Source organism: Carassius gibelio, chromosome B20 (assembly GCF_023724105.1).
Source record: "Carassius gibelio isolate Cgi1373 ecotype wild population from Czech Republic chromosome B20, carGib1.2-hapl.c, whole genome shotgun sequence".
Taxonomy (NCBI): domain Eukaryota; kingdom Metazoa; phylum Chordata; class Actinopteri; order Cypriniformes; family Cyprinidae; genus Carassius; species Carassius gibelio.
This window is the reverse complement of record NC_068415.1, coordinates 16,985,898-17,130,076: the sequence shown is the minus strand read 5'-3', so window position 1 is coordinate 17,130,076 and position 144,179 is coordinate 16,985,898. Positions and strand designations below refer to the sequence as shown.

Here is a 144,179-nt window from a genome sequence, read left to right as displayed (position 1 = left end):
GTGTGTGTGTGGGTGTGTGTGTGTGTGTGTGTGCGTGCGTGTGTGTGTGTGTGTGCGTGCGTGCGTGTGTGTGTGTGTGTGCGTGTGTGCATCCAAGCAATTTTTGAATTCACCAAGGACAGAAGATAAACAGCAACTTCAGGATTAAGAGATTTGGTGGACGAGAAACAGCCAACGCTGTGCTAATGCTGAAAGGTGCACGTTTTCGCTTAAAACCTGAGAAACAATGTCCACATCCTGCAAACAATGGCAGTGTTTTAATCCTTCTACTTCAGTCTGAGTACCACTCATTAATATGGTAATATCAAGTCATTTAATATTGGACAGAGAATTATATAACTTGCTGTCAAAAAGCTGCAGTGCTGTGCATGTGTAAAAGGCTGCATGTATTTGAGTGTGTTCTAATACCACCGTGAAAAGTGCTGATTAGCTACGGTCTGAGAATGATTAATTAATACCAAACACACATTTCCATTTTATAGTTTCCTATCAATTATTGAGGTAAGTTGCATTTTAATGAACTGCGGGTGGAGGTGTGTGTTTTCGAGTGTGGCGTACACATTTGCACGCTGTGTGTGCGTAATGCACTGCATGAGGAAGGTCTTATTAAAACACACTTTTCTCTCGGCTAATGTTTATCTTGAGAAGTTGAAAATAATGACTTCATTCCTTCTATCTTTCATATACCACCCACATCCAAATACACCACCACATCACGTCTGATTAGTTGTGTGTGTGGCTGGGTGGGAGTATTTGTGTGTGTCTGTGTGTGTGTGTGTGTGTGTCCATGTAACCTCATTATTTCACAAGGTTCATTAATTAATGTCCTTTAGTGCAGCCTGTGTGTCTATATGTTGGTTTTTCAACGTGATGGTGTATCTAAGTGTGTTGTCTTTGGTGTGTGGAGTTTAATTATTTGATGGGTGAAGTCTCTTTTGAACTGCATTTCAATTCAAAACTAGCATTTTATTCACAGACCACCCACAATCTAGTTTTATCAGTCAATAGCTGCACTGAAATAGCAATGAAGCAGCTGTGTAATAATAGAGATTGATATCAGTACAGATTCTAGACCGGACTGGACTTCTTTTCATAAGTTATTGTTTCAATTCCAATTAGATTTTGACTGGATTCTGGTTCGTTTAGGTATATTTCATTTTTATTTTTCATTTTGTTTAGGCTGCGTATGAAATCAATTCTCTGCTAATACTGTAAATTATACAGAACAGTTTGTTCCAGACAGATTCAAAACCTTGCCCATAAGTTCATTCTCTTTGAGAATTGGGCTACATAAGTGTCATTTATTAATGAATTGATCACTCTGTCCTGTATATTTTTGATGTCCAAAAAGTAATTCTAGTAATTTGTTAGTATGTTACTGTATGTTCTTGATACCAGCTCATAAGAATCATTTGTTTGGGTTGTACAGTATGTTTTTTTTTTTTCTTGTTTGATTGTTTTTTGAAAGCAGCCAATAAATATAACTTGGAGTTGCTAGGGTGTTCTGGAATACATGATGTTATCAATAAGCAAAATGTATTCTTTGTGAATTTCTCCTTAGTACTGAGGTGTGAGTGTAGTGTAGTCTAGTAGCCGAAAACTGAAAGGCTGGAGGTTCAAACCCTTCAAGGCTTGATTCATGTACTTACTTTGGCCATTGTGTCCTTGATAAAATACTTAACCTCACCTTGCTCCAGGGGAAATGTCATTGTAATAAGTGTGCTGTAATTTCACTTTGAATAAAGTGTCAACTAAATGACTAATTAGTGTGCTTTTGCAAATTCTTGTGAGGGCCACATCTCTGAAAATTGTACTGTACATTAAACCCCTAAAAACGTGTCCTTGAAAATGCCAAAAGTTCAGGATTATTAATTTTCACTAAGAGCTAACAGGAAACTTTCACAGATGTTTGGCTAATAATCTGGCTGGTTTGTTCAGAGTTACCTTCTCTTTAATTCTCAACATGTTTGCACAATAACTTTGATACAAGAACTTTGGTCAGAAATTAAGGTTTTTGAGAATAACGTTCTAATATTTTTCTCCATATAGTGGACCTCAATGGGTCCCAATGGGTTGAAGGTCAAAATTGCAGTTTCAGTGCAGCTTTAAAGGGCTCTACAAGATCCCATCTGAGGAATAAGGGTCTTATCTAGCAAAATTATTTTGAAACTGCATTTCTTTTCGACTGAAGAAAGAAAGATATGAAATGGGGGGTGGGTAAATGATCAGGATATTTTTATTCTAGAAGTGGACTAATCCTTTAACGTTCAAATAACCAAGAAAAACATAATAAAATTAAAAAAAAAACTAAACATTTTGAACATTCTGAAAACATCCGGGTCCGTGGAGAATTTCAGTTCAAACTGGTTTGTGATGAACAGTATTTTTGATCAGTGTTTTTTGGCGCCAGTGTGAGTTTTCTGTGAAAATCTAGGACGTGGGATGGCTGTCTATGGTTGAGCTTTACCAATGAGGGAGGCATAAATGAGTGAGTCGTCATTGAGTCTGTAAAGATGGGCTGACAGGTTTAACTTTTACCCGTTGTTTTATTTAACAGCACAGGCTAGAGTGCAGCCGTGCTTCACTGTCAAACCAAATCCACTATGAATGAGACAGATGGGCAGATTTAGCCCATACTAACGAGAGCCCTGATGGTTCTTACTGCGCATGTGTGCGTAGCTGAAGAAATGAATGACCCCTGCTTGCCTTTATCATTCTTTTCTCTCTTTTCCTCTCTCGCTCTCTCTTTTTCACTCTGCAAGAATTGCAAGTCTTTGTTGTGAACTATCTAATATTTGTTATCATGAGATTCCACAGGCGCAGCTCGGCCTTGCCATACACAGACATAATGAATCCAAATAAATCCCTTTCGCTGGATACTGCCATCCTAGCGCCCATCCTCGAAAGCAGACGAGTGTGCAACAGCTAGATAAGATGAGCCGGGGTGGAAGAGAAGGGATGAGGTGGAATGGAGGGCGACAGGAAGAGGGTTTAGAAATGTCTGGGAATTCCAGGTTAAAGCTTTTTCACCTGGAGAATGAGGTCTCATGGGGTTTATGGGTTACATGACAAATCCAATGCGATGTAGCTTCTCCTATCAGTGGCGCCGCTGTCATAGTTCTGTGAATGTGTGTTTAGGCCATATCTTGGTGCGTTTTGCTCCACTTAAAGTATGTTAGGGTCACTGCCACATGAAGCGGAAACATCGGTGCAGAAAAACTTGTGCTGTGTTCACTTATGAGTGTAGCTCTGGTTGTGCAGATTGGATGCTGATAATACACTACTTGTCAATAGCTTGATATTTTACAGGCAGAATAATTCACCTTAAACAGTGTACATTCTGACATTATGTAGTTTATTTTAAAACATGTATGATTTTTTTTCCGGTGGAAAACAAATAAATTAATTTTAACTACTAATATAATGCTTTTTGGTGCTTTTTTGTTCTTGTTGGAGCAATCCATATGGCCCATCCACTTTCTTTTATAGTATCTTGGATATTCTGTTAAACATCTCTTTTGGTCTTCCATGAAAGAACGAAAGTCATACCGGGTTGCCACGACATAAGGGTGGGTAAACAATGACAGATTTTTAATTTCTATGTGAATTATCCATTTAAGAGCCAGCTTTATTAACTGTGTGGATAATAACGATGCTACAAGCTCTTGTGATGAAAATATAAAATAAAGACCTCCAAACAGAAAAATGTTTAATTAGACTGAATAACTGGGATCAATTCATTCCACTGTAAATGAAAACAAAGTCTTAGAGGCAAATGAAAGCACTGATATTAAACTCATGAACTCCCTCACTGGCATACTTCAAAGTTTTATTTAGAAAATAACATCTTTTGTGTTACCCTAAAGTCCGTTAGCATAGCAAGTTAGCATCTGGCGGTGAGGAGAGAAAGGTGTGTGAACAACATTCAAATAATCATTAAAGAATCATTGCAGGTTGAGAAGCTCTACCACATGCCCTACCTTCACCGCAGTCTTTCATTATCACAACATTTATGCCACCCGCTAGCGCAAATGCTAATGCTTTTTAATTACGCCATTATCCATCAGGGAGACGGGCCATGCAGAACAACTGAAGTCATTATCTGATCTGAACCTGGGAGCGAGACCAATGTCTATCCATCACCTACCAAATACACACATGGCAGTCTAAAAAGGGCATTCGTCTTAAAGATGAAACTGGTTAGAAATACCCAGCACACACATTTACACCGCTGTGTTAATGTATCTAAGAAACACTGTTAAATTGCAATCATTTCTGTCTCAAGCAGACAGAGATATTGATGAATGATTTTATTACTAGACTGCTGTAATGTTGCATGAATGCCAGAAGGTAGACTAGGGAAGTTCACTTTATAATTTGTTTGTAGTCCCTTCAATGGCTTCCTAATCACTTCAGAATTTATTTGAAAAGTGATGTTCAAACCCAGTGAGCTTGCAGATAAATACATATCTAATATGCCCCAAACTACAGGCTGCCTTATCCAAAGGTCAGAGGATTTATGGGTTACAGTCTTCATTGCCTTTAGTCTTCACCAGTATAGGGCCGGTTATCACAGTTTGACAATTTCTCTTTAAAGAATTCAAATGGCTTACCTTTGTGTGTTTTTCATTGTCTTCTGATTTCCTTTTACAATACATTCTTATACTTTTATGCATTAAAAGAAATGAGAAAAAAGACAAAAATTAAGATTCTATCTTTCATATTATCATACGTAGAAAACAAAAGCTGATATTTTGAAGAATATCCTAGCCACTCCTTACAATATTATAAACTTGAATGAGGAAAAAGCTTTTAAGCTGCTCAAAAATGACAAAAAAAAAGAGTACTAAAAAGTTTTTTGTGTACAATATTCCAATTTTTCTGAGGCCATACAATAATGAGTTGTTGACCTCAATTTATGGCATTATTCACTGAAAATTATTGATGGTTTTACTTGAGAAGTAGCCATGTCAGATATAAGTTAAAATCAGTCAGTCAGTCAAAATTCAGAAATCTAAATTAAATTAAAGAATTTAAAAAAATCTGTTGATCCAGTTCAGAAAATTGGTCCAAGTGATTTGATTACAAACTGAACTGATATGGTTCTTGAGTTCAGTTCCTTGACTAACTGACTTAGTTAACAATTCACTGTATTAAAAGATTATCAGTTTATTTAAATCTTTAAATATATACTCTTAATATTTACTGTTTCATATTAATTATCACAGACTTTCCATTTTAGGCTTACCTAATCCTACAATTTGTTAATGTCTCTGTTCATTAAATTACTAGTCTTTTTATTAGGGCCGAAGCACTGATGGTGCAAGGATCCTCTTGGAACTGCTCAGTATCTTCGTCTTCTTCTTCTTCTTCTTCTTCTTCTTCTTCTTCTTACCCCATGTAGTTACCTTGTGTTACCAGAACTTTCTTAGATAAATACACTGTAAGTACACTATAAGTACATGTTAGTACACGTACTGTAAAATAAAGTGGAATCACATTCGTGATGGCCTTAACATGCTTGACAACTCACAAAGTTGTGCACACTCATCAGAAGTGGTGAACGTTTACATCTGATCCCAAGTTCAGAATTCAGAGTGGCAAAATGGCTCAATAGCGCCACCTAAAAAAAATTCACTCACTCACACTCCATTTCACATACATTAATGCATTCAGTAGACACATGTAACATCCCAGTACTTAGAAAAAAAGTCTCTTGAAACAAAACCCTAAAGCTAACAGGAAGACAATTTTTTAAACAATGTTGGTGCATATTTTTAACATACTTCTCCTAAAGATTTAATCTGATCAACATCATATTTGGTCAGTCTAATCCAAAGGGCTTTAAAATATTCAATTCCGAAGATCTAGATTTTTTGTTGGAGGGTGTGTCTGAGACCACCTGACAATGTTTGATGTTTTGGCATTAAAAAAGTGGTTGTAACTTGTTGACATATACTGTACGTATTGTAACATCAGGAACTGGCATATTTGACACTAACTCGAACATGAAATATTCAATCTGCCCCAAATTTGACATTTGATAAGAGTCCTAGTTTGAACACACCTAAAGGCCAATATTCAGCTCCAGTCATAGCGCCACCTACTGTCAGCAGGAAATACAACACAAACAATATAAGTGACTCTGACAAGTTCCTTTTATATTAACCTGCTTAAATACTTATTGTCCACTCTTCACGATTTTCTTGGGTGCGAGGGCCCTTTCATTGTTGCTTGCAGCTATAATTTAATTTGTATCTTTTTGCTCATTTACTCTCCTTGCTGTTGATCTTTAATTTTTTCACACCGCACATATAAAAACATTTGAAGTGCTTTATTTGCATTGTGTTCTGTAACTAACCTTGAACAAACCAAACTGAATAGCAGCACGATATCAGTGTCTTAATATTTTATTCCATTTCACAACATACTCTTATTCACCGTGACTTTCAGCAAACCAACTAGGTGCAATGACCTCTGAAGTACCTCGCTACTCTTCAAAAGAGATTTTAAACTTCAGTCATTCTAAATTGGCTGACTCACTTCCTTACCTGAGAGAACCCTGGGATTCAAACCTATTACCTTTCAATTGGCAACTAGGTTATCTCCGCCCCCATAGACATCCTTAATGTACTCATTGATTGGACATAACTGCACAGATGCGATAGAAAGCAAGGGAAGTAGCTCTTAACCTCCTCGTCCTCTTCCTCTTCCCTATATCTCACCTCGCTCTCTCCCTATAACCAGCCATTCAGCCAAGGATAATCACTTTTGTACTCCAGACAGAAAATGATGTTCAGTAGAGTGCAAAAGCCTGCAAGAGGAAGAGGAGAGAACACTGATATTAGGTTCCTATAGAGCATAGCAGGACACTCATCTCCTCAAGTGGAGAAGATGCAGTGGGTGTCGGGGTGCGCTCTGCCAGAGGAAAAATGGGGGATTTATTGACAGAGCTTTTAAGGACAAGTAGAAAAAGTGTGACTAGGGCAGGTAGGAGGTCTGCAGAGATGAGAAGCAGAAGTTTTTCTGTCGAGTACTGAGCTTGTCCCCATGGTTACAGTGCTTGTGGCTTAGAACGCCATGGGGAGTCATGAGTCCAACGAGACTAGATTACCTTGGCCCTCTTATTATTATCTGACCATTCATCTCGCCTCACATACTTACAAACAGCTAGTGCCTGCCTATTTGAGAGTAACCCTCCGAAACACCACCTGCAGAGTACATAGTCTCTTTCTAACCATACAGTATTGTTAGATTCCCAGGAAGACACACCTCGCTTACTAGGGCCCAGGTTCAGATTTGTTATGTGGACTCCAAAAGGGATTAAGAGAGATGCGGAATTGTGAATTGTTTTATTTTCTCAGGAAAGGTATTAGGAGAAAGACTCGACTGAACGATAAGTCCACCAGAGGCTTATTCAAAAGGACAAGTGTAAGCGGGACGGCTTTATCTAGAATGGGGCCTGCATAAAGAAAGGAAACCCATACACAAGAACTTGAACAACATCAAATTTTATCCACAATTAAACCAAGGTTCTGAAGCAATTAAGACATTGATCGCTATCTTTAAGTGCTTTGTTCTTTTGCAGTCTGAAATGTTTATGGCAGAATAATACACCTGTGATGATTTCTCTGGGCCTAGAAAATTAATAGTCTTGTGCTTGGCAATTTAGTTTGGCCAAAATTATTTCTGCAATGTGGGGTAGAAGGAGAGATAAAATAAGCCAAAAGCAACCCAGGCCCTTTAGAAAAAAAAAAAAAAAACATGTCTGTGGTGAAATTTTTGTCAAATTATAAAATTTGCACATTTCTCAACACTTTAAAAATGAAATGTTCAATGAGTGGGGTTAAAACTGCTTCCAAACGTGCTTGAAACAGTTAAATGTGAATCTAGCAATGTTTTATTACATTGGTTGCTGTATCATGGCAGTTTGGAAATGAAATGTCCAGTGAATGCCGCTAAAGGGTTAATGCTCAATCACATTCAAAAATATTCTACCGCCCACACGAAAGCCCACCCCAAACCTAAAAATTACCTTAAACCAGATTTACTTAAGTGACCATGTCATTTAGGATTGCTTCTACACATCCCAGCATTTTGCATTGGAAGTACAACAATGTACCAGGTGAGCTACTGAGCAAGTTTACTTTATCAAAAAGGCCATACATATGGAGCCCATTGTTTGATGCAAATGTCAAAATGTACAGTATTTATCAAGGTTCTGTGCAAAATTAGTCTTTGTTAATTGATCATCTGTCCTTGTAATCATAATTTGTGTGAAAAGGAATAAAAGTTGTTTTTCTGACACTAGTGTCCATTTTAGCCGTAAACTGAAGTGAATTGTGTGTGTAATTATGTTTTAGGAGTTTTGCAAAAATTTAGGTAGAAGCACGGTATTCCAATGAGCCTTTGTTGGCCAAAAGAGTTTGAAGAAAGAGCACACGGATCACCACAGTGAAAATAATGAGGGAAATACACATGTAATGATACAAACAGAATATAAATAACTCAAGAGCGTGAGGAGCAAAGAGTGTTTGCCAACAACTCATCAAAGCTTTGGAATGAAAGCTTCCACGTTCGCAACTGGAAATGGTTTGATCACTTTTTGTCTTTTATTTATTAATTTTTTATTTTCACTTTTTAAGTGATGAAAGCAATCAAGATCCCCTGTAATCATAACTTGGAGTTAAGCATGCAGGTTACCCAAATCATGAAAGGAGCCGTGTGATGGCAAATAATTAAACCATCCCTGCACTTCATAAAGACCAATGTAATGAGATGCAAGCTTCTTGAGCTCCTTAACCAGATTATTAAGCAGTGGTGTAGCAATAATAGAAACCAGCCATCAACTCATGTACCAGAGCTACTTTACATATTTGCAAAATTGCATTAGTCGACAGAATCAAGCATGCCCTCCAATTAGCGGCAAAAGCACAAAGAGAGAACTCATGTGAATGCTTTATGTTTCAGATGTGCGTGGGGTAAAATAACAGTCTATATAACTGTAAAGGGTTACATAGTATTAGAGTAGTCAACCCAATCCTGTTCTAAATTAACACTCTCAAACATGAGTAAAAATGGGCTATGGTGGGTTAATGGGGTTATTCACCAGGTGAGTGATAACTTTATTATGAACTTCAAAATAATAGACACAAGTCGAACCACAACCATGATAATCAGACACTTGCTAATGGAAGTGAACTGAGTGATTCAAATCAAATTATAAATAAAACATATGTCATAACAAATATTCTAACATTTAAATTAGTATAACACTTATCATCAGAAATGTATCTGGGATGACAAAAAAAATAGAAGTTACATCTTAAAAAAATCATTATGTCATTCATTATTCAGTATGAGTCATACAAGAGTCATAGTACTAGACCTACATATATTTGTGAAATAGCATATTTACTATTTAATTACACATACTAATATAATTGAATTTATTACAATAATCATTTTAATACATTTAAGAAAATAAAAATATTCATAATAAAAGATTTTTATATAATTTAAAATTAATATATATAAATAACTTATTTTTATTATTTTCTTTTTTAATTTAGCTTGTTATAAATGTGTGTGTGAGCGTGCGTGCATGCGTGCGAGTGTGTGTGTGTGTGTGTGTGTGTGTGTGTGTGTGTGCGTGTGTGTGTGTGTGTGTGTGTGTGTGTGTGTGTGTGTGTGTGTGTGTGCGTGTGCGTGTGTGTGTGTATAATCCCAATGCAGTTTCATGGCTGTTAAGAAATATTCAAGTCAGGTAAAAAATAAATGAATAAATAAAAAATCTCAATTCACTCAACGTTGGCAGGTAAGGCCAAAAATGTAATTCTGGCCCCTGATCCTGCTTGTCCCAAGAAGGGTTCTCAACCCTACACTCTATAATAAGACCTAGAAGATGGACAGGGAAACAGAATGAAGAAATGAGGCGCAGGAGGGAGACAGAGAGAGAAAAGCACAGAGGGTTGGGGGATGAGTGTAAGCTGGCAGCATTTGCAGAGCTCTGGCAAACAGGCTGAGCAGAATTCCATCAGAGTCAGGCCTGCCCAGAGACTCCACTTATCTATAGAGTGCAGGTGTGTGTGTGTGTGTGTGTGTCTGAAAGCATGAGGCATGAGGCATGAGGTATGAGTCAACAGGGAGTGTGCTGTTTCCTTTGAGCCATAGCTTGGCGGGGAGAGCAGAGCAGAGCAGACAAAATGTTTTTTAATGCTTGGTAATCAGGCAGTCAGATTTTCTCTCATAGCTTAGCAAAGATTTCCATGTGAAATGAGCTGCAATGTTCATCTAGAGTGCATCTATCCTCCACCACATACACTCACCCTAACGCACAGATTTTCTCTCTTATATGCACAACTAAAGCACATTGTCTTTTCTTTGATGTTCACTGCATTTAGAATAGCAGATCGTAAGGATAAGATGCAGAACGGCACTGCAGCTTAGTCTTCAGATTGATAATTGAAATACAATTTAATTCATTATATATTTTAATTAGATTGTACATCTAAATTTTTGAAAATTACATTGAAATATTGAAATGACAGTCAATGCAAAACTGACAAATCTAAGAGTCTATTATATAAAAAAAGAACAAATTAACCATCTTGATCTCTTCATTTACTTTCTTTTTTTGTCATGTTGTTTGCTTAAAATAGCATTTTGCAGTGTTATTTTTTATATTTAGACACTTTTATTGAAAATGACTTAAAAAAAGAAGACAATAGAAGCAATCAAAAAAATACACACACACACAAAGTAAAACAAGTAGAATAGAAAAAAATAGTGTTTTGTTGTTGCTGTTGTTTATTTTTGTTTATTTTTTTTAATAAAAAAAATAAGATAAGTGGATAAAGTAGAATTAAAATAGAATAGAAAGTTAGAGGGTCAAATAAAGATGGAGCCGATGTGTTTTTAGTCATTTCTTGAAGATGGACTCGGCTGCTTGGATTGAGTTGGGCAGCTCATTCCACCAGGAGGGAACAGTTGTCTGAGAAAAAGTCTGAGAAAGTGATTTTTTGCCTCTTTGTGATGGCACAATAATTTGTCGCTCACTTGCAGAATGCAAGCTTCTAGAGGGAACATAACTCTGAAGCAATTCGTTTAGGTAAAGAGGTGCAGAGCCAGTGGTGGTTTTGTAGGCAAACATTAATGCTTAGAATTAACCTGTTGCTTCCCTCCCAGGCCTGTAGGTATTTGTCTTGTCTTACCGATGGTGCTTATTCAGCTTGTAGAGAAGCTGCCTCTTCCTTACATGCTATGGCTTTATTCCAGGTTCATCAGGCAAAGGCACTGAAGGACCTGCAGGAGGGTGTTCATGATCCAGAAGTTGAGAAAGACCTCCGAACCGCTACTGACCTTGCGCTCCAAGCGACAAATGTCACCGCGAGTTCTCTGGGTCGTACTTGTGGTCCAGGAGTACCATCTCTGGGAATGTCTGGCTGACATGAAGGTCACTAACAAAGTTTGGTTACTCAATACCCTTATGATCCAGACCAGCCTCATCAGCGATGCAGTCGAGATCTGTGCTCAGCAGTTCTTGGCTGTACAGAAGCAGACAGAGGCGATCCGCTGGGGCTGCTTCATATTAGACCGCTTCAGCACTGGCTTCTTGGCTGAGTTCCAAGATGGTTGTGGCAACGTGGTACTCACTGGGTCCATGTTACGCCGTCCTGTCGCCGAGCCTTCACCTCGTGGTCAGACCTTGCATTTCTCAAGGAAGGAGTGCCCCTAGAAAAGGTCTCCAGGCATGCTGTGGTTTACAGGGATGCCTCCACCAGTAGCTGGGGGGCCACGTACAATGGGCACGCAGTGTCGGGTTGTGGACGGGCCCCCAACTGTACTGGCATATCAATTGCTTAGAGTTGGTAGCAAGCAGAACCATCTCAAAGGGAGTTTACAAGGCAAGCATGTGCTGGTCTGAACGGACAACACAGTGACCATTGCGTACATCAACAATGTCGTCTGCGCTCCAGTCGCATGTCTCAGCTCAGAATGTTCTGAGGTCACTTTGTGCCATTCACATTCTGGGTCTGCTCAACCATACAGCCTGATCTGGAGCCACTCAGAAAGACCTGTTTGCACCTTCAGAAACCTCTCACATAATCTCATAATGAACAGTGAGTGATCTGCCTGCTACAGTATTTTTCTCTTTCTTTTCTCTCACAGCACTTAACAGAACAGAATGTATAGTAAGTGCTGAAGGCCACAGGTGCTGCTGCAGTCTGATGGAAAGGCTGACATCAGCAACTCATCTGCATAGAGCAGAAATGTGCTTTCTTTGTCTCGTAGAGTGAGGCCAGGGGGTGTAGACACTACTGCGGTGCTAATCTATACGTAATGTAAATGTTGAACAATGTTGGACTCACTTCTGAGTTGAACTTTTTTCTGAGAAAAGAATTCTGTACATTCTGCTGGCAGTTTTTATTGCACATTTACTGTATTGTCAGAATGCATTGATTTGATTGCCATCTTTACCCCTACACCCCCTTCTTGGCAGAAGTTGTAATATAATCCATCATGCCAAAACGAATCAATAAGGCATGAAAATATTTCTGCATTTTTTTGTGTGGTTTACTGTTCCTGACAGTAAAACAGTCTGAACTAAGTCCAAGGTTGAATAATTTGAGCTCAGCCCTCTGCTGCTCAGGTTTCTGTGTTTGAGCATTTCACCCATCATGCTGTCAGACATGCTGTCATTTTTTAGCATTTCTCAGTTTTAAGCAAGGTTTTCTTATATAATTGTGAAAGCAAGTCATTTTGTGTATTTACCAATCAATCAAAAAAAAATCTTATTTCTTTAAGTTTTCAGAAGGCTTTATATGCTTTATTATTTGTTCTTTTCTTTTTTTCTTTTTGTTTTTCTTTATTCTTTATTTATTTGAATATGTGGAATAATCTCTGCACATACCGTGTCTTGTGGTCTTGTTGTGCAGAGATTATTCCACATATTCAAATAAATTCTCTTTTATTGATTGGTCTATTTCTTGGTTTATTTCTTGGATTGATTGGTCTATTTCTAGCTTTTGGTTACGAGTTTGCTTTACCGAAGAATGGAGAAATAAAACTGTAATCAAAAAAATAATAAGTATATAAAACCAAATGAAACATATGTCTGGATTAATCATTCACAATACAATTTATAACATGCATTTAAAAAATAGATTCTTTTTTATTAATGTTTTACAGGCTGTACTTAATAATAATAATTTATATATATATACTGTATAAAATACATTTTACCTTAATCTACACCCATGTTTGTTTACATTTTTATGTTAAGAAATATGGTGATTTCTGCAGCCAGCTCTTTCTGTAGTTCCAACCCTATCCCGTACTGCAACCGTAACTATGAACTGGCCATTTTGTGTGAATCTGTACAATTGGATATGAAAATTTGCAATTAATAAAAAATAAATAATAAATTAAAAATAAAAAACAAGCTTGAAAGTCCACCCCTAAACTTACAGTAACCCTCAGTGGGGTAAGAGCAGACATTACAAAATTGTAAGAACTCAAAATGCAAAGTAGTTACAAATCGTCTTCTCCATGTGATTTGGGAGAACTTAGTGCATTTTCCCTGTCTTCATTTGTCTTTGTTATGGGAGATTATGAAGTTTGGTTACATTTGAATAGTGAATGCGCTGAAGGACAAAGTGTTGAAATCGGTAATTGCAGATTTGAGTACAGTAGCTCCAAGACCCGACGAACATGTGAACCTCCCTGAAGAGTCCCCTCTGATCCTACCATTACAGGCCCCAGGCTCGGCAGAAGTGCTCTAACTTATTTACAGTGCACTCTAGATTGTTTCTTTTTGGGAGAGTTTGAGTGAGACTCAAGGGTTTTGACCGAATACTGTATATGTTTGTTGCCCTTTGGGTCTTTATTATCAGGTTGAGTTCTGGTTCTTATAGTCTCCACACAGCAGGATGTTTCCCAGAGTCTGTAAATGGCTGATCAAAAAACAACACTCCACACTGTTTGCATGCTCAGATCTGGAACGTCCACTGCTGTTCCACTGCAGTCTTGAAATGCCAGTTGGCCAATCAAATTAGAGGACCAGAACTAAATGTTATAGAAAACTATGAATGCACTGCATTACACAACCCTATTGCAATCCAATACTTCTTTGTTATTACTTTTTGGGCTCTCATTCCAAAAATAGTGCCACACCACACTTTTTCACAAAATATGATGTGGATTTTTCTTTTTTTTCTTCAACCATTTGTATGTTGAATTCTTGTGTTATTGTTTAATCAAGAGAAAATCCCATACAAAGACATGATTTATATATTCCTCTGTGTCAGGTTACAACTATTTTTCAGTTCTCAGCCGATTGTCACATGTATGAATGGTGCCTATTTCAAGATAAAATGCAAAACATGACCAAGATGTTTTCTGCTAGATCTGTGGGTGTTTTACTACAACGAATGAATTAATTTTGTATTATTATTGTGTCTTGCATACACGTATGCACAGCCCTTTTAAGGGCTTATAAGACACCATCAATTTACTAAACAAAAAAAGTTGCCAAACAGTAGGCACAATATACAGAAATTAATACACATTTATCTAAATAAATGAGTCTGCCATTTCTTCCAGGCTTTAAAGACAAAGGTAGCTGACTTATACACATTGAAATTAAACAACCATTTCATCTTATCATCATCCACGCTCCAGAACATTTCAGGATTTTGAGCAAACATCTCATTAAACATAGGAATTCTGAATTCATTATACAAAGTACAATACAACAAATCCAACTATAACTACATCTAAACAATGACAAAGAAACTTGTTTAGAGTTCTTTGCAAATTGTAGGTTAATATTGTAATATTTATTTTTGTAATTAAAACCTAAACTTTTGAAATTCTTCTGCTTGATGTGATGGAAATGTATGAACTGAGCAGCATAAATTAGGCAATACTAGACCTTTTTTTTGCATCAGCAGTTTTTTTTTTTTTTTTTTTTTTTTTGTAAAGATGCAGAGCTTTGTTATCTTTCAAAATAAATAAATAAAACTGTCTTTTTCTGACAGTTCTGCTTTAGCTCTGTATTTTTCTGCAGTGTGGCCCCACTAGTATTGTTACAGCCTTATGATTAATCTCTTTAATCATGTTTTTCTTTCCTTAAAGTGTCAGCTCAAAGTTAATGCAACTACTACTTTTAAATGAGAAAGGCCCGGCTGCATGCCGCATTCTTACAGTGTGATGTCCAGAGATACATATCGTCACAGCAGATTGTGTGAGTGTGTGTTTGAGTGTGCATGCTCAGTGGAGGGGCTCTGCTCACATCATTCCTCTATGGACCGGCAGTTTGTCAGCGGCATGGTAACGGGGTCATGCTCTAAAAATGGGCATCGATTGGATGAGTTCTGTGGTCACGCTACGCCGAGTGTCAAACACACATTCACACATGCTCAAAACACACACCAGTGCACACACAACAAACATAAACTCAACCAATACAGGAAAAAACTGATATTTGCCAGTTTTGGACTTTTGCGCTAACGAATATCACAGTGTGTGGGTATCAGTGCGGCTCCCTGGTACCTTGTAAACAAGACTCTGTGCCCTGCAGGAGTGATAACGGCTTATGCACCCCGGTGTTAAGAAGGCAATTGTAGCTAGTAGAGGTACAAGCTACTAATAATTTAGCTAGTGACAATCAACTGCGAATATGCAAACTGGGAAGAACATTTAAGCAACCTGAAGAACCTTTTTTCAGATTCTGTTAAAGGATGTTTTCACTGATTGTTTGAAAGGTCAGAGTAGCAACTTTTATAAATGCAAAATAATTTACACTATAGAAAACATAACCAAACTTTAGAGAAATTGAAAACAGTCATAAACAGCTGTATTTAATACATATACATATAATATTAATAATATTATATATGTTAATATTATAACTAATATAAATTCATAGTAAAAAAAAAAAATGGTTGCACTTTTTTTTTTAAGGTGTCCTTGCTACAGGGTAATTATACATTTATTATGTATCTTCATTATGGATTATGGACTCATATTTTGGCTAAAACCGACTTTAATTTAAAATGTCATAATAATAGATTTGTGTCTTTCAAACAAATATTTTCACTTCAAAAGATGCAAACAGTCATGTGGATTACTTGTGGATTATTGTGATGTTGTCTTTCGCTGTTTGAACTCTCATTCTGACGGCACCCATTCACCGCAGAGGATCCATTACTGAGCGATGTAATGCTAAATTTTGCTAAATATGTTCCCATGAAAAAACTCATCTACATCTTGGATGGCCTGACGGTGAGTACATTTTCAATAAATTTTAATTTTGGGGTTGAACTGTTCCTTTAAGTACTATATTAATTAACAACATGAACTGTAGGATTAGGGTTAGGAATAAGGTTGCATGTAATTATGCATAATTTACCTTTTTACATGATTTATTGAATATTATTTAGTAAAGTAAAATAATCTTAAATAATAAACATTAATTAAATAATCAATAAAATAGTTTTATTTTGTTTTTGCAACAACAAAAATAGTCCAACTGGGCATCTACACAGACAAATGAATTGCCTATAAAGGATTCACTGCACTGGACAGAACTTCTCAGTGCAGAAGAGACATTTCAGTTTCTTACCAATTGCTTTCATGCTTAACAGCTGTGTCTGAAATAACAATGTTACAAAAATACCTGTTGAAAACCTTTCTAGAAAAGCTACTCTATTTTGAGTCAACAGCAGAGCTACTGTCACAATACTGAAAAAATGTAGTTGAGTTAGGAAGCATTGCTACTTTTAGCTGTTCCAACACTGGTATGCAGACTGCAGTAAGGGAAATCAGGGCTTAGAGTGACTTCAAATGACCTTGTACACTGAACACAGACTGTTTAAGGACATGTCAGTGTCCATCACTCACAAACGCTAGCCAGAAGCCATAAAACAGCAGCTGAGACACATACATACATAGACAGAACAAGACAGGCAGGCAGACACAGACCAAAACTGAGGATTGGAGGGGTGAAGAAACTAGTTACTAAGATAAGTTGCCTTACAACAGTGACAGGTTACGTTTTTGTCCAATGAAATCCAAAGGTGGGGTTACAAGGTCGCTGTAGGCAATGCATGGCTCCTTAATTAAAAGTTGCCACTGTGTGTGTTCAGTGAGTTTGTGTGTAGTTTGAAAGGGCTTGCAAGGCTTTCTAATTAGCCTAGGCCAGATAAAAGCCAAAATACCTGCTCCCAGTGACATTCACTCTCTCTTGCTATCTCTCTCACTCTCTCTCTCTATTCCTCTTTGAATATGTCAGTGTAATTACGCTTCCTGTGATCTGTCTGACAGCTGTTTAATGTCAGGGAATCAAGAGGGGAAAGGTCATCCTCTTTGTAAGTGTGTGTGTGTTTATGTTTGTGTGTGCACATGTAAGTGTGTTTCGCTCTCATTAAGCACTGAAATCGACTTCTATTGCCTGATACCTTCTGCACTTGTCATTGTACATAAATTTGGATCACATTTGAGGACAGTCTTGTCTAGGAAACAAGATAACAAAGAAAGATTGAATCTTCTGCCCCCTAATTATAAGACACTTGACATAGAGACGTGAAGAGGGTCACTTACCAACTGATCCCCATCATGTTTCCGACGCCGGGTACAGGTATTGTGCTATTAGGGCAAGGTTTCTCCAACTTTATTGAATCAGGGACCACTTGCATAACCACAGACGGTTTGTGGACTCCCAACTTATATAAATAATTGCAAATAACAATAAAAATATCTATCTTTGCAATACTGCATACTTAAGGGTTATGTAAATGAATAAATATACAATATCTTTATTTTTTATATAATTGTTTGTTTTATATATTAATTTTCACAGCATATATATATATATATATATATACAGTGCTGCTTGAAAGTGTGTGAACCCTTTAGAAATGTCTATATTTCTTCATAAATATGACCCAAAACACAATTAGATTTTCACACAAATCCTGAAAGTAGACAAAGAGTATCCAATCAAACAAAGGAGACAAAAATACATACTTTGTCATTTATTTATTGAGAAAAATGATCTGATGTAAAAGGGGTCATATGATGCAATTTAAATTTTTCCTTTCTCTTTGGAGTGTAACAAGCTCTGGTGCATAAAAGAAGATCTGAAAAGTTGCAAAGACTAAAGTCTATCTATCTATCTATCTATCTATCTATCTATCTATCTATCTATCTATCTATCTATATATATATATAGTTTGTTTTATATTTGTAATCAGTTACTGTTGTTACATTTTTTAACCCAAATATGGTAATGTTCACGAGGATTGGGACAATGATCTAGGGACGAGCCCTTCTTCAGGCCTGATGAGAATGTTAAAGGACCTTAATACAGCCCCTTCAACACAGGGCTCCAGACAACATTCCCAGTTGTTCCACAGAGATACAATTTGTGAGATTCATTACAACCACCAGCTTTTATTGATACCCAAATGGCGCTTCACTGACATTTTGGTCACATTTTGGCCCAATTAGTTTCCATTGCCAGACTTTTGAAACCTCACCACATAAATCTGTCTCTTCAGTTATGTATTTTTGGCTTTTGTTCCTTACCTCAAAAAATATTTGGCACTATTTTAAGAAAATGACTTCCTTTTTAGCGTTGTTTTTAATTAACCGAGTATTTACTAAACCACCTCCTTGGCACAGGGACTCAAAACCAAAATCAGTGTCATCCTGAAGATACTGCTCAAAAATAATGTTAAAATCATAGTTATAGTAAAAACTGTCTATATGTTGGCCTAAATGTATTGATGTCATCTTTTTAGTTTTGTTATTTTATGTCAGTGTGTGTTTTTAAAAAACGTCTGTTGGATGCGTTGCATGCATTTCCTCTTTCATTCCCCAGAGGGCGGTGTGACACCTGTGAGGACTGGAGATTTATCTGGGCAACCTGTCAGTGTGTTTGTGAGTGTGTTTCAGAGAGAGAGATAAAGAAAGAGGCTTTTTCACTGCCTCATTTCACCATCTGTCTAATTAAATGACTGATTTCTCTGGAGTATAGTTTACACTGTGAAACTATCATACAGCCATAACACTGAGTTACACCCTTTTCATATTTATGACCCTGTTAATGCTATTTACAGACTCTAACCGATGTATGCATACATACATGTTTGTGTTTGTGTGTGTGGCAGACAGATCCTGCTGTATCAGGAGGCTAATTAAAGCTGTTGCCCTGCCCTGCTCAAGAAAGGAGAAGGTGAAGGAAAGGTCATTCACAGCAGTGAATTTTTACTTAATCGATATAAAGACCTTTGAGCACCATGGCCATCAAACTGGAGTCAAGCTTACAGCCTTATATAATACAGGACAGCTGTGGTCCCGAAAAATCTAGTAAAAGGGTTAGATCACGCCAAAATGTTACTTTTGACATCATTTACTCCCCCTCGTGTCATTCCAAACTTGTATGATTTGTTGTTGTTGTTGTTTTTCCATGAAACAAAAAAGTTGACTTTTTGAGCAATGTTCATGCTGCTCTTTTCCACAAAATATACTGCAGAATTTGCTGTGCTTGTTATATCCCGCAATTCGATGCATTAGAATTGACCGAATGTAACATCAACAAGGATTTTAACCAGATTAAAATTAGTATTAAGAATAGTTAATAGAATATATGCTCTATTTTCAAGATAGTACTTGGACACTAAATCAAACAGGGGTGCGTTTCCCAAAAGGAACTATGGTTGCAAGTCCCGTCGTTACCAATAAGGTTCAGTGGAAATAAAAAACTTTTAAAGTAGTACTTTACCATAAATGCTTGTCAGTTCATTTGACAGTACACCATATTCAACCATATTTCAAAGATAACAGAATTATGACTTTACACATAAAGATTTCTTTAAATCTTATTTAAGTGTGTCAAAAAGGCATTCTGTAGCTCAGCTAATTGCACTTGAGGATATTATTTAAAAGTACATTTTTTGTAATAAGTATCTTTAAAATAAAATAATAATTCTTAAGTGTACTTCTTTTTCCAAAGGGCATTACAGTTTGTTAGTGTACTCTAGTATTGCATATTGAATGAATACACCTGTAGGCAATTACTACACTTTCCACTTAACACAGTCTGTATAACACTCGGTGTAGGCGAAGCTACTTTGAAAATGTAAAATGCAATTCTACAAGAAAAGTTAGATGACTAGCCAGTTCCATTGTGGTCTATGAAGCTGCTAATCAGAAACAGATAACTACTGAAGCAGCTCAACGGAGCAATGCTTCTTATGCATGTTATGGTTAGATTGAGATTCCCAGAGCTACTTGAGAGCAGGGATATTCTCGGAGAGTGCTCTTGATACACTTGTTCAGCTGTGCCTCTGCTCGCTCCATGTACTTTGTGCACTCATTCGGTTGCTGGCTGTGCACTCAACAGCACCTCTACACACTGAACCGATGGCATAGAATGTGCATGCCTAAAAAAACAGTGATGTAGGCTTTTTTCATGTTATGCCATCACTTTTTGGAAAAACACTGCTATGCTCTTGTACTGTGTAACTAACCATAACCATAAATGTTTTACTATTCTACCACATTTTGAATTTGGTCTAAACCAGAGGTGCCCAACATTTTTACTACAATTTTACTAACAAAACCCCAACTTGACTTAGGGCTTTGGGCCAAATGTAAATGATGCTTTCTATCCAACAATATTATATGAAAAATTAAAACATTTATCACATTCACTTATACCATCTACACCGCCAAAGGTTTGGAACAATTAAGATTGTTAAGATTGTTTAACATGATTGACAACTAGTTATTTGTCACACACATAAATGCACCTATAATCTGCAGATGCCTCTATTTATATTGTGCCATCTTATCTAAATGAAGAACATGAAGATGAAAGGTAAGGTTAACTTTACTGGGAGTCAGACTTTATATGCATAAATCAGAAAGACATCTAGCCGTGCTTGAGCTCTTTTACACGTCAATCTGGTGGCTCAGCGGCGGAAATCGCAGCGAGTTTGTGCCTATCCCAAGGGCTTATCGATAAACCTGCATGCTCATTAAATCGGGAGTGAGAGTCGTCTTCACCAGCAGTGCTGTACAAGCCGATGTCTCCTCCTAGCAAGTGGGGCCACAGAGGGAATTAGATTGCTAAATTAAAGAAGAGCATGTCTGCGACTGCCATCTTCCCAGTCCCTGTGATAGTAGGCTGATAACTTCATATCTCAAAGGATACTACACCAACAGAATGGAAACTTGAAACCCCATCAGACGGCAAACTCAGATGTGAATGTATATATACTGTACTTTGGTTAACATCCACCCATGATGTTTAATCTGGAGTATTTACATGCAACAAAAAAGAGGACTTTTATATCTGTAGGATATAGTACATCTATTTCAGAATCTCTGTCAACATAACATTCATGTAAAATTCAGAAAACTGAAAAACCAAAAACTTCTCCATTCTATATCCTTTGCTCTACGTCATTCCAGAGCAACATGTGCAAGTTTGAAATGGCATACTAGTCCCACTATTTCTGCCATGTAATAAATGATAAACCTCAGGAAGTAGATTATGAGGTGCAGTGCTGATGTACGGTATTTCTTAATGAAACAGGAAGTTTGGGCAGAGCATATCGAACTTGTTCCTTTTAAAAAGAAAGTAATCTTTAGTTATATGACAACTGAAAATCATAACTTGTTAGTTAAAAAACAACTTGCCTTTCAGTTGCAGATAATGGGGACGGGACATTCTTAGACTACAGAACACTCGATTGGAAAAAAAAGGGAATATTGCAGAATGAGTAATCAATAATTTTGATGATTTGATGAAGGTTTTAAGTGTGTGTACTGTATATCTGCTTAAAGTGAATTTAGTCAATAGACTGCATTTAAAAAAATGTACAGTAGTAGTAGAGAATTTTATATTCTTACACTGTGTCACACCTTCTATTTCTGTTCTTGGTGTTTTGCAGTATTTCTCACATTACTGATATTAAGTTGTTTTGTAATTTGCTTCACATATAATCATTTGCTAAATAAATAAACAAACGTACTGTAGATTCCCATAATAAAGAGCCCTTAAGTGATGCTGCATGCATAGTGTGAAGGTGCCCTGTCCAATTATATTGTGGTACCTAACTCAGTCTGTTTTTTTGTTTTGTTTTTAATGCCTCAATACATATTGCTAAAATGAGATCTTATGTTCCCTTATGTTTTTTTTTTTTATAATTTAATTAAATCTGGTTATGTTTTTAGGCACAAAACATGGTAAATTCACTACAGATGCTTCTTTTGCTGTGACATCTGGTAATTAAAGTCAGTACTGCACCATGCACGCAAATGTTATGTAGTTTACTAGTGCATCCATTTGTGGGAGGAAAAAGCTGTGACATGAAATATCATCCAGTGATCATTAAGTGTAGAGAAGTCTCATGGCTATATAAATTTCAGTTTTAAGACAATCTAAAAGTACATGTCAAAAGTACACATTACGTTAGTGGCATTCAAGGATGTTGATGAACACTTAAATAACACTGGGATTTTTCACTGTTTTTGTCACATGTTTGAGTGTTCCAGACAGTGGTGGGGATTTTCAGCGATTCTTTATGAGGCATTAAATCATTCACTCAACCAATAAAACACAATGATTCATTCAGGAAGACCTCATATGAGTCATTGAATCATTCACTCCACTGATTCATGAACATTTACTCTTTCAGGAACAAAACTGTCTGGGCCATTGAAACGAGTGTTGATTCCAATGTTGCTCATTTGGCTCTTCCATTGGTGTAACAAAAACAATTATGAGTCATTAAATCTTTCACTCAACAATCAACATGTGTCACTGAATCATCCACTCCAATGATTCAAAACCATCAATTCATTCAGGAACTAGACTAGACTGCATCATCATTGGTCTTCCATAGGTGTGACAAAAATATTACTGTTAAAATGTAAGTTACTCAAAAAAAATGACTGTTTTTATGAGTTGCTACTGTATTGTTGCTCATATGGATCGTCCAGTGGTGAAGCAAAAAAATTACCTTTAAAATGCAAGTTACTCAATATTAACTTCTTGTTTGCATGTTCCAGACAGTAGTGTGAATTTTCAGTAACTCTTTCTAAAGGTTACAAGTGACTGTCTTTATGAGCTGTTAAATCATTCACTGAACCGATTTGTTAAAACACCATGATTCATAAAGAAATTACACCGGTGATTCACTGAATCATTCACTCCATTGATTCACAAACAAAAATGTATTCAGGAATGGACCTTACTGGGTCATTGAAACATTTCAGGAACTAGTGTTGATTTTAATGCTGCTCTTTGGATCTTCTGGTGACATAGCAAATATATTGTATTTAAGTTACTTGATATTAATGCCATTTGTACTTTCCAGACAATGAAGGGAATTTTTAGTCATTCGTTATAAAGGTTATAAGTGACTTTGTTTGTGAGTGATTCAATCATTCACTGAATCGATTTGTTAAAACACAATGATTCATTCAGGAATGACACAAGAGGGCCATTGAATTATTCACTCCACTGATTCAAAAACTCAATATCATTCAGGAACGCAACTGTCTGAATCATTGCAACATTTCAGAAGCGTATGCTGATTGCAGTATTGCTCATCTGGATCATCCAGTAGCAAAAACAATACCTTTAAAATTGTATTTACTCAATATTAAACATTGATTCCTGTATATGTTTGCGTATATAAATTGTAACCTCTTTTTCTATAATGCTCACACACACACACACACACACACAAACACAAACTTCCTGGCTGCTCTATTGCTTCCCTGGAGCAGTGGAAGTCTGTTGCTATGGAAACTTATCAGGAGTAGAACTAAATTGCTAAATGACTATTGAGTGGATCAAGTGTATGTCCTGGGTATCTGATTTATATTTTCTCCTGCACCGTAATCTCTCTTGCTCTTTCTCTGTCTGTCTGTCCACCTGACGGTCGGTGTCTCTCTGTTGACACTGACCCATCTGGGGCTTGTTTGGTGAAGATGTAAAGTCACTCATGCAGTACAGTCCTCTCTGCCTCTGCTCTCTAGTGTTTGGGTAAAAGGATATCTGCATTCCTGCCAGAACTAGAGGAGGTTTCACAAATGCTATTGATCCACGTTTTTTTCTGTCCTCACTTTCTTTCTCTGTCTCTCTCGCTCTGTGAGATGAGTGCTCAGGGATTGCCCCTCCAACACCAAATGTCAGGTGTTAACTAGTCAAGCATGAAGAGGAGAGTGAGCCAAGCTTTCTGGGATTTAAATCTGTTTCCCCTGTTGTAACTGCCTCATACTGACAGGAGCGAAACACACACATACTCACACGTGCACACTCACATAATCACAAAGAACAAAAGCTTTTGCTCACATTCAAAATGTCACCAAAGCATTTCTCTTCCAGGAGACAGAGCAGTAGTTTCTGGCTGAAAGGCGGTGTGAGGACTGATTGGGACTTTAAAGGTTAGCTCTTTGTTCGCATGCTTTCGCCAGACAGGAAGACTGAGATATTGATTTGCGCTTTGTGAATGTGTTTTGCTGAGACATCTTTCTTATTTGTCTCTGTCTGTGCATTTTTCAAAGCCTGTGAAACACAGCTTGCATTTTTAATCCCGTTGAAACATTTTTTATAAAGGGAGACCTGGGCAGGCTGTCACACTCCAGTTAACATTTCTCATTGTCAAAGACAATTCATTTATTTATATATTTATTTTCTGAACGCATATCGACTTTATTGACAACATGTTCCAGATTGTCACAATGGAAACCTTTTGTTGCGTTGCATATTATGAGATATTATTGACTACTGAGTTTTAAACAGGGGGTTGAGGCTATTGAAGAACAGCGAAATTTATATATATATATTGTTTTGGTCAAAAAATATGACATGCTGCCCCTGACATTTATGAAAAAATACCCTTGTGCTGAGGAAACATTTCAACCTTTTATTTAAAATGTACCATCATTATATTATTGACAGAAATGTTATATATAATTTTAATCTAAAATAGATTAATTTAGTTTGGAGGACATTATTAAACATAATTTCATTTATTTAAAAAAAGCATCAAAATAAATGTGGGAAACATATTAATTAATAGATATTTCATTTCATTTCATTTTAACCACAAGGCAGAATTTGTGTGTAACAGATATCGATTTTTTTATTCAATTATTATTTTAAAGTGGTTAATCAATATCAAATATGTTATGTACCATTTATGATTTTATTCTTTGAATTTGTACATATATGCATTACATGTGAGTAACACCAACAATATGAAAAAAATATTTTATTTTATTTTATTTTATTTGACTTTAAACCAAGCCAGAACTTTCATGTGTAGCAGATATCAATTTTTTTTTTTTGATACATTTTATTTTAACAGTGGTTCATCTATAAAACAAACATTTTATAAGGCGCTTGACATTTTAAGCTTTGATTTGTATGCATTGCGTGTGTACATAAATGTGCGTTACGTGTGAGAAGGATGTGCTCCTGTCTCCTACTGAGCCCTGAAGATGCCATAATTAGTGTAATTCTATTCTCTGAACCCTGGGGTTTAATTAGTCACACCGACTCAATGATGACTAGAGCTTTTAATCAATTCTACTACCAAAATAAAATGACATCTCATCCCGATATCTGTCTCCAACTCTAACAATCAGAGAAGTCTCTGTTGACTGCGCGGATGATGTCATTCTATCTCCATTCGTGAATATGATGGCTCTATCTTTATTAGAGGTTTAAGTTCGGCTTAAAATCAGGCAGCACAGGAAGATGCATTATTGAAGGATCAAAAGGGAAGAGATGGCAACCTGCTCCTATTTTAACACACTACATTACCCATGACTCATCGGTAATTGCTTCTATCAAGGATACAACAGCAGACATCAAAAGAAGAATGATGACAACATTGATCAAATAGCAAAATAGAGTAGGGTGTCCAAAATGGACCGCAGACCACCTGAGGCCCTCCTGCGTTATTAAATTCCTCCCGCGGGTTAATCTAGAAATGTAATTAGGTTTGGCCCACAAGGAGAAAGGAAGAATGCAGTTCCAGTTTTGACCACCACTGCAATAAATCGAATCTAGAAACGGATTAGCTACAAATCTTTACCTGTTGTTCTACATCAAAAATGTATTTCTTAAAGGGCAAAGGACTGATAATGTGATGTTGGCTAAATAAATACCTTTTCACATGGAGGTCTTCAGAGATCAACATATGTTTGTGTGTGTTTAAATTCCAAGGAATATAATAAAAAAATGTCTTCCAGGAATTCCTGGTGGAAATGAATGCTGATAGAATCAATGCAAGCGACAATTTGAATGTATTGATGCTTAAGCAATGGCTCAGTCTTTTTATTACATGAAATCTGAAGTGGTTTCTGAGAAAAAGTCCATCTTAACCCTCTTAGTTAGATTAATATGGTTTATTTGTGTTCAGAATAACCATATATGAAAGAACATCACAAGGCTCCAATGTTTTTGAGTTTCTGTGAGCTGATTCAAAATGCTTAAATGCTGATTGAGAGTTTTCAAAATGCTTAAATACTGATGAAGAAATATGTATCAGTGCTTTCATCTAATCACAATTCAAGCAGCTCTTTGCAGTCCTTCAAGGGGACATTAATTTGTACTCAAGCTCTCTGTCCATTGTTCATTTCAATGAACTCATTGAAAGATGGAATCCGTTGGAGTGAAAGCTGAAACTCAGTGAAATGGATTTTAAAGACACCCTTTACAGTCCCAATACCAGAGCCTGGAAGCATCCCAGTGTTCATTTATGAGGCATCACGTCACAAAAATCATGGGAATGTTTGGCTTCACATACATACATGAATAAACATTTGCATCTAATGACGCTCAAGACTAACGTCATTAGAACTGTCAGTTGTTGGCACATTCTATGTCCATGAGTTTCAGCAGTGCTCTATTCACTGACATCTGAAAGGGCTTTTGTGAGAAAGATAATCCATTCTGAATACACACTTTGTTTCTGTATTGAGGCCTTGAGATCTTCTTGTTGAGAAAATATATAGATTTATTTTGTTTGTCCTTTTGTTATGTAGATTATATTTATTTCGTTACATTTATAGTCGTGGTTGTATAGAATGTTTAATCTTTAATACGAGGTTCTTTTCTTCCATTCATTGAGAAAAAGGTATAAATTGATAAGTATAATGTCAAATATGCTTTGTCTCCTTAAGAGTGTGTGTAAAGTCTAAGATGTCTCAGTGTGTCTAAACCCTAAATGTGTGTGTGAGTATATATATATATATATATATATATATATATATATATATATATATATATATATATATATATTAAATGACTGACAAAAACAGACTAACACTTAACAATGAAAGTCAGAGATATGACAGTATGACATATGAAAATAACATTTAACAATTGACCCTCAAAGAAATAAATTAAATAAATTAATAATATGATATATATGATTTAATTTATTTCTTTGGGGGTCAATTGTTAAATGTTATTTTCATATGTCATACTGTCATATCTCTGACTTTCATTGTTAAGTGTTATATTAGGTCAGATCTGTTTTTGTCAATCGTTTAAATCGAGTTTGGACTGTTTTATTGTGTTCAGAAAAGTAGAAAAAAAAAATAATAACAATACTAATAATAATGTTTAATCCTTGAGAAATGTGCATCCATTAGACAGAAATGATTTAATCTCCAGCATTATAATAAATAATAAACTATTTGTACAGGGTTTTAAAAAATCAATGGATGGATTAATGGGTGGATGGATGGATTCATTCTGAGGGCAGCATTTACATAAATATTCATACTTATATTTGTTTTGTTGTTTTTATCATTCAGGTCACAATTCACAGCGGGTGCCAGTGATCCAAATGATGCGCCACAGCTACTTATCATGATCCAAATTGACAAATATGTCCAATTTATCATCCGCTCTCTTCATATCTCTTGTTGCACCCAGTTGTTGCTGAAGTAAGTCACTTGGCAGCATGCTACATCATCGCTATAGCAACAATTTGGATATACCCAAAAATTGACTACACTGCAGGCACACAAATCCGATTTGATTTGAAAAACAAATTGTCTGTAGTGTGAACAGACTACAAACTGCATGAGCTTGTGCTTTCATCTGCCATAGGTGTACTACTATAAGGCACCAGAGAAACAGAGTTCAGAGTTTCTCTTGTCCCCCACTCCCTGACTTTAATTACTGTGAGACTGACTTCATACACCTTCACAGACGGGCCAATTATACTCAAGTGTGTTTTTGGATCTGTCTCGTAAAAAGAAGTGCTCACGAGCAGTTCCCACTGACTTTACCATATATATATAGTGTGTGTGTGTCTGTGTGTGATTAAAAAATATCCTACTGTGCTATTTGTTTTACTGATGCATCCATATACTCAAATGATGACCTTGAATCTTATCACTAGGAAAGACTTGTGTGTGCACATTGTACAGAATCTGTGCCATCTGCCAGTGTTTACTTACCCTCTCTTTCCAGATTTGAGGTTTATATTGTGTTTAAACTGAATGCTTTGTTTCGTTGTTGTTGTTTTCTGCAAATCACACTTTTTGCCCATTCATCTCAAACACCTGACATCTCTTGCTAGAAATGTGGCACATGGACGTGCTTTATCACAGTCTAAATGTGTCTCACTTTGCCATCTGTTCTCTAAGTAGCTTGTGTACTTGGAAATCACAAACCAAAAGTTAAGATATGCACAAACCGTTGCTGGGGTTTTCAGAAATGTAAAAGCAAATCCCAATCCAACGTGCGGACAACAATCAATTTAAAATTTGCATTTGTTTTGCTGCAAGAGGCTGCCTAAAGTATTTCACAAGCAAAATAATTCAATGTACAATTCAAAAGAAATGTGTTGGTGTGATCTGAAAGAATAAATAGCTTGCTTTTTGCATTTTTTGACACTATAATATTAAACACCATTTTACTATCCACAAATCTACCCATCCATTTTGTACATTTTACCATTTCGGGGCATTTTAGCATCAGCATTATCACATTTATTTTATGATGTGATGAATATTTCATTTGCAAAGTGCATGCGCGAAACAGTAAGCTGTTAAACTGTTTTTCCAAATATAAAATTCCATTATGTACAAGCCACTACCCAACATCTATCATGTGTAGATAAAACTACCAGTTAATGAGGGGGACCTCTAGGAATACTTTTCTGTTTCAGTCTGTTTTGTTTTGTTTACTGTCTGTGAAACTCTATGTTTCATCATATTTCCCCGGGTTTTTTTTTTCTTATAATTCCATTAGGGAGCTGCTGTGCCAACAACCCAGAAAAGTTATGGTTGAATAGCTGCAGCATAAATAGTTGATGAGCTGTGATCTGTTTATTTTTTTTCCATGACCTTATTTTTACGACAGCTGAATCTTAAGAACCTACTAACTGGAAGGGCACATGACCATGAGAGCCCCAGTGACTGTAAGGGCTGATTACTGTGAATACCTGATAGATTGTGAGGATCTGATCACTGCTGAGATAATTGAGTTTGCTCGATGGAGCAATTACAAATCCACGTGTGGGATCAGAATCGAAAAAAAAAAACATTCTGAACAGCTAACCCTTCAAAAAGGCCTGCCCTCCTTAATTACTTCTGCTACATCCAACAAGCAATGCTGCTTTCTTGCCACCCATCATGTGCTCACGCTGTGAGAAATGTATTGAGTAAAGAGGACATAACACAGCGCAGACAGACATGACAGAGCAGGTTACTTCTGGTATAAAACAAACTCTTAGTATTTCAAATTGTGAAATTTTTTAAGATATTTAATCAATAAATACCATTTTATGGATCTTTAGTCTTTAGTGAACCGGTCATCTCTTCTGCTGTACTAGTTATAGCCCAACATAAACACAAATTAACATCAGCGGGTATCTTGTTTGGTGTTATGATTTATTAGATCACCTGTCAATCAAACTCATGCTGAAGGTTCAGTTTTTGGTTCAATTTAAAGTAAATTTTAAATGTTTTGCCAGTGTTTTTTTTTTTTCAGATGTTATTGTAATCAATATATGCTTAAAGTGGGGTATGTATTTTTAACAGAAAGGTGAAGGCCTGAGATCGGATGCTGAGGTTGTTTTGTTTATTCTCGATAGTTGAGTAACACTGGTTTTGTTTTCAGTTTGTTCACAGAACTAATATATGCTGTCTTTATCTTGAATATGCTTGTGTCTTAATCATTTCCTGGGTTGCGTATGTATGTGTGGGGTGGAGCTATCAAAATGGAGGCAAGACCCTTTTGGGGTAGAGGCATGTTTGTTTTGTTTTAATTTGCTTTGTCTTGTCTTGTCTTGCTTGTCTAGTCTGCTTTTTCTTGTCTTATCTGGTCTTGTCTTGTTTTGTTTTTCTTTGCTTTGCTTTGTCTTGTCTGCTTTGTTTTGTCTTTTGTCTAGTCAGGTTTGTTTTGTTTTGTTTTGTTTTGCTTTGTTTTGTCTTTTGTCTTGTCAGTTTTGTTTTGTTTTGTTTTGGGGTTTTTCTGTTTTTTGTCTTGCTTTGCTTTATCTTGTATTGTGTTGTCTCGTTTTTTTTGTTTTTTATTGTTTTGTCTCGCTTTTTGTTTTGTTTTGTTTTGTCCTATCTTGTTTTGTCTTTTCTTGTTTTTGTTTTTTTGTTTTGCTTTGCTTTGTTACAGGATTTACCATTGTTTGCCAGTTTAGTCAAAACAGACTTTTGTTGGTTCTTTTGGTCTGGTTCACTTAGCGTTCACACTAAAGTTACAAAACAAAAGGCATAAGGTTGTGGTCACAACCTGGTTAGAAAGTTTTGCTGCTGTATTATGAGCTAAATGCACAATGTGTTGTGTGTATATATTGTGGTATTTTTACCAGTTTATAATTCACAAAGAGCTTAGAAAATGTGTAAAGCACTCAAATGAAGCAGAAAGAATCCCTCCATTGCGCACACAATCAAAGATCTGAGATGACAGTTCAGATGCCTGAACTGAACTATGAGCAAAATAGCTCCTATAACGAGAAAATCATGTATGCTGTCTATTTTGGAGTCACATCTTGTGACATCACGCCGTGTTTTTGGTTTGTCTGTATTTAATTTCAGTCAAACCTCGCCAGAGTTAGTTTGGAACGAACCGAGACTCACCTTTTCAATGGGTTTCAGGCTGCTTATTTGAAATAGATGGCATCAGTCATACTTATTCAAATTAACCCCATTAACAGATCAATCACACAAGAGATTGTTTTAATTGCACCAAACCTGCTAAGTGTAAGAATACCTTAGATAAGCAGTTCTTAGCCAGAACAAGCTGCTATGTTAATTTGACCTTACGCTATTCAGTAAAAAATGAGACAAAGTAGGTTATAACTTGTCCTGTGTCCTGAAATATATTTATTAGTTTATTGACTCTGAGACCAGATGTTCATAGGCATATTGTGCTAGTAGCTAAATATCAAAACAGTAGTATTCCCTCTCCATGAGAAACACACATGAATCCATAGCCAAAAAGAGATTCTGGCCAGAGTTTTTATCCCTGTTATAATATATTAATTTTCCATTGAATTATTATTGCTTCTGTCTGTCAATAATTCAGTGTCTATTGATAGAGACTGACTGTCATAAAGAGGATAAGAGTGCAAAGCCTGGGTTTCTAATTATTTCATAACAGTTACAGAGCCATTTTTGTCATATTATTGTGGCATGATACTGTATATGCAAAGCAGATGTGCTGAAAATTATGAATATTGCCACTTGGGAGAATTTTAAAGACCGAGTATTTAGAAGAGTGTTTAGAAATAGTCATGTTAATGGATCAGTAATCTTGCATAACTGATAGTGATTCAATATTTCAGTGCATTTCATTTTTCGGGAGTCTGAGTATCTCTGGTTTGCCAGATGCATGATTTCAATGTCTGCGTGACTGGAAACTGTGTTTGCGTTTACAGTGAGCAGTATGTAGATGTATGTTAATGGATATGCAAATAAGGCCATCATCATCAGGACTCGCATGCTGCTATCATGTTTCTGTTTTGATTATGAATCCGCTAGAGTATAGGAATGAAATCGGGATGATGATCAAATGATATAGAGGCATGAGCGTCTGTCTGGATAACCTATGTCTTTAATCTGACCACAGCTGATCCACTGTGAGCCTGATAACTGAGTAGATTATCACTGACTAAGAGCTAAATGTGTAGAGACGCTGAGCATATTGTCTTAGTAAATGTTATGTAATCCTTCTTTTTCCCTCTCTCTCTTCATGAGCAAATATGCACAAACACACAAGATATATTTACCTCTCACGTTTTGTTTCGCGTCTGAATATTATAAAAAAATTTTACACATATTTTGGCATAATTGGGGTCTCTGGGACCTCAAACATACAGTAAAGTACTTCTCAACAAAATGATAATTGACCACTTTTGTTCACACAATGACACAAGTATCTTGTAGCAAACATATGGCTCTCTCTTTTAGCATAGCTAATAGCTTTGTTATCCAGTATAGCATTTGTTTCCTGGATGCATGAGAACTCTTATTCTTTACATTACTAGTCGTTTCTCATCCCAAGTGAACCAACTGCAAAAACATTCCCAGTGGAGTAACCTGGCATTAAGAGGCTCGTGGCAGCAGGGCATGATGGAAAACAGGAGCATATAGTGACAGGACCGTGATATAATTAGATCTCATAGGGTCACTACTACTTGTTATTGAACCTTTAACCTTAGCAGCATAGATCATTAATCATCAGTAACATGGACGACTTCCATGACTATTTCATCTTACTGGGCCTTCGAAGTGAAAGTTGCCTATAAGAAGAATCTTAGAAGAACATATAATTTAATAAAAGAATTGAGAGAAGTGGGTCCAGAGCCATATGGAATATTAATAAGCGGGTGGATTGTATAGAGCCGACTCCTGCCCCACAGATATGAAGAGAACAAGGAGAACAGACGTCAGAAAAGGCCAGCTGTAAGACCTCAGATTACCCTTTCATATTGTGTAAAAGCACTACTGTGATTGACACTTGATATTTTAATAAAAAACAGTTAAAAGGACAAAAATCATAAGCAAATAAGTGAAGTGAGCTGTGTAGATATCATGCACTTGTTCCGATGGGAACATCAAAGCACACACATGTGTTCTTCACACAAAGCCCCTCAGGTGAAGAGAAGTCACAGTAATTAAGTCGTTCAGGCAGTGAGCTGTGAAAGACCAAAAAGTTATTGTTTCTTTTTTCATCTCAATTTTAAAGCCAAGTTCTTTTGACACAATCCCACAATCCTGCTGCCCTCTAGTGCCAAATCTCTGTGATTATTTTCCTCTGCTCATCTGACTCTTGTCACTAAATGCCTGCTTCTATTTCAAATATGCTCTATGGATGATCTCAGTTTCTCAGTGTGGGCTCCACTATTAGTAGTGTTGAATAGAGTAAAGTGCCTACTGTGATAATTATGTACTCCGTTAAGTTCATGTTCTGTTTGAATAAAACCACACTTGAAGTACTGTACATTTAGAACATGAATCATTTTCTGATGTTATGTTGTAGAAATTTCCCCGGTTGCAGAAACCCAATTAAATCTTAGAAATAATTCGAACACATTGCTTTCTAGAAAATTTGATCCTGTTTTGACAATCATTGAATTATGCTATCGCATATTTCTGTTGTCAGTGCCAATACTGAATATCAGTCCTATCATTTAGCTAAGCGAAACCTACACTACTTTCATGTCTCTCACATCACACCGCGGACTTGACCTTTTTATTTAAAGGGATAGTTCTCCCAAGAATGAAAAATTATTTTATTAATTACTCACCCTCATGCTGTTCCAAATCCATAAGACCTTTCATCTTTAGAACACAAATTAAGATATCTCTGATGGAATCTGAGAGCTCTTTGATCCTCCTTACAGAAACTTAGCAAGGAGATAGGTAAAATAGTCCATGTGACATCAGGGGTACTGTATATATCTGCCACAAAAAATTGCTTAAAACCATTTCATTATACAATATGTTTGTATGACTGTTACATGAATCAATCATCCATTTGTTTTTGATTTGTATTTCAAGATGAAGGTTTTAATTAGCCGCACTGGATTTTCACAGGTTGTGTCAAGGTTGTTTACAGTGCGACAGTGTGACATTAAAAAAAATCTTTCTCTAACACAAAAGCGCTCCCTGAAGGAACTGACATTTCAAATGTCTGTGTGCTTGTGCGGCTCCTGTTCTTGCTTCTAAGATACGTAACAGAGATTACAGGAGCCGTGTTTACGCTGTACTGTATATGTGTGTGCACATTCAATCTCGCTGGCGGGCGTCTGCATGTGATGTGTACGTGATGCCTTCCTAAGGGTGGAATATTTACCTCCTTCCCTGTGGGTGAGAAGTTCAGTATAAATCACTCTGCTTTCTGATTGGTCTGAGTGACTTCTGCGAAATACAATCCGACCTCAATAATGGTGCAGGCCATTGCTTATAAACAAAACTAATGGAGTATTGAACTTTGATACAGCACCGGCCAGGTCTAATCTAACATAGAGTCACACAGCATTAACAGATGAGTTCTGGAGTGGCCCGGGTTTAGCCCAGTCAGCCCTGCTGAAGAGAATATATTCATGCCTCCTCCTGCAAACAGGAGCTATCAGCATAAAATCAGTTCCCTTTCCACAGCTCTGCAAACACACTGTAAATCTAAGATGAATAAAACATCAGACACGCCAACAAACACCCTGATCATTGAGAGCGGGGGGTGGCTGAGCCCAGGGTAGATGGACAGGGTCCTGTATGAGTGTGTGCGACAGATAATGAGTCCGAGATAAAAGTGTGTGAGGACGTGTCATTTGGTCCAGTGAGTCTGCAGGACTAATTTTGTCACAAACACACACACACACTGAGACATATCACAGGATGCCAGAGATAAACAGCTCCCTGAGCTGAAACACACGCACACACACACACACACTCATGGTTTTGTGACTGCCTGGAGAGGTGGATAAAAGGAAGGAGCGTGATATCACATAAGAGAATGTGGCTTTGATAAACGAATGAATCTCTTCTTTCTCAAAAGTGTTCAGATGGAGGGACAGTTCTGGGAAAATCATGCGGAGAGTCCAAGGATATACTTGTGAAGGTATAATAGTTAAAAGAAAGTTTGTGAGTGGTACTTTCATCTATGAAGCAAACAGCTTCACTAAAGCTTTGTGTGCTTGAAAAATAGCTCATCTTATGAAACTGCATATCAGTGATGAAAATTGTATTATTCAGTTAATCTTTCATCATTCATAACAGATCAGATCAGGTCATAATTAGATTAGATGCTCCAGAAAAAATGCAATATTTGCAATATATAAAAATATTAAACATTATTAAATGATTAGAAATCTAGTTTTGAATCTCTTGAATAATAAATATGCTCTATCTAAATATATTTTATATTTCAAAAATATAACAGCTTCACTGTTTGCAGCATAAGTTTATCATATAATTCAATATATATATTTAGAGAGAGAGAGAGAGAGAGAGATACAGATGTATTAAGTACAATGATGTAAGTGTGCGGGGTGGAATAAATCAAAGAAACTTTCAGTGCAGTTATGAGAAACTTTCTCCTAAATATATTTTACTGACTGATTATTCTTTGCAGTGTGTGTACGTACAAAATGTCTAATCACACAAAATTGCATAGGTGATGAAAAATTTATTATACACATTAATCTGCCATTCATCAAGAATAATCACTTAATCCCAATGATTTGGCTTTCTAATTTTCTAATTGGATTATCTAATTGTGCCCAAACATTATAAATTATTTAATTCATGAATAGCGAGCCAATGAGGAGTCATCAGGCTGAATTAATGAGCTCTGAATATCCAGCATTGCAGCAGAGACTCTAATCAGACCGTACAGCACAGAACTGACCTGAGAGATGTTCCAGATTCATACGCTGTCAATAAATGTGTTCTTTTACTTTTCATCTGTCATCTGATTGCAGAGGTTTTATTCAAAGAGTAATGGAAGAAGCAAACGTTGTGTTAAATAGGCTAATATTGACAAAACATTTATAGCCTGCGTTCGATAAGGCAGGATTCTCTGTATGCCGATTAATAACTGATGCAGTAAATTGTGATAGAAATTATTCTCTGAGTGAATCCTCAAGGAGTGGAGTTCTAATTGCGTACCTACACACTTTGGGTGAATGCACATGGAAGTTATTTGTATTCATTATGAGTTTATTGTTCCTTTTGCCATTACTTTTATCTTGTTTATATTTGCATCAGCACGTTCCATCGCTCCAGGGCAAACGGCTTGCGTTAAAACTGTGAGTTGAATTAAGCTAAAGCCCGCCAGCCTGACGTGTGCTCCCTCTAAAATTCTCATCAGGAAAACCAACAAAACATCTCTCAGAAGACCAAATCCCAAATCCTCGGTCATAGTACAGATTAGCGCTTATAATTATGTGAGTTTTGAAATGTGTCCAAGTTTTGAGGTTGTGAAATTCATACAAGTCTTAGTCAAGAGAAGCTTGTTTGACAGTTTTGATTCGGTGTCGGTTTAGTTGAACAAAGTTGTGGCAGTTGTTGTTCTGCCTTTTGGAGATGTAACGGCTTAGGCTTGGTATGTTTCTAAAAGAGTATTTTCAATAAAGCTCCAGCAGGCATTGGTTCAATACTTTAACCAAGCCTCAAGAAATTATAACAGTGAACTTGGGGTTTAATCAATACTCATTATGTGCTGAGTGCTAAAATAGCACACATAATGCTGCACATTATGTACAGTACATAGTACAGATGATGGACACACATAGCAAACTGTCTTGAATCTTAATTAAGGTCAAAGGTTAACAAAAACACTAGCTGCATTGAATAGTTTCAAAACATTCAGATTTAGTGCCATGAAATGCTCCAGTGAATTTATTTCAGACAAAGATCTCGTGCTAAAATAAGAGAAACCTTAGTTCCATTTCAGCTTTCATTGCATCATGACATGTCAAACAACCAACCAATCACAGTTCGTTTCATTCAGCATCACGTATCAGGTCATAGAAATAACAGACCGGTGTGGAAAACTTTTGGACGTATTTTAAAGATTCTATGCCGCAAACTTTAAATACTTCAGATACTTTTGAAAATCCAGCATTTAGTTGATCTTTATAAGCGCTGTTCATCACAGTTCATCACAAACACGACAGCTTTCTTCTTTTGTGAGGAGGTTTTGGCGCCATGGTATCCTTGTTTCCAGGAGGAATGTTAAAGAACGACACACGCTCATTTCATGGAAATCCTGTAGAATTCAACCAATCCGATAACGACTTCAAAACTTCTGAAGTGTCTCCACTTTTGTGCCCCATATGCATCAGTCATTCAGCCAGCAGTCCGTGAGTGTGACGTCTGAGGCTGAGACTAGTGAAACCTTGTCTCCAGTCCTATTTAGATCCTATCTAGATATAATCTTGTCTGTTTAAGGTGATTGATATCATAGGAAGTAACACCAAAAATCAGAGCGAACATCAGTTTCTAATTCTGTATGGTCTTGAGATGGTTTGCTCTAAGATATATATATATCATATATATCATATATATATATGGTGACCGTGATTTCACCAAGTACAACATGTTCCTGGAACAACATTACAATTAACCAATCAGAATAGGCAAAACTTTTCTGTTTTAGAATAATTAGTCTAATGTTTAGTAATGTTGATCCAGGAAATTGCCTAACCTGGCAAAATCACAGCGATATATATATATATATATATATATATATATATATATATATATATATATATATATATATATATATACAGTACAGACCAAAAGTTTGGACACACCTTCTCATTTAAAGAGTTTTCTTTATTTTCACTATGAAAATTGTAGATTCACACTGAAGGAATCAAAACTATGAATTAACACATGTGTAATTATACATGGAATTATATACATAACAAAAAAGTGTGAAACAACTGAAAATATGTAATATTCTAGGTTCTTCTTTTGCTTTGATTACTGCTTTGCACACTCTTGGCATTCTCTTGATGAGCTTCAAGAGGTAATCACCTGAAATGGTCTTCCAACAGTCTTGAAGGAGTTCCCCGAGAGATGCTTAGCACTTGTTGGCCCTTTTGCCTTCTGTCTGCGGTCCAGCTTACCCCTAAACCATTTCGATTGGGTTCAGGTCCGGTGACTGTGGGTCCAGGTCATCTGGCGCGGCACCCCATCACTCTCCTTCTTGGTCAAATAGCCCTTGATGCCTTCAGTGTGACTCTACAATTTTCATAGTCATGAAAATAAAGAAAACTCTTTGAATGAGAAGGTGTGTCCAACTTTTGGTCTGTACTGTATATATAGCTGAATTTTCAGCGACATTACTTCAGTTTTCAGTGTCATGTGATCATTCAGATATCACTCTAATATGCTGATTTGTTGGTTATTAAACATTTATTATTATCAATGTTGAACAAACTAAAAATAATTTCTAAATAAAAGTTTTCATGCATTAAACAAATATTGTTTAAAATACTTCCTTTTGTTCTTCATGTTTCTTCAATGTTAATTTGAGGATTTAATGTGTATTGTAAATATATTTGTGATTACTAATAAAAATAACTAATAATAGAGATTAACATGCATATAAAATGCTGCTTGTTTTTAACCAGTGAGGTAATACCTCTATTAAATATTAATCACAAAACCTAAGGCGTAAGATGTCATTCAGTTTGGAGATCAAAATTAAATGTCCCAATTTCACATTGGAATTATCAACGTATCATACCAAGAGGTGGTCAAACATAAAAATAATTAAATTAAATCTCAGTAGATATAATAAACCCACATGTCACTCAACTATCTAAAACATCTCTCCTGATTGATATATCGTGATTCATTTATCTTAGCCATATGTTGTATGTGGGTGTAAATTGACAGCTGTTGTCCGAGCATGTTTTTGTGTGTCAGTCAGAAAAGATTCTTCACTGAATGCTGTCGGATTGGCTAGTGTTTACAACAACACAGGACCTGTCTACCTATCATTTTGTACCTGGGAAGATTGAGGGGAAAGGGGTGAAAAGGAGGAGGAATGAGGGTGGAGGACAGAAAGATGGAGCCAAAATAGAGGCAAAGTGAGAAAGCGAGAGAATTTGAGGTGAGGGTGCAATGAAGTTAGTGACGGGTGTGCCTGTTACCTGTCAACAGCTTGTCTTAGCTGCCAGAGCCGGCAAGCGTGCGTGCGAAGTGTGTGTATGTATACATGTGTGTGGGGGTGTGTGAGTGATGGGTCAGTCTGTGTTTATGTGGCAGTGCGGCCCATCTCCATCTACAAGACTCTTTCTTATACCATCCTGGACAGAACAAGAGGAGAAACAGGAAGGATGGAGGGTTGTGCTTATTTTCAAACCATCCCTTATTTTCTTTAATAAAAAAAATAATAAAAATGTGCTTGGAACCTTGTCTCCAATTCTATTTAGATACTAGAATCTTGTCTTTTAAAAGTGATTAATATAATAACACCATAAATCAGAGCCCACATGAGATTCAAATTCTATAAATGCATAAAAGCTGCAAAGTTGTTTTTTGGTCAGTAAAGATAATAGAAATAAGAAAATATAAGATATGTAATGAGAAAAATGTTTCTTGAGCACCAAATCAGCATATTATAATGATTTATGAATGATCATGTGACACTGAATAGTTACATTTCCTTTTAATTGTAATTATATTTCACAATATTACAGTTTTTTACAGATTAAATCAGTACTGCCTTGGTTCTAACAGACTTCAAAAACAAAAATCCTAATTATTCCAAACTTATGTGTATTATTGCAGCCATTACTGATTTGGTGTTCAAGAAACATTCCCTTCCTTTTGAAATAATTTAATGGCTAAAACCATAAAATGACCATTAAAAACAAGAAATATGAGAGGAGAGGAGAGGGGTACTCACTGATTTTCAACATATCCCTTATTTTCTAAAAAATAAAAAAGGAGGTCATGGTGGGACACTTATAATGGAAGTAAATAGGGACACTTTTTGAGCATTTAAACTTATAAATGTACAGTGTATAATTTGATAAAAGCACTTACATTATTTCTGATAAAATTCTGTCTGTCATTTGAGCTGTAACACTGTTCAAATCATCGTTTTATGGGCATTTTGTGGTTTTAGCCGTTATGTTGTCACGGCAACAAAGTTGTAAAATTGGATATGTCTTTACATGAAAAAAGGTCAGTGATGTTTTTCACACAAAAATCATGTTAACCAGCATATTGCTGGTGAAATTATGAGTATTTTAACATTGACATTATGTGCCTCACTATAACCCAATCGTAAGTGAAAATTCATTTTTGTGGTAATCAAATTTATATATAGTTTTTCCTCTCAAATAGAAGCCAAAACATTTTGAACAATGACATTTTCTAGTGTATTTGAGTTTAAGTGTGGATGAATGTTGCTGGAGAGTGTGCAGACGTTTGCAGGTCTGTTAAGGGATAGAGAGTGGCATAAATCAGAGGAGATGGGTATTGTTATGCTTGGAGTCTCTGCTTTAAGACTGAACTCACTCTCAGAGCTGCTGGCAGATTTACAGTATACATGCACACACACAATTTGTTTTGCATTGACAGACTGAGCTGAAATATGAAATCATTCTGGACATGGGCTGCACTGTTGGCAGGAGCAATAGTGTGTGTGTGTGTGCGCGCGTGTGTGTGTGTGTGTGTGTGTGTGTGTGTGTGTGTGTGTGTGTGTGTGTGTGTGTGCGTGCGTGCGTGAGTGTGTGTGTGTGTGTGTGTGTGTGTGTGTGTGTGTGTGTGTGTGTGTGTGTGTGTGTGTGTGTGTGTGTGTGTGTGTGTGTGTGTGTGTGTGTGAAAGAGAGAGTGTGTGAGTGTTGATTTTGGAGGGATGGAGAGTGGATTGAAGGGGAAAGAATCAAAAACAAGGAGAACAAGTGGTTTAGAGGATGTGGACAAAAGAACAACAAACAACAGAAGAGAAAAGAGACCAAAACAGCAAATGATGAACATATTGAGAACAAACAGATTGTTCATTTCGGATTCACAGCAGGTAGCACTCATTTTATTATTGTAAATTCATCTCTGATGGAAAGAAGTAGTCTAAAAAACTTCTGAAAATCTGATGAGATTTGATGAGTGATTGAGCACTCTTCAAATGGAGGAATAAAATAACCTGTGTGGGAGAAGACGTCCCATCTGCAGATGGTGGTTTGTTTTGTGATGGTTACTGATAGATACACAAGACAACAAAGCAAGAAAAAGTGCAAAGTGAGAAAGTGAGAGCAGTTGCTTGTGTTTTCTTTCCTCGTGACGCTGACGCTTACAGTGCTGGAAGTGGCCTTATGCCCCTGAGCATCTTGAACTCCAGTCCAGCCTCTGTACTTGTCCTCACCATCGCCACCACTGTCTCCTGACAGCCCCTCAGCTCCCCATCTGTGCAGTGGGATCACCGTGGGTCTGCCACTGACATCATGGCTTTGTTAGTGAATTTAAGAAACAAATGCAAACAACGGGCAAGTAGCACAGTTAAGCATTTCATTTTAAAGGAGAAAGACTGAAATATAAAGTTTTGTCATGAAACTTTAGATGGCGGAGGTTCTAACTCAATCAGGTTATCATTCACATGGCACATCTAATTGGTTTCTGCCAATGAGTTGCTGCTCAACATTCAAATACTTAGCTTGTGCTTGCTATAGCAGTTGCATCGCGCATCGGAAACCCGCCAGCTCCACCTGTTTAGGTCTGCGACAGAGAGATTCATGCATGCTATATGGGAGTTATTTTAAATATGTTGTATGTGCTGCAACAGCTTTTCTTACATGCTCATAGCAACATTTCTGGCATTAGCAAGTCTTAGCAATGTAGCAAATCTATTCTGCCAAAGCCAAACCCATTAACACTGGCATGTATTATTGCTAATCTCTTAAAAATTGTCATGACAAAAATAGAATTTTCTTATAAGACATACTCCAGGAATCTTTAACTGTAAATCATACTTTTATAGTATATGAGTTGAGTGTAGGATTTGGTTTTATTTAGTTACTTATTAAAAATCATTGTTTAAAATGACATTTCATCACAGGATGTAATTAAAGGGTTAGTTCACCCAATAATCATAATTATGTAATTAATAACTCACCCTTCATGTCATTCCAAAACATTAAGACCTCCATTTATCTTCGGAACACAGTTTAAGATATTTTAGATTTAGTCCGAGAGCTCTCAGTCCCTCCATTGAAGCTGTGTGTACGGTATACTGTCCATGTCCAGAAAGGTAAGAAAAACATCATCAAAGTAGTCCATGTGACATCAGAGGGTCAGTTAGAATTTTCTGAAGCATCAAACATACATTTTGGTCTAAAACTAGCAATTGTCAAATAGCAAATTTAGCATTGTCTTCTCTTCAGTGTCTGTTGTGAGAGAGTTCAAAACAAAGCAGTTTGTGATATCCGGTTCGCGAATGAATAATTCAATGTAACAGGATTTTTTTGAACCAGTTCACCAAATCGAACTGAATCGTTTAAAATGGTTCACGTCTTCAATAATAATTTATCCACAAATGACTTAAGCTGTTAACTTTTTTAATATGGCTGACACTCCTCTGAGTTCAAACAAAACCAATATCCCGGAGTAATTCATTTACTCAAACAGTTCACTGACTGAACTGCTGTGAAGAGAGAACTGAAGATGAACACCGAGCCGAGCCAGATAACGAACAAAAGATTGACTCGTTCACAAGTCAAGAACCGTTTCTGTCAGACACATCCGATTCGAGAACCAGAAGCTGTTGATACTGCGTTGTGTGATTCCGCGTGAAGCAGACTGACACACAGAGCGTCTGAACTGAACTGATTCTTTTGGTGATTGATTCAACATATTTTGTTGACCCTGGAACAACATTTTTCTCCAAAAATATATTCTTGACCATATCCCTACACCTAAACCATGAGTAATCCCTAAAATCAAGGAAATGATAGATTAATGACACTAATGTACAAGCACCAAACACTGATTTTAAGCGTAAACTATAAACTGGTTCTTCAAATCTGATTGGTTAATCACAATGTTGTTCCAGGGACAACAAAGGTGTTGTCCCAGGAACATGTCTCACTTGGTAAAATCAGGTTCTGCGAAGGCTTGAATCAAGAGCAATCATCGCAAAAGACGCAATTACATCGAGTGCAAAAGAACCGGTGAACCGTTTTCTTCAACCCGTATTGAATCGAACTGTCCGAAATAACTACTGGTAATCCGAAAACAGATGCAACCGGTTCTTGACTCAAGAACGAGTCAATCTTTTGTCTAAAATATCTTAAACTGTGTTCTGAAGATAAACTGAGGTCTCACGGGTTTGGAACAACATGAGGGTGAGTTATTCATTTATATATAATAATTTAACCTAATTTAGATTTTTGGGTGAACTAACCCTTTAAGCTGAATACATGACATAAGATCTGGTGGAACTATTTATGACTTTCAGTAAAATGACAGAATTCTCCTGACAGAATCATGTTGTTGCACTGCGGTTTGTGGACATTGTTAGCGGCCAAATGAAATAAAATAGTGTAAAATGTGTTTTTCAAAAGTCCAAAGGTTCAAAATGTTGTAGAATACCCTATAAATATCAACATAAAAACAAACGAAAGCCGAAAAAAAAAATTAAACACAATCCAATTTAAAGCATTTATCACTTGTGGTCGTTTTGTACTGTACATTATCATTTTGAATTATGCCCCATGAGACATGCTGGGTAATGGTGACTGTCATTAAGCTTTATGCGGGAGAATGCGTGCCGATCACATGCACCGGTGAGAGCTGTGTTCTCTCATTAGGTCTCTTAATGTCTCACCATATTTCAGTCAGCTGCCGTTTACATTACATATCTTTCATTTACGTGTAGAACGCAGGCAGGGTGCCTCACTTCAGCTCCAGCTTTCTGCTTTCTTGTGTTTTATCTCCATCCTCCCACTCTCCTGATCCCTTCTCTTTAGATGCCTGTCTCTTTTGCTTAAAGTCATTATAGTTCAGTCAAAATCTCTCTTTTCTTTCTCTGTCTCTCTCTCGCTCTCGTTATCTCCGGCCCTCCTACAGACTTCCTCTTCCTTTCCTATTAGTGTCGCTCTGTAGCCTAGCAACGGACAGGCTGTTTAATCAACAGACAGATTCAGCGATGATGAAACTCTGAAATAGGACAGGCTCCTTTCGAAATGTCTCTCTGTCTCTATACAGATATGAGTGCACTTTTTTGCCCTAGTTAAACATTTATGTGTGTGTTGCGAGTGCCACGAGAGCAGGGAGAGGACAGCGTACTGAGCAAACAAACAAAAACAACATAAACGTTGCATGTTTTGTGTGATATTTTGTCAGGTCTAGTAGGTAAAATCCACAAAATTAGTCATTTCTGATTGTGTCGCAATCACACACATAGTAGCTTGTGTCGTGCCGTTTCTGGCCAGCAGTTTATGTTATTCCTGAAATAAACCTCTGCACATGTTTTCCTTGAATGGGATTTAACATGAACTGCCTGCTGCCGGTTCTGCGTCTCACCTCCGTGGACAATCTCAGTTGCGCTTGCTCTGTGAAGGAAAGCTCAAGAGTAAATGGTTATCATTTAATTGAGGCTGTTTCTCTTTATTTTCCCTCCTCTCTCCACCTCTCTATCGCTCTTTCTGTCCTCTGTGAGCTTGACTGCAACAAATCAGGCTAGACTAGAGGAACAGCAACAGTCCGGCTGACACACACATAAACACACACACATGCACTGCTGGGAAAAATATAGTATTTAGAAAATATACACATTTAATTACTGTCGTGTCTAGGAAGCCAAAGCATTGATGACTCTTTCTGTGGGCCTGTTCAGATTATTGTAAAACACTATTTATGAAATGGAGTAGTCATGTTACTATTAACTTCAATACTGCCAAGAACAAGTAACAGAAAGACATTAAAATAGATTTTAATTTCGTGATACAGCACCACAAAATCACAATAACTTGACGATTATATACATCTATTTGACGTTAAATAAAAGAACTAGCCAATGGATGGCATGTTCTCCTGGCATGTTCCTTTTAAAATAAAAAAGTAAATACAATAAATAACAATAATAATTAGAGCATATGAATGTTATCATTCTTTCATACTCTTAAACAACAGGCACACGCACACACACACACATATGTATTATGGAGCTCTGGCCATATCCACTGTCATCCTACATTTGGATTCTGACTGAGCTGTTTTTTTTTTTTTTTTATTTAGATACATTTTTTTGGGGGGGGGGGGGGGGGGGGGTTGGGGTTATAAGTGTTTGCGTTACAGCGGAGCTGCAATATGTCTACATTCAACAGACACACACAGTGCCGCACTGATTCTTTGTATTTAAAGTAAGTATTAAACACTGATAAACACAACAGCAGTTGACCATAGTGCTGAACAAGTAAAATAAAAACCACTAAAAAGAATAACATCAGTAAACTCAAAAGATAATTTAACATATTAAGTTTAAAAAGCCAATAAGAAAATTAGATTAGCAATAATCCCATCTTTGCATTCAACCAAACTGATTTGCAGAAATCAAATGCTCGCTGCGGGAGCGACTAGGCGGCAGAGGATCCCACTTGGTCTTCCCTGAGTTGCTACAGTACGTTCGCAATTCAAACAATGCTTTGGGAAAATAATCATTTATTTGTTATCTGTATGTTCTAGGTGGTCATGCAGCATATGCCTGCAAATAGGGGACAAAGTGATACTGATTAAATACAGTAACATTCTTTATAAGGCTCTCGGAAACAGTTGTCCACCTCTATAAAATGCAAAAGAGAATTGATTCGGGGGCCCCCTAGTGTCCGGGCCCTGGGGTGCAGCCTATGTTGCCCATTAGGATAACGCGGCCCTGCACACAAACACATTTCTCTGCAACCTAGAAGACACACACGTCTTATTTATTTACCTTTCACACACTAACTCCAGAGAGGGCGCACACATAAATGCAAATGCACGAAGACACAGAGCTCCTCTATAATTTATTGTGGCATTTGTTTATTATTCAGAGTTTGCTCCTGACTCTGAAATGTTTTAGCCCTTATCTCGAAAGGTCCCTGAATCGTTTCAGGAATGTCGACAATGTGAGCTCTATGTGTATCTGTGCCTGTCAGTGTGTTCGTGTAGGATTGTGCGCCTCTGCACATGTGTGTGTGTGTGTGTGTGTGTGTGTGTGTGTGTGTGTGTGTGTGTGTGTGTGTGTGTGTGTGTGTGTGTGTGTGTGTGTTCATCTCTACCTTTTTATGTCAGTGTTAAAGTGTGCTGCTGCTCTCTGGAGGTTGCTGTGAGCAGTTCTGACTGAAGTCTTCATAATAAAAGTATGTTATACTCTGTTGTCACTAGGGGCCGCTGTAGAGCATCAATAAAGCCTCTGGCTTGCTTTGTTTTTCTTTTTTTTTCTTTTAGTTTTTTTGCAGGAATGAGAGTGTGTCACTTTAAGTCAGTGTGACAAATCATTAGTACAGGCTCAAAGCACAGAAAGAATGGATTTTATCTCAGATTTATTTGTATTCTTTCTGTTCCTTTCAAACAGACTCTTTCAGTCGTCTGTCCTACTTCACATTTAAACCCTGTGGAGAGAGACACTACTACTTATTGTCCCAATAGAGATGCTACTGCTTATTGTCTCTGTGTTCCCTGCTGTGGCTCATTGTGTGGCATTCCCAACAAATCAGAGCGTTGTCATACTTCACTTCCTCCGCACGCATGAACGCACAAATGCACAAACACATTTTATGTCAGGAACCCTGCTGAAAAATACATCTAAACTAGTTAAAGCTGGTTTGCTGTTGTGTTGGCTAGTTTAGAGGGGGTTTAGGCACTTTTAGACATCATAAGCATCCAGCTTTAACCTGCAAAGACTTGATAGTGAAAAATAATTGCTATAATTAATTCATTGTACATATTGTGTACTTGTAGTTTATTTTATATTTTTAAAAGTATATATTTAAAAATATGGTATATACTTGAAAATAATATATGTGACCGTGGATCACAAAACCAGTCATAAGTAGCACAGCCAAAAATACATTGTATTGATCAAACTTACAAATTTTTCTATTATACCAAAAATCATTGTTTAGTTAAAGATCATGTTCCATGAAGATATTTAGCATTTTGTCCCTACTGTAAATATATCAAAACTTAAATTAAACTTAATTTTTGATTATTAATATGACAACTAAAGGCAACTTTCTCAATATTTGGATTTTTTTGCACCCTCAGATTAAAGATTTTGTATCTCGGACAAATATTGTCCTATCCTAACAAACCATATATGGAAAGCTTATGTATGCATTTCAATATAAAAAAAGACACTTATGACTGGTTTTGTGGTCTAGGGTCATATATTATTTATGAAATAAATGGCATGTACTAAAAACACTTGCATGTTTCAGTTTTATTTTAGAAATATTTTAAATTATTATTTTTTTATATAATATTTTATTGTGCTTTAAAGAAGTAAACTTATGTTGATGTGTTGACTAACATACTATGTAAGCCACTTGATTGTAATTTTAACTGTAATATGTCACTTGATATTACATTTAAAGTTAATATCATTTAAATGTACTAAATCGCAGCTTCATCCTTACAAATGTGCAAATATACATTTATAATGACAAACAAGTTTCAAATTTAAGTATATTTTAAATTACCATAAATGCTCTTCATCCCATTCACCAGTACACAATGTTTCAAAGACAACTGAAGTCATTTTGAAATTTTTGAAAAATGTACTTAAGTCATAATTGGATCACAAAGGTCAAATGGCTTAATGCATCTAATATATATTTTTAACTATAATTAAAACTGTTATAATTATAGCATTTTATTGCAATTAACACTAGTAATTAAGTGTACTAAGTGCCTGAAGGCATTTTATTAAGTTCACACTTTTAAAGTATATTATTTCGGTAATAAGTATTCTTATATGTTATACCTCTTTTTCACAAAAGTAAGCTGGTTCAAGATGCTTTTGAAGCACATGAGTTTATTGTGCAGTCATGTTTTTCATCGCTTTGATAACACTTGGCATCTTCTGTAATATCCTTGACACAGTGATGCTGAAATATAAAAGTGAATTAATTGGTGAATTCAGTTTCAGTGCATCAACTGAACTGATATGGAATGCATCCCAACTCTGCAATCTGCTCAGACATCTTGTTTTGAAATCTGTGAGACGAACACAAAGAGAGTGAGACAGAGTGTTGGTTGAGTGGATCAGATGAGCTGTGTTGTGGCAGTTAGCCCGCTAGTTCCAGCCAGGTGGTCTTCTGATGGATATGACACCCCCTGCAGAGTGCCAACCTACCTCTGTGTCTAAAAATAATGCTGCTGCAGATCAAAACCAGATCGGGACCTCACATTAAAAATAATCTAAGGCAGAGGTGAAGAGTCCAAAGTGCTCTTAAGCCACCTTTAAATCATTCGTTCCTTTAAACCTCTTCAGTTATCATCAGAGGTTGGCATTAACAGTGTTGACCAGTTTTTTACTCATTGTCCTTAAAAAAAATCGAAAATTACATCTCAAATTGTTTAAGAGACAGGAAAAAATTATAATAAAATAAGCTTGTTATTAATAATACAATTATTTCATTTATTATCTTTTGCACACACACATAAAACAAATTCAGAAATGCTTCTGACAACAACTTATTTTAATAGTATTTTAAACTGTCTCTTTGATGCCTTTTGAACCAGAAGATCCAGCTGAATTAATAATAATAATAATAATCATAAAAATTCGAATTATTAAAAAATGTTCCTTTTCACAGTCTGTGAATATGTTTCCACAGTTATTAACATCATAAATTATTTCATAAATTAAGTTTGATATTTATTTATTTTTTATATTTACAATTAAATTAAAATGTACTTTTATAACTCCACGTATTTTCCTTCCTTGGCATTAAATTACATAAAACTAGTAACACTGTGTCGGTCTAATAAAAATAAAGGACATAATGGTAAATTTGACATCTATCTCTCTTTTGTGATTAATATCTCTATTTTTTTGTGAAAACACTATCATGTTTTTTGTTGTTGTTGTTTTTGTTTCTTCTTTTTCTAATGGGTCAAATGAGAATGCAAAGAAATATATTTGTTGGTTTACTTTACATAGAAGTTTACCAAATATGAGAACTATTAGAAAAGTGAAACTAGGTTTTTTTCACATTTTCTTTAACGATAGTATTGTTTTTACAATTTCAGTATTTTTTTGCATTTATTTTATTATTATTCGTGTAATTTGAATTAAATGTTGTTTTTCATAAAGAACTACTTAGTTATAGCGGAAAGGGAAGAGGGGGAAAAAAAGAAAATACTCATCGTGTGGGAGAATACAAAATGGAGAAATAACAAAAGATGTAACATCTCAGGCATTTAAATACCTAAACAGGCATTTAATTCTCACAAACAGAACATTTCATGTTTTAGAGGCCCATGCTATTTCCTTCTAATTAGTTTGCAATTCATCATCAGCCCACTGCCATGGGATCAAAGTGATTTTCTTCCATTTCCCTTAAGGCAAGGTACATTTCCTGCCAGTCTGAGTGAGTGTCTCTGGGATTCAAGAACAGTGGAATGTATTGCACCATAATGCTCCAGCCAAGTGTCCATTTCTATGTCTGTCAAGTCCTGTGGCAGACTGGATGTTAGATGTTTTAGATGTGGTGACGGTGTTGACACCCCCTGCTTGTCTGATTGTTCTGGTGCTGCTCTGGGACACTGGGAGCGAGTGAGTAAACATACACATTTGCACACACGCTGTTCTCACAGTGCTACATTTCCATGAACAGAGCGTGATGTTCCACAAACACACAGCCAGATCCACTGTGAAGTGATACTACTGTAGACCATAGAGTGGAAAAAGAGTAGGCTTTCTACTGCTGCATACATTCAATGTGCAATTATATGAAACTCAAAACCAACACAATCTCATGGAAATTTGTAACTATTTTATGTTTGGAAAAATAAAACATCAATCCCAGGGGTTTCATACATGAGATGAGATAAGGATGAAATGAAGGGTGCAATCAAAAGACTATTTTATATTATGTTATTTATTCATTAAATTCAATTTTGATGGATATTGGTATACTTGTTTTTGAAAGAAAATTCTGTCATTGCTTACATTCATGTCGTTCTGAACCTGTAACCCCTTTGTTCATCTTCAGAACACAAATTAAGACAAATTTGATTAAATCTGAAAACTTCTGACCCTCTTTTGCTCAGCTGTGGTAATTGCTGACATATAACTTGGAATAATTTTGACACTTTTTCTTCAGTATGGCTTTCAGGTACTCTTTACCACCACACTTTTCTTCAGCAAGCAAATAGCGAGTCTGAATTCATTCATGTCCATTTTTATTTGCTTTTATTGGAATTCCTCTCTAAATTTTCCTTTGTGCTTTTGGTTTTAATGCATGTGGTTTCTGTTTAAAATGTAATTATCTGGCATCAATTTGTTTTCCATGTACTTTTCCTATACAAGGAAACAAACAAAAAAAATCCACTTCACCAGTAGGCCCTGATTTATTTTTTCCTTTCCGATCTATTTCTCTACTATGCGTAACTCCCAGAACAGAAGGCAAATCTGACCATCAGAAAAATAAATATTTCCACACTGTGAGTCTCTGTTGTGTCTTTTCCTGAAGCTCTGAATTGCATTATTGTTTAACAGCAGAATGCTATTCATTAATGTGTGTAATTGTACCAAACTGATCATAGGAGGATTTTCACATATGGGAAACACACATATACCCACATCTCCCATCCTCTTGCCCCCTCTTATGGTCCATCACAAATTACAACACAAAAAGAAAACAGCATAATTACTTAACAGTGCTTAGTCTGGCCAGCGTTTTTTTTTTTTTTTTTTGGCTTTTGTTTAGATCAGTGGTGCTGTGCTAGATACCAATGTGTATTTAGGTGCATTTGTTTTCTCACAGCTTGGATTGAGTCAGAATATTATCAGGGATGACTTTTGATTATGTAATAATCCATCTGCCATAATGCAAGAGAGCATATGCTTGAAGAGTTCAGAGAGGGAATGAACGAGAGGGAGAGAGAGCACAGAGTTAGTTCATTGTTCATCATTACTGCAGGACAAACATGGATCCTGCTTGGAAATCCTGTTTACTCTTGTGTCTTACACACACACACACACACACACAAATACACAATGAGGAATTGTTTCCGAGTCTTCTGCTAATGAGTACATCAAATGCTGAGATTAGATAGCACATTCACACACTGCCTGTAAAAAACAGCAATATTATTGTATTAAAGAGTATTAAACAGCTGCTTTCCACACCACAATGTCTATTCTTCTGGCATCTCTCCAACACCTGAAATCCTTCCGCATTTTCTGCACCAGCTTTTCGTCTCTCCAAAGGCTTTTCAAAAACTGTTTAAACAAATACAGTCAACCCCGACCATGAAATCCATTGGATCCTGACAGACAGGCAGATGCTGAATTTTTCTGCAAATGAACAACAGCTATTCACATACACCACTCCTTTAGAGTCACCCATTTAGTCAATCAATATGTGATGAATCTAACACATTCATGTGTTGAGGATTTAGCAGAAAGACTCAAGTGGGAGGTATTCTTCACTTTCCAGACACTCTCCAGACTGTGGCTCTGTGAGGTTACAGCACTCTGAGGTGTTGTGCTTGGAAATGGACTGCTGCTTTGTGTCTGAACTGTGTCTGAAGTGGTTACAACTGACTCTAGGCACAAGAAACAAATCGAAGAGCTTTTTTCATCCGCAGGGGACACATCTAATACATTGTAGGAATCCTTGCATCATCGAAAGATCTGGACTTCTTGGATGTCTCAGAGGTTGAGTCAAATTCACATGGCCTGAGATGTAGCACAGGCTGAATTTGCTAATTTGGGTGGTCCTTTAAAAACTCATTTGAAAATGAAGGAATTTTGTTGTAATAACTGACTGATTATTTTCAGGAGTGGTAGACTGTGGTGTGTGACCTGCAGATGACCTCATCTGTGAGTGTTGACAAGGTGCTGAATTGGCATATTGGGCAATACACTAACTAACTGACATAAAGTCTAGGTTTCCTAACATCTATCCAAAATATAAGTCAAATATCTTATCAGAGATGGGGTTTTCTGTCAGAATTGTATTTTGAAGTATTTTGACATAGAAAACCGCTGGAGAATGGTAACTATGGACTTATTTGCAATTAAAATAGTGCTATTATTTATCTGAACTGGATAAAAACAAAGAAAATATGAGAAATAATAAACAATGCACTGCTTTTTTTAAGAAATTCAAAGAAATGCAGACCTTTAATTAGCAAGGATGCATTAAATTGATCAATTTAAGGTAATTGTATTGTTACAAATAAATGCTGCTCTTTTAGACTTTCTATTTCTAGACATGGTTTTCACAAAAATATTAACCGGCACAACTGTTTTCAGCATTGATAAACATTCATCATATTAGAATGATTTATGAAGGATCATGTGACACTACAGACTGTAGTAATTAATTACATTTTATTGTATTCTGATCAAATTAATTTGGTGAGCATAAGAGACAAAAACATCTTTCAAAAACATTTTAAAAGTTACCAAATGACTCCTTCAGTCATTTAGATATAAAGCTCATGTGACATTTTACATGCAAATTATAAATGAACGTTAAGGAGATTAGCACAGATAATGTAATCACGTCTCTTTAGCTTGTTGACCTTCGACAGTATTTCAGATTAAAACTTTCAATATGACTAATAGGTATGCCAGCATATTTCATAATGTGATAATAAGGAGAAAGGGAAAGGGAAATTGATTCTTAATTTCAGAGGTGGCTGTACTTTAACTCCAGATAGATAGATAGATAGATAGATAGATAGGGCCTCTTATGGCCTATGTGGTGTGACACAATGAGGCGTGAGTTGTGTGAGACGTGTCTGTGGTCTTGTCAGTGCTGTCAGATCAGTTGTACAGCTTCATATCTCTGTGCTGTGGTCTCTCAGCTCTGATTTGACCATGAAGAGCCGGTAACACGACACTGAGAGAGAAGCACACTGAGCTGCCAGTCAGTCTGAGGAAGGAATGACAAGCTGTGGAGCCCTGGACAGATTCAGGTGAGTTCAAGAGGAAAGGTGCTAGAGGTATTTCCATGATTATGTTATTATTGAATATGTTTAGCTGGCTGGTTTATTTGTACAGTCGGTATTATGAACACCTAAATCATAAATGATTTGAAAGATATGTTCATACATTGTATTTACTTTGAAACTATTTTCACTAAAGATTGGCTAGGAAATTTTTGAAAGATTTACAAAGAAATGGCAAAATATGTATTAAATTAAACATGAAAGCGTGGAATAGTATTTCATGCAAAATGTACGCACACAAGCTTCCATAAAAGGTTTTTTGACAGTGTTTATGAATGAAAATATATAAAAATGAATAGGCTGTGCTTCATCTGATCTCTTTTAATATCACATTGGTGAAGAAGCTTTATAAGCTGTGGTTTAGAAGCTTTAAGTTGTATATAGGCTAATATAATGTAGCAATGTTTTGGCCAGATTATGAATAATGGAAACTTTTTATTCTCTCTGGTTGGTTAGGTATAAGGTTCAAACACAAGTCTCTATAGATCAAAGATAAATAAAGATCATAAGACATAGTGCGAAATGTCATCATATGAAATGTCATATGAGCTGGGCTTACAACTTCATCGATTACTGTTTGAAGTCTGACAGTTAGGACATCATTATTTATTTATTTATTTATTTATTTATTTATTTATTTATTTATTTATTTATTTATTTATTATTTAGTTTATAGTTATTTATTTATTTATATTTCCGCTGTAGATATTGTACTGTAATTTAAAATAAATTAAGTGCTGACGGGTTAGTGTTTCTCATGCAGCGCTGAAATATTCATAAAAGCACTACGCAAAGACAAAGCAATAGTTCACGCTGTCGTGTTCATTGAGTTTAATGGTTTTGATCAGAACACCGGGGGAAACGCGTGTGTGTGAATCAGAGGGAGGAGATGCTGAACACTCAGACTCGCACACATATTGATCATTTAAAAGAGATCCTCACACCTACACGAGATCCTGCACTTCTCCCACAGAGAAGATGCTTGTTCAGGGATGAGAAAAGCCTTATCGCAGGTTTCGGTTCCGAGCAGAAGTTGTGGCTTTCTTCGGTAAGTTTGTCGATTTTGGCTCTGATAGTAAGTTGTATGGGCTTGTAAAGTGATGTTTGTGTTCTACCAGCACACGGGGTTAAATGACGCTCAGTTGTATAGGCTACACCTGCCAGAAAACATCCCTGATCCCCGAAATAATCGCTCATTCTCGCTGTCATCATCTAGGGAACATTTGAACCTGCATCGTAGAATGTTTCTGTTTTATTATTTGACTTTTGCTGCATTTTAAACCATAGCTGCATCTTAAACCAGTCTAAACTGGTGTACGCCTACTGGTTTTAGCTGGAGTCCTTGACTGGTCCGTTAAACAGGTCATTTGCGTACTTTTTAGCTTGTAAAGCTAGTTTCAATATTTCTTCCCCAATTTGAATGTAAATTAATATGAAAATTATTCAAACAGTCTTAAAAACTTCCGAATCTTCTACAATATGGTTACATATTTTTTTTTTTTTTTTTATAAAAAATATTTTATATAATATTTTTATTAGAAACTATGGTTGCCATGGTAATTTGTTGTAAATGCCTAATAATAAAACATATTCTTATTATAAATATACCTCAACACTTTAAAGTTATTTTTTATCTTTATTTTCTTGATGATGTTTAAAGTGTCACTTTAATTAGTGTTGCTAATGATGTCTTCTATATGCGTTTTTCTTTCTGATTTATGCTGAACAGCTGCTGTATGGTTAATAATAGATCCACTTTGTTTATGGCTCTTTCTGGAATTTTTCTGAGCCTGTGCTCTGTGGAATCTTTGTAAGGAAACTGAGGCCACTCTAATTGGATGAATTTCCACTTGGAAGGAGCGCACAGATTAACTGCATGAAGAGACACTTTAATACCATGCAGATTGAGATAAAAACACTATTACAATCTTTTATAATAGATAACAGATGATTGAAAATAGTTTTCCTGTGTATTTTTGTCTCTTTTGTGTATTCTCGCTCATTTGTTATCAATAAATGCAATAATCTTTTGTCCCAGGGGGAAGAAAAAGTTTTTGAAAGTTTTAAAAGAAAGATTCTGACATGAAATGTTGAAAAATCGTGTCAGATACTGCACTGTTCTTAAGTCAAATAAGTAAATTTGTGACACTGACCATGGAACTCTTTGTACAGATGGTCAGAAGCACAATATGCTCATTGGATAATTTAAAATCAAGCTGGATCTTCTAATCATCATGGTGTATATTTGGTTTATCATCATTATGTGATGATAAGGATGGAAATAGATTTTTAATTTAAGAGGTGAATTCTTTACCTGTACTGATGCTTTATGCAGCACAAATGCTCCTCCCATTAAAGCAAAAAAGAGACAAACCAAATAATAATTCTGAAATTCAAAATCTTATTGAAATTATTATGCAGATAATCAGTGCTGGGTCATAATAAGTACTCTGCATTATGCAATGCATGTAATGTATGTCAGATTCCAGAAATAAAATACTTTACATTACATTACATTTTAAAATGCCTATTATCAGATTACAGTTACTTTTTTGTTGATTACATAATTACTTATTATTTACACTATGAGTTCTCTAATTCTCTATTTTTTTTCATTCACAAAGCCCTTTTTGGAAACCCTGACGTAATGTAATATTTAATCCAGTTTATGTTGATAACAAAAAATAGAATATATGTGTTTTTATACCAGTATGGTACAAAATAATCATATTTAAATCTATGTAATAAATTGATTAGGGAACAAGTAATCTAAAAGTACTCAAATAGATGAATCTATTTTGATTATATAATGTAAAAAAAAAAAACATTTAATCTGAACACAGTTTGTAATCTACACAGCACAGCAAACATAATTGCAACATAGAAGCATTTTTAACTCATGGTATTATAAATACTCTCTTTTTTGTTCCTTCAAGGAGGTGTGTGTCGTCTTGCTCATGCAATAGCAGTATCATGGCAGCCTTCAAGGGTGTGTGGACTCAGGAATTCTGGCGAGCGGTTTCGGGGGAGTTTTTAGCCATGATGATATTTGTACTGCTCAGTTTGGGATCCACTATCAACTGGGCAGCAACACAGGAGAACCCTCCACCTGCCGACCTCGTCCTCATCTCTCTCTGCTTTGGTTTATCCATTGCAACCCTGGTCCAGTGTTTTGGGCACATCAGCGGTGCCCACATTAACCCGGCCGTCACTGCGGCGATGGTTGCTACACGGAAGCTGAGTCTGGCAAAGGGTGTGTTTTATTTGTTGGCACAGTGTCTGGGGGCAGTGGTGGGGGCGGCTATCTTGTACGGAGTGACACCAGCATCAGTGAGAGGAGGAATGGGAGTGACTTCTGTGAGTATGTTTAATTACAGGGTTAGTTTATCCAAAAATGAAAAATCTGTCATTAATTACTCACCATTTGTCATTTCTTTCTTCATGTGGCACACAAAGGTCAGGGTCCAGTGTTTAAGACACTTTATTAGTAGTTTTACACATAATTAAACGTATTAGTAAAGCACTCAATAGCCCAAATTAAGCATGTCACATTAGTAAGACCCCTAAAAAATTTAATTGGTTGGGCCCTCCAGGAGAAGAATTGAAAAACACTGTGCGGAGCAAGCAGTCGATGAAATTCCCTCTACACTTAACTCACTGTCACCTCCTGCAGGTCAATGCTGAAATCTCCACCGGTCATGCAATTGTGATAGAGCTCATAATCACTTTTGAGCTTGTCTTCACTGTCTTTGCCACCTGTGACCCCAAACGCAGTGATCTCAAAGGTTCAGCAGCCCTGGCTATTGGACTGTCAGTGTGCATCGGCCATCTGTTTGCTGTGAGTATTTTCTGATTTGCGCCGTTAGAAAACAATTGTGGAAAAGTGCATTGCTATACATTTCAGTTGCTTTCCAAGGCATGTTTCTAGTGAGCACTTTCTAACTATATGGAGATAATATTTTCAGTCCTGCACTGTCAAGCACATTTTTAAGCAGTACTTGAAGATCTTTATCCTATTAAGATTAGCCTCTTGAGGTGTATCTGCTTAGTTCTCCTTTGGAGAATTTGTAGCCTAGCTACGATCCCAAGTGATGGTGTTATTTCCATGCCAATAGTCCCAGCAGAATCCGCAGATGAGGTGTTTATATGAAAGCTCATTTGTGTTGCTAAGTATGTTGGCATGAGAGCGGGATGCCCTCTGCGTGCCCTCATGTACTTAGGCCTGGCACTGGTACAAACACTATTTAAGACCCTTTAGAGCAGATTTATGATTTAAATCATAAATTCAGCTCACTCAATCTTCCTGTCTTGTTATGCTTCATCTTCTCTCATGCAGTTTCTTTATATTTCCGATTGGCAAAATGGACATTTCTGTAAAAATATAATATTGCCTCTTGCAGGTTTTGCAACATTTTTGATGTGAATCTCCAGTGAACACATGCGTGTTCATGACTTATCATGAGTTTTAGTTGCAACACTTTTTAAATTTGGAAACACCATCATTTTGCAATAGTTTTTTCATCAATATTTTTAAAATATCAAGTTTTTCTCAAATCTGTAATGTACAGTATACCTGGCTAGTGTTAACACAGGCAAATGTGAGATACATATTTTCTGAAATAACATTCTCACTTTATTGAGACACAGGACTCGTACACATGTTCTGCACCAGGTGCGCTACCAAGCAAGTTTACTAGAAAAGCCATACATATGGAGCTGGTTATGATGCAAATGTAAAAATGTATTCGTTTACAAAAACATGGTAAAATATTAATTAGTAATCTGCCCCATAATCATAATTTGTCCAAAAAGAGATGAAAGTTGTTGTGTTTTACTGGAAGTAGTGTTCATTTCAGGTGGAAACTGCAATGCATCATAAGTACTTTTTGGAGTTTTGGGATGTTTTTCCATTGTTTCAAAATACATGTAAGTTCATAAAAGTGTAACAAGTTTTTTGTGTTTGTTTCAGATCCCGTACACTGGAGCCAGTATGAACCCAGCTCGCTCTTTTGGGCCTGCTGTCATCATGGCAAAATGGCAGGACCATTGGGTAAGTTCTACACAATATCTTCTGCATGTACTGTAAATAAACCATGCTCATTAAGTTCTTGCTAATTCCTACAGTGATATTTATGTGCATAAAGATTGAAGGTCACCATGCCCTTTAGAACTGTGGTTCATAAAAGTGAAACTGAAAAAAATTTGACTCGGTGCCAAAACTTATTTAAGTAGAAAATTTTGGCTTTGTTTTACTTCTTTCAAAGAAGAATTATTTTTGGAACAACAAAGTGTTTATCTCTGACCGACCACAGACCTTTTGCATAAAGCTTGAAATACTGGTTTACTTAATTTTGAATATATCAGTGTATCTTAACAATTCTAGAACTGCACTATAATCTCAAACCTGCTGTTGTACTGGATATCAGAAAGGTTGTGATTGTCAGCGCCCAGTGCATATACTGCAGCTCTTTTGCTTGTGGGTTTAAATGTCATTCTGCTTGAAATATTGCACAGCAGTCAGAGGCCAGACAGATGTGGCATTCAAAATAACGCCGGGTCATGACACTGGCTGGTGTGCTCCCTACATGCACATATGAGCGTTATGTATCATCATGAGTGGCGCGTCTGAGTGACTGCTGCTGTCATCAGGTTTGATACAGGGTCTCGTCATTGGCGCTGTAACATTAGAAAGGTCAAAACATTTCTTTCATGCAGTGTTACCGCACTTACAGCGGGCTACACGCGGTGCCCTTTTCAAAGTGTTGGTGTGAGTTTCATCGATGAAATATTTTAGAGATTCTGAATAAAAGAAATACATCAGGGTGAAGCCACATGAAGGCTAATGTGGTACTGTCACACTAATGAGAGCTGCTGCTGATCATTATACTGTATATATTAAAGTTTGGAAATAATGAGACAAACAAAGTGGACAGAATTTTTGGGCACAGGTTTTGCGCAGCGCTGTCCAGGGTTGTGAAAGGTAAATATATCTGTCCTGTGCTATGCAGTGAGTAACACCCACTTCTATTTCTGTCATCACAGCGGTTAGTAATCCAGGTTTGGCACAGTTTAGAAGTCGATATCCTGGTTAACACGCATATATTAGACATATAATAACATGCATATATTAGACATATAATAGGATACATAAGAGTAGGACAGATTATTGAGAACTGGACTGAAATTGTAGGAAAGGAAAGGAAAGGAAAGGAAAGGAAAGGAAAGGAAAGGAAAGGAAAGGAAAGGAAAGGCATTTTATACTGTAATATATACAAAATAATGCTGAGATTTAAACAAAATAATAATAATAATACACAGTGGAAATCAAGTCTGAGTGAAACATTTTCTGTCTTCTTAATTTTAATTTAATACAATTTTCATTACATTTATTATAATATAACCATTAAAATTTGAGTAAAACATTTGCATATTTAACTGAAATTTTATTTAAATTAATTAATTTAGAACATTTGAATATTATATTTTGGTGCAGAATCTTTAATATTTCTTAGTAATTTTACCTAATAACATTTTATTCAAAATGTACAATTTGAGTGAAAAGTTTATTTCATTCAGTTCATTCATTAAAGTTATAAATTCATAAAAACTCAATCTTAAATATTACGAATTTATGCAGAATCTTAAATATTATAAGTCTTATTAATTTTACATAATAACATTTCTTTCTCACAAGTTGAGTGACACGTTTAATACATTCATCCATTCATTATAAAAATAACAAGTATATATAAAGTATATAATAGTAATATAATATATAATATAATTATGAATATAGAAATCTTAAATATTATATACTGGAGCATAATTATAAATATATCTTATTAATTTTACATCATAACACTTCTTTAGTTATTTATATCCTAAAGCTCACAATTTCAGTGAACATTTTTAATTTCATTTTATTTAAAAGAAATTATTAAAATAAATCTTAAATATTATATATAGTGCAGAATCTGAAATATTTGTTATTCATTTAACATCATATTATTATTTTTTAAATCCTTAAACCCACAATTTGAATAAAAGATGATAATGAATGCATTGAACTGTATTCAATTAAACAAACTTATTAAAAGAAAACCTAAATATGCTCTGAATCATAACATTTCTCAACCTTTTTTTGTTCAAAATATTAAAACAATTTATAACAAATAAATTAAATAAAAAAATCTTAATTATGCTAAAAATCCTAATTATATACCGGTACAGATTTTGAGCTATTCTTATTACATTTAGATCATGACATTTCTTTTTTTTTTTTTTTGTGCTTTTTTTTTCTACATAAATAAGATAAATTAATGGTTTTGGATGTCATCTCAAAGTTTCAGAGCTCACCGTGTTTTTGAACAAGAGTTATTGGTTTTCTCTCTCTCTCTCAGGTGTACTGGGTGGGCCCTTTAATAGGGGGCATCCTGGCTGCAGCTGTGTACGAATATCTATTCTGTCCCGACCCTGACCTGAAGCGCCGCTATGCTGACATCCTCTCCAAGAGCCCCTTCCAAATCGACCCGTATCGAGTGGTGGACACAGACTCGTACCCCAGCGATCAAGCTCAGCTCATGGCCAAGCAGGCAGCGATCAGAGTGCTGGACCGGGAGAGGACACAGAAGAAGGAGAGGGAGTCTGCTGGAGAGGTGCTGTCGTCCGTATGACTAGTGAGAGGCACTGAGGAGGAACAGCACAACACTTACAGCATTAATGAGCTCAAAGAGACAGATCTGATCTAGAGTCACACTGTGTGTTTGTGCACAGATCCTCTACAGAATGACTCACAACACTTGACTTTAATCATTAAGAATGAGCTACGAACCGCCTAATGGTCTCGCTTAAAACGCTCTTCCTTGTAAGCCAGTCACAGGCCATAGATCTCATATCCGATAGAATCCACTTTGAAGATTTTAGTCAGTCACTGAACATCCTTTAGCAGATGCACCTCATCAACTACTGAATCGATAACTAAATGGGATTCTCACATCTACGCAAATGTTACGCTTTTGTTTGGTCTTCGGGTTATTACCTGGCAGTTAGGGTTGAGATTAGACCATCACCATAATAATGCAGATCATTTTCCTTCTCAGTGCACTCTCTATGAATTAACCCCTTCTGTCCCCATCTTCTCCCTTTTAAATCTAATGTTGCTTAGAGTATTTTTATAGCTTTTTTTTCTTTAAGGTTATGAATGTTGTATCTTTCGATGCTGCTGTCAGAAATCTATTCAAATGCAATCCCTGAATGAGTTTTATTTTCTACTTGAACTGAAAAGGCATGATTTGTCTGCTTATGATTTTAGTTCTGTCTTCACCTTCTCCCTTTGAGATCGAATGTTGTATTCAGTATTTTTATATTTTATGTCTGTCTTTAAGGCTATTAATGTAATTCTTTTAGCCCAAAATGCATAATTTGTCCGCCTGTGATTTTACTTGTTAAAATCACTCGTACTGTGTCCTTCCACCTTTACTTATTCTCATACTCTCGAGAAAACATGTAATCAATGCAAAATGTTATCATGTTTTAGATTAATTTTTCTTTTAGGTTCAGAAGTTTTTTTGTTTGTTTTTTGAGACAATCAAGCATAATCACTCTCAGTTCTTTCATATTAATAGCCAACCTGTTATAAAAGTATGTCATTTTAGGCTTATTATTTAACTGTGTTGGATACTTAAAGTTATTTGTTATGTATATAAATTTTTCCATAATTATTATATTATATTATATTATATTATATTATATTATATTATATTATATTATATTATATTATATTATATTATATTAAAGAAAAGTAACTGGAATGTCTTATGGAAGTTAAAAAGTAAAGAGCTTCTGTAATTCTTGTTTGTGTTTCCATGTCTTTACCAGCAGAGGGCTGCACATCCTTAAATTGCGTCGTTAGACTGAAACTCCAGTAATGCTGAAGCACATTTTGTTAATGTTAGTGATATTGAGATATTGAGATATTGTTCCATGGGGCGTTTAGCTCCCCTCTTCTCTGGGGAGTGATCAAACCAAGACTGTCTTGTAGAATGCAGAAGAAACTGATTTTTGTTTGAATCATTTTAATAATGTTTGATGTTAAGACTTGAGAAAGAAATTGGTAAAGTCATGGGAATTTCTGTTTAATATAATGTGTTTAAAATTTGTTGCCAATAATTAGTTCTTTATATTTGCAACCTTCTTTATTTTGTAACTCCTTTATCCCAAATGACATCATGGATAGATCCTGTGAATTCATTGGTTAAAAAGTGCAGGAATCCGGTTGTCTGTGTGTGTTTGTGTGTCTGTGTTTGTGTGTGTTTGTGTGTGTGTGTGTGTGTGTGTGTGTGTGTGTGTGTGTGTGTGTGTGTGTGAATCAGAATGGGAGGGAGTGAGGAAGAGTGTGCACTGTTTATATTTTTATTTATAATTAAGAAGGTGGTTAATCCCAAGGCTTTTGACTGTAACAGAGGCAGCCCCCCGTTCTTCAATCCCTCCCTCAGCTATTTATGGAAATTTAAATCTTAATTGCTCCACTTAAATTAATTGGAGACGGAAAAAAACTCAGCAGTTAGTCTGTTCAAATATTTATTTTCCCATGTGACTACAAAGGAGATTCTCCATCATAACGCACATCGAAAGCTACCCAAACTACTGACTAGCAGCATCAAAGCCTTCTGGACTGAGTGTGCACTAATCCAACTTCACAGACTCACAAGTCATCACAGATATTAAACACCAAAACAAGTGATGGAAATTGAAAAAAAGAGTCAGTCATTTAGGCCAGTGCAGACCTAAGAACTCACACACAAAAAATACACGTGTATGCACATACATACATGTACAAAAGTCTGATGCAGTGACAGTTGAAGCCAGGGCTCGAGGCTAAACACAATAAACAATCTGACAATGAATATTCATGCCTGCTCACACTGTGGTTTAGTTTAATACTAAGCAGCCCAATGAATATTCCTGGAGACAAATTAAAGTGGGCTGTGTGTGGAAGGTCTGATCTTCCTGATTGTATACACAAAGCTGGGTTTAAGTCTTAAATATTCTGAAGACATACAGAGGCCTTTTTCTGCTACACTTGCTGGTCTTCCTTAAAAGTCTCTTTGAGTGACTGAAATCATTAATATTAGAAAACATGCATAAAATAACATTGTCAGGGCCAGGCTCAAGTCCTGATAATGTTGTTACCTGATTACATTATTTATTTATGTTTAGCTTTCTGTCTCTGGACAGGTCACCTCAACTGAACTTATGTGTCATGTAACAAAATAATTTGTATTTGACCTAGCTTGTGGACTGAAAATAAAACACTAACATTGTCTGTTTCACTGGTAGGCTGTTTATACCAAATTTTAAAAGCCGTTTTACTGATAATTGTCAAATAGGTCCATTCAACGTGTTTATTCCTAATTTTAAAAGCGTTAAAATGTAATCGATAGATGATGTGCTTTTATCAGCATTTTAAAATGGCTTGGAGTGCGGCTTAGTCAAACAGAATTTCAATCCTTTTTATAATTAAAAGTTTTAGAATGACGAAAAACATTGCCATTTTCATTCTCACCTTATGTCGACTTCCGGTATTTATATTCTTGCAAATACACACACATTCACGCAAACACTGATTCGCAGTCGCGCGCGCGCGCGCGCATACATGCATCCCACAAGCACACACCATGCGGAAATTCCGAGAAATAGCCCTTACTTAGGGAATTTTGAATTTTAAATGGCTAATCAAGCATTTAACACTTTCACCCTCCTAATAATTTATACAATAAACAGGAGCCTAAGTCACTTCCTTAATAATTTAGACATAAGCTAATGTTGATTTATTCAGCAGGGCTAGTGCCAGCAGGAGACCCGGAGGAGCTGAAATGTGTATTAAAGTAGGACAGAGGCAGCCGGCGCCATAATAACATTTGGATAATTTTATTATGGCTCACGGCTCAGTTCATTTCCCCTTCTGCTCGCTGCATGAAATTGTTTGATTCTCACAGTGCCTGGAGTGAACAGAGAAGGTGCCACACGCGCGCATAAACATATGCAAACACACTTTTTCGCGCAGTTCTCCGCACACCTACTCCCTCATACCTACTCACTCTTTGCCACTCGTTCCTGACACACACACGTTCAAATCTCCCTCAAACACTCAGAAATGTTTCTCGTGGCTCTGCCTGACACGCAGAGAACAGGCAGATAAATTATGTGTCTCATTACCGGAGACGCGGAAGAGTGGCAGCACTTCCAATGAGAATGGACTGAGATTAATATCCTCTATCATCCCTTTTTCTGTCAGAGAGATAGACAGCAAGAATTGGAGGGTGAGGACAAATAAGAAAAGAAAAAGAAGGAAAGAAAGGTTCATGCATTTGTTTAACTAAAGATAAGATGCTGGTGGTACCTAAAGTCTGTCTCCAGACTGGAACAGTGGGGGCAGTCTTAATGCTCTGGCCTCGGGGTTGTCCGTGGTGTGTGTGTGTGTGTGTGTGTAGGACGATTTGAAATGTCCTGTTGTCATTCACTATCCTACCATCTTTTCCACTCCTTTTTTATCTTAAAAGCATGCGTAATGTATATAATATAGCCTATAGCATCTGACACCAACAGTCATTTTATCAAGGTTGCGAATCTGACTGAATATTTAATTAATACGCCATTTTATTCATGGTGACATTTACAATACAATAAACATTTTCAACAAGTCACACCAGAACTGGTGAGAAATAAACACTTTGGTTCACAGTTCATATTTTGCACAAAAATGACATGCAGAGTTTCCACACCTTTTGAGTAATGAATCTTCATGACATTCCCGTGACCTTCCCAGTTAGTTAGAAAGTAGGCCTGTTTTACAGAAACTGCACTCAGAATAGGCCATTTCTAGCTCAGGCAATATTTTAGAGCTGGGCAAAGCTAGAAAAGAATACCATGTTGAATCATATAAGAAATGTTTAAGAACAAGCAGTTAATTTCCATTATGTTTCACAATCTCCGTTTTAAAATGCAGTAATATTTACAGGTTTCGCATAGCCGTGACATAGGTTTGAATCTGTTTAATGGCCCTCTCCCCCTCTGTGAGCGCGCGCACACCATCCATTTGCAGGAAGCGCCTGCGGCAGCGTTCCATCAAAACTAATCATAACCATTCAAATCTGCCTCCCCGCTGCAAGATGTAGGAAGAGGACGACTGTTTTACGCAGAGAAATCACTAGATGCCTTTTTACATCCTAGAATAAGAGAAACTGCACATATTACAAATAGCTCATTCTTGTGTTCGGTTAATTCACTAGTTGTCCTGAAGTGAGCTGAGATCTGCAGGGGCGTTTGTCTGAGAGAGCGCGCGCTCTCTCTCTCTCTCTCATTCTCTCTATCCGGGTCTGGCCCAGAGGGGTTGTGAAACCCCTGGAGCGACTCTCTGTGAATTCCGCTTCAGCTGGGCTCCATTCCTCAGCGCTTGAGCGAGGGGCGCGGACAGGAGCCCAAACACGGAGAGGTGACACGTCGCTGGATGTCCCATGTTCCAGGTGAGGGGCGCCAAATTGGGCTTTGTGGGTTTTTTCTACAGAGAGAGGCAGTGGGTCTTCAGAGCGCAGCTGCATGTACGCATGTGCCAGAGGATGAGCGCGTTCGGGACAAAAATATTTCTCTTCTCCCAGTTTACATCCTGCCGCTTCCCGTTATGTTTAATGGCAGCGCGAAACGACACTTGTGTTGTCACATGTAAAACTGTTCTGTAGCGTAGCCTCGAACAATTGCCTGATATCGTAATGGCGTCCTCGATTAGGTTTCCCGATGCGCTACGATAAGTCGCACGCTCTTTGAACGCGAGGCGAATGTGGAAAGCGATTATGAAAATCAGTTCTTTAACACCGCGGCTGCTTTTGTATTCGAGGGTTTGGGTTGCCAAATGGCAGGTTTGATCGCAACCCGAGTGGGTTTTCACGCATTTGTAACACTTTTTGAATGGTGCTGGAGATGTTTTCCTTGTTTATTTGTGTTTCGCGGCAGTTGTTATTTTTAAAATCACCGTTTAAAGTCGAGCTTTCCTTCATTTTCGTCGTATAATACGCTACAGCTGCTGCACGCTCAGAGCGCGTGAGAGAGGAACAAAACGCACGTGCACGAGTTACATCGCATTTTAAGTGCACTGTTTGTCGTGTGATTAAGTTTAAATGTATTCCCTGACCAGTGTATCATATATTTTAAGACGAGCCTGTTCTGTTGGCTCCCAGCTGTGGCGCCACATGCTTCCAGCTCGTCGAATTGCCGGTGGTTGTCCAAGTGGATGTGTGTGGAACTGTCACCTAACATTTGAGTATTTAGATATAGGCTACGGTCTAATTAGGTTACCTGGCCAAGAGAGGTATCAAAAAGGGCATACTAGTGTACACTAGAGAGGTCTTTGCTTCTGTATTTTGTGCTGTATTCTTAAACAAGCCAAAATGTAATGGATCAATTGTCGTATCTATCTATCTATCTATCTATCTATCTATCTATCTATCTATCTATCTATCTATCTATCTATCTATCTATCTATCTATCTATCTATCTCAGAAGGAATGGTACATAAGCTGTCTCTGGGATGGTAGATTTTCAAAATGTACACCTTTGTACCTTATTTTCCACTAAAAGGTGCATATTAGTATTTTAAAGATTTTAACTTTTTTAAAGGGACCCAATCCAGTGACAGATTTTGAAACTTACTTTCTTAGATAGATAGATAGATAGATAGATAGATAGATAGATAGATAGATAGATAGATAGATAGATAGATCTGTCATATTTATGACTATCTATTAGCTGAAATGTGCTTTTCAAATATCTTATATAATAAAGAATCTTGATAATCTCTCTTTTTACTATTTACAGTCAGATGAAGTCACATTGGTGAAAAATGTTGTTTTGATACGGTTGTCTGAATTCTGGCATTCTGTGAATTCTGTAAATTTTTATAATTGTTCAACTTTTTTTTTTTTTTCAAATCTCAGGACTCTTTAGTTCATGTTGCCTCGAGCAAAGTATCTATTTCAGAATCCCAGTGCAACCACGTCATCCCATACACCTACTGTGTCATGAAATTGTTTTGACATCCTAACCATTTAACAAAACCAAATTTGACATTATATATTTACAAAATTTCATGTTGTTCAATGATGTCATGGTGGAAATGTGCATAGACCGATTTAAGCTCTATAGAAATAAGGTTCCTGTTCTTTGCACAGACAGAATCGGCATATGAGGACAACACAGTCGGCACCAGCCTCATCTGTTAAATCTGAAAAGAGTCTTGTATAACTGTAGGGGTTCATAAAGTACAAATGTAATTGGTCTCGTAGAGAACACAAGCATTCCTGTACAGAACACCATCAACCACTAAAACGCACACAATGGATCGCATGCAGTGAGCTGAATTGCTGCCCACGGACAGGGCAGAGTTGCTGAGTTTTCTGACTCACTCTTGTAGAATATTCAACATGTTAATGTGGGCTTGGAATCACCTCAAACACAGGTTACTAATCCTCATTCTGTCTTCAACGCTTCTCGACACATCCATATTTTGCATATGCGCCCATGAATATGGATAAGATTAAGAGCAGAATGGCATGCAAGTCTTTCCATCTTACTGTCTCTCTCTGAGTCCCTTGTGCCACAAACATGTGAAGTGAACTGTAGCCTGATGGCTACATCCATCCAACCATCCAGTTGATAAGGGTTATCTTTGTTTAAACCTAAAACAATGAAAAAAAAGTATGAAATATTTGTAAATATATTATAATTATGATACACATATAAATCCTAAATATTATTTATATACTATAATAATATGTATAATGATATGTGATACATATACTGTATATAACCATAAATGCAAAAAATTACAAAAATAATGTTATATATATATTATGTATTATGTATTATGTACAATTATAAAAATGTAAACTTTTTCCAAAACTTCTAATTTCTTAACATTTAAGATTTTTTTAATGATATAGACATTTTTATTTTTTTTAAAAAGAACAAAATTACTAAAACTAAATATTTAAATTAATATATATATATATATATATATATATATATATAATATTAAATCGCTGATGCTGATAGATATATGGATATATACTAAAGGAACTGCCAGAGAGGACAGACATGTACTACAGGTGCTCGATATGATTTGCATCTCCCTTATACCGGATGGCACACAAAGCTGCAGTGCTCAGAGATGGTTTCTATCTCTCTCCGAGCCCTTCATACCCAGACTCACACTCGCACACTCAGTAGTTACTCTTTTTTGGCAGCCCGGGGCTCTGGCAGTAGGTTCAGCTATATCGCACCTTGGTGTTCCTCTCTCTCGCTCGCTTTCATTCTCTCCCAAGCCTCGGAGGTAGAGGCGATTTGTGATGCTGCGCTCACACTGTTTTTAAAAAGTGCTTCCTCTGAACTTCTCTATCTCTTCAGATTAGTCAGGGAACAAATTACCTGCCTGCACATAAAAAGCCCCTCTCCAATCCTCCGCACAGCCATGTAACGAGCCTGATCTCCCTTTTGAAGAGTGGGCATGTTATTTTCCCTCTCGCCTGCAGGCTACCCTGCCATGTAAATGATTATGAAATTAAATTTAAAACTACACATGTATTCAGCCTCTCTCTTATCGCTATCTGCACAAAGCGCATACAAATCAGGCTGGGATCAGGGCCTCGGCTCAGGACTGCACTTTAAAGCTTTGCTAATTGCTAATTGGGTATCTAGGTGTGAAATGGGCTCTGCTAACGAGAATTTAAAATGTGGAAAGGAGGGTTTCTTTTTTTCCGTTTCTGCTCTCGCTCTGTCTTTCCCTCTCCTTCTCTTTCCTTTGAGAGATGTCAGAGCTGTTTCTGGTGACATGCCTGTGGGCAGGAATGACAGAATGAGACAAAAGAAGAGAGATCTCTCCTTTCAAAATGGAGGCTGATCCTGTGTGCTGTGCAGAGGAGAGAAATGAGATACAGGTCCGTCGCTATACTTCGGCCATGCGAAAAGGACGCTGGGAGTTTAATGATTAAGGATTGGGGCGTCTAACAAAAAGGTGGCTGGTTTAGTTCTAGCTAGGGGTAACCTGAGGACTTGAGTTACTGAGGTCCCAGGAGCAGAGCACTGCTGTCAGTGACTGGCCGAAGACGATGAGCTTTAAAACTAACTACAAAACAGAAGTCTGATTCTACATGTCCAGTGTCATCTTATTCTTTCGCAAAGTTCTGTTTGATATGACACTCATTCTCATTTTTTCGTACATTTTTTCCTTGTTCCTTGAATTTTTACATGCAAAGAATTTAATTCAAGTTTTTAAATCTCAATTTAAATGAATTGTGATTAATTCCAAAAAGCCAAAAAGAAAGAAAAAACACATAAAGCTCATTTATGAGTAAAATCATGTGCCACAACCAACGTGCATATAAAATCAACTTAGTGATTCATGATATTTGTAATATAAATAACATTCTAAAATATTATTATATTGAATTATATATTTAAAATATTAAACATTTTGTTAATTAGTAATTTATGATATTTAAAATATACAATTCTAATACATATTATACATTCTGCTATATTGCATTGTATTATAAAATATGTATTCAATAATGCTTATTGAAAATATATGTTTTTTTTTTATTGGTTACACCATATGACATATTAGGGAAGTTATATAAATGTTGGAAAATATTGAAACATTTTGTTATTACTAATTAATAATATTTAAATATTTGTACAATACTCATATTTATTATAAATTCTAATATATTACATTATGTTAGAAAATATATATTACATGACAATTGAAAATGTATTTAATTTTTTTTTAACACGTTTGTTTTAAACATAAAAAAAAATAGTATAGGTATTTTTCAAAACCATTTTGCAGACACTCTTACTTGCCACTGACTCATAACTTTTCCTTAAATGTTCACAAGACTGTGGAAAGACTCTGACCGTATAAAGATAATGAGTCAGATGATCGCTGTTGATTTGCTGATGGATGAATAGAGCTTTTTTCATCCCTCCTCTAGCTTTAAAGCCCCACTGAGTTCTAAAATCCGCTTCCTCATGCGTTGCTTCTCTCTGAGGCACAGCGCCGGAGACAAACATCTGCCTTATTCTCCAGAGCCAAACCTCAGCTCTGTGCTGTTCATACTGAGACAGCAGTTGCCTCGGGGTACTCACGACACACACACAAACACAGGGGAGAGGAGAGAGGCGTGAATGCAGAAGCACTTAGAAATGTGTTCTTGATCAAGGTCACTTATAGAGGATGATTTTGTATTAATGGATGAATGTAATGAATCAAATGAAAACTGGCATATTTTGCCATATACTGTAGATTTAGAGATGGTGCACGGCTCTTTATCTACAGGGCCGAAAGCAATTTTATACCGAGCACTCTAGAATCATTCATACATGAAAATATCAATGCATAAATGAGTAACCCATGATGCGATTTAGAGGGACTCCGTTTACATCACAATAGCCTCTATTGCTAGACGGAGGAGTATGAGAGAGGAAAATGAAAATCTTTCTCTAACCTGAGAAAGTTTGCAGTGAGCTCCAGCTGAGCTGCATTTTCAAATCACTGCACAATGCATATCAGAACAGCAGAAGTAAAATAGAGTCCAGTCACAGTGGCACGTCATAAATAGCAAGTAATATGAAAAGCCCTAATGCCTAAAACAAAAGACAGCCTTTTGAAATATTCACTCTTTTCCATGCAATGACATTGAAATTTGACATTCAGAATAGATGCAAAAGCACCATAAAATTATCATAAAATGGCCTATATAATGTAACTCATTTATTACAATATGTATATTGCAAGCCTTATAAGGCCACACAATAGCCTTATGGGACAAATAGACAAATTTAAGTTGTTGTTGTTCACTAATAATCTTCCAGTCAGTCCAATTTATAAACTGGATCAACTGGTTTATTGAAAAGAGTCAACTCATAAATGTGCCAATGAGAGCTTTAATGGATCTCAAGATTGGTAAATGAAAATCTTTTTCACCTGCAAAGTAATTTTATGACTTCAAACGACTTTAAAGATGTGTATGAACACTTTTTAAGCCCAAGTCGTCATTCACTTTCATTATATTGTAAACAAAAGTGTGCAGGATAGGTACACTGTAAAAAAAAATATATATATATATATATATATATATATATATATATATATATATATATATATATATATATATATATTCAGTCAGAAATTGCTAGTAAACTTTACAAACAACAAAAAGAAATGGCTAACACTAAATTGAATGTGAAATCTTCAAGTATAAAAACTGATTGTTTTTCTTGTAAAAAGTGATATAACAATCTTTATTTACATCTTTGAAAACTATTATTTTACATTATAATATGAGGTTAGTGTTTGAAAGTAATGACACAGTTTTTCCTTTTTGTTCCTTTTGTGTTAGTTTTCACTTTTTTGGGTGTTTTTTTTTTTCCTGCCTACCGGCCATCATTTCACACACAAACCCACAGTGTGCACTTTATGCTGTCGAAATTATTCTTACCATGCACAGAAATATCAATCAGCTCATGACACCTTCGTCTCTCTCTCTCTTTCTTCCTGCATCTGTCACATTTTCTCTTCCTCTCACACATACTACACAAAAGGCTGTATACACACACTCGAAAGTATATGGATGGCCTCAGGGTTAGACATGATCACAGCTGCTACTGGAAACTCCCAAATCAAGTCAGCCTGCCTGAGCTGCATAGCCCTTTAATAATTAGCAGGTGTGTGTGTCTGTGTGGGTGTATATTAAAGGCATAATTTAGTGCTGAGTTCTGCCGCAGTCCAATACAGCGTATAGCTGACCGTTGCCTCTTTCTCTCGCTTTATCTCTCCATTGAAGTGCGAAAGTGTGTGTGTGTGTGTGTGTGTTTTCATTTTGGGCAATCTAGCTCCCATTTCTCTGCACCTTTAAGAGCGCGTGCCTGTTCTCGTAGCTGAAGGTCACTAAAACGCACAAAAAGCTCTCAGCTCTGCGGTCCAATATAGCGCATGCGCAGTGCCTCGGGACTCATACACTGTCAGACTGCAATATGGCGAGAATGCCTGGCAGCGGGGACCACTGCTGTAAAGATGATGAACCGGACCCGATGGCAGGGGAACGGGAGAGAGACGGAGGCTCGGGCGAGGAAGAAGAGGAAGAGATTCAGGAGATCCAGATCACAGGGGAAGAGGGAGAAGTGTCAGAAGAGGAAGCCGAGTTAGAGTGGGAGGAGTGCGGGGAGCCCGACAGCTGCGCTGCTGCCGTGGAGACGGAGGAAGCGGTCCTTATGCGCAATACGGACCAGCTCGACTCAGCGGGGGACCCGCTTTTCGCCGTCCTGGACACGGGACCCGAGGGAGACGTGCACCGCTCCAGGCTGAGCGAGAACACGCGCCTGGCCACCCGGTACGCGGTTCGAATCTTCCGGGAGTACCTAACGGAGAAGGCGCAAAGTACGGACTTTGAGAGCATGGACAAGCACGCGCTCTGCAAAGTGCTGCGCTCCTTCTACTCAGAGGCGCGCTCCAAAAGCGGACAGCTGTACAGCAAGTCCTCCCTCATCAGCATCCGGAGCTCGCTCAACCGCTACCTGAACGAGCCCCCCTTCTGCCGCACGCTGGACCTCACCAAGGACCCCGAGCTGCGCAGCGCCAATCTCGCGCTCGCCGCGGTCATACGCAAGCTGGAGGAGCAGGGCGCCGGTCCCGTGGTGCAGAAGCAAGCCATCACGCGCTCCGACCTGAGAAAGCTCTACACGTCGGCCGTGTTCAGCGCCAGCTCTCCGTTCGGGCTGCTCAACAAAGTCTGGTTCGAGACTTGCATGTACTTCTGCACGCGGGGGCGGGAGAACCAACGCGAGCTCGAGGAGGACTCTTTCGGTCTGGCTGCAGACGAGGACGGGCGCAAGTTTGTGTACTTCAAAGCGCTCGGGCCGTACCACAAGTCCCGTTCCGCGTCCTGGACGAAGAAAAGAACGGACACGGACGACGACAACCTGCCCCGCATGTACGAGACCGCCACGGAGTTCTGTCCGTACGCGAGCTTCGTGAAGTACCTCTCGAAGCGCAATCCTCTCTGCAAGGCTTTCTTCCAGCGCCCGCGGGATCACTGTAGCGAGACCGACACGACGTGGTACGAGAATAAAGCCATCGGGAAGAACCTGCTGGGCACGAGGATGCAGATGCTGTCGCGTGCCGCCAAACTGTCAAAGACCTACACCAACCACTGCATCGGCGCCGTCTCCATAGCAACGCTCAACGGCATTGCGGGCATCGGGTCAAAGTTGGCGCCTCTCCACGTCTCCCCGGAAACGGTCAACGGTGGAACGCACCTGCAGCACGTGCTGCGTTGCGAGGCCGAGCTCGAGCTCAAACCGCAGAAGGTGATCAAGCGCCCGCGGACGCTCGCCAGTCCGTTAAGCGTTGCGGAACCGGGGGCATCGCCGAAAAGACTCTGCGCGCGCGCGGACACTCCGGCTGTCACCGCGCTAGTCTCCGCTCGTTGTGAACCCAACGGAGAGAGTCCTCGTATGCTGCCCTCACAGGTAACGGCGATTTCTTGTCTCTAGCACGTCGAAAGGTTTTTGGCACGTGACACGGTCTTAGAATAGCGTCTGTCTGTCTGTCAATCACATCCGTCAGAGGACAATTGGGTTTCACACCGAGCATATTTATGCAAATTAAGCATTTAAGATAACAACGTGGGATGTCAGATTTGACTCATCTGTGTGTGTCATTTTGCATGGAACATTTGTCAGCAAATCCCTGATTTACTTCTTCATTATAATGTCAATTTTGTTATGCTGCTGTATCTCTGGTGGGACAGAGTGCAGATTTATTTCAGACTGAAACTTAACTTTGAGCTGTCACTTAGACCCTACACAAAGTGAATTGTACGTTTTCATTTTGGATTAATTTTTGGAGTGAATATGTATTTTTAGGTCTGTTATTAGATTAAACTTTTTTTCTAACTAACTCCTCGTCTTTAAAAACAAGTCCATCATTTCCATCTTTGCCGAGGGGCAGCAGCTCAGATTGCCAGCGGTGGTCCATTTGGGGATGTGATTTAGTTCGATTCGTTCATATGTTGGTGAATATTATTATGCTTTGTAAGTAGGCTGCACTAAAACAGGCACTGATTTCTTCACCCTTCAGCATGAAGGTGAGTGTGAAAAATAAAAGCATTCGTTGCCTGCGGAGGCATGAGCTAATATTGCACCTGTGCTGGGCTCCAGCAAAAAAACATTGACTCCTGAATATAATGCCTGAGATGAGCTGTTTAGTGTGTTCTTCAGCTGCATTACACTATATTAATGATCAGAATTAAACAGTGCTCTACAGTACCTAAATATGCATCCTCAAGAGTTTATACCTGGGCTTTTTTAATTTAACCTCAGCAATATTGTCGTTATGAATGTTAATGTTCTAGAATTTTTCTTTGTTTTTGTTTTTTGTTTTTTTGCCATGCACTTAAATCACAGCATGTATCTGTCTTAAAAATGTTTGGGGTAAGTATGTGTTAGCGACACCTATAGGAAGAAAGTCCTGGAAAAAATCCTGGAAAAAAAATATTTGAAAGGACTTGTCAGTTCTGACACTTGGTCATTTCACATTCACATCCAACGAATTATATAATGCTCCCTCCTTGCTAATTAACTGATGTAAAGTGCATCTTCTCTTTCACATCATCCTCGGTTGCTATACAGTACATGCTGAGATGAGGTGAGATGACTTAACAATCAAGAGTCTGGGTCAGAGACTTTGAAACTTTGGGAAACTTTTTACATTATACATTCATTGAGTCATATGCATTATTTAGGATTATCGTTTTACATATTTTACATTTACAGGTACAATTCTGTTCAAAAGTCTCTTAATGGTCACCAAAGCTGCATTTATTTGATCAAAAATACTTTAATAAAAACAGTAATATAATGAAATATTTCATGTTGTCTTTTATTTTAATTTTATGCAATGGAATTTCAGCATTACATCAGTCTTGAGTGTCACATCATCCTTCAGAATTCATTCTAAAATATTCTGATTTGCTTCTCAAGAAACATTTATCATTATCAATGTTGAAAACCGTTGGGCTACGGCTGCTTAATATTTTTGTGGAAACTGCGATGCAGTACATTTTTTTCAGGATTTGTCAGGATGTTCCAAAGATTAGCATTTACCAAAAAGCAATACTTGAAATGGAAACCTTAATAAACATTATAAATGTCTTTAATGCCACTTTCAAAATCAGTTCAAAGTATCAAAAAATATGAACTACAAACTTTTGAAGTTAGTTTGTATATAAATGTATTATTTTGTCATCTGAAGTTCAGAAAGATCATTTGCACACTTATCAAACCAACGCTGTAGTAGCTTCTGACACATGTTGCTTTTATGATACTCTACGTATTATAACACTGACACCTGTTCAAGAAATCATTGATGACACATTATAATAGAAGTATTCATAGTCATATTCAAAACAAAGTATTTGAACTATGGCCATTCATTTGTTTGTTTATTTATTTATTTATCACTCACTTGTAAGCTCTGTTTTAGCAATGATATTTAGATATCCATTGCACCATTTTCATTCACTTTTATTTTGGTGTTTTTGACTAGATCTGTATATATCTTACCAACTCTCTTTCTGCCTCTCACTCTCAAATCACAAATAATCTACAGAAATATTCCAGTGTGTACATTTACTCATCACCTTAAATACTGCAAAGAGCTCAGCTTCATTTAAACTCTCTCACATCTCTACTGCAATAATTCACCTACCCTGCTTGTTTAGTTTGAGCATTCTCCATTCCAGAGTAGCTATACAGTACTTTAAGTTTGTGTCAACATCTTTCCAATTAGTTAATGGCGGAGCCAATAGCTCACCCTTCTCTGGCACCAGGCACCATCTGTGACAGTGGAATAATAAAAAGCTTTTGTTCATGTAACACTTGTTTTAACTTAATTGGGTTGTACTTATTTACTGCACAGGTCACTGAACTAGCTTTGTTCTTTAAAGCACAAATATATTACGTTTTTTTATATATGTGTTGTCTGTGTATATGTAAATTGACTGTACAATCTTATTTTTGTCAAAAGCCAAATCAATAAAAGCAAACATTTCCCACCCCATGCTCTGTTTTCCTCATTGTCTACACTGCATATATATAAAATTAGCCAGAAAATATATATTTTTTAAAGTGATGCATAAGAAAATGCCTTTTTGACCCGTGTTAGTCTTCCTGTAGGCATAACGCCCCATTCAGCCACCATTAGAAAACCGCACCCGCTAAAACACCCAGTTGTGCCAGAGATGTTTATCATTAGTGCTTTAATGTGTTAGCCTGGATACATGTTTACTTGCACATGTTCTGTGTATTACCAAGGGTTAATGCTTGTTTTTCAGGTCGCTGTACTCATTCTCTCAACATGTTTATTTCTGTAAGACAGTCGACTCAGATATTGTTACTCCGCTCTGGGCGAAAAATGCATTGATAGTGCACTAAGTACACAAGTATACTTAAGTTACAGTTTACTTTTTTCTGTTTTTCATCTTTAAAGGAAACTCTGCCCATGGCTGTTTCATTGCGCCTCAGTAGAGAGTGGCCATTGAGATTTAGCAAACAGTTGTTTCCCAGCACAAGCAGATATTATGTCAGACAAAGCCCAAGGAACGAGCCCCTACTGATGCCAATGAGAGTAGCACTACTGTAACGTTGACAACCAAATCACCATTAATGTCATAACGGGTCAATTTAATTATTTCCACTTATGTTGTAATGTAGCTGTCAAGGTAGAAATTATTATCTGTGTTTATGTTGTAAAACATTTAGCGCCGTGCTCCCATTCCACACTCGTGACACATTAACCAAATGAAGAGGCTGCTTCAATTGTTTCAGTTCAAATACTTTCTTATTCTAGTTTAGTGTGCAGAAAGTGCTATAAGCGAGCCATTTAAAAGTTGGTTCCCAGTAACACTGTTGCAACGTGGTGTTTTTAAAACCATGCGTTGTCTGAATCACCACACTAGCCGTTTTCTGGACAATGGATGGTGGGAGTTTGAGGCGAAAGGGGCTGTAAGAGTGTTCAGGAAACTTGAGATTCTGTTTCTGTTTCAGCTAGTCCACATGAAATCAAAACTGACACCTGTTTATGCAATGCATGATCCTTTTATACAATACATCGACATAATGTTCCAAAGAAAAATAAATTTCCCTTTGTAAAAGTTAAATCAGTGGTGCCCAAACTTTTACTATGAAGGGCTGAAAGTAAATGTTGCATTATATCCAACTATATTTTTAAAATAGGCATTTTAATGCTAAAGTCCTGTTTTCAATATAACTATGTTATGGTGTATCAGTGTCCACTTTTTGCAATCCTGTCAAATCCTGATGCTTTTTTTTCCAAGTAAAATTGGTTTCAAATGCCATTTCATGTTGACTCATTTGACCTCCTGCTATAAATATTAATCTTGAAATTTCTTCTTACCTGTCTTTTATTCTCAGGAGAATCGCAGCAACAGTGTGGGCATGTCGTCTCGGCCGATCTTGGCACATTCGCCGGTGTCCCCGCTGGGTACAGCTGGCATCCCCACACCCGCACAGCTCACAAAGGCCAACGCGCCGGTCCACATTGATGTAGGGGGTCACATGTATACCAGCAGCCTGGCCACATTATCCAAATACCCAGAGTCCAGGTACATTTCACACACAGACACAAAGCTATATAGAACTGGACACCATAGTATAATAGATAGGACTGGGAATTGATCCCCAAAACAAAGAATCTATCTATTATTATAAATTAGAAAGATTGTTTATCGTTGTTTCATTCTGTGATCCTACATGTTGAAAAGCATACAACTGATACATTTTTATTAGCCTATATCTTGGATAAGTTTCCCACATTAAAGTTTTGCACTGTTCAGACACTGATGCACAAACACATTTTATTCTAGGTCTTTAAAGAATATAAAAAATAATAAACAAATCTTATGAACTTTGAAAACTCCTCTGGACTATACGAATAGATCAATGAATGATTATTATCAGAATCTACTATATTCATATAATTTATATTATGCATAAATATATGAGTGATGGGCAACAATTAATCACATCTGAAATTATTATTTTTTGTTTATATAATTTATGTGTGTGTACTTTGTATATTTATTATGTATACACTGTATAAAGACACACACATATACAGATATATATATATACATATATATATATATTGAAAATATTGACATTTGCATGTATATATTTATATCCATATAATATATTATAAATAAATATATTTAATATATAAACGTAACATATATTTTTAAATATATATATGTATGTGTGTTCTTATATATACATCATAAATATACACATTGCACACACATATTATGTACACAAAAACGTATTTTGGATGCGATTTATCAGTTAAAGTAATTGTTCACCATCACTACATCTACTATTATTAATTATTCAAATTTAAACGGATGTAAGCTTTCATTTCATGTAGTCACAGTAAGATCAAGTGAATGTCTCCAATCTTTAAAAAGAAATAAATTTTTTTTTAAAAGAATTGAAAGCAACAGTGAGGAATTGTTGATCCCAGAACCAGGAATTGAAATTCCAGACATTTTGGAAACGAATTGCCCTAGCATTAGATGAGGGAGGTGTTCAAAGGTGTTCTTTTTACCAATCAAAATGACATTTTATTCCACTGTATTCCAATTTGTTTGGCAGTCAGCCTAAAATTTCTCAAATGCATGTCATCCTCTGAACACATCTGTTCCCACACAAGTCCTTCATGTGTGTTTGCTCTATATGTATGTGTGTGTGTGGCTTGTCTGTGCTCATTAGCTCACTGACCAGTATATTTCTGCGATGCCAAAGAGCATTATTGTCTTGTAGCTGCTGACTGAGTCAAACATCAGAGCACAGGCCAAAAGGAGCCCGAAGCGCTTTGAGCCAGACTAGCATCCTGTCTCACAACTGCTCACATGTCTCACTTAATTTCCGCCTCCCACTGTCCCTTACAGTGGCATAGAAACACATATTTTCCCATACAGTATCAGATTAGTCTGGTATAATCTAGTATAGGCCTTGGAAAGCCTTTATTGTCAAGTAGACATTTCAGAGAGCATTTGCCTCAGTGACAGTTGTGATCCATTCGCCCCTTGGCTACTTTATCCCAAACAACATCAATATGACAACGCACTCGTTGTGGAGCCAGGAAGCAGGGCGCTGGATGATGACATTTGCGTCGTCAGGAGCAATGATGGCCGCCGCCTCCAGCCATGCCCTCCCTGATGCTGATGCAGATGCAGACAGACTGTGCTGACCGAAAGAACTGTCAAATCTGCTGTCGGACAGTCATATATTCACATGAGCACACTCAGATGATTGTTTTTAATGAATATTTTAGCACTTCCATTAAACTTCCATCAAATCCAAGAACATCCTAGCAGCAACTAGTCATAACAGTTTGTCCTCAGATTGTTTCAGTCATTTATTTTCAGATATCTATTTTATCAACAAAAAAAAGAAGAAAAAAATCACTAATACCATTACTATTGTAGTTAAGAGACATTAGCCCTTTAATTGGCCTTTTAAAACACATATAGAATGGATCGCTATGTATTAATTTCTCGTGAAAACATTTTTATATTTGTAGCCTATATAGGAATATTGTGGGTTAGAAAGGGGTAGTTCACCCAAAAATTATTTAATAAATTACTCACCCTCATGTCGTTCCAAACCCGTAAGACCTTTGTTCATCTTTGCAACACAAATTCAGTTATTTTTGATGAAATCAGTGGTTCAACCGTACTCTTATGAAGCGTTGTGGTACTCATGAATGTCTGTCAGTTACTGACACAGAAGAGAAGAATTCTTGAATAAAGTTATTTTAGTTTTCTTTGCACACAAAAAGCATTCCCTTAGCTTCATAAAATGACGGTTGAGCCACTGATGTCACGTGGACTATTTTAATGATGAGTCTTAATGTGGTTTAAAGTTGCTGTCTATGCAGGGTCAGAAATCTCTCAGATTTCATGAAAAATATCTTGTCAGACTGATTGTGTGTAAGAATGTAAACTTAAACATTAGGAAAACATGGGGAAATAAAAAATTCTAAGGAATAAAAAAGTATAAAATTACCCAGAATTTAAGAAAAAAAAATCATATCAATTTACATCATATCATAAATGTTGTTCTTTTGAACTTTCTGTTCATGAAACATGGAAACATCAAGTTAACATTCAAATATCAAACTTAAAAAATATAAAAAACACCAAAAACATTTTAAACTCCAAATTTTGACTCCAAATTTTTGAACTGTTAATAGACTATATGTGTAATTAATTGTGTGTGTATGTGTACCTGGTATTCCCTACATTATGGCGACCAACAAGAATAGTAATACCAATAAATGTTGACCTTTTGTGGAAATTTTTGGTTCCTGTTGAGGAAAGAAGCTTAGAAATCATAGAGAATGTTTTTTGTTTTGTTTTTTTGTTTTTTTTTGTTGTTGTTTTTTTATGTTAGGGGTAGGTTTAGGGTAAGGGGATAGAAAATACACTTTGTACAGTGTAAAAAACTATAAAAAGTGTCCCCATAATAATAGGAATACCAGTGAATATATGCAAGAAAAACCTTTCATAAGAAAGCAAATCATTTTTGCCAATCAATCTAAATATTTGAATATCTGTCTGTTCCTCTCACAGGATTGGTCGTTTGTTTGATGGCACGGAGCCCATTGTATTGGACAGCCTGAAGCAGCATTATTTTATAGATCGGGATGGACACATGTTCCGCTACATATTAAACTTCCTCAGGACCTCAAAACTGCTCATCCCAGATGACTTTAAGGTATTTAAATCTTACACTGCATTATTATCAATGTTATAGTCAGATTTAAAAAAACAGAACGGTGAACGGAATAGTTCACCACAAAATTAACATTCTGTTAATAACCATCATGTTGCTGATATGAAAATTGAAACAAAGACTGAATTTTCATTTCTAGGTGAATCACTCCTTAAGTATCAGTTGTGTCATCTATCTGTGTATCTGTGTGTGTAGGATTACTGTCTGCTGTACGAGGAGGCCCGATATTTCCAGCTGCAGCCCCTGCAGGCTGAGCTGGAGCGCTGGCGGTCGGAGCAGGACTCTAGGTACACATCACGCCTGTGTGAGTGTGTGGTAGTGCGCGTGGCCCCCGAGCTGGGAGAGAGGATAACACTCAGTGGCGATAAAGCCCTCATCGAGGACATCTTCCCAGAGATAGGAGACGTCATGTGCAACTCCGTCAACGCAGGCTGGAACCACGATTCCACTCACGTCATACGCTTTCCTCTAAACGGATACTGCCACCTCAACTCTGTACAGGTGCGTGACACCTTAAACACCACTCACACACCAGCCAATTCCAGGTTTTTATTTATTTGTAGAATAAATATACTTTTTTAGGAAGTATTGACCTCTTTTTTACTGATTTTTGAGAATTCCAAGAGCCATGCAGATTCAAAAATGTTACACAAAAACGTGGTACAGCTGTCCCGATATCAAGATGAAGTAAAACATTCTCATTTAAAGAATGAAATTCTCAAAAAAAGAAAAACTTAAGTACACTGTAAAACAACTGAATTTAAATCATTAATGTTTTTCAAAATTGTAAACAAAGATTATTACAGTTTGTTTTACAAGAAAATACTATTTCAGTTTTTTTTATTTTATTTTATTTTTTTACTTAGGGGAAAAAATGTGTTTAATATAGCTTATTCACTTAACAAAACTGTAAAGAGAGATACTGTATAATCATAATAAGCTGAATAAGTTGAAATTTCAGTTTATTTATACTTCTTTAGTATACTTTTATTATACTATGATTGCATGCATCTACAGTGTAAGGAAAATATTTTACACCACGTTACCACTTCAAAATGAAATCTGCAAGTCTTTTTAAACAACTTCCTCCAGAAACATCAGCTGATTTTGCATTAGAAACTACAAACACTGGCCCATGATTCATGTCAGGAATGAATGTACAATATGAGCTCAATTTTTCCTATACTGTGCTCTGTAACCATTTCATACTGTGTATGTGTGTGTCTAGAGGCTGTCTAATCCTGTTTGCTTATTAAATCTTTTGGCCCCTGGCACTTGCCGTCACACTAATGGAAGCAGGAGATTGAGAAAAGTAGAGGCAGAAGACAGGAAAGAAAAATGAGAGAAAAAGAGAGTTGAAGGACAAAGGCGTGATGGAAAGTCACACAGTACAGACAGACAGAAACGTTAACCTGTAAATGAGAGGTTGGAGGGGAAAAAAGACTGAGAAAGAGAAAGATGGTGGAAAACTGTAGATGGAGGAAGGGAGTGAAGGGAATTTTAGTGACGCAGTGCTGGAGAGAAAAAGAGGAAGGGACATCCTTAAGGCACACTACAGGAATGTGATCTCACAGTTGTGTGAAGCGAATATCTGCAGGACTGGAAGAAACTGTGAGAGAGGGAGAGAGAGAGAGGGAGAAACAGGCAGAAAGAAAGACAGGAATAAGCAAGTGGTTTAAGTATCTCATTTTGTTCAGTTGAGCTGCTGGACAGATGGTTTATAACACTTTCACTGTGTTGTTTTTCCAACTGAACATGACGGTGATTTTGTGCCAGGGGTGTTCAATTAAAGGGATAGTTCACACAAACATGAAAATGGTCACAATCTCTTCATGTCATTTTAAATCCAAATGCTGCTTTTCTCTCTCTCCGTGGGACACAAAAGCAGAAATCTGAAGTGTCTTCACACTGTTCTCTTCAAACAGTGATTGTTTACAGTACTTCTTTAAAGGGATAGTTCACCCAAAAATGAAATTCTGTTACTCAGCCTCATGTCATTCCATACCCGTAAGATCTTCGTTCATCTTCAGAACACAAATTAAGATATTTTTGATGAAATCCGAGAGCTCTCTGACACGTTTAAGGCCCAGAAAGGTAGTAAGGACATCATTAAAATAGTTCACGTGACATCAGTTCTTCAACTGTAATGTTATGAAGCTATGAGAATACTTAGTGTGCGCCAAGAAAACTACAATAAAAGCTTTATTCAACAATTTCTTCTGTTACATGTCAGTCTTCAAGCTCCACATCCTTAGCAACTATGTACATCCCAACAAGTAAAACATACTGTAATTGTTTTGCATTTGAAACTCAAGCTCTATAAACACATTTGTCAACACCAAGGCTGACAACACAACCTATTCAGCAAGGATGCATTAAAATGATCAAAACTAAGCAGAACAACTGACTATTTTTAACATGATTTGAGCACCAAACCTCAGGATATTACAATAATCTCTGAAGGATCATGTGACATGTGAAAGCATTGGTGTATATAAGAGACTTCAAAACGTTACTGACCCCAAACATTCAAAAAACTTTGTATATTAATGGTTTAGTGTTGGTAGAATATGAAAGGATAATAATTTTGTGTGTGTTTGGGATTTTTTGTGTTCGTCAGGTTCTGGAGCGACTGCAGCAAAGAGGTTTCGATATTGCTGCTTCTTGTGGAGGTGGTGTGGACTCAACCCAGTTCAGTGAGTACGTTCTGAGGAGAGAGATCAAACGAAGTCACCGTGGGGTCACGACCTCCGTCATTCGAATCAAACAGGAACCGCTGGATTAGCTGCCCGCGCTCACAAACAATAAACTGGATATGGTATTTTTAACTGAATTTAAGGGATGTTTTGATTTATGTTGTAATCCTCTTGAGATTTTTTTTTCATTTATTACTGTCCCTAAATAAACCGTTTCAAATAAGGAAAAATAATGTTGAAATTCAAACGGGAACTTTTTCTGAACGCCTCTGGCTGAGTGGTCTCCATTTGATTCCCTGTGCGAAGGTTTGTAATAAAACTTCAAGACTGCCAGACTGCACTTTTGCTGGATTTGTCTTCACCATGACAGCTAGGAGTGGAAGAGGCTAAACTAATGTTACACTTTATATATGACATCCTGTAAAGAATTTCAGCTGCCATACTTATTTAATAAGCTGTTTGATGAATAATTTATGTTGTTAATCTTCAAGTGTTTCTCTCATAAATAGCATATCACACCAGAGAGGAATAGCAGCTCTAATTAGAAAAATACAGACACATGTAAAGGATAAATCACAGCTTTGGGTTTCTGAGGGATCGTTTGACTAGACTTACCCTCCTTTTGTCAAACACAGTCAAGAAACTGAATGATCTGAAAGATTTCATAAAAAATATGTTTCTTTCCCAAACTGTTCTTCATTTTTTAAAATAATTTTAACAAGTTCAAAAATAAAACTCAACCAATCTGACAAATTAATTTATGCTGTAACTTGCAGTATTTCTTCTTTTAAATACTACACAAAAAATGAAGATTGATTTTTTTCTTTTTCTTATATTTATAGTGTCTGGCTACACTTAAAACTGGTTTATAATCCATGAGATTAACGTTTGAGAAGAATGTAATGTGACGTTGTTAATAAAAGTTTTGAAAAATCAACAAGACTTGTTTATTAACATGGAAAATATGCTTTCTACATAACACACACGTTTCAAGGGATTGTCTTTAGGCTTTATTTAAGCGAACAATACTGTGATAAAATAAACTTGTTTTAATTAATGAATGCAAAGGTGACAGAAGCTTGGGTATTAAACAATTTACACAAGCTAGATGTCCTCTTGATACTGATTATTCGTGAATTAACTCCCACGCATTCATTGATCAAAGCCAAATTGCATTCAAGTTAGGATTTTATTGGTTGGATCTATTGAACCAATAAGCACTTGATTGAACGAGTCAATTTAGATTTTGAATCTAAACGAGATCCGGAAAGGCAATTGACGAAGCATCTCATTCATACGGTGCTTTTAGCGAATCGTTGGGAGTGATTCATTGACACGCACACACACACACACACACACACACACACACACACACACAAACACACACATTCGCTTGTCGCCACCTGCTGGCGTAACTGTGTAGCGTACAGAAACAGTCGATGAACGAACCGACGAATCATGAATAGTTTTGATGAATTCAAATGATTCGAATCCTTCGAATGAATCAAAAACACCCGGACCCACCTCCAACTGTTAAAATTACGAAAGTTGGACAATGGACATTCGTTGCGTCGCCTGCGTATTTGTACACAAACATTTGATTATTTGACCATATAGATGGAAAAACGTTTCAGGTTTATCCTCACTACCAAATTATTCAATCTGTGCTTGATACATCTTCAAAGTAGACTAAATAATGTCGGAAACATCGGTTTCAGATAAATTAGACAATGATCAGTCTCGCGCGCCAACAGAAAACGAAGAAATCAACAACAACGCTCCAAAAAGCAACACTGAGGAGTCTTTGGAAATTTCACAAACCACATTTGACAAGAAAAAAGAGGTTTCAGACTCAAACGCTAATGCTAACACCTCTGAAAACGGCAAACCAGATGTAGCTTCTAATGATGGGGAAGGAGAGCAGCCCAAACCAAAGACAGATACTGATTTATCAAACACTGCTAACGTTAGTCTGCGGCCTGTAACCGTTAAGAGCTCAGCCTCATCTGAAGCTGCCCCAAAGGTCATAGCAGGCCCTGCACAGGTCAGATCCACCACACCAGTGGTTATAGGGGCCAGGGTGGTGACATCTAATGTTCAGGGACCCGGGGCCACCAGTTTGGCACTGGCTCCTCAGCCTGGAAGGGTCTCTGTTAGCTCTGTAGCCATAAGCCAGCCCAGGGTCACCACACTGACCACAGCCAAAGGGGCAGTCTTGACATTGCCAAGGATTTCCACCCCATCACAAAGTGTACCAATGACACGCACCCCTCAGACTGTGCCACTGCAGCTGCCTGCCAACTTCCAGGTACCACAAGGTGAGTTTACGTGGATTCAGGATACACTGTTTCATTTTATTGGTCTGTTTGTTTATTCTAACTGTAATGCTGTACTTAAGCATCAAGCCTACTTCTCAGTCTTGGCGATGTCTCACTGTCTCTCCCCCGCCTCTGAAGGAATGGTGTTAATCCGCAGTGACAGCGGGCAGTTGATGTTGGTATCTCAGCAGGCTCTGGCCCAGGCTCAGGGAATGCTGCCAAAACCAGCCAGTGCCAATGCCTCTGCTATAGTTAGACCCCCATCCTCACAGGTGTGTTATTTTGGTCACTTATCTTTAATGCTGGGAATAGAAACAAAGATCCAGTGAGGTAAACATATGATATTCATATTATGGTCTTTGAGCCCCCAGTCTCACCAGAGGGACAAAATTTGGTCAATGGACAGTTTAATGCATATAAAGTTTTCATAATGTTTTTTAATCTTTTTTTTCTTCTTTTTTTTTTTCTTTTACATATGATTAGGCTATATGATAATCTTTGATCATAAAAAGCATCATACTAATACTTCATTTGAAATTGTATATGTTCATTCATATTTTTAATATTAGCTTTTGTCTGTAAAAAAAAAAGTCTGTAATTTTTTGTGTAAAAAATACATATTTAATGCAAAATAAATATATATTTGTAGATAATTTACATTTATTATGCTTTCTTATACAGCATAAAAACAAGTAAATAAAAAATCTTTATCTCAAAATCCAGATAATTCATACTCGCTCAGTATTGCGATAAATAAGGTCACTGTGTGTGTGTGTGTGATAAAATTACAAATGTGAGAAGAAAAGTCAGAATTGTGAGATGTATACTTGCAATTGCAAGAAAAAGGCCAGAAATGTAAGAGAACTAGCAGTAACCTTTAAAAATTTTACGAACAATTAGAAGTCAGAATTGTGAGAGAAATAGCCATATATATATATATATATTTTTTTTTTTTTTAATATTGTGGGGAAAATAGGCTAATTATGAAAAGAGCAAATTATGTTGGAAAAACTTAGTCTTTAATGCTTACTATTTGTCACAATATAAATGCATCTGCAAGCACATGAAAACATGAAGAAGCTTCCTGCACAACTTTTGCACAAATGCACAACTTTATTTCATATGTCTTTTTTGTTTTTTTACAGGCAACTGTAACCACTACACCAATCATCAGAGTTTCTTTTCCACCTTCCAGTGCATCAGCTACTACCAATATTAAACTTAACCCCACTACAAGGACTGCCGTTCAGAAACCACCCTCCGCTACAGGAACTGCAATTTTCACGCCATCATGTACAGCAGGAGCTACCATCATTAAACCAGCCGGTGTTATAGGGACGGCTATCAGGAAGCCCAGCTCTACCATGGGGCCTGTTATCAAAGCCAGTCAAATGACTCCAAACAGCAGCACACCGGGGACCTTTAACCAGAGGACTAATTCTGTCACTGCAACTACCATAATTAATACCTCTGCTGTAAAGGTATTACTCACTTTGGCCGCATCAATTATTGATCCAAACAACAAAACAAAAATAATGGTTCATACTCTGACTTCAGGGCAAGATGTTGACGGGAATGCATTGTTAGCTTTCCCTCAGTGATTTAAATAGAAATGTAGGTCATTCAGTGTGACATCTACCTAATCATGTCTGTGCTTTATTTTCTCTGCAGTCTGGTGGCAAGGGTGCTCTCTCCACCCAGGGTAATGCCCCACGTATGACGTCCCCTAATGTACCAGCCAGATCCAGCACGAACACATCATCAACCCCAGTCACTGTTACAGCTGTAAGGATACACGAATACATAAATATTAATCCTGGAAAGCCTGACATAATATAAAGTATCAGGGAAAAAAGCTGTTTTTAAACTTATACAAAATCTAATAATAAAAAAATGCTTATGATTTGGTACATCAGGCTTTTATGGTTTATATAGTGTAATATAAGATAATATGGAGCTTTCTGAATTTCTATACACAAAAAGTACACTGAAATTCTGATAGCTTGTAATGTAAGTTTGGGATATTTTTTATAACAATGTAGCATATTTCTTGCAGAAAAGCTTATAAATAACAGTTGTCACTCTATGTCTCCCATTAATATGCCTTTGATGCTAGATATTTAAATTAAAAGTTTTGTTATCAAAAGCTCTGTAGTTTAAAGGTTGGGGGAGAACATATAGCGCAGTGCAATACTATGGTGATTGAGAGAAGAATAAATCTCATGATTTTACATATTTGGTGTGCACATGAGAAAAAGGTGATTTACAAAAAGGTATGGATAATCGAATTAGTTGCTTCAGTCCAATACAAGTGATTCCTCTGTTTACTTTATGAAAAGTGAGGATAAAATTTGGTCAATATGGAAATCAGATAATTATTTTCATTTATTTTATTTTTAGATTTTTTTTACAGAACATTAACTAGGGTTAGGTGATCTAAAAGTACATTTAGATATTTAAAATTAATTATCCAATATTAGCTGATATCAATATTTTTTTTTTGCGTTTTCACTATGTGCATGACAAAACTGATCATGTTTAATTTCCTTTATCATCAGGAGACCTTGGAGAATGTGAAGAAGTGTAAAAACTTTCTGGTCACTCTTATGAAGCTGGCATCGAGTGGCACACGCTCAGCCAACATGGCTCAGAACGTCAAAGCTCTTGTCAAAGCCCTGCTGGTATGATGTCACTTGCTGCTTTCAAAATCAATATTCTAGAATACATTGAGTTTTAAAGGGCTTTTGTTGTCTTCTCCACATGTAGGATGGGAAACTAGAGGCAGAGGAGTTTACTGAAAAACTCTACATGGAGCTCAAGTCATCCCCTCAGCCATATCTAGTGCCTTTCCTGAAGGTGAATGCAGTTAAAACTCATTTAGATATTGCCAGCAACTTCAACAAAGTCATATGGGTATATGTGAGGGTAGTGACCTCATTTTTGACCTGATTTTAAGATGAAATCTATTATCAGACCTTAAAGCTCATGCATGAATGAGACGCGACCTCTTTGGTGCGAGCTAAATTAGATATACAAGCAGAGATGCTGATGTATTAATTCTTTCAGAGGAGCCTGCCAGCTGTCCGTCAGCTCACCCCAAACTCGCAGCTCTTCATTCAGCAGTGCGACCAACTCAAGCCCTCAGATTCGACACCAACCAAGGCCACAAACCAGAAGTCCACTGCATCTGTCAGCTCCTCCCTCAAGCCCAACCAGCCAACCAGAATGGCTCAGCTGGTAAACCCCGGCCCATTTTTAGTCCCGACAGGGTAATTTATCATGATGATTTCAGGGGTTTGCCTATATGAAACAACGGAAGAGTAATTAGGTAATAAAGAAAACAAATGATCGTTCAGAGGTGGTGTTTTCACCATGGCAACAACTCTGGATGTGCATTGTTTTCAGGTTAATCTGCAGGTATGATTTCTCTATCAATAGTTAGAATACCATATGGTGTCTGGAATTCAGGTATGTGTGTTCGGGGACCCTGAATGCACTGTTTTGATGTTTTATGTAATAGTAGACAGTCTGTGTGTTTGTGTGAGAGCGAAACACTCTAATTTCACACTGCCTCCTTCCCAGCACACTGGTTCATTTTTATGACAGCCTCTCTTCACTTTGTCTTCATTTCCTGGTTAACTCACCACCGCCCACGGTGTACAGGCTAATTCACTTAAAACCACCAGTATCCCACAAGCCCAAGCAGAGCCAAATTAGTTTTACACTAGAGACAAAGATGCATGAGTCTTAGCCCATTTCTTACCAGGAATGTCATGTTATCATATTCAAATAATGTCATGATTTGTTTTTCTGTAATCTAATATCACCATTTTATTGGACGTCTTGATGGATTTCCACTGAAATACAGAAGCTCATTTCCCATATACCTGAATAGACTTTAGAGGTTTTGATTACTTCAGAATCAGAAAGTGCTCTGAGGGTTTGCAGAAAGTGCTCCTGTCTAAAATGGTTTGTACAATGTCCTTGAGGTGGACTAAACCCAGCGTACCTTCTTTGAATATTTTCATATGCATAATTCTTGCATCTTTGTTGTATTTATTTAGAAATACTGTCTTAGTATTGATTTTGTTTTTACTTTGCCAGGTGATCCAGCAACCTAAAGGAGTAATCGTCAAACAGTCTTTGACGTCAGCTCAGACAAGTTTACCTGCACTGAACCAAACTCAACCCAAACAGATGCTCATTCAAACCAATGCTAACGCAGCAGGTATAAGCTATAGTTTCACCATTGAAAAGTTTCGAAGTCGGTACAATGTTTTTGAAATAAGTCCCTAATGCTAACCAGGGCTGTGTTTATTTAATCAAAAATGAAGTTGAAACAGTTCCAGGTCCCGTTTGAAGTTCAATTAGCATCTGTCAACTGAATATACTGGAGAGTAGATTTTGTTTCTTCTGGAAACCCTCCCAAGCAAGCAACTTGTGCTGATGTTGGTGCTGTTTTATATCTTTTGAGGCTTGCTGACACAGAGAATGAACTAATTCCTGCAATTTCCCAGATGTGATCCTTGGAGAGTCTTTTCAATTCAAACTTTACACCTCAACTTGAATTAGGATGATATAGGCACATTTCTTCTTCCAGGCAGATCTGCACTTGATTGAATCGTCTTAATTATTCCTCTAAAGGAATTATTCCTATTAAAGGAATGTGTCCTTTGTGTAAGCTCATATTCATACTCCTGTGAAAAAGGAATAGCTGGTCATTTACACGTACAATATGGGAATGGGAATATAGTTTATACATATTTTATTCATGAAAATGTCTAGAAGTGCTACTAAATAACCATGATTTATAATGTAACCCCACCCCCCCCCCCCCCACACACACACACACACAAACAGCTTTCAATAGTTTTACCGCAATAAAAGGTTCGATTTTTGTTAAACTGTCAAACTGAGATTTGAACCTATGGCGGAAGGAAATAGTTCCGTACAAAAAGAGGGTTTTTAAAGATACTCCATTGTTGTCTTTTATATATATGTGAGTGTGTGTATATGTATATGTGTATACACACACACACACACTTATGCTGTCAAAATGTTGTAAAACACAATACCACACACGGTGCGATATGGCTGTATATCAGCTCCCTATCACTGCTACTCATGTTGTTAACGACAGCTTCAAGACGCCTCCTGTATGGAAAATCTAGCTGCATGCATTGCTTGGGTGTGATTTTGGCCCATTATTCCATATTCTTCAAATTTTGAAGGTTGTGTGGGCCTCTTCTATGAACTCTAATCTTTAGTTCTTTCAATGGATTTTCTATTGGATTCAAGTCAGGTGATTGGCTGGGCTGTTCTAACAGCTTTATTTTCTTTTTCTGAAACCAATTGAGAGTTTCCTTGGCTCTGAGTTTCTGATCATTGTCTCGCTGGACTTTCCATCCTTGTTTCATCTTCATCATCCTGGTAGATGGCAGTAAATCTTTAACAAGAATATCTCTGTACATTTTTCCTTCAATTATATGAATGATGCCACACCATGATGTTTTTGGGTTGATGTGCAGTGCCATTTGACCTTCAGACAAAGTGTTTATTATGGCATCCAAAGAGTAAAATTTTTGTCTTATCTGATCGGACTATATTCTCCCAGTGTTTCACAGGCTTGTCTTAATGTCGTGCAGCAAACTTTAAATGAGCTTCAACATGCTTTTTCTTCAGCAATAGAGTGCTGCGTGGTGAGAGTGTATACAGGCCACGGCGGTTGAGTGCATTACTTATTGTTTTCTTTTAAACAATTGTACATGCTTAATCCAGATCCTCGGCTCTTAGATAACTCTTGATAATTGTTTGACTACTCTGTCAGAAATCCTGTGAGGAGCACCTGGTCATCATGGCCGGTTTATGGTCAAATTATGTTCTTTTCACTTCTGGATTATGGCCCCAACAGTGCGCACTGAAACATTCAGGAGTATAGAAATCCTTCTTTAACCAATGCCATCAGTATTGCAACAATAAGGTTGTGAAGGTTTTGAGAGCGCTCTTTGCTTTTACCCATCATGAGACACCTTTTTATAGGCCATCAGTTTGGACTAAACCAGCTAACATTAATTTCCAATGACAAGGAGCAGGATTGCTTTCTAATTACTGATACATTTCCATATGGTGTCTTGGCTTTCCATGCCTTTTAAACCTCCCTTTCTTTATGTGTTCAATACTTTTTCCACGTCATTCTACTTTTATTACACTGAATTTATTTTTGTTTTCTTTGTATGTATGGATTACTTGGGTTGTTACCGACCGCTGGTGAACATTTCATGTCAATAGCACCTTTAGAAATATATTAGAGAAAAATGGTGATGTTCAATACTTATTTTGCCCGCTGTACGTGAATGCCATTTTGATCTAAGCTCAGTATACTGAAAGACTAGGTGAGCTTTTATTATTTTTGTGCTTCTTTCACCTCCAAGTGTCCCAATTCATTTCAGGCTGATAAAAATACCTGTATTTTTATTCTGTCCCCTCAGGTGCTGTTCGGCGGCAGTCCATCCTTCAGGCATCTAAAACACACTTTTCCCAACCACTCCTTCCAGCGCAGCCACACGGCTTCAAGGACAGCACCTCGGGCTCTTTCCGGTAATAGCTCTGACTTGCGGCCATTCGTTGCTTATAGGATGAATGTGAATAGATGGCAGTCAATGTCGATATAGATTAAGATTTCTAGATGAGCTATACCATTAGCACATTAATTCTAAGACTTATAAAAAAGTGAAATCCTGTCCTTTAATTTTTTTGACGGACTTTCATTTAGAGATGATGATGACATTAATGATGTGGCTTCCATGGCCGGCGTGAACCTGAGTGAGGAGAATGCTCGTATTTTGGCCTCTGGCTCCGAGCTTGTGGGATCAGTGATCCGCTCCTGTCAAGAGGAGCCCTTTTTATTCCCATCAGCCCTTCAGTCACGAGTGCTGCAGATAGGTAACTTCCCACAACCCATTTAATTACTTTCTAAGATTTTTATATATAACATTTGATTAGGTACACCTGTTTCTTGGTAACACAAATTGCTAATCAGCTAATCACATGGCAGCAATTAAATGCATTTAGGCATCTAGATGTGGTGAAGACGACATGCTGAAGTTCAAACTGAGCATCAGAATGGGGAAGAAAGGGGTTTTAAGTGACTTTGAATGTAAAATGGTTGTTGGTGTCAGACGGGCTGGTCTGAGTATTTCAAAAACTGCTGATCTACTGGGATTTTCATGCGCAACCATCTCAAGGGTTTATAGAAAATAGTCTGAAAAAGAGAACATATCCAGTGAGCAGCAATAGGCTTAATGCCTTGTTGATGTCAGAGAAGAATGGGTAGACTGGTTAGAGTTGATAGAAAGGCAACAGTAACTCAAATAAATACTCATTAAAGCCAATGTATGCAGAATACCATCTTTGAATGCACAACACGTCGAACCCTGAAGCAGATGGGCCACAGCAACAGAAGACCATACTGGGTGCTGCTCCTGTCAGCTAAGAACAGGAAATGGAGGAAACAATTCACACAGGCTCACCAAAATTGGACAATAGAAGATTGGAAAAACGTTGCCTGGTCTGATGAGTCTCAGTTTCTGCTGTGACATTCGGATGATAGGGTCAGAATTTGACGTAAAGAACATGAAAGCATGGCTCGATCCTGCCTTGTCTCAACGGTTCAGGCTGGTGGTTATGTTGGATATATTCTTGGCACACTTTGGGCCCCTACGTAACAATTGAGCATCCTTTAAATGCCACAGTCTACCTGAGTATTGCTGCTGACCATGTCCATCCCTTTATGGCTACAGTGTACCCATCTTCTGATGGCTACTTCCAGCAGGATAATGCACCATGTCACAAAGCTCATATAGTCTCAGACTAGTTTCTTGAACATGACGAGTTCACTTTAATCAAATGGCCTCCATAGTCACTAGATCTCAATCCAATAGAGCAGCTTTGGGATGTGGTGGAATGCATTAAATTATTAAATTAAGTTTTTTTGTTGTTGTTTTTTAGCTGGTTTTAGAGAGGTTTTTGATTATTTTTCTGCTGATCAACCTCGGTGAAAATCTTGCAGACCAGCTAAACCAATTGAGCACCAGCTTTAGGACTTTGAATGTAATGCAAATACCAGGCAGCGCAATTCCAGTTTAGAGGAAAGAGTGTCTAAGGGTTAGCTAATGTAACACAAAAGAGTTTTAACAAATTACTTTACGTGTACTGTAGGTAGTTGCTAATTAGTAACTCGATATTGCATAATTATTTAAAACCAACATTCCTGAACGCTGTATTCCTCCATATTTTACTGACCTCAGCTATAGCATGAACAGCTTTTTTTTCCATCTTTGGCTGCGTCTCAATTTGGAGGCTGCATCCTCCGGAGGTTGCATTTGAAGACTGAATATGTCATTAAGGATTTCTTATTTAAGAAAAGTTACAATAATAAGATTGACTGTTACTCTTTGTGAGGTTTAGAATACTATCATTTATTTCTTACTTAAACGGTTACTTTTCTTAAAGAGCCAGTAAGATGCAAATTTTAAGCTTCGTATCACTGTTTATAAGTCCTGTACATTAGGTTTAAATCCATCCAAGGTTAAAAAACATTGTCATTTTGTCAAAATATCATTTTAAAATTACCTTAATTCTCAGAGATCCCCAAACGGTTCGCGCGAAGCTATTCAAAAGATTCAGTTTCCTTAAACCCCACCTTTTGGTAGCATACTGTGTTCTGATTGGTCAACTAACATAGTCAGGTTTGATTGGTTGTTCCGCACACACCTCCACGGTAAACTATGCTTTAGCATCTGTTTGGGGTGAATTATGTCTTATTCCTCTCATCGCGAAACAAACAGTAAAATAAAAAACTTGAACAGTCTCGCTGCTTTTTCTTCTGTGTGGGTGTATTCAAACCGCGCGCTTCAGTTTGAATCTGAATAGCGCGTTCAGCGCGGGGGCGTGGTCACGAAGGGAGACATGAAAAGCAGACATCGCGTTGTTTTCATATGGATTACTTTATCACAGAATATCTGTTTTCGGCAGCACTTGTTTAGTTTTAAAGTAGACATGTCAAACTTTCTATAGATATCTCTCTCATGTCTCTTCATGAATATTCACGGAGTTACACTTCATTTGAATGACGTGTTTGTACATGACGATCAGCGCAGACAGGCTGCAGACAGCACACATACTGACGCTCAGGAGAAAACAGACATATAACACAAATAACTTCATAATCATACTTCGCGTTGTGATTCAGAGATGCTCATTGTTCTAAATAAAGTTGGTAATGAACCATCTTTTATGGCCAAACGCTTTGAAAATCCCGCTGTACTCACCGAGATTATAAAAGCAGTCATCAGTGAAATGTTGTGGACACAACAAAAGGGATTCGTTGTACTGCTCTGGTATTGTGGTAAAAATGAATTTTAGACATTGGTTCTTCTGATTTTCATTCTTTGGCAGTGAAAATAAAACAAACTTGCCTTTACAATTAAAAACACACGGTCTCCTCGACATGATACTCTCACACCAACCAGAGCGTCTGTGTGGGGGGTGGGGCAGGTCAGAGTTCCGTTTCTCCCAAGACGGTAAGCGGAGATTATTATGCAAAGTGTTCCTAGTGACGTACATAGAGATGGACAAAAGATTTGAAATCTATAACGACTCGTTTCAGCGATTCAGAGTCGACTCCTTACTTTAGAAGCCAATAACTTTATAAATCGTGTACTTTTTGGTTTAATTACTTTGCACATTGTTTACACTGATGGACAGCTACATCATACACTGTAATACAGGTAATTTTTGATTTCCCATCTGTGTGGCTCTTTAAATGAGACTTCCCTGATGACGTATGTAGCCTTAAAATGCGACCTCTGGAGGACAACGCATTCTAAATGAGACACAGCCAGTGTATCTTTACTCAAAGTGATATTGTATTTCCCTCCATCTCTGATTGTCAAAGTCTGTTCACCTCCCTCAGCTCTGCCTCTACAGCATGCATCCTGTCTGTGTTTTTTTTGGGCATATGTTGCGCTGTGTTGTGACACACGAGAGCAGTCTCTGTCTTTGATCAGTGGTATCTCTGACGAGCCTGTTCTGCTTAATCAGTATGCTAATGACTGCCGAGCCGCGCAAAGTTGCCAGAGTGGCAAGAATCCACTCTGCTGCACTGATCAAAAAAGCGTCGGAACAAGGGAGAGAAAGGACGACAGAGGCGGAGGGAGGGAGAGAGGCAGATAGCCAGGAGGTAGGGGGAGTCGTGCGGAGGAGGAGGAGACGAAAAGAGAGAATGTGGAAATGAAAGAGACAGGCTTGTCCTCGCAGGAACTCAGTCCGCATCAGCAGAAAGGGCAGAAATGAGATGGAATTGGAGTGTTTGCAGATGTCTGTCTACTCGGCAAGCGTAACAGACCAACAGGAACAAAGCATGTCTGACATTATGGAAATGTGAATACAATATAAACAGCCGAGGAAAACAACAAAATAGCTGGATCCCAGCTCGATGAAGACATTTGCCTCTAATTTTACACAATCTCCATTTCTGTCAGGCAGTAAATAGGTCTGCACAAATGTTGAATTAGAGTTGGATTCATGGCTTTCTTGAAGAACTGTCTGTGATTAACATGCCCACACACAATCTGTGCCCACAGAACTTGAATGTGCAGTTCACAAAGTTGTACCTATTTCCCGCATCTGACACGTTAATACATTTAAGCTAATTTGATTATGCGTTCATCTACAAATAAAAGTGAATTATCTCAAAACTATTTAACATTTAACCACAACACATTTTCCCCCTTTAAAAAATTCAATACTGCCGTGGACTTTGAACTTTGAAATTGAAACTGGGTTCTGTTGACATTTCTTGTATCAGATGAGGTATGACTGTTTTAAATACAGTCCTGAAATGTATAAATGACTTCACTTCAACAATCTTTATTCTTTCTCTGCAATTTTGAATTGATCCACAAGTTACAAATTGGCTTTTATAAATGAATTATTTATTAATCTTGACATTGATAACATTGAGATAAAATCAGACCTTAGAATGAGTTTTTCTCCCATGCTAGGACAACTACTAAACGTGTGATTGTGGATGCATAGGTGGATCTTTGAGCATCACAGAGGTCTGTCCTGATGTCCTTGAACTGCTCTCTCTTGCTACACAAGAGAGGCTTCGGGACCTGCTGGAGAAGATAACCATTGTAGCACAGCATCGACAGATTTCTTATAAGGTATCCTTGCCTATAAACCACAATAGACAAGATAATTGAGAAAATCTAAAACTTTCAGAATTAGTTTAGCTTGTTTCTTAAAAGGTTGACACACTTAATATAGTGGTTTCAACTACTGTGTACTTGCATTTAAATCTTTTTTTATACAGTGCATTGTGTACATTCACATTTTTACTTTGTACTTTTACATTGTACCTTTTAACATCTGTAATTAATTTCTTACATCTGCAATTATACTGTTGACTCTACATCACATGTTAATCCTAATCATACTACTTAAAGGGACACTGAGTAGGAATTACTCCCATCTAGTGGTGAAATTGTATTTTGCATTCAAACTAACTTTGCTCTCCAGCGCCTCGCTTTTTCAAATGCGCGTTGCATCTACGGTAGGCGATATGTACCAAAAAGCTTTGACAGGATGTCTTCTAATAGCACTTTGTCGAGTTTTCCTTCAGGTGAACAGGTGTGTTATTTCAAACAAACTGCAACATGACAATTAACAAACGAATGTTACAGTATGAATTACTGACTGTGGAAAACATGAAATATTGTAATTAGTAGTTATGTCTAATTTATTCGTTATATTTTCTGAATTATATGCATTGTTAGATATAAAAAAAATATTATAATATAGACTGTAACACTGACTTACCTGTCGAGAAGAAAACTGGCCACTTCAGCGTCTCTTTTGAAATCTTTATCAAGCATTAGCTCTTTCCACCTAGAAAAAGCTTCCCCGACATTAACTCTTGTTTTCTGTAATCTACGGTCACGTTTCCTTTTACGTTCTATTTTTGACTGTTTTGGCGACGATGTTATCTTCTCCTGTGGCGCGGCATATGTATGGTCCATAATAAGAATGCAATCCAGACTTTTAAACTTGCCGGTGCAGTTTCAAGCGCCTCTCACTGCTCTGCACCTGCGTTTCTGGCTCTGACCGAAAACGCGCTGTGGAAACGCGTTGGCTTAGTACTTTTTGTCCCTCTCTGCTATTATAGTTTTGCAAGATGGCGGAACTACATGGAAGCCTCCGTCAACCTACCCGTCCCATGTATATAAAGATAATAAATTCTTCATTTAAAAGGATTAGTTTAAACATTGGCATAGGTATTTGTACACCATTGAGGGCATATTTATGAATAAAAATATTGATTTTAGATAATAAAATACCTAAAAAGTTACTTATTGTCCCTTTAATCTGTCCCTAACATATTCTATAACTAGACATTAACACAATTGGTACACTGTACCTAAAATTACATCTTGACATGCATACAGTCTCTAAAGACACCTGATCTAAACTTTGATATTTCAGCTCAATAAAACAGGCGATGTACCAAAGATGTTAGGGGGTAGCTGTGGGTCCAGATGGGGAGTAAAATAACTATTAGGCTATGAAATAAACGAATATTTCTCGCACAGGGTCATGAATTTATGCCTACATTGAAGTAGGCTAAGCCCTGTCTAGGCTCTGCCCCTGAACAGGCTATCCGTGAGCCATTCATTAGTCTGATTAGTTATAAAGTTATAAAATAGTTGCAATAAACGTGTTAAGAATCCATACAACTGTAACAGTGTAGGACATTTATTATGCCGCATGGAACTGGGGAATGACTGATGATGGCACAGTTTAATATTTGGTTGACCAATCAGCGGAAAAGGGGCGTTTAGTTCCCACCCACATGTAAAAATCAAATATTCAAGTCATTTATACATTTTCTAGCCTTGAATAAAAAAATCAAAAAATAATTCTAAAGAAACTTTCCATAATGTACAGTCCCAACCCCCCCCCCCCCCCATGAATAAGAATTTAGCTTAAAAAAAACAAAAGCAGTCAAAATTTTCAAAAGTATATTCAAAATGTATAATTAAATTTTTCTTACATATGAGTATTGAACAAATTGAGGAAAATGTCATGTTTAATTGCTTTTTTATAACCCTTTAACTGCCCCACCAAGAAAAAAGCATTTTTTGTTTGCATTTCTTATATCCTTATGTCATTAGTAACCACACTCAATGTATTTTTTTTCCAACACGTCCCATAATTTTTAAAACATTAGCTTAGCTTTTCTACGTTTACCAAAAAGTGACAAATCAACCATTTGGTTGAGCACGTTTTTGAAAAATTATTGAAAACATACTAAAGTTTTTTCATGGCACCAAGTAAAATAATTTTGTAAAGTTGGGGCTCTTACAGTGTAATATGTCAAAAAAATATGCTTACCTTGCAAAATTTCACCAAAAACAGTTTACATGGCAGGAGTGATTTCTTTCTCTCTGACATCCATCAAAGAAGAAGTGTTGTGACAAATGCTGTTGATTTTTTTTGGCTTAACATACCTCTACCAGATGGTAGAGATGGCTCAATCAGCTTGAATTAAGTTAGGTACTCCTCTCAATAAAATATAGTGACTCAAAATGTGCTCAACCATTTGGTCGAGCGGCAGTTAAAGGGTTAAAGAAATAATAAGACTTCATTAACACTTTAGAATAGGTAACACCTGTTAACTATTAACTATGACATTTCTCTCAATAAATTCTTAATTTGCTGCTTATAAATATTTAGTATTGTAGTTGTTAGGTTTAGGTGTTGGGTAAGATTAGGGATGGAGAATAAGATCAAGAAGAATAAGGCATTAATATTTACTTAATTACTAATACATGGCTAATATTCTAGTAATATCCATGGTAATAAGCAACTAATAGGTGTTACCTATTCTAAAGTGTTATCAAGACTTCTTCACCTTACAAATGGTTGTCAAAAGAAAAGTGCTAAAAAAGTGCACAAAGTGTGATGGGCTATTTGTGGGATCAGAACCACAAAATAATCAAATCTATGCTAGGGCTTGCTCCCCTATTATGTAATACACAAAGAACAGTATGTAAAAGGATGACCTCCTACCTCCCCACATCAAATTGGCACTTAACTATCCCATAAGGCCATGGGAGAGGAATTGTGAATGACATTGAAGCGACACAACTGATACCTGAAGTCACATAACAATGTTCTACATCCAGATAAATATCATATTACACACATTCATACAGAACATAACTTTTTAAAGGCTGCAAAGTATGTGATTATGGATTAAGTTATTGTTTTAGGCAACTATTGTTTTTCCCAAAATTACACTGCAATATGGATGTAAAATGGGTAGTTAATGCCCATTGCGTTTTAATGCCCATGTGTTTCATGTTGACTTGTATAAACAAAACGTGTACTACAGTCTCAAATGTGTGTCTCGTCGTACTCTAATGTTTCCTGTGGTGAGGATGATTGGCGTTACAGTCAGACCAATGACACGCGCTCTCAGCTGAAGTTCCTGGAGCAGCTGGAAAGACTGGAGAAACAGAGGAGGGAGGAAGAGGAGCGAGAAGCCCTGCTCCGCATTGCCCGGGTAACAAGCTGACACAACAAAAGAGGAGGAAAAAAACACCTGGATTCAGTCTCTGTTTAAAATGTACTGTTTTTTTCACCTCTGTTTGCGTGTAGAGTCGCTCAAACAGTGAAGACCCAGAGCAACAGCGTCTGAAACAGCGAGCCAAAGAGGTAGAAGGATTTCTGTGTGTTGGTGTTAATAAAAATACATACATCCCTCCTCCACAACCTGTTTTTCATTCCTTCTGCTCCCTTGTATAGCAATGAGGACGATCAATACTCTTCATAAAAGTCCCATTTGTGGCCCACATAGACAAATCCACACACATACATACACATACCCTGGAGACAAGGCTCTCTAATTGGGGGCTCATTTTAATTGAGTCTAATATTGGGTCTGGAATTGAAGCCTGCGGCTAAACAGGGAACAGAATGTAATGAAAGCCCTCTGGATGAGTTGTGTGTCTGTTTACAAGGTAACGCTCATCTAGTCATGTGTTAGAGAGCACGTAACATGTTTGTATTTTTGCACATGTTTTCAATTTGGGTTCTTTGTCATAGTCTATCGGTAAAATCAATAGTGCTGAAATAAAACATTCATCACCAATAACAGCTTTCCAGGTTTTTTTTTTTTTTTTTTTTTTAAACATTCCATGTGGATTTGGGTGAGCCAATGGAAATATTGACTTTATTTTTGAGTGCCTGTCAAACGCTCATTCTCTCTTGTTTTGCCCTTGTTTAGATGCAGCAGTTGGAGTTGGCACAGATGGAGCACAGGGATGCAAATTTGGCAGCGCTGGCAGCCCTGGGGCCACGTAAGAGGAAATCTCTGGAGGCTCCCGGCTCAGGGGCCAACCAGGTACCTGCACATGTCTATACAGTCACCTCTATTCAGAGTTTTCCTGTATACTGCCTTAATACTTCAGTCTGTGCAGATGTGCAGGAAATGTTTACATGTAAATGTAAACAGTCTGTAGAACAGAGCTTTTGGTCATTTTTATATTTCTGTCTGCATTTGGATAAGCTGTTCTGGTTTTATTAAGTTCATGGGTAAGTCTTCCTATGTGGCTATATGAAATTATGCATTTACTCTTATGTCACTTAAATATAAGTAAACTCAAGAAAGGGAATAGGTATATTGTGTTTGAGGCCACCACTAACTGTCGACCAAATGCATCAATCTCTTTGATTGACTTTTTCATTTTATAAAATCGGTTGATAAAATGCCGCTCAGTGTCGGTAAGATTTGTTTTTAAGAAGTTAGTACTTTTATACAATAAAGATGACAGTAAAGACATTGATAATGCAGTTATTTTGTACTTTGCTCATCAGAAATACCTGAAAGAAAATGTATGATAGTTTCCACAAAAATTTTAATCAGCTGTTTTCAACATTTGATAATTATAAAAAAACGTTAATATTAAAAATCTGCATATTAGAATGATTTCTGAAGGATCATGTCACTGAAGACTGGAGGAATGATGCTGAAAATACAGCTTTGCAATAACAGGAATAAATTACATTTTTAAATATATTTCAACAGAAAATGGTTATTTAAAACAGTTTAAAACTTTATAACTATTTTGATCAAATAAATGCAGCCTTGGTGAGCATGAGGTACTTTGAAAAACAGTAAAAAATCTTACCGACCCCAAACGTTTGATGATAATATACTGTTTATGCCTAAAGAGGAAGAACTTAACTTCAGTGTAATATACCGGGTGGTATTGTTAGTGATTTTATAAAATAAATGAGTAAAAAAGGACAAGGAAAGACTGAACAAAAGACCAGAGGATTTTATGTTAGTTTAGTTTAATTAGTTTTTACATTTGTGAATTATTTTTCCTTTAGGCTGTGAGGAATGCTAATAAGTGAAAAGATGGTTTTGAGTTGTTGTGTGCTTAAATTACACAGGCCTTTTAGAAAAAATGCCTCTGCCTAGGGAAGTTTAGTGTTTGCCTCATTTTGAGGAGTTTAAAGAGCCGGTGCAGTTAGAAGGAAAAGAACAGAGGTTAAAAGATGCCAGCCTTGTGTTTCCAAAGTTAAATTATCTGCAGCACCATTTATTTATTCATGTCTATATGTATGCCTAAATCTTTATTTTTGTTATACTGTATTTCTTTTTTCCAGAATTAAGGTTCTGATCGATTGATTGAACAATTTCTCAAAAGGATAATGAAATTTTTTTTTAGCTCCCCTTGTGAAGTGAAAAAGCACTTATATGTATTGATTGTGCATGTGTAGTGTACTTCAAAGTATATTTAAGGGTGCTTTCACACTAGCACTTTTGGTGAACACCTGAGTTCAGTAAGTTTGGATGATTGTGAACGCTGTCTTCCGAACTCGGGGGCACACCTGTGAACCGTACCCAAGTCTGCTTAAAAAGGGTGGCCTGGGGTACGGTCCAAGTGAACTCTGGTACGGTTCCTTTCTGATGTGAATGCAATTGTACCAAATTATGGAAGTGAACTGCTATTAATTACATATTATTTGATAAAAATGTGTTTGTGTGTGTTTCACTCACTCTCCTGATGAGCATGACTGACACACTGCAAGCAGAGAGCTGTATATCTAATTTCTATTTGTCTTTAATGTTCTTTAGAGCATTTACAGTGCATTCATAAGCCAGACCAGGGCTTAATTTGTGCCGGAACAAGCCGGATCCGGCACCTCCGAAATCCGATCCGGCACCTCATTTTGGCGGATCCTCCTCCTCCAGGGGCGGCGTTTCAGTATGGCAGACAGAGAATAGCCAGATATGTGCCGTGAAAAACTATCCAAAATTCATATCTCTATTATAATTTGTTATTATTATTTATATCACATGGTTTAGAAATATTGAACCAATGATAAGTATTTAAAGGAGCTTGTAAAACTTCATAATGCCATTGGATCCTCAAGCTCTCGCAAAACCTCGTCACTTCACCCGCCTCCACACATTTAGTGCTGTTCATTTATTTGAGTAACTTTTTTGACATTTGATTATAAAGTGTTTTAATTCTACAAAATATGGTGTAAAAACTTCTGAGTGCTGCCCTCTTCAGGTTGAACGGTGGCTACTGCAGTTAAATTTTCCTATTGGATGTTGCGGTGGCAAGTGACGTAAGCGGTGGCGGGTGACGAAAGCAGTTTCCAGCTCACCACGCCCCTTGGTATGAGCTACCACGCTATTGGCAGTATAAATCTTGTTCCGTCAAAATCACTGTAGTGAGTCAGGAGTTGGAATTGCGAGTATTGATAACAACCAAGATAGACTATTATAGCATCTGTTTAGCATAGCAATTATATAGTTATTTAGATCTTCAAGTTAGCGTAGATTTATCTGTATTTAGTACGGTGGTCAGGATGGTACGTAGGTGTGTTGCTGGTTGTGACAGCACTGCTGGACTGCATAGTTTTCCAGCAGACTTTAAAATTAGGCGCCAGTGGTTGCATGCACTTGGCCTGGAAGACCGCAAATTCCCGCCTAGAACTGCAGTGTGTAAACTGCATTTTACGCGGGATTGCTTCTCCAACGCAATGGAGATGGAAATGGGCTTCTCCATACAGCTCGCGCTGAAAAGCGACGCGGTGCGGGAGTTAAGACCGCAGTTTGAGCCAGCGGCTCAAATTGATATGAACAGACACCTTGACATCCTCCACTTCAGGTGAAAGTGGGGGAGAAAAGTCGTCTACTTCAAATGATCGCTCTGTTGCAAAGCTACTCAAAGCTAGTCACTCTCCATTTTAGCGTCTCTGACAGCAGCTGTCAATCAATCCGTCACTGCGAGTCTCAGGTTCATGCCGCACTCGCTCAGCCCCGCCCTAGGTTCGTCACCTCTATCTCTGCTGTGATCTGCCCACTTTTTAATGGAATGATTTTTGGTGGCAAATCTTATTTTGACCCATATTTTGGGAAAATGCTTTAAATTCTTTTTTAAACTCAACGGTACACTCTGGGCAAATTCACTACCCTTTCGTTATGTTCGTGGATGAAAACATCCACTAAATTAAACTGCTGTAAAAATTTATCAGATAAATATTTTTTTCAATTTTTTTTGCATAAATCTATTAATCAACCTCAGTCCTGATCAAAACTACCAAATGTTTAAAAAAAAAAAATCCAAGATTTTAACTCTTTAATTACCAAGTTCATAAATGATGTCACTGATTTGGGGAAAAAAACACACAATGTTACATTTTCAATTTAAAAAGTGATTGTGGACTGGATATTTTTTTACCTTTTTATCACAGTCTTGGGCATGTCAAAGATTAGTAGCAAGATTGGCTTTGATGCATTGTTAGTTTTTGTGCAGCTTTAGATTTAAATTTTTTCTCCCTCATTTGTTGTTGGTGGCTGTTTTTGCCCCATTGACTTCCATTATAAGAAATTTTTTGATTGCAAAGCCATGAAACCATATAATCATGCATTATTGATTGTTTGTGTTTTTCGTTTTGGGAAGAGGTAAAAAAAAATATTTTTACAGTTGGTCACTAGGTGGGACCATTAACCCTTTAGATAGGCCTGTGCAAAAAAAGGCTTAGTTTCTGGCTTGTATATGGAGTTATATGGAGTATAACAGGAAATTATAGTGTTTGTGTATATAATACTCGCGAGTCAGCTTTATATGCGCGAGCTTTGGATGTGACTGTGAGGGCACATACTGTAATACAGCCTGTGGACCGCGTGAGTACCAAATGGCTTAAAATTCTTAAAAAGGTGTGCAAATTATTATACATTTTTGTGACAATGCAACAATGACCCGATTAGTCAAGTGACAGTTCTGTCAGCTGTCCTGAAATGCGAGTGAGTCTTGTATCGCAGCGTGCAGGTCACTGAAGCGCTGATGAGAAGCGTGCTCTGAGAGAGTTCATGGATTAAAACGACTGATTTAATCTTAGACTTTGTGTGGATTTACTTTATTATTCAAACCTACAAGCTATGTTGAATAAATGCAGGAATTTCCCTCATTCTAACTTTGAAAGCTGCGATTAAAACAATGCGACACAGTCCCCCTCAGAAAAGTTTTTAGGCCTGGAAATTGTCGTTTTAAAATCGCATGGCATTTCCATGTTATTCATGACCTTGCAGACCCTATAAAAGCAACTGATGCACGCTCTTAATCACTTAAACTGGTCCACCAATGTGATTGCGCGAGTGCTCCGATACCTCTCCCTTCTGTAATCGCGTGCCGGATCCGTTACCCCGCTTTGTTCCGGGACTTCGCAATTTACAAATTAAGCACTGAGACAGACGATATTGCCATTATGTATTGAAGCTTTGGAAAAAAAACAAACCGTTCAAAAATATAAATATAGAAGTGAAGAGAGCAATATTATTGTATACAATTTACAATATACAATATTACTGTTGTTACTTACTTGATGATGCAAACGAACCGTGGTTCTGACCCAAATAAAATCATATGAACGCAGTACAGTGGTAGCAAAAATAACTTTTTTTACTAAATTGCTAATTCAATGCAAATGTGTAATATTTTAAAATACAGTTTAATATATTAGAAAGTTTTAATGTAATTGAAATTATATTTTAATTTATCATAAATGTTTGTCAGTGTATTTGGCAGGACACGTTAATCCTTTTTCTTAAGACAATAGTGCAATAATCATAATTAATTATGAAGCAACATGAAGATGTACTAACTGTGCGTTCACACCGCTGGCGTCGAGAGCGTCAAAAATCACTCTTGCCGCTCTGCTCACGACGCTGCAGACAGATTAGAGAGCGCTCAGACGCTCTGACGTAGATCGAATTCTTATTTTGTATTTAAAGTGGCCGCAAAGCAAACAAGCTTGTTGATCTCGTGCAGACTAACCCCAAGGAGGGTAACGTTATAAGTTAACCTGATTAAATATTGTTGTGGACGAAATATTAAGATCCTTTACTTAAAATGAACAAATCTCAGACACCTTGGTCAACGTATCACTTTTAAATAATTTTTTTTATGTCACTGTACGCAAACAGGGACACCTCATAGATTATTGCAAACTTGAAACCGCAATAATCAACCTGTCCTCCGTTGTGCTTGGGAACTAAATGGTCGGAGCTGCGTTCTCTGGAATCCTCTCAAGCAGTGTACTTCTACGTTCCGATTGGTTGCTGCCCTAACCGCGTCATAGCTCATTACCATAAAGTTGCCTTGATTTCAACTCTCCTCTACGCTCTCAACGGCCAAGTCGCGCCGCTCCTCGCCGCTGCTCGACGCCGGCTTACATTGAAAATGAATGACTTCCGACCGCTTTGACACTCTCGACACCGGCGGTGTGAACGCACAGTTAGTGATGTACTTCAGTTGCTGATCCCCATTAACTTGTATAGTGGTTTTTTTTCTCTGTACTACAGAAGTCAATGGGCACCAGCAACTGAAGGTGAATTATCCCTTTAAGTGGGTTAGAAAACCACTCTAAAGACTTTAAAGTCTGCATGCAATCAAAATGTACAATATTTATTTTGTTAGCGTGCATTGTTAGTCTTATTGTGCATTCGTCGAGAGCGTCAAAAGTTGCTCTCAGACGCTCTGATGTAGATCGAATGCTTATTTTGTATTTAAAGCAGCCGTAAAGCAAACAAGCTTGTTGATCTCGTGCAGACTAACCACAAGGAGGGTAACGTTATAAGTTAACCTCATTAAATATTGTTGTGGATCCTTTACCTAATAATGTATAAAGCACTGTAGAAATATTCTGATGCAAGTAAAAGTATTGCATTGAAAATGCTACTTAAGTAAATATAATCAAGTATAAACATTACTTAATGTAAGTATAATCAGGGAAATTTGTTTAAAGGAAACTGGGACTACAGTACTATTATTTATTATATCATTAGATTATTATTCCTATAACGTTACTGCACATCAGCAACTCACCAGGAGCTGTGTTCTATGGAATCCTCTCAAGCGGTGGACTTCTACGTTCCGATTGGTTGCTGCCCAAACGCGTCATAGCTCATTACCATAAAGTTGCCTTGATTTCAACTCTCCTCGACGCTCTCAACGGTCAAGTCGTGCCGTGCTGCTCTTCGCGTCTGCTGAGTTAATCCTCTGAAAAAAACTTGAATTAAAATCTGATTATTTGCTTCTGCTCCGGAACGGCACTCTTGCTCTGATGACGTCAGTTTGACGGCTTGGGCAGAATTTGCTTAACCACGCCCCTACAGACGTTAGTGTGCTGCGAGTAAAAGATGAGAGGAGGACTGAAAAAATAAAACCCCGCCCTCTACTCAATATTCTGTTTCAGGTGGAAATACGTCACCATACTGAAATACAGTCAGCCACAACCTTTTAGTTCACACAGATAACTTTAATAACTTTTATTAATTCAATTTTATTTAAACTATAATAAATTTCAATTCATTTGCAACTAACGCACGTACAAGTGTACTAAAGTAATATCGGTGTATACTAGTGTACTTCTTTTCCACTATGATTTTGTGATGATATCAAGCATGTGCTATTGTTTTTTTCATGAATTATTTCTAAACTGATTTCATATGAGAAAAACCATTTAGGTCCATGTGGCTCCAAGAATGATTCTTTATGTCTGTCTGCCCAGTTGTTAGGTTCATGTGGGCAGTTTGCTACTCGAGCACCGGTTCGAGTCACTTTGAGAGATCTGACCTTCTGCATGGAGCAAGACCCCACATTCAGACACACTCTCATGCTGTATAGAGCATTTCTAGGCTAGATAACCACACAAACACAACTTCTGAGTTTTGTTCTGTGTTTGGGAAAAGTTCTTTAGATTACATAGTACTTTACCATGGTTCAAAATGAAACCGTTTTTGTTATATTTCTGTGTTCCTATCCTTGTTTTGATGACTGAATAAACTGTTTGTATAGATTGACTAGTAAGTCAGCACAAAATAATAAATTTAACACTATTAGCAGCAACACAATGTGTGGATCTCGTATATTTGAACTGCAGAGTTGTGTATGTTGTCCAAATTCTTAATATTTAGTTTTTTTTTCTCCTTGCAAATGACCTTTTTCATGCTGAACTTTTGCTGCACTAGTTGTTTGGGGATTGTATAGAGGTCTGTGTATAAGCTCCGGGGCAGTGGATGCCCTGAACAAAACACTATAAACCAATCACGCATCTACAGCCTTTGGCATCCAAATCCACCAATCAAAGCAAGACATTGGCTGAGAGAATAGTTCTGACCAATCAAAGCAGGATTTTTCTTTAGAGCCCAAATCAACCGAAATCATTTCAAGACTAACCAACCAATCAGATCATGGACACAAGAACTAGAACGGACAAGTAGAAAGTACAAACAGCCAGAGGGTCCAAAGCTGTAAGAAACAGGACAATAGATAGCCTCAAGAACTCTTGTGCATCAAGATCAAGATAACAAGGGCCAAAATCAACAGATCAGGGGCAGGATGTCTCTTAGGATTAGCTGCTGACCGATCATCCCTCTTTAATGATTAAAACAGAGGTTAAATAAAGGGTAACTAACAATGTCATAATTCTAGAGTTTACCTCTGTTCATTAGCATTGCCAGTGTTCCTCATCTGTCATGCATGCCTTTGCATTTGTAAGGTGAATGGAAGTTCTCAAAAAGAGCCGCTTTTAATGCTTGCCTCAGCCTCAGAAACTTAAATACTCTGTGTGCATGCCTGAGGTACAGGATTCTGAAATATTCCATTACCTCTGAATAATCATGAATGAGAAGCTGCGAGCTAAATATTGATATGCCTGCAGCATTCACAGTCCCCTCAGAGAGTGTGAGCGCATGCTATTCAGAGTTACACAGCCTCACATGCCAATACAGGCTTAGGAAAGTAAGTGAATGTAGCAAATAGATTTTTAAGCAAAGAATGTGCCTAAACATGTATACATGAAACACTTTTTATGAAAGACTTCATTTTGATTCATCTTATTGACTTAAATCTGTTTACCAAGAAGACTTACTCCGATCTGTTCACCCAGTTGTTCAGTTTACATCATCACACCTGTAGGTGATTACAAGTGATTTTCTTTTTGAGTGTTAGAATGAGTCACTAGCACATTGCTGCTGAAGTTGATACACATTACACATAACATCAAACCATTTAAATCCATTGTGTGTAAAGTCACAATTCAAATAAAGGGATGGTTCACCCCAAAATCACAATTCTGTCAGTTACACGCCCTCATGTCATTCAAAACCCAAAAGTCCTTTGTTCATCTTCAGAACACAAATTAAGATATTTTTGATGAAATCCGAGAGCTTTCTGATCCCCCATAGATGACAGGCCCAGAAAGGTAGTAAGGACATCGTTAAAATAGTCCATGTGACATCAGTGGTTCAACTGTAATGTTATGAAGCTATGAGAATTAAAATAAAGAAAATAAAAATAAAGACAGTATTCAACAATTTCTTCTCTTTTGGTTCTAAAGTATCATGACATTGTAGTAAACTTGCTGTCTATGGAGGGTTAGGAAGCTCTCAGATTTCATGAGATTTCTCAGAAATATCTCTACTTTTGTTGTGAAGATGAACAAAGGTTTTATGGGTTTGGAGGGTGAGTAATTGATTCTAGCACTTTCATTCTTGGGTGAACTATTGCTGAAACTTTTACCTCCAATTTAAATATGACTTTTGTTGGCCAGTCCTATGCTCTGAATCGTAATTAGATTTCCAACTCAACTTGGCGCAATCCTATAATCAATAGTTTGTAGTAAAATCGTGCAACACCTCTGTCTTTCAAAACATGTGCACAGTGTCAAAGCCAATCGTAGTCCAATTAACATGCTGGATGAAGAAAACAAATAGTTTCTATTCTGACATGCACATCTGATGGACATTTTCCGTGAGGCCACAGGAGAGGATGTGTGAATGGATCATGACGTTTCTGTTTATTATAAGTACATGCTGATGTGATGCCGTCTGCTGTAAATAGGCCTACTTGAGCTCGTTAAAATCATATTCTGCTTAATGTTTGTCATTAATCAGCTAAAAAATAAAACATTCTGAAAGTAATTCCCACAATATAATTTCTCTGTGGCGTTATTGTTATGGTTGGCCTGCCCTATTATTAGTAGGAATTAGAAAGATTAATAAAACTTTAATTATGATTTCCGGCCTTGGTGTGTCCCTTAACTGACATGACATTAATAGCCTACTATGTCTGGACTGCATACTATCCACCTTATTTTTAAGGTGGCCTTGTTTCAGACAGATTTGTTATAAATCTATTATTGGAATCACAGTAGTTTGCAGTTATCTACCTATGGTGGCTAATGAATTGGAAATCTTACTCACTCTTGCCAAAAAAAAAAAAAAAAAAAAAAACTTGTTGGTTTTAGGTGGTCGTCCAGGCTGGTTTTAGAGGGCTTTTGACCACTTCTTTATTCGAATATATATTTAATAATAATAATAATAATAATAAAAGACTTGTGCTTTTTCAGTATTTAATTTCAGTACTAAAATGTCTGGGAGACTTTTCTTTTTTTTAATGCTTAGACTGAAATCAAACTTTTAAAGTGCTTGTAAACATACTTAGCGGCGACTCCGACTGAGGTTCTCCAGTCAAGGATGTTTGACATCAGTATTTCACGGTCCTGGATGCTGACTAATGCATAACACACTGTGCTCGTTGGACTCATTGAACAGGCAGGGAAATTGTTCCAGACTGCAGCTCTTCAGTTCAATTAATTATTGATTGGCTCATCATCTGCATGCGCTGCTAAACGCCTCAGATCAAAGGCACTCGGTGTGTGTGCGTTCTAGGTTTCCGTCCTTCTGACAGCACGTCAAATGGAGGAAGACAGAGGTAATTTACCCGTCATTATTATGCATGAGTGCGCTCGTGAAAACAAAGATGTTTTTAATGTTATCTGAGGCCTAGTATCCATTCATACACTTGGGCACACAGTCATTTTCCATCCCAAACCGGCCGTTCAAAACTCCTCTCAGGCAGAACAGCTGAACACTGTAAACAACATTCGAGTTACTACAGCCCCGTTCGGACAGCACTGCTTCTCCTTTAGGAAGTTAGCCGAGGTAAAAGTGGGTTCAGAGTTAAACGTGTATATTTTATTGCCACAAAAGTAATATTTTTAAGAAAATAACTCCTTTTTGGTCAAAACAGTTTAAATGTAATCGTGTCAGATATTACGTCCGTAATTCCGCTCATGTATTTTCATCTTTCAATAAGTACTGGGAAGGTTTATGCATCACGAGTTGTTCTGGTTTGATCTGTTCAACATGTTTATATGGGGATGCATTTCCTGGAGGCTACTTTTTAAAGGCAAATGCTGCTAAAACGCCTTGTGTGTGTGTGTGTGTGTATATATATATATATATTTATACACACACACACACATATACACACCTTAGTAAAAAAAAAATACATTAAATTGCATACATCCCATAATAATATTGTAAATAATAATTTACTACTACCTGTTCCAATCAAATGAGTGCTTGAGTGTTTTCGTCACATCAACATTAAGACAACATCAGTCCATTGGTACAAACCAAGAGTTTATTAGGAAACATCAGTCAGAGCACATTCCCCCAGAAATCTCAGCGGTGGTAAATATCAGAGTGTGAAAACTGACCAGGACCTGCAAGTACATGCTTGACAACCCCCATACCTGAACATGCTTTTATTACTTTGGTTTTTAAAAAAAATTTCTGGAACAAAAACATTCACAGATTCTGTGGGTTCAGCAGAAGACTGAGAGACTGTGCTCTTAATGGATGAGAGGAGGAGGAGGAGGAGGGTACAGTGTGGGCCTGAGTCGAGTGCGTCTGCCCGTATAAACAAAACTAAGAGAGGAGAAACACAATCATGAGTGATTTACGAAGACTTCTTCTGCTTCTTCTTCTCCGCCTCCTCCTCTTTCTCCTTTTCTATTTCGGCAACCAGCGTCTCGATTTCTTTGGACTCCAGAATCTGTAAAAGAAAAGAGATGACGGGAATGTTCCAACACCATCAGGATGACAAGAATGTTGCGTCAAGATAGCTATAAATAGATGACTGTACAAAAATCATAAATCAAATGAATTACCTTTAGGGGCTGGTTTCTTCGGATCACAGCCAGCTCGATGTTCTTGCCCCCAGATTGCACAACCTGTGTATCACAGATCATATACAATTGCAAACATGTTACATCCTGTCAGCTTCATGATATGAGAGTGTGTTTTGAACGCATGTGACTATGGTAACATGGTGTTTACCTCTAGTAAGGCTTTGATGGCCAGTTTGATGGCGTCGTTATCACTTGCGATGGCTTCATCTGTGTAGTTTTTCTCCAAAAACTCCCTTACCGTCTTTGCACTGCGTCCGATAGCGTTTGCCTGAGGACACAGGTGAGGGTCAATATAGTCACAAAATGAGTTAAACCTGAATGTTATAGAAACAAACAGCTATCATTTTACCTTCCATGCGTGGTATGTTCCAGAGGGGTCCGTCTGATATAGACGTGGAGTCCCATCAAAGTCAAAACCAACGATCAGGGCTGAGATACCAAAGGGACGGCGTCCGTTGCTTTGAGTGTAGCGCTATTGCATGAGCGAAACACAATGAATACACAGAGCCAAAAATATCTAGAAGAATGAGTTACTGTAATGGAGAAAACTACTGCAAAGGTCAATTCTGTAAATGTATGATTTACCCTAGGGTTGGACCATTAATCAAAATTAAATAAACATAGCGGATTGTGGATTGAAAAATTGCAAATGTTGTCAGCAAAAGAGAAACTTCAAGGGTTTCCTTCAGTTTTCTGACAAAATAAAAGCTTGATAAAAATAATTAATATCCATAATTTATTGTAATTTTAAAGCTGTATTGTATAGTTTTTCCATTCAAATAATTTTTCTCAAATACATTTCCACTTTACAGTAAAATATTTTACTAAATAAATTTCAGATTTTGTTCAATATGTTATACAGTAATACGTAGTAATACAATAAAAATATAATAAGTATTGTTATTACTACAGTCAATGCATTATTGATTTATTACACATTTTGGGCCAAAATGTGTATGCATACAAACAAAGACACAGAGCAAAAGTTACTATTTAAAATAAATAACATTTTCAAATTGCTATTACATTTTTATAAAAAGAAAAAAAAATATGGCATTCAAAACCCATATGACTTTCCTTTTCTGCAGAACACAACAATATTTTGAAGAACACTGGGGTCCAAACACAGTCTTTCACTACTGTCGTCATTTCTCAATCTTTTTTTTGTGTTCCACACAACACATTTAGCCATACAGGTCTGGAAGCGCACAGGGTTGATTAAATGACACAGGTGACCGTTCGAGTGAGCAGCTGCTGTAATGGGCAGTGTGTGAGCTGGAGTGAGGGAGTCACCTGTTTGAGTGTGGCGATGTAGCGGGTGATGTACTCCACGGTCACGGGGTCCTCCACTGTCAGTCTGTGGCTCTGGCACTCTACTCTAGCTCGGTTTATGACAATCCTGGCATCTGCAGTCAGACCTGGACAAAAAAAGCACATTAACAAGTAAAAACATGCTCAGATCACCTATATGCATTGGGCTTTTAAACTACACCTATTCTGCCAAGTCAAAGTTTTTAATCAATTGTCAAGTGGCCCCAGCTGAAATAGTTATCAGAACTTACAGGGATCTTTTTCCATGAAAGAAAGGGAATGACTACTAAAAAACATTAGAATGACAGAACCATCCCTTCATGACATTGATCATAAACACAGCACAGGTGTAGAGAATTAATCTTACCTGCAAAGGCCATGCACACATGCTCATCTAGAGCACAGATCTTCCTGACTGTCCTCTCCTCCTGAAGCTTTGCCACAGACTTCTTCTCAACACCCAGGACAACAATATCCTTCCCCCTGATGCCAACCTTCAATCAATAAAAAGTTAGTTAAAACACGGATTTTTAGTATTTGAGTACTTTTAACGTTTACAGAAAAGAAATACAATTTAGCGCGAAAATGCAGTTTTTATATTCATGTTAGTTCATCCTGAACTATGGGCACATCGCCCTCTAGCGGATTTATCTTCCATCACACACACATACAGCCTGAATAATGAAACTACATGAATCATATGATTATAGTTTAAGCCCAGTTCAACATAATATCACAAATAAACTATTAAAATTACATTTACTTATGTAGGTATCTTTTGACAATCGTGGCGTTTAAAACCAACCCAGTAAAGTTACATGAAGTTTACCTGGACATGCAATTTCATTGATTAGTTAACCGGCAATATTATTAAACCACATGTTCTACCATTCATTAATTTTTAATAAAGTAGCGGTGTATTGGCACAGTATTTATAATTAATAGCATAAATGTGATCAAAACAAATCGGATCAAATAATATATCCAGCTTAACTTAAGGGTAGACCATGCTAACATTAGCCGCAACATGCAAGTCACGCTGAGCTGTAAGCATATCACTGAAAATCGCTGCAAATAAAGCCATCGGCCCAGCTGTTTCACAAAAATCTTAATCAATCCCAATATTTATTCCTGTATCCAGCGCTTGTTGGCTATAATCATCTGTTAGAGGTGGTGAATGTGTATTTGTGTAGCCATTAGCCACCGCGCTAAAGCTGCAGTTCAAATGTAAGTTAACAAATAAAACCACTCACAGCTGTGGAGCCCTTCTTTACTGCTTCCTGAGCATATTCCACCTGAAACAGGTGACCGTCGGGAGAAAAAACTGTTATAGCTCTGTCATATCTAGCTGCCATTTCTGCACACTAGATACAAACGCACGAATTTGGGTGAAATAGTTGCCTGTGACACAGGCGCTTTCGAATTTGATTTGCGCGTGCGCAGAAACAGCACGCATTGAATGCTGGGACTTGTAATTCTCAATGCACTAAACTCAAGCGACTTCCTTTAACAGCCTTCTGTTTTACTTTCCGTTTTGAAAAATAGTTTTTTTTTTTCAAGTAACCTTTTTATTGTATTATTATTTATTAATTCATTTAGAAGTCACAAACGACTTAAAATAGACTAAATAAATAAATTAAAGCAAATAGCCAACGATCAGCCTCATAATTACAACACACAGGTAGGGCATTTAAATTTATTGTATCAATAAACCTTACTTTGTGTTTGTTTGTTCGTTCGTTTGTGGGAAATGACTACTAAAAATTTTAAACTTTTAATAAAAAATACGTAGTATTGTACGTTTTTAATAAAAATACGTAGTATTGTAAGGGAATGGAAGTATATTTACTTTTTCAAATAAAATGACTAAATTGTTTGAAATTGTTCGAATATTTTTGAATTTATATTCCCTTCTGTTTTTTTTTTCTATGTGTGTGTGTGTGTGTGTGTAGTCAACATTCGAAAGTGGATCAAAACCTTTCATCAAAGTTGTCCTAAAACCTAAAACCAAAATGTGTTCTTGTCTTAGGACAATTTTGATTATCTTTTTTGATCCATTTCAAATGTTGACTACCGTGAGTGTGTGTGTGTGCACAGTAAACCTGCATAGAACAGTGCCCATTTAAACAAATACTAAAAACATTTGAGAAATCTGGTTATTTTTATTTATTTTATTTTTTCCAATTTTTATTATGCAAAAGGAGCCATGACCACTCCAGAGCTATTTAGCCACTTGATTTAACTGTTATATCACACGTCTTCTATAGTTTTGAACAAACAGAAGACAGCATGATGTCTTTGACAAATACAAGTACATACCGACACTTTCATGCTTCTACTTCAAAGGCCATTTTGGTGCCACCAAACCTCTCATCAATGCTTCATCAAGAGCACGGTAAACCTGCAGAGAACAGGCCACAAGTCTCCCGTACCTTATTAAAAATGTCCTTTTAATTAAATTCAACAAATAAGAATACATTAAACTAAATATGATGCATCTGGGAATAGAGGGGTTTGTGTTCCGAGACCATGGAGCAGTGTTCAAAGAGACAGAAATGCCCACCCACTAGTATTCCTAAGCTGCGTATTCCCTCAAACCATGCTAATGAGGACCTTCTGTAGTGCTCGCTAACGTTCACAACCTCAGCATTTCTTGCGGGAGTCACCTGTGTGGGACATAAGGGGTCTCTGAGCAAGTGTGACCTAGCTAATAACGTATAAGGTCTGTTCTGAAGGAAACCAGGTTGTGGGGGGGGTATAAACATATGGAAAAGTGCATTGGGGAGTGTCTGTTCAGAATGCTGTTTCTGATGTTTTCTGCATATTGTGTTACTGTCGAAATCTGCCCGTGTTTACACCTGCTGCTCAGCCTTTGATTTAAAATAAATGTTTTTTTATTATTATTTTTACAGATGTAATGCATTTTTTTTCAGGTGCTGAACAATTTCATTAGGTCAGTTGCAAAGGGAAACGTACCTTGCTAGCACACAACCCTGTTACAACTGCCTGACCTTGACCTCCGCTAGAGTAGCACTGAAGTGAAGTCTTTTCTCAGTCCGTTTTGTTCACCCACTGAGCTGGGATCATCATCATTAGCAATCAGCTTCATCGCTGGCTGTGTAATTAGCTGATTAATAAAAATGAACCTTCAAAATTCATTAATATCACACAATAATTAAACTTGATGTCCTGATTTAAAAATGCCCCAACTCAATCTTTTTTTTTTTTTTTTTTTTTTTTTTTTTGAATTGGCAGTGGTGAAATGTTCATAAAGATAACTGGCTCATAAGATTTAATATGCTGTAGGTAATCATGCCCCTCATGAGCACCCTCTGTTTGAATGTGTTATGAAATCTCTTGAGAAAACTATTTTTAAAGGTATAGTTCACCCAAAATGTTTTGACTTTCTTTGTCATAGATGGAAACATTTCTATAACAGAAAGCATGCTTTTCTGTGCGATGGACTTTCATTCTATGGAAGAGTACACTGTGAACATTCTTCAAAACATCATACAGGTTTTGAATCACATCAGAGTGAGCTGAAATTTTTTGGCTAAACTATCCCTTTAAGGGCTTATACCCTTTGTGTACAATTCCAGTCAGAAGTTTTTGAACAGTAAGGTTTTTTTATGTATTTAAAAAAGTATCTTCTGCTCACCAAACCTGCATTTATTTGTTTCAAAATAAAGCAAAAGCAGTAAAATTTCTAAATATTTTTTAATATTTAAAATAACTGTTTTCTTTTTGAATAGAATTTAACATTATTTAATATATATATTATCTAATGTTTAATACATTTAATTACTCCAGTCACATGATTTGCTGCTCATTATTATTATTATTATTATTATTATTATTATGTTGAAAAAAGTGTTGATTTTTTTTTCAGGATTCTTTGGTGAATAGAAAGTTCAAAAGAACAGCATTTATCTGAAATGGAAATATTTTGTAACATTATAAATAATAATAAATGTTTCTTGAGCATCAAATCAGCATATAATGATTTCTGAAGGATCATGTGACATTGAAGACTGGAGTAATGATGCTGAAAATTCAGCTTTGATCACAGGAATAAGTTACATTTTAAATTATATCAAAATAGAAACTAGTTATTAAAAAGAAAAAATACTTCAAAATATTAAATTAAATGAAATATATGCATTTAGCAGACGCTTTTATCCAAAGCGACTTACAGTGCATTCAGGCTATCAATTTTTACATATCATGTGCTCCCAGGGAATCAAACCCCCAACATTGCGCTTGACAGCGCAGTGCTCTACCAATTGAGCTACAGGAACACTGATTACTGATTAATATTATATAAAAATACACTGGTAGCGTCATAATTTTATACCTGAACCAGTCCTGGAATAACACTATGCATATGAGACACTGGAAACTGACAGTGACCAATCGAAGGGTTGTGGGTTCTAGTCTCGGGCCGGACGGAATTGTAGGTGGGGGGGAGTGCATGAACAGCTCTCTCTCCACCTTCAATACCATGACTTAGGTGCCCTTGAGCAAGGCATCGAACCCCCAACTGCTCCCCGGGCGCCGCAGCATAAATGGCTGCCCACTGCTCCAGGTGTGTGCTCACAGTGTGTGTGTGTGTTCACTGCTCTGTGTGTGTGCATTTCGGATGGGTTAAATGCAGAGCACAAATTCTGAGTATGGGTCACCATACTTGGCTGAATGTCACTTTACTTCACTGAATTTGTTTCTGTACTTCTGTGGGAGCTTTATCTGGGATGAAAAGTCATTTCTGATATTTCATCTTTAATCCTCAGAAGAAAACCCATCTGCCTTTCTCTCAGAACTAAATAATCTTCTCTCTGTTCAGGTTTTTTTCAAATGTGAATCAGTCGAAAGAACAATCTGGGAAATTGACTTTTTTTAATTACTGTAGTTTCACTGTAAACTATTTGTTCTAGGACAGTCTAATAAAACAACTGGATGCTTGAGGATATGAATCAGAACTAACAGCTCTCCTCCCTCGAGATGCTCTGATTGGCTAATACATTATTTCCTTCAGGATCTCCTTTGCGCAAAGGTTGCTTTTGCATGTCAATACCATCTATTTAAAGCTACACTATAGGTCTATACACATATTCTGGCCTAGCTCTACATACAGTATGACTTATTCAGGTTGAGAGTGATGCAGATTCATAATGTCACCTAAGACATGCAGTCTGAATCACTACATGGATGCTTAAAGTCAACTCAAATATACATAACTGACCCAACATGTTGCCACCTCAGACCCTGACCGACGTGTTATGCTGTTGTGTGTCTTTTCATTGCACCATCCCCTCATTTATTCACAAAACAGTCACAGACAAGTGTCTCAGCAGCTAATTCAAAACTCATTAGAAACACGAAATTGCAGAGCAGACTCCCAAAGGGATCCGGCTTTCTAATCAACGTTCCCTGCTGCAAAGCCCATCCAACGGGGCGGCTCATAACTAACGTTTCCACAGAGAAATTAAACCGAGGTGTCATTATGAAAGGAGACGCTCCTCTGATGATTTCATTATGACAGTACCATATGTTTGATTGTATACAGTAGATATTGAGAATGTTAAAGATGCATTTAGTCTTCGATAGGTTGTTTTATTCCTTTTGATTTTAAAGGAATGAAAACAATAATTAGCCAAATTATTAGTCAAATGTCATGTGCACCAACTACCACCTTTTTTTAAAGAAGGCAAGAACATCTTAATTTTTTATAAAGAGATTTTAGTATATAAGCAAGTTTAAAGGAAATATTTCAACCCCCATCCACAAAAAAAAAAAAAAAGAAAGAAAGGAAAATTTGCTGAAAATGTACCCCAAGATGTAGATTAATTTGTAGAAATTTTGCATTAGCCTGCATCACTTACCAAAGAATACTCTGCAGTGAATGGGTGCCATAAGAATGAGAGGTCAAGCAGCTGACAATTAAATCTCAATAATCTACACAAATCCAGTCCATCAATTAATGTTTTATGAAGTGAAAAGCTGCATGTTTAGATTTGTTTATTACAAACACACAGCATTTGACTTTACAAAATGTTGAACTGGAGTTGTGTGGATTATTGTGATGTTTTTATCAGCTGTTTAGACTCTCGTTCTGACGGCACCCATTCACTGCAAATGATCAATTGGTGAGCAAGTGACGTGATGCAAGATGATGAAAATGACCCATCACGTGTCTCTTTCAAAAGAGATCTCAACAATTTTCGAAACTCAGATTTGTCGATTGTCAATAAAAAGTTACATTTCAACACAAACTTAAACATTTCTCATAAAATTCTACCGGTGTGTGTTTTGTGTGTGTGTGTGTGTGTGTGTGTACAGTGATTACGCATCTCGCGAGCCCCCGGTGGCGCAGCGCGTGCATGGAGTCATCCCGCTGCTGTAGGCGGGGGCGAGCCCCTTTGCCCGTCTTATTAATGTGCTTTCCCGCTATTCAAATCTCCGGAACAGTACGAAAGTGTTTGTCGCTTGTGTTGTCCTGCGTTCGCAACTTAACCCGTTTGTGTTGACAGCTGCCGAAGTCCTTTGCGATGTCTCGTCGAAAGCAGGCGAAGCCCCGATCTTTGAAAGGTACGAAAGGCTTTTTTTTTATTATTTAACCACTTGCTTCCTTGTTGTCTTAAGTGAAATCCGACCGCGGGACAAACCTCTGCAGACTGTCATTATTCGCAGATCTTTCGGCTGAAAATCAATCTTTCGGCAAAAATCTAATCAGGAGACAAACTGTTTTGAGCAGACTTTTCGTTGCATTTTTGAGTAACGTAATGTTCTTTCATTGAGAGGGGTTTTCATCGTTCTTGTATGCGGTGCACATTAATACAGATTTATTTATTTAATAATTATTTATCATGGTAATCAATGTAACTTACCCTACTGTGATAGTTTCGGGCTTTAACAACAAAGTTGTCTCATTTGTCATAAAACTAAACGTGTGTGTAGTTTTAAATAGGCGGGGATTAAATATCTCAACAGTGATGGTAAAATCTGAATGAAGAAAACGGCTTAATAAACATACTTAATAATGAAATTGTAAACGTTCATAGATTTATGTGAGGATTAAATTTTGTAGGGAACGGAAAATATTTTTCAGCTCGGTATAAAAACAGTAGGTCAAAGCACAGTTCCAAGCATAACAGAAACCATGTGTGCGTACAGTAGCCTATGATTATTTTAAAGTTGCCTGAGTTTTTTATGTTTGCGGATAAAAGCGATTCAGTTTCTTGTCATCACGTCATGTGGATTATGTCATCTTGAAATCACAGAATACAGATGCTATATGGAGTAATAGCTTAATTAGTTTTCCCCATACAGATGGTTCACTTACCCACTTATTATAGAAAAGACACTATGAAACTTAGCAATGAAAGTATTTCAAACAGTACTTGTCTTCAGTGCAGCATTTATTTAAAGAGCAAACATGCACAGAGGGCTATTCCCCTGCTGGATGAAAAATAGATCAAAATGTTGATGTTTGTATACACTTTGCCCTTTGGCAGAGGGGTGCCATAGTGTACTGTTATATTCTGTCGCTATTATTGGTTAGCTGGTAAATATAGCACATTAAATCTGAATGGCTTTGTAACTACCAGTCACTCTTTCTTGCACACAATCTTTTCTCCCCAGGTCAAGACGGAGAGATAAATACAAAGGAAGATAGTACGATAGTGGGGAAGAAATGTTGCTCCTGGGAGAGGAGAAAAGAAAAGGATGAGGAGAGGGAAATAACTGAAAAAGAGAAGGATGAAGATGCTAAAGAGCACAAGTGTGCAACCCTACAGCAAGCAGAATCATTGACCCAACCGAGGCTGAAGTACTGCCATGATACAGGTACACACTCCCACTCTATCTTTCAATATTATCCTTCACTGTGATAAACTGTGAATATTGTGAATATATCCATCTCTTTCAGTATCTCTTGACAGACAGATTAAAAGGAATAACAACCTCTAGGGTGTTATATTCAGGGTTTAGTGTGTATGCATGTTAAAGTGACCTTTGAATTAGGTATATTTGCAATTCCCTATCTGCACACTTATAGAATGAATCATGCCTTTACAAGTGATTTTGGATTTATGAAATTCCAATTGCTTATTGTGTGAAGACATGTTTTTAATATGTTTTATCCTTTAAAGCATTTGCATTAATTCTTTGATTCAGCTTATAATTTTGTACCATGACTTGGGTTTGGGTTTTTCTCTTGTACATGTTCAGTGCTTTAAAGTAGCAGCACTCCATTTGTTCAAACTGTGAATCTGGTCCTCTCATACTGACAGCAATTTTAGTCACAGTGGGACTGCTCATTATGTGGCCACATACCGAGCTAATTACATCTAAAAAAGTGTGAAAAAGAGCATCCAATTCATATTTTTGGTGTTTAGTCTGCTCCTATGAGGCTGAATTGTATTTTAACCCACCTTCAGCAAGACCTCTAAAATAAAATAGTAGAATTCTTAACTATCACATGACAGTTTTAGTTCTAGTGTATAGTGTTTGGGAAGCTACACGGTGTCATTTATCATTTAACTGTCAAGTAGTTAACTAAACCCACATTTAATAAAAACATAGCAAGCAAACTACAGTACATTACAGTTCTATAAATGGTGATGTATACAGACTGTATACAGTATTTATATATCTGACAATAACTACAGATGTACTAAATTTAGAAGCACTGCTAAATTGTTTTCAGTTTGTTACTCCTCAACAGTGACGGAGTGCTCTCTCATTGTTTTTTTTTCAGAAGTTGTTAACATATTTTCCTCTCTTCTTTGCCCATAGCAAATCATAATGTGGAGAAAGATGAAGCATGTTGTTTGGCTTTGCCTTTTTTCCCTGGTCCTTCCTCCTCTGACCGTGAAGATGGTTGTGACCTTGGATTCAAGGGAGACACATATAAAGATCATCAGAGACTTGGTCAGTGTGGGAGGGCAAACATTCCTTTGTCTGGCAACCGTTCAGTACCTCTTGAAACATCCCAAAAAGATAACAGCAGTGAGACCTTCATTAACGGCAAACAGGGCTTGAGTATTCATTATGAACAGGGTAGTGTCATGTCCTCCCAACATCTCTCTCTATCAAATCACCCACCCAATAACCTGGAGGACATTGAGAAAAGACATCCTCCAAATTGTGCAGCACAAGATCAGTCAGCCCTCTCAATGGCAGAATGCCCCTGTGCCACAGCACACATGTCCAGTCCAGCCACTGCATATACTGAAGAGATGGCATTTAGGACAATGGCTCCTTCTGCAGAAAAGAGAAAGCATAATTTTGATTCAAACAGTTGTTTAGGAATCTCCAAAAAGCTCAAGGCTTTCAACAATTGTGTTCATTGTCACAACCACATGAACCCCAGAGCACATCCCCAGCCCCAAGACATAGAAGACAACATCCGCTCTAGTAATAAGATCCTGACTCTTCCACCTAAACTATCGGACCACCAAAAAGAGGCTAATGTGATGCTAGGCCACTCCGTTTTGCTTGAAGCCGCAATCACAGCAGCCGTTCAAACGGTCCTTCAGTGTAGCTTCTGTCCCACTTCTTTAAAAGACCTGAATGCCCTTCAAGAGCATGTTCGCCAATCACACAACTCGGCGTTAATTGAGAACAACGTCTTCTTCTGCTCGCAGTGCTTCCGAGGATTCCTGACAAAGGACACACTAGATAATCACGTGCAGCAGACCCACTGTCTCAAACTTGATCCAGATCCAGAAGAAACAGCAGAACGGAAATCTTTGATTTTCTGTCCATACTGCACTCATTTGCCTACGTTTAACAGTAAGCTAAAATTGATGCAGCATATCAAAAAATCTCACAAGAACATTAATTTGATGAACCTTAAAGACGGAAGGATGACAATGGGTACGACATCACCCCAGTCTATCAAGAGTCCAGCCAAAAAAACGGCATTACCTTCAACTGACTTGATCTGTGACCATTGTGGGGCCAAATACAACGATCTGGATCTGTTTCAAACTCACCTGAGTTCCCACCTGAAAAGTATGCCTCCAAAACTTAGATGTCCAGAGTGCTTCAAGGATTTCCCAAACCACGAGTCTTTCAAGGAACACACCGTTTCTCATTTCAGCAATACATCTACACTCTACATCTGTGGAAGCTGCAGTAAGACCTTCACCAGTGTCAAAGACTTACATGGACATCTACTCGAGATGCACACCATTGTGTTTTACCGCTGTTCCCTCTGCCAGAAGGTGTTCGGCTCCAAGATGTCTATTCAAGTTCACTTGGCCTCCGAGCACAGTAACAAGAGAACCACGTTCCACTGTACGTCCTGCGAATGGGACTTCAAGCAAGAGCAAGACTTGCACCTGCATGTCAAAGAGAAGCATCTTGACAAACAATGCAAGGTGTACTGTTGCATTTTCTGTGCAGAGTCCTTTACCACGGACATTGAGTTACAGTGTCACATCACAACACATAGTGATAAATGCAATCCCTGCGTATGTACCCAGACCAGATCTCCCCTCGAGGTGCCCTTACACGAGCAACTCTGTGCCAAGAGCCAGAGCGCTGAAGGTAACAACGTGACCCCTCCACCTGTCCCCGAACCAGTTGCCAAGGACAGTTCTGGAATGCTGCCAGTGAATAGTGAAATAAGAGACGGTAAGGTGGAATTGCTGTTTGTTCCTCCAACCAAAAGCAAAGGGAAGGCGAATCTGACCGATCCTATGTTTGCCTGTGAAATCTGCGGCGCTTCTTACACCATGCAGTCCTTGCTCGCCAACCACCAGCTGCGAGATCACCACATCCAACCCGGGGAGAGTGGCACTCTCAAGCGCAAAGTGGAGGCAATCCAAGGGAGCCACAAATGCAAAGACTGTTCCAAGACCTTCTTCACTGAGATGGCACTGTGGGAGCACGTCCAGACTCATCTAGGCCCCACCAAGCACTGCCAATGCCCCATCTGTGGAGAGCGCTTCCCTTCACTGCTAACTCTGACTGAACACAAGGTCACCCACAGCAGGAGCTTGGACACAGGCAACTGCCGCATCTGCAAGCTTCCGCTTCACAGTGAGGAGGACTTCCTGGAACACTGTCAGAGGCACCCAGACCTGCACAACTCGCTCACAGGCTTCCGCTGTGTCGTGTGCATGCAGACTGTCACCTCCACTCTTGAGCTGAAAATTCACGGCACTTTCCACATGCAGAAGGTTCAGGATGATGATCTGATCAACAGCTGCACGGATCCCTCCAGCCTTAATCCTGACCTTAAAATCTCCTCAAGCGTTGCACAGCAGGAAACTGTGACCATGAACGTCAATACATTCGAGCATAAATTCAGAGACAGTAAGACTTGCATTTCTGTAGTCAACTGTTGTTCAGCTACGGCTCTCATACCAGCGGAGAGAAGCAATAATAACACTCTCAGCCAAACCTCAACAGTTTGAGTCAACAGCAAACTGTATAAAAGACATCACTTGTAAATGACAATATATATATACTCTTTTGATTGCCTGTGATCTGGAGTATCTGCTTTCAGTCATGCATTATGTATGTATGCCTTAGATGTGTGAAGACATTAAGATGTTCGGGAGAGGCTTTTAAAAGTGGCTTCTTTTGTTTTGAGATGCTTGGCAAATGACTAATTCTCCCAAGTGCGAGGCTAATCTTCATTGGACACTTCTGAACTCAGATTTACTGCCATATTTGGATCATTTCCTCTATCTTTTGTTGCGTTTTTTAGATAAATCCTTGTGTTAAGAAACGGAACTGGATCTTGGTTGGATCTAGGCAGTAATGAGTTGCTGATGACTGAAACTGCAGATGCGCAGAGGGGCAGAAAAGAGGATGAGATGTGGGCAGTGGGACTTGATGTTCTGAGGGAAAGAGTCATTAGCAGTGTTTAATCAAATTGAAATCTAAGCAGGCCTCTTGGTAAACTTTATGGATTATATGTAGGGCTTTTGGACAATGACATCTGATAATCTCTAAACTATTATAATTTTATGGTAATTGTATTTTTTAGTATTATGTCTTTAGGAAAATATCTGCATCTCTGCCTTTTTGATATTTTTACTCAAAATTTAATTTTTGTGTCTTGTTAACTGTATCTATATATGATGTTCTGTTGCAGAAAATAAAATAGCTTTTATGTGAAATATGGTACGTGAAGTGGTACGTGTTTGTATTTTCAGTTCTCTATATATTTTAAAATGTTATGGTATGTTTAGATACTTTTAGGACTTTTTTTTGAGAGAGAGAGAGAGAGAGGTTGCCAATTTTTTACTTGATATTGTTAAGTATGGTATCAACTATCAAGGTTCAGTAATACATATGGGCAATAAAGATTAACCTTGGACAGGATAATAAAACTCAATAGCAGGATTTTACTTCCTTCATACTAAGGCATTTCCTTACTCTAGAGTGTTTGTGAATTTGCTGATCATTTTATAAGCAGTACAACTATCCATATGACTTGTTGATCTTTAAAAATACAACTAAACAGAAGCAGTGAATCACAATGTGATGTCTGTGCATATTCTTGAGAAGGGAAATTAGGTAATAGAGCCCTAAAGCTGGAAGCCACCAGGACAAAATGCTGCCTCATTTGGAAATACCCCTCAATCACCATGACAGCAGCTGGGCTTTGACCATAGACACAGGAAGGAAAAGAGACATCATTTTAGGCACGCCTGTGCTGTAAAAATGCATTTTCAGAAAAATGTATAAATATACCTAGGCCTGTTTCAAATCTGTAAATAGTTCATAAAAGAACATAGAAGTCTATATCAGAAAACTGACAGGGTTAATGAACTATCAACTCTATTCTGATTTTATACAAGCAGAATACAAATGCTGATTTATTATTTGTATGCTATAGAGACATAGCGATCATCCCAGAAAATGTTTGGGTTAAAACATGAACTTGGTTTTCCTTTTGTGTGCCCAGGCTTTAGGCCAAGATAAAGTCGGCTGTGAAAACATGATGCCGGGTAATGCCCAGACCATCTGTCAATAAGCGTCTCTCGAGTGGGTCGAGTGCAGAGGAGAAATGACTAAAAAGACAGTGCAGTTAGATTGAGTTTTGATTCCAAATATTTAAAGTTGCAGGGTTAAAGATGTAAATTAGGTGCAACACAGTGCCATAATGAAGTGCCAGTAGTGGAAATATACAGAATTTGTATCACTCTTAAAGGTAGAATAGTGAATATAAATTAAAGCATGATAAGTCCAGAACTGAAAATGAGCATATTGTGTATGAGAGGTATTACCTGTGCTTTATTAAAAAACACAGCCGACTAAGATCCTTTATGTTCTGGCTGTTAACAGACCAGTCTGACCTGCTGTCCAGGTGCACTCCCAAGAAACTGTAGGACTATGCCATGTCAACATCCTCCTGGGATGGAAACCAGGGTGAAAGCTTCCTCTACCTACTGATATTGTTTTTTCACATTGAGTCACTTATCATTTCTCTGCGCTCTCCTTTCTCTCACATATCCAACAATCACATATCCATCATTCGGGTACTTTCGCAAATGCCTATCCAATGTTGTATTTAAAATCTGTTGTATAAAATGAGTGAACAGGAAAGGAGCCAGGATGGCCTTCGTCTGGGGGATGGGATCCAAATAACTCCTCGCATGATCTGAAAAGGTCAGCCAGTCAAACAGGCGAGAAAAAAGCTCCGTTTTGGTTTTAGGCGTTGAAGTGTCAGGATTTGCCTGGTCAAATTCAGTTTTTTAATAAGTGATAGATTAGACATTTGAGAAACCATACGACTGCAAGGTGAAAGTGGGACAATACTCCCCCCTATTGGCTGACACTGGACTTTTTTTCATATTTTCTTTTAAATAACGTTGTCAAATACTGTTAACAGTATTGTGCACTAGTTATAATGCAATATTAGTTAATATGCATCTGTACTTGCACTCTAATACGTATATTATTGCATTCTTTAGTGTAAAGCATACTATGTGATGTCAAACTCACAATACAATATGCTTGACCGATTTGAATGTGATTTAAGGTCATATAAAATACTGTAGTATTATCAAAAACAGAGTATATAGACTTTTTCTGCATCTTAAGAGAGGGGGCGAATTAAAATTAATGAAAACGTTTATACAATTTCGCATGTTCACCTAATAACCAGTAGATGGAGCCGCGAGAATATTGCGTATAAACACGAATGTGTGCGAACCCAAAATGTCTTTTAGTAGGCCTATACATATTATTTTATATACTTGTATTTTACTACTATACATAATATTTTGTCAAGCTTCTGTTTAAATGCCTCAGTTGCAAAGTTAAATTAACAGTTTCCCTTTATCTCTCACACGAGCCTCAGGCTGAGGCCTTGTCATCACCTGAGATTGAAATGTAAGATGTTCCTACAGTCAGCTGTTTCCCGTTATGATGACCCATACTTCCCATAAAGACGTACCTGTTTCATGATATGTTCATTCACTCTAAAATACATGTGAAAGGAATAGCCTAGTCTATCGTGGGTAGCTGACAACTACTGCCACAGTAATTTTGACTGATTCCTTGAGCTATATGCCACTGATTTGGCAGCTCTTAAAGTGAAATGGTAGGTGATATATTTTACATGAGATGTTCATGGCACTGAAATGTTAACGTTTTGAAAGATGAATTCCTAGATGGAGAAAGGCAGGTAGGTCTGAGTGCCTTAAGAGCCTTCCTTCATGCATTAATAATTCACATTTCATGAAACATATCAAGAGCGATACAAAATAAATCAAGAGACAGAGAATTAGAGAGAACACAACGAAAGGAAATAGCAATGAAGAAAAACATTAAATCGCTTGGGATTTGTTATAGATTTGAAGAGAAATAGAGTGATCAATGTAATGTCTCAGTCTTAGACCAAAGTAAATAATTCAATGCCATTTCTACTGTACATAGAATAATTCACAGAGTAAGACCATTTTTTATCCATAGCCTAGCCTCATTTCATAGAAACAAGATATTGTTTCACAGTCTCACACATTGTTTGTGAAATATAGTGTTGTAGATTATGAAGAGTGATGTGCCATGTTAAATTTATAAACACACGTCTGCAGACTGTGGCAAGATAGTTGCTATTTACACATACAGTTGGTAAGTCACACTCTTAAAAAATAAAGGTTCTTTGGCATCAATGGTTACACAAAGAATCTTTACCATCCATGAAACATTTTCATTCCACTTTTCATTTCCACTTCATTCGGACAAAAAAAATCCCCTTTTGGAACCTTTTTTTTAAGAGTGCAGTCAGTCTCAGCACATCACAACAGGGGCGGTCACCAAAGGAATGACTGTTTGCTATTGGCTGAGGACAGCTGCTAGCTGCTTAATTATTTATTGAGGGAAGGGCCAATTAGGAACCTATCTTGGTAACTGAGTTAATTATTCATGATGTTTGTAGTGACCAGGGCAGGACTCTGACAAAAAAAAAAATCGGCCCTAGGATGATTTATTTCACTAGTTACATTCAAGAAGTGAAACTTGTTTATTATAATTATCCATTACACACAGACTGATATATTTCAAGTGTTTATTTCTTTTAATTTTGATAATTATATCTGACAACTAAGTAAAATCCCAAATTCAGTATCTCAGAAAATTAGAATATTACTTAAGAAAACAAAGAAAGGATTTTTAGAAATCCTAATGCTAATGCTAAATTTACTTTCATCAGAGAACATAACTGTGGACCAATCAGCAGCAGTCCAGTCCATTTTGTCTTTAGAAGCTTCTGATGCGGTCTGTTGTTCAAGAGTTGCTTGACACAATGAATGCGACAGCTGAAACCCATGTCTTGCATACGTCTGTGCGCAGTGTTTCCTGAAGCACTGACTCCAGCTGAAGTCCACTCTTTGTGAATCTCCCCCACATTTTTTAATGGGTTTTGTTTCACAATCCTTTCCAGGGTGTGGTTGTCCCTATTGCTTTTACACTTTTTTTCTACCACATCTTTTCCTTCCCTTCGTCTCTCTATTAATGTGCTTGGACACAGAGCTCTGTGAACAGCCAGGCTCTTTTGCAATGACATTTTGTGTCTTTCCCTCCTTGTGTAAGATGTCAGTGGTCGTCTTTTGGACAACTGTCAAGTCAGCAGTCTTCCCCATGATTGTGTAGCCTACAGAACTAGACTGAGAGACCATTTAAAGGCCTTTGCAGGTGTTTTGAGTTAATTAGCTGGTTAGAGCGTGGCACAAGGTGTCTTCAATATTGAACCTCTTCACAATATTCAAATTTTCTGAGATAGTGAATTTGGCGTTTGTCAGTTATAATAATCAAAATGAAAAGAAATAAACATTTGAAATATATCTGACTGTGTGTAATAAATGAATATAATATACAAGTTTCACTTCTTGAATGGAATTAGTGAAATAAATCAGCTTTTTGATGATATTCTAATTATATGACCAGCACCACACACACACACACACACACACACACACACACACACACACTATACTAGTCTTGAACAATAATATTTTTTTAAGAATTCTCTTCTGCTCACCGAGCCTGCATTTATTTGATCCAAAATACAGCAAAAACAGTTATTTTGTGAAAAATTTACAATATTTAAAATAACTGTTTTCTAATTGAATATATTTTAAAATGTAATTTATTCCTGCGATTTCAAAGCTGAAACTCAGAAGTGTGAAGGAGGAAGGATGCTAAACTGCTGCACTGGCTTAACATGTAATCAGAAATAGATTTACAGTAGTCAGCCTTTTTCTTTTCTTCTTATTTATACACATATATCTCATAATTAAGAGCACACACATAGTTCAACACATCAGAGACCGTTTTCAGCGAACCAAATTTTAATCATCAGACCTCCGAAACCAATCCATATGTAATGCTGAATCATAATGCAGTATCTGTTGAAATATTGTATTTACTCATTTTAGTATCATACTCTTAAAACCATAATTAGTGCCATGCCAAGTTCACAGGAAAAATGTTGTGCTTCTCTTGTAATGTCGCTTCAGTTTATTTATAGTTTCTTAAAAGAGTAGCATTATCTGCAAATTATCAATACTGGTGACTTTATGAGAAAAGCTTGACTGCTAAACTTGTCTTGTTTACAAATTAAATCTGGGAAAATAGTACAAATGGGACAATCAAAATAGGAAAATAGGAGTGATCCACCTATAAAGAATAAAGGCATTGAAATTCATTAAAATAACATTAAAACAACATTAAAACAAAAATAATCATAATGCAAAACACATCCCTTATAAAATCTTATAAAAACACACACACTAACAAATAATTTAAGGAAATATTGTTTGTACATAAAAACTTGCCAAAGAACAGTCATCACTAAACGGTATGCAGTTTAACACTGACATTCAATTTACAAAACAAAACACTGAATCTGTATTACTGTTTATTATGTGAGAACATAAAAAAGTGAGGCTGTATGTCACTTGAAACTCAGACATTAGGCAACACACCATCCACCATTTGAAGCTTTATTGCACACAAAAGGCAATCACTTGCCACACTCTCTGAGAAAAGATATATTTTATTTTATATAAGATATATATATATATATATATTGTACCTTTAGGAATATAATGTTTTGTCAATGAGGCAAACTACTACTCTAAGATACTGCACAATTTACTGCACACCCCTGAAGGGTGCATGTTAGCACAAGTATGGTACAAAGGTATCCTTTTGAGGGTTCTGTCCCATTGAAAAACCATTGTACCCCCAAGAGTACAAATTTAGCAAAAAAGTTTCTGACAATTTGAAACAGCAAGCTCCAATCTGATTGGCTGGCTTGATACACCGTATGAGATTGCAGCTACACATTTGGAATCAGAAATCATGTTTACAAAGTAAGCCACTACAATAAAGGTTCCCACTCTTTCATGAACACCAGATCCAAGGACTTTTTAATGCACCATTTATTTTATAATCAAGCACCTATTAATATTTACACACCAGCAAATTTGAATGATTAATTAATAAAAAGGGGTTAAACAGCGCTCTAACATTTACTTTTCTTTGAAAATGTGAAAAAATGTGAATAACAGTCAAAAATTTCAGGAGCACCTTCTAATCGATAATCAAAAATCCTGATCAAATATTAGCCTTCCCATTACGAGATGATATTTGACTCAAAGTTATTTACAGGAAATTTAGTTTTTCTAACTTTATTAAAAGTATGTAATCTTTTATGTCAAAAAATTTTTTTTTAAGTAAAACTGCCAGTAGATGGCAGCGAATGATTGAGTGTATCGCTGAATCATTAATTTAATTGATTTGTTCAAATGACTAATTCATTCAGGAATGAAACAAGTGATTGGCTTTATGAATGGGTAATTGATTCAGATTTGTTTAAAAACTCAGGTGTTTGAGCAGTGAGTGGAATTTGATTAACACTGTGTTCAACGAATCAATAGATTTGTCTGTGATGCATTACAGATGCAATGCAGCAAAAACACATTGTAAATAAGTTAAAAACCTTTGAAGCTCCCCTGTGTGCAAACACAAATATGCTGATCGGGTCAGTCGCTGGTGCTCCTAAAAAATTTTTTTTCATAGTCGCATGCAGTAGTTTTCAGTAACAAATACACTGCATCTCCATAGGTTAATCCAGTGCAGTTTTTGTCTCGTGATAACCCCATCTCAACCCCAAATCATTAGCGCTGTTTCATTTTGACTTTGACAGCGCATATAGGACTATTTTTGGAAATAGCACCCTTCTACTAAACAAATTTAATTCAAGCACTTTCAAGGACTTGTATTTGCTTTCAAGTACTTTCCAGGCCTTGAATTCATGTGTCTGATATTGAAGTACTATCAAGAAGCGAGGGAACCCTGTTTGTAGAACTTAATCTGAGATCAGTTCTGAGGCACTTAGAAGCAAGTAAATAGAATGTGATCCCACATTATGTCTGAAGTTCTGGGGAGAGATTCTGAGAATTATCCTCAATCTCATCTTATATTTTGTTTTGTGAACTTCTTTCATGCACAGTGACAGTTATTTTGGTATGACTGATTTTAGACAAAAGCCATGCAAAAACAAAACGTGAAGTGAATCATTTTAAAAGTGGGTCAGATTTCCTCTTCCTGTCTGTTGAGTTTGTGCTTATCAACACAATCTTGAGAAAATGCTCTGTAGATAGGAGTCCAAGGTATTCTGAAGCTGCAGCTCAGACTGGGTGTTATAGAAACATTATGTGACGGAAGTAGATTCGGAGGTGTGAAGTGATCATAATGAAAACAGGAAATTCACTTTTTTGTTGTTTATTGCAAGATCTGTCGAACTTCGAGCTGTTGTTGTGTTGATCATTCAACAACTTTGATTAGTCTTTATTCAAAGTCATAAGCAAAAAATATCCAATGCATCTTAGCTTGCAGAGGGACAAGTTGTACTCATTTGACCATCCTTTGTTGGGACGGGGTCTGAATTGCTTTTAGAGCTGTGCATGTTGTGCTGGCTGCTGTGCGTGGAGCGCCGACTCAAGCTGACTTTGTTGCACAGTGACGCCATGCTTTTTCTGATCTCCTGACGGATATTGTTGCTGGAGAACACGTAGAGAATGGGGTTGAAGGCGCTGTTGAATGTCGACAATCCTAAAGAGATTTTGTAGGCCATGTAGATGTGCTGTTTAAAGTAACAATCCTCATGCAGCTTGGAGAAGTGGAAGTTGATGGCGCGCAGCAGCAAGATAATGTGGTATGGAGCAAAACAGATCAAAAACAACGCCACCACAGTCACCGCCAGGTAGCGCACCTTCTCTTTCTGATGAGGATTGAGGCCCGTGCTGGCCTGAACGTTGGCAAGAATGGCTCTATTGGTGAAGATCAGGATGGCGAGGGGGATGAAGAAGCCAATGCAAACGCGAGCGAAGCTGAATCCCATTACTATCGCTGATCCCTGGCTGGGCTCAAAGCAACGGCGATTTCCTTCGGCAGCATTGCCTTCGGACATGATGAAGACGGGCACGTGAGCCAAGCCCACCATCATGTAGGTCGAAAACGCCACAAGAGCTGCGACCCTTTTCTGGCGAAGGCCGCGAGACTCAATGGCATAGACCACTGCCACATAGCGGTCTATAGACACGCAGCACAGCAGGAAGATGCTGATGTACATGTTGTTGAAGAACACGAAGCCAGTCACTCTGCAGGCCATGGAGCTCCAGGGCCACTCGTGGTTTCTACTGACGTACACCGTCCATAAAGGCAGCGTGAAGAGGTAGGTGAGGTCACACACGGACAGACTGAGCAGGTAGATGCCGAGGACGTTGTTACGACACACCTGGTGGAGGGTGAGGTAGACCGTGGCCAGGTTGGCTGGCAAGCCGATGATAAAAACCACAATGTAGAGGACCATAAGAGGAACGCGGTCATCTTCATAAGATATTTCACAGGTCACATTCATACTCTCATTCGTGGTCATCAAGATGCTCCGTGCCATAGTGGATGCATTCATCATATCTGGGGGGAAAATAAAGAAAAAAATGAGAATGAGGGGTGAGACACAATTGTGGGAGGTAGAATTCAAATAATAATAATAAAAACTGTGCACATTTTAAAACTTTAAAATAATGCAATTTAAATAAGTAAAATAAAAATAACAGAAACAAAAGGTAAATGCCTGTTTCTACACAGTTAAATAGAGTATGTTTTGATTTTTTTTTTCTAAATTCTAATTCTAATAGTTCCAGGGATGTTCATGTTAAAGCTCAAAGTCACTTTTCTCCACTTTTTCCATTGCTTCTGTTTATTTCAGCACATCCTGATTTTGCCAAGTTCGATGTGTTCCTAGGTCAACATATTTTGTTGACCCTGGAACAACATTTTACTCCAAAAATAGATTCTTAACCATATCCCTACACCTAAACCTAACCTTAACCATGAGTAATCCCTAAAATCAGAGGAAATGATAGATGAATGACACTGATGTACAAGCACCAAACACTGATTTTAAGCATAAACTTCACAAAATCTATAAACTGGTTCTTCAAATCTGATTGGTTAATCACAATGTTGTTCCAGGGTCAACAACGATGTTGTCCCAGGAACATGTCTCACTTGGTAAAATCAGGTTAGGCGTTTATTTCACACGTGGATTTTGACAAAAAGGTGATATCTGTCAAAGATCTGACTTTAAATAACATCCACATTCAAAACCATTTTTTTTTTCTACAATAATTTTCTTGGTTTTGGACCTAAAATCTGTATTTCACTTTTGAGGCATCCAACATACACATAATCACGGAATTATACAAAGCTGATAATTTGCCACAGATAAAAGTAATTTCTCTTTGACCTGATCACTGATAAGTAGCAAAAGACTAAAACTTTCCAGTCTAACCACATTACACTGTCTGTGGTGTTTCAGTGATCCTGCCATGTCTTAACCGCAGTAAAACATCCTGTTCCCCTTCATCTCCACACAGCACGTTGTCACACTCCCTACATGTGCCCCAACCAGACAAGACCGCTTCAGAGGGGAAAAACTAGTGCATCAGAATGAAAACATGCTAGTGGAAACCACATTTGTTGCTAAATGAATTATATGAATGACAGTCTCGCACTAGACAAGATGTTTTTAACGTTTAGGGTAAAATAACAGTTAAACCACCCATAGGTTATGCAAACTACAGACTAGCTGACTAACAGTCACTCCCTTTTTTACACTGGGAAAAAACCCTGACCTTGCATTTGAACTCTACAGAGAATTGGTGCAAGTCCTCAATTTGACCTAATGATGCTAACAAGAACAGTTCTGGTATAATGGCATTGATGGAAAGACACAAAGAAGAATACAAACTGTGGGCTCCTTTTAGTCATTAAATCCCTGTACGGGTGTTAAGACAGACACTGTGACTTTTGGATCAGATGAAACCTTTTATTTGCTCGTCCCATATCATTAGTGTCAAGACACTGGCGATGCTCAGTCAAGTGTATGAGACCTTTATTTTCAGACGCTCCAGGCAGATTCAGGGAAACATGATGCTCTACAGCAAGAAGATGCCAGACATACCAATATGTATTATCTGAAATCTATTTTAGTTATTACTAATGCACTCCAAATGTATCAGAACCGAAACATGCGATATTTTTTTGAGTCTAAATCAAACTGACACTTCATTAAATATTCATGACTCCTTTGTTTAATGCTGACACTGAGATCAAACTATACCAGACCTCTCAAGTTAAAAAATTATGTTTGTTAAATATGACATTTAACACTTCAGATCTATGTTTTTAAAACCTCATAAGGTTCCTCGAAGATAGGGTTGAGAGAAGAAATCAACTGATATTTTAATCTCATCTATCAGCCAACTTTCGAACTAACGATCTGCTAAGGATTATCTTTAGTTATTAATATCGTAAGCTATATTAAAGTGTTTCAGTTAAAATTGAACATTCCTGCTTTAGATAATTAAAACACATGGCCAGTGAGGTTACATAGAATGTTACATGTGAAAACACACATCCTGTTTTTAATTGTGCTGCATCTTTAAAAAAAAAAAAAAAAAAAAAAAACAACAACACTGGTGCATCTCAATATGTAAAAGCATATATTACATTTTCTATTAATCTAACGTATAAAATGGCGTGTCTCTTACCTCTAAATTGTGTTAAGAATGTGTCCACACTTCAGCCATAACCGTTTAAATTACAGTGGAGTAGCGCAGCGCGTGTAATGATGAGGGGCAGCGCGCGCACGCACACCTCTACCCCACACACGATCATGTGATCACCAAACTTCTGCATTCTGTGGGAAATAAGGTGTTTTAACTGAACGCAAAAAAGAAACTATGACGCAAAGAGAGTCGCTTATAGAACGCTTATTTTAGCATCATGGGCGCGGTGTGGGTTTGTGTACGTGAGAGAATCGATGGCACTCAGAAAACACGCATGACGCTCAAAAGATATCATTAAAATTTGAAACAGTCTGGAAACAGTTTCAAAAAATTTCAGACCCACCATCATACTTTGAATTATTGGACATATATTAAATATGTGTATATTAGACCTACAGCTTCGTGTGATAGTAGCTAACTACCGGTATATGAAATTATATAAAAAATTATATAGATCTATACATTTTCTGAATTTAAATTCTGTATTTAATAGAACCCACTGCAAATCATCATAGTGGTGGGCCACCCCTTGTCAGGATTAAATAAAAATATTAGTTTTCTTGTATCACATTAACACAGTATTCAATTCAAGTTTATTTGTATAGTGCTTTTTACAGTACAAATGGTTACAAAGCAACTTTACAGAAAATTATGTTTCTACAATATTTAGTAATAGCTTATAAGTGGTGACTGTCAGTTTGTGCACGTATGACAGAATTTGTAGAAAAATTCATGCAAGACGTAGTCAGCCAGATGATGAACATTATTAATATTATCAATAATTATTATATGATGCAGTCACACTTGTAGCAATATTTGTTAGTTCTGTTTGTTGACTCAGGGTTAGCATCATCTGAGGTCCTCTGAGGGTCAGCATCATCTCTTCTGTGTTCTGGATCCAGACTGCAGCTTGTGTAAATCCTAGTTACCATGGGATGTAAATCCTGTGGCATAACATAGAAACAAAATAGAGACATCATTAGCATAGCTGCTGATCCAACAAAGTAAAATTAATTACTTTAACCCAAGCTAAAGAATAAAAATGCACATTCGATCAGATGCAACTACACTCACAATTTAAGAGATACATTATTCGAATGCTTGGTGAAAGAGAAGTGTTTTTAATCTAGATTTAAACAGAGAGATTGTGTCTGAACCGCGAACATAATCAGGAAGGCTATTCCAGAGTTTGGGAGCAAAATGTGAAAAAGCTCTCCTAGCTATCCTAGGAACTTCCAAAAGTCAAGCGTTTTGTGACCTTAGGGAGCGTGATGGATTGTAGCGTGGTAGAAGGCTAGTTAAGTAAGCAGGAGTTAAACCATTTAGGGCCTTAAGTAATGATAATTTGTAACTGATATCACTGATACCTGATAACTTAATAGGTAGCCAGTGCAGAGACTGTAAAATTGGGGTAATATGATCATATTTTCTTGACCATGTAAGGACTCTAGCTGCTGCATCTGGACTACCTGTAGCTTGTTTATTGAAGAAGCAGGACAACCACCTAGAAGTGCATTTCAATAGTCCAGTCTAGAGGTCATAAATGCATGAAATAGCTTTTCTGCATCAGAAACAGATAACATGTTTCGTAGCTTGGCAATGTTTCTAAGATGGAAGAATGCAGTTTTTGTAACATGGGAAATATGATTTTCAAAAGACAAGTTGCTGTCTAATATAACACCCAGATTTTTGACTGTAAAAGAACTAACAGTACACCCGTCTAGTTACAGATTGTAATCTACAAAATTTTTTTAGTGTTTTTTGGTCCAATAATTAATATCTCTGGCTTATCCGAATTAAATTGGAGAAAATTATTGGTCATCCTTTTACAATTTTAACACACTCTGTTAGCTTAGACAATTTAGACGTTTCATCTGGTCTCGTTGAGATATATAGCTGAGTATCATCAGCATAACAGTGGAAGCTAATTCCGTATTTTCTAATAATATTACCAAGGGGCAACATGTACAGTATATTGAAAATAGAAGGGGACCTAGGACGGATCCTTGTGGCACTCCATATTTTACTGATGATAAATGAGATGACTCCCCATTTAAGTAAACAAAATGGTAGCGATCGGATGGGTAGGATCTAAACCATCTTAGAGCCTGCCCTTGAATACCTGTATAGTTTTGTAATCGATCTATGAGTATGTCGTGATCTATTGTGTCGAATGCAGCACTAAGATCAAGTAAGACTAGAAATGAGATGCAGCCTTGATCCGACGCAAGGAGCAGGTCATTTGTAATTTTAAAAAGTGCAGTTTCTGTACTATGGTGGGGCCTGAAACCTAACTGAAATTCTTCATACAGATCTTTTTGTGCAGGAAGGTGCTCAATTGAGAAGACACAACTTTTTCTAACATTTTAGACATAAATGGAAGATTTGAAATGGGCCTATAATTTGCCAGTTCACTAGGAGCTAGTTTTGGTTTCTTAATAAGAGGCTTAATAACCACCAGCTTGAATGGTTTTGAGACGTGACCTAAAGATAACAACGAGTTAATAATATCGAGAAGCTCTTCTTCGGCTACAGGTAACAGCTCTTTCAGTAATTTAGTGGGTACAGGATCTGATAAACATGTTGTTGGTTTAGATACAGTGATAAGTTTATTTAGCTCTTCCTGTCCTATAGTTGTAAAGCACTGCAGTTTATCTTTGGGTGCGATGGATAAAACTGAAGTGTTAGACGCTGTAGAATCTACATTCGCTATTGTATTTCTAATATGATCTATTTTATCAGTGAAGAAATTCATAAAGTCATTACTATTAAATGTTGGTGGAATATTTGAATCAGGTGGCGTCTGGTAATTTGTTAACTTAGCCACTGTGCTAAATAAAAACCTTGGATTGTTTTGGTTTTCTATGAGTTTGTGGATATGCTCTGCCCAAGCAGTTTTTAGAGCCTGTCTATAGCTGGACATACTTCAAGTTAGTTTTTCTCCATTAGCGTTCAAGACTTCGAGTTACTTTCTTGAGAGAGTGAGTATTACTGTTATACCATGGCACAGTACGTTTTTCTCTAACCTTTTTAAATTTGATAGGGGCAACAGCTTCTAATGTATTAGAGAAAATAGTGCTCATGTTGTCAGTCATTTCGTCTAATTCATGTGTATTTTTGGGTACAGATAGCAGTTGAGATAGATCAGGCAGGTTATTTGCTAATCTTTCTTTGGTGGCTGAAACAATAGTTCTGCCCAGACGGTATCGCTGCGACATATAGTTAATATCAGTGATACGCAGCATGCACGATACAAGGAAATGGTCTGTAATATCATTACTTTGAGGTACAATATCTATAGCAGTAAGATCGATTCCATGAGATATAATTAAATCTAGTGTATGATTAAAACGATGAGTGGGCCCGGTGACATTTTGCTCGACTCCAAAAGAGTTTATTAGGTCAGTAAACGCAAGTCCTAATGCATTTGTATCATCAACGTGAATATTAAAATCTCCCATGATTAGCGCCTTATCAACTGTAACTAGAAGGTCTGAGAGGAAATCTGTACATTCTTTTAGGAATTCTATATACGGCCCTGGTGGTCTATACACAGTAGCCATAGCAAGAGATACATTAGATTTATTTTGCATGTCTGACAGTGTAACATTTAGCCGAAGTATTTAGAATGAGTTAAACTTGTATCCTGTTTTCTGGGTAACATTGAGAATATCGCTATATATTGTTGCAACACCTCCGCCACGACCAGTCTGACGGGGCTCATGCTTATAGTAAAATGAACCTGAACCAGTTATTTTAATAGCCTACAATGAAAAGCCAGCATCCTCCTCCAGGAAATAAAATTTATATGAAGAATATTTCAGCTGGTCTAAAAAAAAAATCAGCATTAACACATATACATATTGAAAACAGACAAAACAAACACAGGCCTGATGTTCTAAAAAAGGAAACACGAAGAAAACGAGCCTTGCCCAAATACCCACACGCACCTGACCACTTCTATGACATAAGCTATTTCCTGTATCTGGTTCAAGCAGAGGTGTAGAAGTACTCACAATTTTTCTCAAGTGAAAGTACAGATACTTAGCAAATTTTGTATCTGGCCAAAAACATACTTCAATAAAATCTAGGGCACTGTGCATTGGCGGTTGTAAGATTTGGACAGTCTTGTGCACATTCTTCCTGTCGGGGGCACGCGGCCTCAAGTGGCAAAAAAAAAAAAGTAGGTGTGGGTGTTTGGACAAGGCAATAAAGATTAAACCGAACAGCATACTATGAATATTGCCATGAAATGTCTGTGTGTACGGATTTCTAGTAAACGAAAAGTGATCATTATTAATTATTATTAATTATTTTTTTTTTCATGATCCCACATTGTTGTAGAAAGACATCTCCACCTTTTCTGGGCACCTTAGTCTATATGAAATTTGTAAGAGTTGTAATTTCATAACCTGATACAAAGGTTTAGAATCTTTAAATACATATTTTTTTACTATTATTATCAAATGATATTTTTGGATTTAGCTAATAATTTAAAAAGACAATATATAAACATAATGAAATTAAAATGCATTTTGATTAAAAAAAAGAAGTACAAATCAAATAAAATGCATTTTGTTGCAATAAATTGTGCAAAATTGTCTATTTTTGAGACAGGTTTGTACCTGGACAAGTCTTGGGCTGGATCTGGACCTAGTCTTGGTGTTTATAAGAAATATACACTATACCAAGAAAAAGTTTGGGCTTTGTAATTGATTTAATTTTTTTATTGATTTCTTTTTGGAAGAAGTTTAATTTGCTCATCAACTATTTCATCAAAAAATACTGTGAAACATTACCATTTTTAATGAAATTGTGATAATTTGAATATATTTTAAAATGGCGTTTTCTTTTTCTCTTGTGTTTTAAAGCTGTATTTTCAGCATCATTACTGCAGTCTTCTGTGTCACATGATCCTTCAGAAATCAGTCTTATATGCTGATTTGCTGCTCAGGAAACATTTCTTGCCATTAGTAATGTAAAAAAACAGTTGTGCTGCTTAATATTTCTGTGAAAACCTTTTTTTTTTTTCAAGATTCTCTGACATATTTTTGGAACATTATAAATGTCTTGCAAATGAACTGAAAGTAAGTGTGAATTTGGTAGCGCCAACTTAAAAATGTATAATGGGATGTCAAATCTACTATATTGGTTCATAAATATGACACTTTGAATTCAGTTTCTAAACGTGTTTTCTACTGTTTTTCATTAATATGAGTTTATAGATTTTTTCTGGAAACCATTAATGGCTTCACAAATAGCTCTGAATTTAAGATGTATAGAGTACACACAACGATTCTAGAAGAACCAAAACTTGTGGAAATCCAATGAAAAAGGTTATGTGATGCACAGTTTACATCATGGTTCAAAACGACACAGTGTGGGAACTTCCTGGCTCATTCTGCGGCTGTGCACTCGTTTGTGGTTATTAATCTGCCTCCACTTACAGAAACTGTGAGTTTACCCTGTAATTGTGTCAAATTCTGTACTGTTGAAACAACTTTCACAGCTTTTATCTTCTTCATATCTACAGTCAGATATTTACCAGAAAACCGGTATGCTAATATAAACAGTATTACTGTTATAAACCGTTCAGTATCATATTATTTTTAAACTAAAATAAAAAGAGTGTCAGAAACATACACGTGCTAACAAAGATGCGAGTGGTGAAATAGTACGCTCTTCACGTCAGCCACCAGTAAAAGCCTTCCTTTAGAAATGTTCAGCTGTAGAGTTGGCAGTTTGATCATACAGAACAGATGCATTTGTGAAAGAATCACTCTGAATGACTCGCTCCACTGGTTCTTTGAATTGTTCAATGGCTGTGAGGATCTCATTCCTGTTTGTTCAGAATTAACTCCATATTAAGCAGCTTTCTAGTGTTTTTTGTGTAACACTGTCAATGAAAGAGCTCTGACACACATCTGCCCACCACTGCCTCGTGTCACTCTTTCCAACTGTCAGTTTTTCCATCTGATTTGCTGAAAAAATAAAATAAAGAAAATAAAAAATATTACTTCACACAAGCACAATATTGCATTGCAACAGATGAAGTGACTTGTAGAAGACACTGATAAATTACTGTAAGATGTTTCTCAAGATTTCTCCAACGTACGCATGCAACACTGTGATTCATTCAGAAAATGACTCAAGAACAGAGGCTCACTTCCTCTTACCGTGTAATTGAGGAGTTCCTGGACCTTCCTGTATTCAGATCATGGGGAAGCACGTGTGAGGAGACTGAGCAGGTTTATTACATCATGGAAACTGGCGTACGTTTACAGGTGCGCTGTTCTTCTGCAGAATGTCCACCACTCTGTGAAAGCCAATGAGATCTTTTCTTGGTGTATCCTAACCAGTTCTTGGTGTTGAACAGACTATCCACATCAAACCAGGATTTCAACGTGAGAATATACTGCTTTTCTGAAATCTTCCAACATGCAAACGTGAATGGTTTAGAAACTCTTTCCCATAGACTGTCATTACAAACCTGCACACATGCTGTGTAGACACTACTGGTCTAGACACACTTGAATGAATTTGTGTTTCTAATGACTGATGTAGGTGTTTGCACGCAAATATGAAAACTACATGATAAAAGTTATAATCAAGATGAATTTGAAGAATCCAAAATATATGATAGTCCTGTCAGTTGACAATTCCCACATTTCTATTTGTGTTATTATATAGTTGTGATAATTTTATTATTGAAAGAAGTAATATTACAGAATGAGCAAGTGTGTCCAGACTTTTCATGGTGCTTTCATATATATATATATATATATATATATATATATATATATATATATATATATATATATATATATATATATATATATAAAATATTTTAATAATATTACTACAATATACATGCATTTTAAATATACAGTGTACACAACAATTGTATGAATTGACAGACCCTAGAATTAGGATATTTTCTTCAGAAAGTCAGTTTTTCATGTCTGACTGAGTACTTAGTCTTGAGGCCTGCTTCACACATCCTGTGGTTGTGCCACACATTCATCTCAGCACTCATAAAAAAAGATTTTGAAATTCACACTTCACATGTGAGAGGCGATGCACTGTGTCCCAGATGCAACAAGTCACGTGTCTGAGCTCAGCTTATTGCCAAATATTATAAACAGCAGAAAACACAGTGAAAATTTTCCATTGTTAGAAAAAAAAAATTATAGTCAGTAAACCAGTACATTTTATTATCTACCGAGTGATTAAAACAATCTTTCAATGCAGTAACCTAGAAATCACATTATTTCCTGCACTACACACTACACATCAAGAGTAAAGACCTTGCCTTCTAACAAAATCATATTCACATTATACAGCTGACCGATACAAACTGAAACTCACTTGTTCATGTATGCTATTGAGCTGTAAGAGTAAAGTGAGAACAACCTTTGTTTTTTGTTTCATAATAAAGGAAACATCTGCCATGTAACCCAGTTTGAGAGAAGCCCCTCTGTACCAGACCACCC

At 37.1% G+C, this 144,179-nt stretch overlaps 6 protein-coding genes and 1 long non-coding RNA gene across 11 annotated transcripts in view; 4 read left to right on the top strand and 3 right to left on the bottom strand.

The window, feature by feature from the left end:
* The first annotated feature begins 53,023 nt into the window (after positions 1-53,023).
* LOC127983568 (aquaporin-4-like) lies at positions 53,024-63,530 on the top strand. Of its 2 annotated transcripts, none has more exons than XM_052585757.1 (5): positions 53,024-53,166; positions 56,136-56,556; positions 56,873-57,037; positions 58,169-58,249; positions 60,600-63,530. In XM_052585757.1, exons 1-5 carry the CDS (start codon positions 53,135-53,137, stop codon positions 60,870-60,872), a joined length of 972 nt encoding a protein of 323 aa, XP_052441717.1. In that variant the 5' UTR covers positions 53,024-53,134; the 3' UTR covers positions 60,873-63,530. The 2 variants fall into 2 exon arrangements, with proteins under 2 accessions (XP_052441717.1, XP_052441716.1); XM_052585756.1 differs by lacking the exon at positions 53,024-53,166 and adding an exon at positions 54,045-54,247.
* A 1,570-nt stretch (positions 63,531-65,100) lies between these two features.
* LOC127983590 (BTB/POZ domain-containing protein KCTD1-like) lies at positions 65,101-84,759 on the top strand. Of its 2 annotated transcripts, none has more exons than XM_052585787.1 (5): positions 65,101-65,723; positions 77,743-77,933; positions 80,961-81,105; positions 81,319-81,624; positions 83,744-84,759. In XM_052585787.1, exons 1-5 carry the CDS (start codon positions 65,715-65,717, stop codon positions 83,906-83,908), a joined length of 816 nt encoding a protein of 271 aa, XP_052441747.1. In that variant the 5' UTR covers positions 65,101-65,714; the 3' UTR covers positions 83,909-84,759. The 2 variants fall into 2 exon arrangements, with proteins under 2 accessions (XP_052441747.1, XP_052441746.1); XM_052585786.1 differs by lacking the exon at positions 65,101-65,723 and adding an exon at positions 72,065-73,779.
* Positions 84,760-85,176: 417 nt separating this feature from the next.
* On the top strand, positions 85,177-108,635 carry taf4b (TAF4B RNA polymerase II, TATA box binding protein (TBP)-associated factor). 2 transcript variants are annotated; one of them, XM_052585782.1, is made up of 15 exons: positions 85,177-86,137; positions 86,276-86,409; positions 87,283-87,618; positions 87,809-87,922; positions 88,696-88,818; positions 88,904-88,993; positions 89,204-89,374; positions 90,242-90,365; positions 92,626-92,734; positions 92,910-93,079; positions 97,235-97,365; positions 100,596-100,766; positions 100,862-100,918; positions 101,490-101,606; positions 108,299-108,635. In XM_052585782.1, the coding sequence occupies exons 1-15, from the start codon at positions 85,516-85,518 to the stop codon at positions 108,428-108,430; spliced, it is 2,601 nt and encodes an 866-aa protein (XP_052441742.1). In that variant the 5' UTR covers positions 85,177-85,515; the 3' UTR covers positions 108,431-108,635. The 2 variants fall into 2 exon arrangements, with proteins under 2 accessions (XP_052441742.1, XP_052441743.1); XM_052585783.1 differs by having other exon boundaries at positions 85,181-86,137; positions 100,641-100,766.
* A 3,561-nt stretch (positions 108,636-112,196) lies between these two features.
* On the bottom strand, positions 112,197-115,554 carry LOC127984332 (proteasome subunit alpha type-7). Its single transcript, XM_052586922.1, has 7 exons — positions 115,333-115,554; positions 114,447-114,573; positions 114,062-114,186; positions 113,118-113,240; positions 112,917-113,036; positions 112,748-112,810; positions 112,197-112,632 (listed from the first exon to the last, which is right to left on the bottom strand). Exons 1-7 carry the CDS (start codon positions 115,432-115,434, stop codon positions 112,537-112,539), a joined length of 756 nt encoding a protein of 251 aa, XP_052442882.1. The 5' UTR covers positions 115,435-115,554; the 3' UTR covers positions 112,197-112,536.
* A 4,862-nt stretch (positions 115,555-120,416) lies between these two features.
* znf521 (zinc finger protein 521) lies at positions 120,417-126,220 on the top strand. The gene is made up of 3 exons (XM_052586921.1): positions 120,417-120,664; positions 121,718-121,921; positions 122,873-126,220. Exons 1-3 carry the CDS (start codon positions 120,625-120,627, stop codon positions 125,500-125,502), a joined length of 2,874 nt encoding a protein of 957 aa, XP_052442881.1. The 5' UTR covers positions 120,417-120,624; the 3' UTR covers positions 125,503-126,220.
* A 4,336-nt stretch (positions 126,221-130,556) lies between these two features.
* Positions 130,557-136,811, bottom strand: gpr132b (G protein-coupled receptor 132b). Its single transcript, XM_052587256.1, has 2 exons — positions 136,669-136,811; positions 130,557-134,527 (listed from the first exon to the last, which is right to left on the bottom strand). Exon 2 carries the CDS (start codon positions 134,523-134,525, stop codon positions 133,437-133,439), a length of 1,089 nt encoding a protein of 362 aa, XP_052443216.1. The 5' UTR covers positions 134,526-134,527; positions 136,669-136,811; the 3' UTR covers positions 130,557-133,436.
* A 558-nt stretch (positions 136,812-137,369) lies between these two features.
* Positions 137,370-144,179, bottom strand: part of LOC127983585 (uncharacterized) — an 11,546-nt gene continuing 4,736 nt past the window's right edge. For both annotated transcript variants that reach the window (XR_008160457.1, XR_008160458.1), the window contains 2 exons: positions 142,863-143,002; positions 137,370-142,667 (listed from right to left, as the gene is read on the bottom strand). This is a non-coding gene — a long non-coding RNA (uncharacterized LOC127983585). The remainder of the gene's footprint in view (positions 142,668-142,862; positions 143,003-144,179) is intronic.

Bases quoted from the DNA above. Each gene is read 5' to 3' on its own strand.
- LOC127983568 (XM_052585756.1), top strand. From the start codon at position 54,192: ATGAGAAAAGCCTTATCGCAGGTTTCGGTTCCGAGCAGAAGTTGTGGC. The intron at 54,248-56,135 runs GTAAGTTTGTCG...TGTTCCTTCAAG, and splicing joins AGAAGTTGTGGCTTTCTTCG to GAGGTGTGTGTCGTCTTGCT. The intron at 58,250-60,599 runs GTAAGTTCTACA...TCTCTCTCTCAG, and splicing joins CAAAATGGCAGGACCATTGG to GTGTACTGGGTGGGCCCTTT.
- LOC127983590 (XM_052585786.1), top strand. From the start codon at position 72,286: ATGGCGAGAATGCCTGGCAGCGGGGACCACTGCTGTAAAGATGATGAA. The intron at 73,780-77,742 runs GTAACGGCGATT...TTTTATTCTCAG, and splicing joins CTCGTATGCTGCCCTCACAG to GAGAATCGCAGCAACAGTGT. The intron at 81,106-81,318 runs GTATTTAAATCT...CTGTGTGTGTAG, and splicing joins TCATCCCAGATGACTTTAAG to GATTACTGTCTGCTGTACGA.
- taf4b (XM_052585782.1), top strand. From the start codon at position 85,516: ATGTCGGAAACATCGGTTTCAGATAAATTAGACAATGATCAGTCTCGC. The intron at 86,138-86,275 runs GTGAGTTTACGT...CCGCCTCTGAAG, and splicing joins CAACTTCCAGGTACCACAAG to GAATGGTGTTAATCCGCAGT. The intron at 87,923-88,695 runs GTAAGGATACAC...CTTTATCATCAG, and splicing joins CCCCAGTCACTGTTACAGCT to GAGACCTTGGAGAATGTGAA.
- LOC127984332 (XM_052586922.1), bottom strand. From the start codon at position 115,434: ATGGCAGCTAGATATGACAGAGCTATAACAGTTTTTTCTCCCGACGGT. The intron at 114,574-115,332 runs GTGAGTGGTTTT...TATTGATTGAAG, and splicing joins TAAAGAAGGGCTCCACAGCT to GTTGGCATCAGGGGGAAGGA. The intron at 112,811-112,916 runs GTAAACACCATG...TGTGATACACAG, and splicing joins CCATCAAAGCCTTACTAGAG to GTTGTGCAATCTGGGGGCAA.
- znf521 (XM_052586921.1), top strand. From the start codon at position 120,625: ATGTCTCGTCGAAAGCAGGCGAAGCCCCGATCTTTGAAAG. The intron at 120,665-121,717 runs GTACGAAAGGCT...TTTTCTCCCCAG, and splicing joins GAAGCCCCGATCTTTGAAAG to GTCAAGACGGAGAGATAAAT. The intron at 121,922-122,872 runs GTACACACTCCC...CTTTGCCCATAG, and splicing joins GAAGTACTGCCATGATACAG to CAAATCATAATGTGGAGAAA.
- gpr132b (XM_052587256.1), bottom strand. From the start codon at position 134,525: ATGATGAATGCATCCACTATGGCACGGAGCATCTTGATGACCACGAAT.